A 144,179-nucleotide genomic window follows, 5' to 3' on the forward strand; every position below is an offset into this window, starting at 1 on the left:
CCCCCCCGGTCCTAGGTTTACTCACCCCAACATTACTCAAAACATAGCCCCTACTCCTACGATGTCTGGAGATTAAAACAACATTCTAGCGTGGGGCAGCTGAAAAGCCCATGCATAATCCTGTAAGTCAGGGCGGGAATCCTCCCTTCTCCCTCCAGTGCCTCAGTTTCTTCCAAGCAATCCTAGTACCCTTGTAGGCCTAAACAAAATAATTTATAGCCTGCTGGAGTTCATCTATGGAGGACTTGTCAAAATATAGTGGGATTGCGTTAAAGAAGAAGGTGATATTAGAAAGTATTATTGTTTTTACCAGGTTCACCCTCCCAAAGATTGAAAAGGGGAGATTAACCCAGCTCTTCATGAGACTCGAACACTCTGTTACATTAGACAGGTTAGCCTCTGATTTTATCGATGTCCTACACTATTTTTACCCCAGGATACTTCATCTCTCTTTTGATTCGATGTTGGCTTTCTGTTAAATTCCATGACATAACCTCGGTCTTTCCATGTTGACCTCATAACCTGATATCCTACCAAAATCCTCAGCTTTCTTTATCATGGCTGTCAGGGCAGTAGAGATTTCAGAGGAGAAAACCAGTATTTCATCAGCATAAAGGGCAACTTTTCTTTCCCACCCTTCACGCCCAAATGGTGAAATAGTCACCTCATCCTTAAGCTTTTGAGCAAATGGCTTGATGTACAAATTAAAATGGAGAGGGTATAGGGGGTATTCCTGTCTGGTTTGTTAAGTTCCCATTGACCAACAGTTTTGCAGATTGATCTTGGTATATCGACTGAATGGCTCAAGGAAACTTCTAGCTGATATTGTATTTGTCCAATACGTGTGCCAGGTATACCCAGTTCACTCTATCGAAAGCCACTGTGGCATCTATAGTCATGACTGTTAGGGGGAGCAAGTGGTTTGTGGCTAGATCTATTGCACCAATAAGATTATATGTGAGTTCATACAGATGTCTGCCCTAGACAAAACCCTTTTTGTCAAGGTGTAGCGTACCACCTGCTACTGCACCTAGCCTGTCCGCTAGGATTTTGGTAAAGATCTTATAGTCTTGCATTTAACAGCAATATGGGTCTGTGTGACTCACAACTTGCTGGGCTTTACCCTGGCTTCAGTATTAGGGTAATTGTCACCTCTCCCCATGAACCGGGTAATTTTTTTCCCATCACTTAGGATCACATTAAAAAGCTGGGTCATAACTGGAATTAAAACTTCAACCATGCTTTTGTAAAGCTCAGTTGGCAGACCATCTTTGCCGGCTGCCTTGTCCCCTTTGCATGAAAGTAGAGCTCTCTTCTCCTCCTCCTGGGTAATGTCCTGCTCTAGGAGATGCTGTTGTGATGTATCTAAAGGGTTAAGAGAATTTGCACTCAACCATTTCTCGGCTTCAGATTTATTAACCACCCTGTCTTCTGAATATAGTTTCAGGAAAAAATCATAGAAAGCACTCTCTATCTCTGCATCGGTTTTTAACTTGACCTTACTTTCACCTTCCGCAATTTCTCTTATCAGATTGAGCGTTCTATCAGTTTTTGCTTTCAAGGCCAATAGCTTCGCTGCACCCTCCCCGTATTCAAAATGAGCCAGCTTACTCACTTTCCTTCATTTCATGATCCTCATCTGGAGAATAGTGTCAAGCTGCTCCTTCAATTTTTCCATTTTAGCCTTGGTTTCCAGCAACTTCTCTATCTCCACAGTATTACTCATGCCTGTCTCCACAATCTTCATATTTAATTCTATGTGGGCTACCTCTTCCCTGTACTGCCTATTCCCGAAACATAATGTGCTGGTGATACACCCCCTTAAATTGGCCATCAGTGAATCCCAAACTATTGGAGTTTCCACTGACCCTACATTATGGCCTAGGATTTCTTTTGTCTCAAGGCTCATTGGACTAATTTCCTCTGTGTCCTGAAACAGTGTTCGATCAAGAGTCCAAGCTCTACTGATCTTCCTGCTCTCCAGATCTGAATCTATATACACCCCTGAGTGATCAGATGGGTGTGGCATTGAGTACCTAATGTCCTTGACTTTCTTCCTTAGACTAAGACTAACCAAGACATAATCTATCCTAGATTTATGGCCATATTTCCCATTGTAATAGAAGACCCACAACTGGAGACCAGATCTATCCCTCCAAATATCGCTGAGTCCAATCTGTTTCATCATTGAGAATAGATATATACGTAATTTAGATGTGGGTACAGCTCTTTTATTTGGAGCTTGGGGTCTAATACAATATTAAAATCACCTGCCAGAATTAAGGGACCTGGAAAATCCAATAAATTTGCAGAGATGGTTTTTAAGGGGTCCGAGTCATCACAATTCTGAGCCGTAATACCCTACCATAGTGATTAAGTTACCCAAAATGATCACTTTAAGGATAACCCATCTGCCGCATGCATCCACTAATGTATCTTACATGTGCTTTGACCTGCTATCGCCACCCCTCTAATTTTGGCACTGTGGTTGGTGCAAATCATATGGTCAACCCATTTTAATTTCTTTAAAATCTCAATGCATTGATTTTGCATCATGTGGGTCTCTTACAAAGATCATAACTTAGGAGCTAGAGAACCTTTAATGTATTGTAAGAGTTGTACCCTTCTTTGTTTAACGCGCAAGCCATTCACATTCACATTCCAACATAAAAACGGGACCATTTTAAAATAATTTGAATTTGAGGTGAAATTAAGGCGTGAGAAAGAAACCGGGACATTGCATATCTCTCTAAGGTAGATAACATAACTAAGGCAAATTAGCAGAATTTTTTGTTTTTTTCAGGAGAAACTTTTATGGCTTAGTTTTTATTAGGATTCCTTCTAAAGGGGCTCCTATGCACCCTTTGTATATCTTTCTTTGGTTCTTCCTCAGTCTCCTTGATCTCCACCTTTTCCTTTATTATTGTGGCAATGAAGGACTTTAGATCTTCTCCCTCCTTCCCTTCTGGAACATTAAAAATGTGAAGGTTGCTCCTCTTGGAGTAATTCTCTAACTGTTCCAGCTTGTCTCGGACCTCCTGCTCTTCACTTTTGAGAGCTAGTATATTGGGGTTTTCAGTACTTAGTTCGCTTTTTAACTCCGCTACCAAGTTCTCAAGAGTCTCAGTTCTTAAACTCAGGCATTCCATCTTCTTTTCCAGTGCTTCACAATAGCTCCTTATCTCTCCCTGATTGGATTAAAATACAGCAAATCCTTTTTTTATATCCTCCTAAAGGGTATGAAGCAAAACTTCCATAGATGCTTGCAGGCTCAGTGTAGGGTTTCCAGAGGTTACTTCAGCTGTAACCAGCTTGCTCCCCCCGCTTTGAACAAGAGGTATTGATATCCTGGGCACAGCAGCATCTCCATTTGTCCCTTCACTTCTGTATGTTTCAGTCCCTAGCTACTTGTGAGGTTTAATATAGAAGAACCCCCTAAGGAAGCCATTTGCTTTGTGTTGAGCTCTGTGGCAACCTGAGTTGCTGGACTCTTTTTAAGGGCTTCTGCCTGTCTTGTAATATCAACAACAAATGGCTGCACCTTGAAATATGATCTTAGGGACGGGGTAATTTTAGGCTTATGATCACTTAATTTATTCCTACACTTTCCTGCTTTTATACTGCAACTTTTCACCTCATTCCTCAAAAAAGCAGAGGGGTGAACCCCTCCTCGGGGTCCTATGTTGCGGCTTGCATGAGAAAGGGGAGACCCTTTCCCCTCCCCCCACGACTGCCTTCTCCCTCGTGAGCCCCTGTCTTCTCCTCAGGGACCTCAAACAAGCCCCCCCTACTCCCTTTACCTTCCTTAATTGGTACCGGGTCCAAAGGGTCTCCCAAGCCAAGCTGGAATCAACTCGAGGAATTCCTCTGAGCCTCTTGAGGCTCCTCCATGTTGACAGTCTTCATTTCAGCGGAACCGACTTCCTCCTCCAAAGCGGTGCAGGCTGGACGTGTGCTGCTGCTGCTCACGTTGTATTGAAGGAGACCACAAACAGCTGCTATGCGGCTCCTCCTTAGCTCCAGGGTGGCCCCCTCCCAGCAGTTTGTGACGGCAAGAGCAGCTGGATCCTGGACCTTCACAGCTGCCAGCTCGGCTCAGCACATACCCAAGGTGTACTTTAAATTATTTTTCCAAGTAAAGAGAGAAAAGGGGGGGGCGGGTAGATAGCATCTATTTTTCCTCTATTCAGATCATTTTGCAAAGGTAGCGCAGTAAAGCAGAACGGATGCCTCCGGTGAGCAAGCGGCCGGTGTTGGGCAACGGCCGCCATGTTCTCCAGGCCCTGAATGAGTGGTGGATTTGTTAGTCAGGTATTTGGATTGAGAAGGATAGTGGAGGGATAGAAGAGGGAAAATGTTTTGCATTTATATAGCGCTTGCTACCCCTATGAGGCGTTGAAGCACTATTTCGGGGACTAGCATGCTTCTCCAGAACCCATAAAGGATTAGTGGCCAATAAGTTTAATGAAATATTACATTAATTTGAGTATTGGACATGCTAGTCTATTATTTTGTTTGAACTGGATATTGGAGGAACAGAAGGATTTCAAATTTTTTTGTTTTGGAGCTCATAGAAGTAGCAGGGGGATTGGGATGAGTAAGAAGGAGGTGGAAAGGAAGAGTCAGAGGGAAGTGTTTAGAAAGGCTTGATTTGTGGGATCATAAAAGTAAAAGAGGTATGAGATGATGCATGGAGGGGTAGAGTAGGGAAAAGTCTAGAAAGGGTTATTTTTGGAGATCGTAGCAGTAGAATGGGGTTTTGCATGAATGAGCGAGTGGAGGTAAAGGATATATTGATAGAGGTATATGGTGAGAAATAGGGTAGTGCATAGGAAATATTAGTAGAAAGAGGTTTTAGATGAGTCAGAAAGTTAAGGTAGAGGATTTATTGAGAGCAGATAGGGTGAGAAATGTGGTTGTGCTTTGGATGTGCTGAATTAAAAGAAAAGTATATGGCTTCATATGTACATGAAATGTATATAGATGCATAAAGGAAGGTATTATATGTAGATTAAAGATCCATTAAATAAACTCTGGCTTTCAAGTGTTGATGTACTGTAAATTAATGTTATATATTTGTTCTTCCTATTTAATAGTGAATCGATTGTAAATAAATAGTTACGACAAAAGATCTACTTATTTATGCAGTCACTTATATACATGTTAAAAACTGAATAATGTAACTTTCATTACTATTTTGTTAAGCAGAACTAATGAATATTTATATATTTTTTAAACATAACTATTCTACAAGTTTATGCAAAACAATACACAGATATAAGTATATCTCTATAGTACAAATAAATGCTTATATACAGAGGGATATGCTGTATATTTCTGTTTCTGTATGGTGGTTATGTGGGGAAGAGCCATTTCTTGATTAGGTTTCTAAAGATAAGGTGGTTATCCATGGTTCTTATGCTGGGGGTAAAACGTTCTATAGTTTGGCTGCTTGAACAGAGAAGGATGTGACACCCATTGTTTTTTCCTTGTACATTGATATTTTGAGGCGAGATGCCACTCTAGAGCAGAGGTTCCTATGTTGAATGCATTTGGCTATCATACCTCCCTATATTCAGGTAAATCCCAACATGTAGTTGTGTCCCTCTCGCCCCATACAAGGGGTTCATGCGTGACACAACTACTAAGTGCGATTTGTCAAACCAGACAAGGCCACTTTGCGTGGCCCTGAGTATCTTGATAAATCTAGAGTAACGCAATGCAGAGCAAATTGATGCATTGCATTGTTCAGCCCCACAAAGGCGTTCCATGGGAATTACATTGGTGTTCCCATGCAACGCCCATGGATTTTGATGCAATTCCAGATTTAACTTTGTTGTATTTCTATCTAGGACCCTAATTCGATATTCCAAATTCATGCCCTTATGTGGTTTTAATAAATAGTACCCTTATAAAGGCATAAGAATCAGATCCACATTTAGTAATAGCCCATGCAGTCCAAAGCACGGCAACGGCTACTCCCATAGACTCCTAGAAAGCACAACGCGTTCTTTAAACAAACCAATCCTCCAGCAGCCCGGGAATCCCCCTCCTGCTTTTGTTTTGATTTGCACAAGAACTCCTAGAGTCCAGAAAGAACTGTAAGTTCTCAATGACGTCTTGTGTCCAACCTTACATCAAACCCGACACCTTTCAGGTATAAATATACCAACGTTGCCTTAAGCAAACACACGGTGGTGGGGAGCAGAGCGATGTTCTACTTGTCCGAGAGCCCAGCTGCTGCCAGAGCCGAAGGAAGCCGCCCCTCCCTTTTTGACGCACTGGAGAAAATCCAGCTCCGGTGTTCCCGAGTTACCCTCGCGGGTTGCTGGGAGATAGAGTCCTGAGAAGCGAGAGTCAAGACCTCCTTCATTCTATAACCAAGGTACGGAGCTGATTAAAACCTTAGAGAGAATTCTTGATTCCTATCCTTGGCAAAAAATTGTAACTTTAACTTAAAACTGCTACTTACTTACTCCTTCCCACGTATTAGGCTTAGGTCAGGTACACTGGGGTAAGCGTATCTTAGAAGCACCAGTTGAGTCTGTTAGTCAATGTTTTTATGTATGTATATATTTTATATATTTTAAAGTATCATATGGCTAAGAAACCATATCAATGCTTTTACAGTATTATTTCCTAATACTACTTTTACTGTACGCACTTTACTTTATAATAAGTATTGCAATTGTGGCAATTCATTTCTCTTGCATGAGAAAGAAGACTGCTCAATAAAATAACACCTATTTATTGAAAAGGCCAGTCTCACTATTTCTCTGCACTCTGGTGAAACTAAGCATGCACGATTGACTGAGTGAAATAGCTGTCTATTGTTTTCACATGACTCTAGAGATACACTCTTTATTCTGAGGGAGCAAAGTTGTCATTATTATGCGGTTGTCAGAAACTGAATCCCTTCTTGTCTAATCAGGGAAGTTCACTCCTCCCTGTTCATTCGAGAAAGTTTCTAGTGACCTCTGAGCTAGCTAGCAAATCTAAATTAAGTCTAACATAGTCAGTAGAGACCTAGATGACCTAAGTCCTACGTCTACACGGCTGTTTATGTTATTCCAATGCGCAGAGCCTATTGGGAAAATAGGAACTACACTACATGGCGCCCAACGTTTGGTAAGGGGATAATCTAACGCAAGACACTAGAGTAACTCAGTCGTGCTTTTCCCACAGACCCCTTTTTCCCGTAAAAACTCCAATAGACGTCTGGAGTGGGTGAAAGGTTAATATCCGCCGGAACTTAGTAGGATGAGAATCCTATGTATTAGTTCTTGGTTTATTCAACGTTGAAGATTACAGTGTTCCAAAATATTGTGCACCTAATCTTTGTTTCCTTGAAACTTGATCTGCAACAAAACTTTCTGTCAGTAAAATGGGAGAAAGTGAAGATGAAAGAGAGCAAGCTAGAATAACAGTTCAACTCATAGCGGATGAAACAACCAGCCAAGAAAATGACCTGAAGGCTATGCTCATTCCGGTCAATATAAGAAGAACTATAACTCTTAAACTTATAGAAAATGGACTATCACCAAGAGGTGGTACAGTCATATTCATGATAGAGGCACATGAATATCGGCAGACAGAGGTGTTCTACACATGGATACATTTTCCAACAGCACACGCTGTGACAAAAGATTTCCACTATTACAAAATAGAGGAACCTCTGGAAATATACACTCCTTTTGAGGACGTTGAAAACCCACTAACTTACCAAGAGCACCTGCTCTGGTTTAATTGCGCCCTAAAACATCAAAATCACATCACCAGGCACGGTCCACTAGGTAGACCAGGAGCCACGTGGCCGGTTCTAGCCAGCTACACAACACACCCAGACATTTGATCAATGTCAGGCGAAGAACTCCTAATTAAACTAAAAGAATTAACAAAGGCATATAGAGAATTAGTTCAATTGGCAAGGGATGATATAAAGTACTTCCAGAAATTGAAAGAGACAGATATAACAGACCAACCATTTGAACTCGCCAGAATCATAGAAACATCCTATGAAGAACTAGGAAGAGATAGTTTGGGTGGGAAACCAGTAAAACCACAACTAACTGAAAATCCTGAAAAAATATTTATTAAAAATAATCTAAATACTCCAAAAAAGAATTGGGATGGTAATAAACAATCCACTCCCAAGGAAAAACGATTCCAGTCCAGAGGAAGGTCTCCACAGCGGAGAGAAAGATCTCCTGGCCGAGGAGGCAAGTCTCCCCAAAGGGAACCCTCTGAAAAAAGATATAATCTTAGAGCTAGGGATAAATTGAGAAAACCTGCTAGATATCAAGATATTGACACACGTCCCTCTCTATCTTTTCAGACTTCCTCACAGAAATCGGAAAGAAGAGGACGGTCAGAACACAAGGAAGAGCACGTCAAGTCCAAAGACAAAGAACCTGCTCATCAAAGTAAAAAATCACAATTTTCCAGAAAGAAGGTAGCAAGTATTAAAATTAAACATGCCGAGGATTCTGAGGACACAACTGATAAACGGAGAGTGGGCACAGACAATGCTAGACAGCGTAGCAGAAGTGACCATAGCTCGCAAGATCCTGATGAATCTTCTGGAGACAGTGGACACGAATGAATACATTCAGGTGGAAACTGCAGACACACGAGTTAGTGTGCCCCATAAACTATATGAAATAACATTACGTATAGAGGGAGATAAAACTAGGAAAATAAAAGGTCTCTTTTGGGAGAAACTTTCTAAAGGCTATGACATCCTGTTAGCTGAAAAAGACTGGCCACCAGAGTTTGTCAGGTAGTGCCCTCATGGCAAAGAAATGATTATGCCTGCCTTCTCAAATCATATTCCAATTCATAAAAAATACGCATTTGCAAGAAAATGGGCAGTGGCCCAAGCCCCTGCATTATACAAAAATCATGTAGGATGGGATGAGGACTCTTCTCCCCACAAAATCCAGTTAAAAAATCAACCGACTGCACAAAGGCAGTACCCAGTTAAACAAGAAGCTAAAAAGCAAGTCAGGGAGATCTTAGATCAACTTGAATACCAAGGGGTGATTGAAACATGCACCTCACAAATGAATAATCCTTTGTTTCCTGTCTCCAAGCCAGACGATTCATATCTTCTAGTTATGGACTACAGACATTTAAACTCCTGCTGCAAAACTTTTGCAGTACAAAATTCACACAGTGCAGCACTAATGGACAACATCGTGCGCAAAAAATATAAAACGACATTAAACATTTCAAATGGATTCTTCTGTCAAAACATAGCACCTGAAAGCAGGGACTTGACCGCTTTCTAAACTCCTGCTGCAAAACTTTTGCAGTACAAAATTCACACAGTGCAGCACTAATGGACAACATCGTGCGCAAAAAATATAAAACGACATTAAACATTTCAAATGGATTCTTCTGTCAAAACATAGCACCTGAAAGCAGGGACTTGACCGCTTTCTCAATAATGGGGTCGCAAAAACAATTTTGCCGACTCCCACAGGGATTCAAGTTTAGCCCAGGATTATTCTCAGCAAGGGTAACAGAGTTACTACAAATATATGATGATGAGGCATTATCATATGTCGATGACATCTACCTTACAGACGATGACCTGGAGACTCACTTAAAAAGAGTGAACACCATAATTCTTGGGTTTGCATCAGAGGGTTACAAATTCAACTTTAAAAAGTCAAGAATTGCCCATCTAACAGTCCTATTTTTAGGATATGAATTATCAAGTGAATGCAAAATCTTGGCAGACAACTTCTTAGAGAAGTGTGCAGTAGTCCAAGCACCAAAAATGCGGAGAAATTTACAATCAATACTAGGCTTCCTGAATTTCGGTAGAAATACATTCTAAATTATGCGGAGAGGGTTAAACCTCTCTATGAATTAATAAAACCTGATTTTAAACCAATACATCAGACTCAAAAACACACAGAAATTTTGATATCATTGCAAACAGACATGTTAACTAAAACAAAATTGCAAACTCGCAACAACATACGCAACCTTGTAATCTGAGTCATCCCTGGAAGATGCAGATTCACATACCTGACCTCCAATGAGGGAGAAACGGTACCAATAGCTTACAAATCACACTTGTACATTAAAGCTGAAATGAAATTCAGCTCTACAGAAATAATTCTGACAGCGGTTCAAACTGCTGTAGCAAAAGAAAGAGCCCTAGCCCAAGGCAAAAGAATAACTGTTTATACAGCAGAATCAGCCCTTGAGGCATTAACAAGTCCACGTAATCTGAATACAGTGGCATTAGATCCAAGATGGATACAATGGGAAAATTCTCTTCCTACAGAAGACGTGAAATACTATTTTGACCCGAAATTGAAAAAACTAGATGATCTAGAATATGAACAAGAATATCCTTTGCCAATCAAAATTCTGCCTCTCGAACAATATACCTGTGTAATCTATATGGACAGATTCGCACAACACTACGATGTAGATAAAAAATCCTACAATGCAGCGTGCACGATTGTCAAAGGTCAATGGAGCTCTGGTAAATTCAGACCGATGATTACCAAAACTGAATCACTCAGAAACTGTTCAGCTGAGCGAGCTGAAATAAGATCTTTGAAGATGGCGCTTGAAAATGCCGATCACGAATTCCCCACACTAATAGTGTGCGATTCGCATTACTGCGTCAAGTCATACAACAATGACATGCAGAAAAACAGTAGACTTATAAACCTTTTACAAAATACAGTTAAGCACAGGCACAACCATACATTTACTATTTAAAGCATGTACTAGAAATAACCGGAGTGCAGGATGCACGGGACAGGGGTGGGCTTTTAAGAGAGGTAATTTACTTCTTGCGAGGAATGGAAATCTGTGTTATGCCTACAGGAGGAGTTGTGACTTGCTGTTTCATGACAGTACCCTCCCCGTAGAATCCCCCTAATACTGTTGGAACTGGTTTTGGTTTCTCTGGATATCTGTTATGAAAGGTTTTTAGGATCTGAGGAGAATTTCTTAAATTTACGAGAGGTTCCCACGATCGATCTTCTGGACCGTAACCTTTCCAATCTACCAAATAGAACAATTTGCCTTTCACTCTTTTGGAATCAAGAACTGCTTTTACCTCATACTCAGGTACACCGTCTATATCTAGTTCTGGAGAAGGACTCAAAAAAATCCTACAATGCAGCGTGCGCGATTGTCAAAGGTCGCTGGAGCTCTGGTAAATTCAGACCGATGATTACCAAAACTGAATCACTCAGAAACTGTTCAGCTGAACGAGCGGAAATAAGATCTTTGAATATGGCGCTTGAAAATGCTGATCGCGAATTCCCCACACTAATAGTGTGCGATTCGCATTACTGCGTCAAGTCATACAACAATGACATGCAGAAAAACAGTAGACCTATAAACCTTTTACAAAATACAGTTAAGCACAGGCACAACCATACATTTACTATTTAAAGCATGTACTAGAAATAACCATAGTGCAGGATGCACGGGACAGGGGTGGGCTTTTAAGAGAGGTAATTTACTTCTTGCGAGGAATAGAAATCTGTGTTATGCCTACAGGAGGAGTTGTGACTTGCTGTTTCATGACAGTACCCTCCCCGTAGAATCCCCACTAATACTGTTGGAACTGGTTTTGGTTTCTCTGGATATCTGTTATGAAAGGTTTTTAGGATCTGAGGAGAATTTCTTAAATTTACGAGAGGTTCCCACGATCGCTCTTCTGGACCGTAACCTTTCCAATCTACCAAATAGAACAATTTGCCTTTCACTCTTTTGGAATCAAGAACTGCTTTTACCTCATAATCAGGTACACCGTCTATATCTAGTTCTGGTGAAGGACTCAAAATTCTGGTTTCTGTATTACATGGCTTAAGTAGGGAGACATGGAATACGGGATGAATTGGATACATAATTGGTAACTTCAATTTCATACTAACGGGATTAACAACTTTTTCTATAGTGAAAGGACCTATAAATCGTGGGCTAAAAGTTTTATGGCATTTTAATTTTAAGTTTTTTGTGGCTAACTAAACCTTGTCACCTACTGAATAAGTTGGCTGTTCAGAACAATGTTTGTCAGCAAATTTCTTTTGAGTTTCTTTTGCAAGGACCAAATGTTGTTGGGCTTTTTGTTGAATAGAAACCAAATGATTTACATATTCTGTGACTGCTGGTGTGACTGTAACCTTTTTACCAATACCTAACATGTCTTTTGGATGAAAACCATGAACACAAAAAAAAGGAGACATACCAATTGAAGAGTGATCTGAATTGTTGGACGCAAATTCTGTAGCCCAAAGAATTTCTGACCATTCCTGATCATAGGTAGCTAGTAAACATTGCAAGAACTGTTCAATTGTTTGATTCGTACGTTCTGTTAATCCATCCGTTTGTGGATGGTAACTAGATGACAAACGCACTTCCATATTTAGGGACTTTGCAAGGTTTTGCCAAAAATGTGACACAAACTGAGGTCCCCTATCTGAGAGTACCACTGAAGGAATCCCAAGGAATGAAACTGAATCACTCAGAAACTGTTCAGCTGAACAAGCTGAAATAGGATATTTGAAGATGGTGCTTGAAAATACCGATCGCGAATTCCCCACACTAATAGTGTGCGATTCGCATTACTGCGTCAAGTCATACAACAATGACATGCAGACATGGAGCAAAAACGGTTACAAAGATGACACAGATGCCACAATAAAGCATAAAAAGCTTTGGAAACAAGTAGTTCTTTTACAGAAAGAACTACAAAAGACTCACGTGATACACGCACTTAGTCATTGACGTGATGGCGTTCACATTGCAGGGAATTCATTGGCTAACACAGCCACAGCGGAAGCGGTTCAACCGGCTTCCATAGCCACTAAAAAGCGTTCAGAAAAACAAATAGATGGAGAAACCATGCTGGCGGTGAAAGCGTCATTAAAAGGCGGTTATGCAGCATTACCTCTCAACTATCCACTCAGTAATAGATACGTAATTGATGTAAACTCTGTTCCTTTTGCTCAAATCCCTGGAGTGGGGGATATAGTAATTCCAAACACGAACAGGAGAGTTTTCTTGATTGAAGACGCACACATGGGATTGGGTCTGAGGCACTGTCAGGGAGATCAAGCACTCTTACCTGAGTAGTACACAAACCCTTACCTGTAAGGTGCTTGATCGATTTTGCAGAGACGCTATGGGCCAAACTCCCAGAGCCCTACCTTACAACCTGATTCTTTTCATACACTAGGGTGATGGATAGCAGTCAGGGAAAGAGGCCAGATCTGACGCTATTGTGTTCTTGTAGTCGACCTGCGAAGCAACAAGAAACTCTTTAGATTATATCCTTTTACCTTTTCTGTTTTCTCTCTACTTCCTTTTACTAGTTCTTTATGTCTTGTCGTTTTACAACTCCTACCTGCGATCTACTAGACTGGCCTTCGTGTCCTGGAAAACGTCGTCTGCTGGTGTCCTTTGAGGAGATGCTTTTTCTAGAGTCGAAGGTGGTTGGACTGTCCGCCCCAGACTTTTTATGGTTCTAAAATAAACAACAACAAATCATTTGCACTTTCCTTTATCTATGGTTATCCCTGCTAAACTAATCTGTTTTGTAAACTTACTCACTTTTCTTTATTCTCTTGCTATCCAGACGACTTCTCACTTGTGATTTAAGAGTTAAATTCTCACTCTAAAACATTTCTTTTAAAACATTGCTTTTTAGTCAAACATCTTTTTCTAAAAACAAAACACTGCAATATTTCACAATAAGTAAATCTTCTGAATGAATCTGAGTCTGAAATTCCTTCTAATGAAGATTGTCCAAAAATGACTCTTTAGCTAGTGTTGGGCGCCTTTTCTTAAATGAAGTACTTAGCTCTTTCTCTTTCATCCAGCAAACAGGAGCATGAAGATTTATTGTAAGCGGAGACTCAGGCCTAAGTTCCAAATTCGAAGTCCACCGACCGGATTCCTCCTACGCGATGCTTCTCCGAAAGGCACAAGAAGACTAAGCATCTTCCAGAATCCCGGGTGTGGTTTTTATAGGCCTGCCACACCCCGGGACGTCCAGGGAGCTGTACGCGCCACACCCTGAGACGTTCAGGGCACCGTACGAGTTTGTTGTTCTCACGCTGTGTTAAACAACACACAGCACGAGGACTTTCTGAAATCTGACTCGCAATGCCTTGCAATGCCCTGATAGTCTTTCACATCTTTTCCGAAAAACAGTAGACCTATAAACCTTTTACAAAATACAGTTAAGCACAGGCACAACCATACATTTACTATTTAAAGCATGTACTAGAAATAACCAGAGTGCAGGATGCACGGGAAAGGGGTGGGTTTTTAAGAGAGGTAATTTACTTCTTGCGAGGAATGGAAATCTGTGTTATGCCTACAGGAGGAGTTGTGACTTGCTGTTTCATGACAGGCACCAAGAGATCCTGAAATCGCTGATAGAATTACAATCAAATTACTGGTGGCCGGGAATGAACGTAGATATCTACAATTTTGCATGAAATTGTGAGGACTGCAACAGAGATCTTAGTTGTGAACCGGACCAGACAACAGCCCAGATACCACTATTAGAGAGCATCAGGCGAATTATAGGGCAGAAAGCCAGCCGGAGAAATGCGTCCCTATAATTATTAAGACTGAATTCACTTAAAAATATAGACCCCATTGCTCGGCTGACGCTAGAACTGTTATAAAAGATTTGCGAGTCTTCATCGGCACATACTCAATTGGCATGCTACACTCTGATCAGGGTCCTGCGTTCAGCTCTCAAGCTTACAAGGAGGCCATGACCAGCATGGGCATTGCATTGCGGTACTCTTCTCGCTTCCATCCTGAGGGAAATCCGGTAGTGGAAAGAAAAAACTGTGACATAAAGCAATCTATAACGGCGAGGGTATTAGGTTCGGGTGATGAGTGGGTCAAACATTTAATAAGTGTCCAACATAGTCTTAATAACATGCCAAGAGATTCTCTAAAAGGTTTCAGTCCGTATGAACTTTTGTTTGGAACTAGAATGATTATCCAGGATTTAGATCGTCAGACTTCAGTGGTAGAAGAAAAATCTTTTGATATCAAAGATCGTTTGGCTGTTTTACAGGACTTGAATGAAACAAGAAAGAGTCTAAGTAACATAAAGAATCAGCCAACAACCACTGAAGAACCACCTGTCCCAGCAAGACCTGTCTGGATTACAAAGATTGGGGATCTGGTCAGAGAAAAGATCGCGGTGAAGAAGGAATTTGGGCCTTCTTACAGAAAAGCAGTACCTGTCTTAGCTATCAGCGGAACAAGATCAGTTGTACTACGGCCACTTGCTGGTAAAAAAGAAAACAGAATTGTTTCAATCGACACGGTGAAACCACAAACATGTGGCCGGTAATAAATAGCAGGCCCAGTGGACTCCCAAGAAATAGCAGAAGACCAAACTTTGCTAAAATCCAAGAGGTTCAAACTGAGAGACTAATCACATTTGATAAACCTGCAGTAAATAAAAAAGGACTATGCAACAAAGCCATGGAACTTGTGCCTCTTGAAACCCAAATTGCAACAATTCGTGAAGGTACACCAATCTACAATGATGTAGCTTCAGAATGTACAAACATAACAAAAGAAAATGCAAAGATCAATGGAAATCCGGAAGCGATCCCACCAATTGACAGAACAGCATCTGGCTATTTTATCAACTTTGATGACTTTTCCGATGATCCAAGTGAACATGGAGACAAGCCAGCAGCAAAAACTTTCAAAGAGAACATTACCGAGCTGTTTCACCAACTGAAAGAGACATATCTGATCTCACCATGGATTGAATTTTGGACTGTGTTAGGTGTACTTTTCCTCCTGCTTTGGCTCATCATGGCTTTATGTTTGGGTAGATTCATTGATGGAAAATATAGTACAATGGACACAGCAAGTCAGAACATCAACTTGGTCCTAAAGTCTCACAGATCCTCTCACATCGAGAAAAGAGAACTATCATCAGTGAACATCACAGCAAATCCAATACCTGGGGGTATTGCATGGGACAAAACTGACTATGATATATATGGCCCGATTGAGCTCTTGAAGTATCCACACCAGTTCAAGATTTCCTTAAGTGATTTTGTGAAACCTAGTTCCTTTTCTGATGATTGGGATTTTGAAAATATTAATAACATGATGTCAGATTTAGTAATGTCAGCCACATTTACAGTACATGATTATTTACAGGGTTCATCAAATTATGAAGAATTATACTGTTACAATCAGTATGGTCACCACTATTTGCATAAATCTGCACAACCTAGAAATGTTTTTACTTATAATCAATGGGAACATTGTCCAACCCCACCAAAAGGAAGTTCGAAAACATTTTTTGAGAAATGTCCATACTTCTCAGGGTTTAACAACAGTGATCCAGAAACGTTTTATTTTAAAATGTTAAATAGGACAGGAATGAAAAACATGCTGACAAATACTAAATTGATTTATTCTGAAAAATGTTATGACGAAATGTCAACATTTGGTTTTGAATTTTGGAAAAACAACATTGAAACAAAAACCATCTGGGGAACAAAAGATTGGCAGGTACAAGGTCTAGAATCATTATTTAGAGCCTGCATGATCCCAGAACAAATAATATTCTTTTTTTACGTTACGTTTCAAAGCTTTATTCGAGCAATATACTCATAAAAGCACAACATACATTTAAAAAATACATTTAAAAAATACAAGACATAAAATTGACCATTTTATACATTCAATGATAAAAACCGTTGTGCAAGCTTAGACAAAAAGGAAATGAAAACAGTTAAAAACACAGTTACTCAAAAAATCTATGTATATTTGAGGAGATAGCCCTCCGTCTAATGGACCATGCCCACCCCAGGTATGTTGCTGTTCCCAAAACAATTGGCAAATCAGTGGAAGTACAAATAATTCTTAACGCCTCAACACCACTAGATATCCCTAAGTTCCTACAAACGGGAACTAGCCATACTCTTCGAGGGGTTGCGTATGCCTCACAAAGGAATAAGAAGTGGCCTATGCTTTCCTTGGCTGTATCACACGCTGGGTAGCACGAGTTGGTCGTACTCCTCCACCTGCCCGTCAAAGATCTCAGGGGGAGGGAACCAGCTCTTAGCTGGAACATTAACTTCCTGTCTCCTGGCACGGTGATACTGTCCCAGTATAGTTCTAATATTGGACACTGTTTAATTTCCAAGAAGCGCCCCCCCATCGTGTCAGATCTTGTTCTGCTCCAGAGTCTGCCATCCACCCTCTCCCAATATAAACTTTTAATGGTATTTTTACTAGGGAAAACTTCCCCAGAGGGATTATCCCAAAGTTTGGAGAGGCCAAGTTCTCCTAAAGCGGCCCTGAGGTGTTTGAGCCATGTTATTTTATGGAAAACATCAGCTTTTATTATTGCAAGGAATCCATCGGCATTGTGCCGTATCTCTGGGGTGGTCCAGATGCGTCGCCAATAGAGGATTGGACGTAATCTTACTCGATCACTAACTTCTCCCCAGATCAAGGCCAAGCGGGATTAGTGGGGTACTCTGGGGAAGTCCCGTTATACCCCTAATAAACCTATTCTCGGATATCTGCAAGGGAAGAACCTTGTCAAAGCCCCATAGTTCCGCTCCGTACAGGGCAGACCCAATGACCTTGGCATCGTAAACTGCCAGGGCTGCTTTGATAGGTTTGGATTTTCATTTTTCGTGTTCAACCCTTAATGCTCCCGCGACCTGTTGGTGTTTCAGGACCGCCTTTTCTATATGATAGGACCACTTTAAATTGTTAGTGATCTGGACCCCGAGGTAAGTAAATACACTAACCACCTCTAACTCGTAGTAATTCAAAGATATTTTTGGGCGAGCTCTACGCCTAGGCGAGAAAGTCATCAGCTTGGTCTTGCCCACATTAACTTCCAAGCCATGTTCCCCGCAAAAGTGGTCAAAAATATGTAGGGCACGCTGGAGGCCACCCGGTGTTTTGGACAAGATCAGTGTGTCGTCGGCGAACATCAGGATCGGGACCCTGATGCCCGCCAACGAGGGTGCATCAACACAGGCATCCAACATCCGAGCCACAATTTCGTTAAGAAATAACGAAAAGAGCAAGGGTGCCATTGCACATCCCTGGCGAACACCATAATATTCTTGAATGATACCTTTCAACAAACTACTTGTCTTGATTTCGCTAAGATAAAAGACTTAAATAAACCGGCTATTCCGAAGCCCATACCTGATAGTAATAGCACTACTGATGTGGAAATAGACGTATCCCATATTTTTCACCAAATAGAACAAATCCAGATTGGAAAAAGTGGTTGATCTGGCCCACAGACACAAACAACTGTCAAGACAGACTCCTGAACAAAAAACAGGGGTTCCAAATGACCAGGCCAGACCCAAGATATTCCCAGAGACAACATCGTTACAACATACAGTGTAGGGAAACTATGCCTTGAGTGGCTACAAACATCCACACTGGCTGAAATTAAGCAACACTTGACTTTACTTAAAGAAGGTGCTGACTTGCGAGATTTCATAATGGGACCTCGCAAACGCGTCAAAAACGTTTCATAGCGGCCGGTATATACGCTGCATACAACGAAGCTTGGAAAGTAATGCAAATGTAAACAGCAGAAAAAATACGAGAAATTGATCGTATAAATTTGGAGAAATCACTTTCTGTTGTGGACAATGGGTTAACGACTCTGTCTTCCAGAATTTATTCATTGGACAGTATTGTATCATCTGCCTTTGATATAATAGAGCAGGACTTGCTAATGTTACAACATGGTCAGTCTCAATTGCGTTCTATTGTACAGCTTGGCTAGACGTTGCAAAACCTACGTTCAGGCTACGTGCCATGGCATCTAATCAACTGAATGTCATTATTTTCTATCTTTAACCTTACCGATAAACAAATCAGTTTGGCACAAAAAGGAGCAGATTATACAATTCTGAGCATTGAAAAACTTGAGAGATTGCCATTGACAATGTCAGAGAGACCTGTCATTGAATGGATAATACACGGAACAATTACAATTCCGATAACAACTTTCCAGTTTAAATATTGCCAAGAATATATACCAGCAGTCCAGTATGAAAGGTTGGGTAAAGGTTACATCAAATCAACCTGGAATTTAACTTACACACACAAATGTCATAGTGAAAGGAAAAAGGAGGTATTCCTTAGTGGCAATAATTGTAAAAAATCACTAAGCGGTACACTTCTGTGTCAAGGTATTAACTTGCATGGAGCTTGCGAAGGGTCTTCAAATAACCTTTCATGTCACCTGCAAGGCACTCCTGCAACACAGATAGAACCATTCTTCAGACAACTTTCCAACGGTAGCTACGGTATAATAACTGACCACAGCTGTTGTGGATTGGTGCCAGGAGAATGCTATCTCATAACTGTTACTTCCAGGGTCGTTTGCTGTATGCAAGTATTGTATCCAAACAGCAATCCAGACATGGAGGCGGCAATATGGCCTTATGTGAATATCTCTTCTATTTGAATTGATACTTTAAGCAGAATGAAGTCTATACTTTTACAGACAACTGTGCCTTTGACATCATCCAAAGAAACGTATGACTTGCAAGTCGCAAGGACAGCTGCAGAGACACATACCCTTTTATCGACAAATTGCCCCGTGCATTTTGCAGAAATGTTAAGCCAAATTTTAAACATGTCTGATACCAGTGGCATCGCACATGTATTTAAGACAATTTTTTCGGGACTGTTAACACCATTTGAAACAGTTCTGGGCATCTTCCCGAATTTTATCCATTCTGTCTTTGGCGGCCTACCTTTAATTTTGGGACTCATAGCAGGAATTTTATTTTTGCTCCTTCTGCTCCGATATGGCAAGCCAATCCCCAGACAAGACTCCAGCAACGATGGAAGAAACGATCCTAGCAATACAATACCGAGAACGTATCACTAAGGTCCTCGGATTTGCCCGGCTAAGAGATCTGACTACAACTTGGTTTCTTTCATTCAGACCAATCTGGCAAGATTGCATCTTACGTGCGCTTCGATGTCTGCTATGCGGAGAAGAATGCGTGTTGGACGTCTGTCTTACACTACCATCAGCAGTACCAATGGATATCAATACTTTGCTAGGTCCGGTAACAACCCATGCAACATGTTGTCCCCAGCGGCTACCTATTCTGATGACGGCATTCGTTGAGAACTTCACCACTACGATTAGGTGGCAGTGAAGTACGAGAGGAAAGCAGCACCAAACAGATACAACCTTCTGTGAGGATTGCTGATCCAAGCATCGATGATAGCAATCACGCAGAGAACTGCACAATTTCAGTATTTTCAAACTTGGTCGAAGTTTCACCTGATGTGGTAGACCAATTTTTTGCGAATCTGTCTGATATGATGTTCTCCCCTGATCAACAGGAATAACTTTTTAAACAACAAGCACACAGTGTTCCCTAAACTCAGAATTTGTCCTTCAGTTCTGTTAAACAAAGCAACTGAAAACATTTGGAACTATTTATCCCCTGAAAGCGAAATTATTTTTCTTTCAAATCAAAATATTTACAATTTTGTCTGGCACATGGTACTTTGCTTAAAGTAGAACTATTCTTAGAGAACGGACCTTCTATTTTTAGAAACATTAGAGACAATATTTTACCTCAGCCTCTAGCACATGTACAATATCGTATAAGTATGTGATGAAATGGTCTTGACCTTCTCTTCTGTATACAGAGCCATTTCATGTGTAATTTCATTTATAAATTTTGCAATTCATTCAGCTGATATATATGAACTTACCTGAATGATAACCTTGCTTGAAAACGTACAATACCAATACTCATTTTTTGTGTATAAACCGTACACCATTTCAAATGCAATTATGTATTTTGGGGTGGCTTGGAAAACACACATGCATCGTATGTTTACTATTGCTTATTTTTTAGTAATGATGGACATTAATCCGAGTGGGTGTTGTATTTCTATCTAGGACCCTAATTCAATATTCCCTATTCCTGCCCTTATGTGGTTTTAATAAATAGTACCCTTATAAAGGCATAAGAATCAGATCCATATTTAGTAATAGTCCATGCAGTCCAAAGCACTGCAAGGCTACTCCCATAGAGTCCTAGAAAGCACAACGCATCCTTTAAACAAGCCAAGCCTCCAGCAGCCCGGGAATCCCCCTCCAGCTTTTGTTTTGATTTGCACAAGAACTCCTAGAGTCCAGCAAGAACTGTTAGTTCTCAAAGACGTCTTATGTCCAACCTTACGTCAAACCTGACACCTTTCAGGTATAAATATACCAACGTTGCCTTAAGCAAACACACAGTGGTGGGGACCAGAGCGACGTTCTACTTGTCCGAGAGCCCAGCTGTTGCCTGAGCCGAAGGAAGCCGCCCCTCCCTTTTTGACGCGCTGGAGAAGCTACCTTTTCTCACGCCGAGAAAATCCAGCTCCGGTGTTCCCGAGTTACCTTCGCGGGTTGCTGGGAGATTGAGTCCTGAGAAGCGAGATACAAGATATCCTTCATTCTATAACCAAGGTACGGAGCTGATTAAAACCTTAGAGAGAATTCTTGATTCCTATCCTTGGCAAAAAACCTAACTTTAACTTAAAACTGCTACTTACTTACTCCTTCCCACGTATTAGGCTTAGGTCAGGTACACTGGGGTAGGCGTATCTTAGAAGCACCAGTTGAGTCTGTTAGTCAATGTTTTTATGTATGTATATATTTTATATATTTTAAAGTATCATATGGCTAAGAAACCATATCAATGCTTTTACAGTATTATTCCTAATACTACTTTTACTGTACACACTTTACTTTAAAATGTATTGCAATTGTAACAATTCATTTCTCTTGCATGAGAAAGAAGACTGCTCAATAAAAGAACACCTTTTTATTTAAAACGCCTGTCTCTCTATTTCTCTGCACTCTGGTGAAACTAAGCATACACGATTGACTGAGTGAAATAGCTGTCTATTGTTTTCACACGACTCTAGAGATACGCTCTTTATTCTGAGGGAGCAAAGTTGTCATGTTTATGCGGTTGTCTGAAACTGAATCCCTTCTTATCTAATCAGGGAAGTTCACTCGAGAAAGTTTCTAGTGACCTCTAAGCTAGCTGGCAAATCTAAATTAAGTCTAACATAGTCAGTACAGACCTAGATGACCTAATTCCTACGTCTACACTGCTGTTTATGTTATTCCAATGCGCAGAGCCTATTGGGAAAATAGGAACTACACTACACCTTAAGTGGTAGAAGTGTGTATATGCCAAAACTGCTATGCTTACCTCTGTGAGGCATAACGAGGAGCCATATGTTTATTTCTCCATGATCGTTTACGTATACTATTTGTGCTGCATTCTGCAGCACACACAGAAGGAGGTAAATGCTTCAATAGATTGTTTTTATGCCGGAAGGCACACCTTCCTGCACAAAAACAATCATTCTTACAATGCAGGCACCCTTGCACGGTGGTGCAAGGGTGCCTGCATTGGTATTAGGAAGCACATTATGCGCCGGAGCTGGGAAAAGACAGGAATGCGCCGTATATTGTTAAATAGAGTACATTCTGGCCCTTTCCCTATCATGTAGTGCAGCACAGCAAGGTGACTTGCTGTGCTGTGCTGTGTGACATTTTGAAAACAGACCCTTCTGATATTAATGTTCTCAAGCACCTAAAAGTAACATTTAGTCATGACGCCTTCCTACTTTATGATAACAAAGATCCCCAAACATGCACCTTAATATTTATCAACCCACAAAATCTAGGAACCCTTAAAAAAAAGCAATATTTGGAAGATAGATAATACTGTTAAAAGTTCTCCTCATTCATTCTCTGAAATGTACACCTTACATGATAAAAGAAATGATAAGAACATGTAACTTGTGTTTAATCTCCTGCCTGACAAGCATTCCTCTACTTATACTGAATTTTTAAAAGTAATGTGAGAAAAAAAAAGGTGTCGGACAGAACTATAATTGATTTTTAATTACTAATTTGATTTTATATTATTTAAAATCTATTTTGAGAAACATTCAGGGATGTTTTTCCGCTTCTCCCAGGCAATTTGGTGTAAAATACAAAAACATCCCTTGCAGAGATTACATAAACTGTAAACACAAGTTTAAAATTAGGAAGCTATCAGTTTTAATGTTTGTTTCCCTGACCAAGTTGATAAACAATTTATAGTGATTTTTCAAAGTAAATACTTGGCTTGATATTAAGAGTAGCTGACTACTCCAATACAATTATTTTAATGTACATGGATTGCCCATCTCAGCAGTTTGGGTCTTAGAAGACCTCCCCTTTTTAACATGAATTTGTGTTTGGAGGGCAGTTTGGGGCAAAGACTAGCAATGCCATATTGACAGAAAGTTCACGAAATTCTTCTGCTTCAATTCGAAAAAAAGTACATTCAGTCATTTATTTTTATTTTTATTATACAAATTACAATGTTTTCAAGAAATAAAAGAAGCACAATCTTGTTCAGGTACTCTGCTACCTAACATTGATTTTTACTCAGTTGCCGTAATAGTACCCTGAAAAGTAAAATAAACATTACCAAACCTATTTGTTGCATCCGAGTAATATAACCTACACAGAACCATACAAAATTAGAAACTCCAGTTCAAAATACATTTAGGGGCCGATTATGATCGCGGACGGACTTGCGTCCGTCCGCGATCACTGAGGAAGAGGTGGTGTCCGCATGGGCTGCGGAGTTCCCTCCTGTGCGATTAGGATGTGACCACCACCCTGGCGGTCACATCCTCTATTTTTAACATTGCGGCGGGTGCGGCTTCAAGCTGCACCCGCGGCAATGTTAAAAATGCAGTCATTGCATTTGCATGCAGAAAGAGGCAGGCACCTCACGGTGCCTGTCGCTTTCTGCATACAAATTCAGGGGGGTACCATAGGTACCTCCCCATGTGCACCCCCACCCCCCCTTCACCTAGGGGGCCGGCATCGGGCCCCCGCAGTGAAGTTACACATGCTTTTCCACAGTGGAAAAGCCGCCGCGGAAAAGCATGTTTTACATCCCATCCTAATCTGCCTGACGGTGTCTGAGACACCGTCACCAGATTAGAGCTTTTCCGCCGCGGTTGTAAGCCAGCCACGGCGGAAAAGCTGGACCCACCAGCCATCCTAATGTGGCGGTGGGTCTTTGGTCAGTCCGCTGCGGTTTTTCCGCATCCTCTGGGCCGGCGGTGGCTTTCGCCGGCCCCGAGGATGCGGAAAAACCGCAATCCTAATGAGCCCCTTAATAATGTGGAGAAAAAAAACACTTACATATCAACTGTGTAGAAATCCAAGTGCCTTGAAACCATACAGATCCACAGTCCAAAACCCATATGACCCACATCTAAAAACATTGTTCAAAAATAAAAATATGCTCCAAACCAAAAGAGTCCCAGGATTTTATATAATCTGTTATTTCCTTGTCCTCGATAAAAAAAATACAAGCATGTCACAATAGTGAGTGAGGGCTATTCTCCAAACACATTTTGACTGAATGTGATTTTTTATAGTATATGTATTGGAAATATATGACAGCCCATCTACTGTAGAAGCTACTGTTTTATGACCTAGGTAGAGGATTCCTCTATTTGTAATCCTGAGGTGCTGCTCGCCATACCGAAAGAAAATGATGCACCTCAATCTCCAGGTAAAATCTGGGCAATGGTACTTTTTAGACCTAGAACCATTGGTGTGGGTCTCCCTTCTATTTTTTGCTGTTGCCTCTTATGTTTTTGCTGGTTATAGATGCTTTTGGGCACGGTGCCACTGCTGTTCAGTGCCACAGTGCAAGTGCTCCCTATGGAAAATTGATGTATGGATTGGTGACTCCATGATTGGCTTGATTGGTTTACTTGTTAGACTCTAGTACAGTGCACTCAGTGTGCTCAGGGCTTGTAAAGCAAATGCTGCTGGTGGGCTTGCAGCACTGATTGTGCCACCCACCGGAGCAGCTTGTAAAGTGTTTCTCAAGTCTGCCATTGCAGAGCCTGTGTGAGGTCTGGTACTGCCATGTTGACTGGGCAAGTGCACCCATTTGTCAGTCCCTAAACCTTCCCTTGTATACATATTAGTCACCCCTATGGTAGGCCCAAAGTCAGAGTGTATTGTAGGTAAAAGGTATGACATGCCCTGATGTGTGTGGCATGTCCTAATAGTGAATTACAGGCAATTTCGTTTTTCACTATTGCAAGGTTACCTGTTCCCCATAGGCCAGATTCAGCAGTTTGATTACTACATCTTATAATCCTAACTAACGCAGGGAACCAGGTAGAAATTTGAGTTTAATTTGCCTGAACTCAGAATGATAAAATACATCTTTTAGCGAAGTTGGTTTTAACATTCTGTGTTTGAAAATACCACTTTTAGAAAGTAGGTATTTTCTTGCCTAACTATCCAAGCCTGCCTCTGCTAGGTTGTGTATTTCTTGTCTGAAGTTTGAGTGACAGGGGCCTGGGGATTCCATGAGACAGGGGGAGTCAGCACAGTGCTGAATAGAGGGATCTGCATGCAGATGGGAGGGAGGAGTTGCACTTGGATGTGCCTTCCATCACAATGCTGGCTCTACCTACTGTGGTGTGTCTGATGTGCCTGGCCAACACTGTCAAAGGAAAAGAAGAAATTCTGTAACCAAAATGCTACAGGACTGCCAGAACTGGTTTGGGTTAGGTACTGACACTCTCTGCCTTCAGAGACAAAGGATTTTGGTGTATAAAAGAGAGGACCCAGACCCCTGAACTTTAGATCAGTTCTGGGATTCAAGACAAATATTTGCTGAGGAGAAGGACCAGGAAGCAATAGGAGGGGAATACCACTGTGCTGTGTGTTTGAAGTTTGGCCTGCAGTGGTTGTTTCATTTGCCAAAGAAAAGAAAAAAGGACTGAGTGTGCTTTCTATTAAATTGAAGAAGAATCTCCAAGGGCTTGAACTAGATCTTGCCTCCTTCCTGAAGTCTCAGGGATACAAGACTTCACCAACCAGCTCCCCCCTGAGCTCCCTTGCTGTGAATTGAGGTGCCTGCTGTTGTGCTGAGCCTTCTGAGAGACTGCAATGTTGCTGGGAGCTGGAAGCGCAACGCCACAACGAGAAGCGTGTTGCCGCCACAGCCGCTGTCATCATTGTATCGCCAAAGCGTGGCGCATCACCGGAGAAGCGGGACACTGCCACAGAGGTCATCTTCACATCACTGGAGAGGCTCGTCGCAGGGCCTGTAGCGGAGAAGCGGGACACTGCCACAGAGGTCATCTTCACATCACTGGAGAGGCTCGTCGCAGGGCCTGTAGCGGCTCCAAAGATCATCCAAGTCGCCACACGGCCGTCGGGAATGCACGCATCGCACCAATGTCATCATTGTCTTCGCCAAAGCGTGGCGCATTGCCGGAGAAGCGGGACACTGCAACAGAGGTCATCGTCGCATCACTAGAGAGGCTCCTCGCAGGGCCTGTAGCGGCTCCAAAGATCATCCAAGTCGCCACACGGCCATCAGGAATGTACGCATCACAACAATGTTGTTGCATCGCAACCAAGATGCCATTTTGTCGCATTGCACCGGAGAAGAGTATCACATTGAGGTGCCATCTTGTGCATCGCACCGGGGAGCAGTAAGAAACCAATGCATCAACTCCCCACACAGTAAGGAAGTAAGCATCAACTCCCCTGCACAGCAGTAAGAAACCGACGCATCCACTCCCCTGCATGTAAGGAACCAACGCATCAACTTCCCTACGACCCTTTTAATTTCTTTGCGTTATGCATTCAAGGTACATTGAGAGTAAAGTGTTGCATTTACAACTTGAGAGAACTGAGCTATTTTATAACATTCAAAGTCTATTTTTGAGTACAGTATTGTGGATTTTTGTTGTTTGGTCTTGTGTTAATTCTTTTTAAAAATACTTATTTTTATAATACAACCTGTGTGGTGCAGCTGGCAACTCCTCTGAAACTCAAGGCTACTTAATGGTCCCCCAGGAGCCTCTGTTTACTTTTGTTTCTTTTGAGCAATTAAGTGATGGAGCATTGAAACAACTCATCCTTGGTTACTGCCATTGTCTGTCATCGCACAGTAAAGCGCATATCTCTATCTGCTTTATTAGAAAAAAAGGCAAATTTTTTTACGACAGGTATGTAGCATAAACTTAATGAATACAAGAGAAACTCTAAGTATCTCAACCTCACTATTAAATAAAAGTCTAAACACTCCCCCACCCTTAAACTCCCCATTGTGCAACATTTATTCAAGTAAAAACCCCATGCTCTCCACCTTTCCCCCTTCTTCCTTCACTCACCACCTTTTCTTTGCATACCAGAATCTCACGATCACCCTACAGCAAGCATCCCCAAGCGATCTGGTCTAGTGTTGTTTAAAGTCACTTTGTTTACTCTTCATGTATCCCGGGTTCTGCCCTGCCCCTAATGGGTAGAAAAGCCTGGTCCAATCTGTCCAAACACCACCCAGGAAAACGGTACAGTTTTCCTGCCCCAACTAAAGTGTTATCGAGTCTTCCCACTTTTAAATAACAAGTCCTTCAGTTCCAACAAATAGTATTCTTGGCCCTTCTGTGGTAAATGCACCTCATTAAAATGAAAATGTTTGCATCACTTTCAGTTAAATTCCCATGAGCCAATATTATATAATATCTAAACTAGAACAAAAAACACCTCATTGCCCTATTTAGCTTTCTTCTTGCTTTGTCCATTGCTGCATGACACTTCGCTCCGCTCCACTGCTTCTGAGGTAAGAATTCAGTCCAAATTAAGCACATACTACCCCAGTTGTTTTTATGACAGATAAGTCCACTTTCATTTGTTATGAATGCTAAACAAGATAAATGTACTAAATCATTTTCACCCAGATGAATTACTAACATATCAGGACATCCACTAATCAAGCAGAGTTCTTCTGAAAAAAGTAACAGACTCCCCCACGGCATCCCACTTTTTCCCTTCCATACCACCTCATGTCTGGAACTCAGGAGTCCAAGAGAGCGGCCATGAATTTGCTGTTTTACATACAATACTGGCCATTTTATGAAGGAATGTCCTATTATCCAAGTTCTCATTTTATGGAAAAAGGCCCATGAACACACCCTAAACTAAAGAAAAGAGGAATTAGCAATGTTTTCAAGGTGATAAGTGATTATTTTCTCACATATCGTTCTTAACATTTTGATTTCTGCCTGCTAATCCTTCTTATGACTGACCAAGACCAACCCAATCTTGCAGCCTTAGTTGGCAGCCCAATCCAAAAACAATGTGTACTATATTGCATAGCATCTTTACCTTATCAAATCAATGTATTTCATAGTACAGCTAGTGAAATTTGAACTAGTCACTTTTTTTTACCATCAGCATTATGTAAATTTCACTGTATTGAGCCTTTAATGTTTTTTTTTAATGTTTCCATTCTTCCACTGGGCAGCAACCCTTAACACCACTCTCATTTAAATAAAACCCACTTACCTCTTCTCAATTGATTTGTTTTAGAATACGCATTCTCTCTTGCTCGAAAAATTTCTCTTCTCTTTGCATACCTACCTGCCCTTGTAAACTTAGTAACTCTTATGCTCTTTAAATCCCTTAAAAATAACAGCAATGAGTCCGATTCGCAAAAGTAATCTGAGACAAAATCCTAACTTTACAACTTTCAGTATTCACAGAGGGGATTTAGGAGTAGGAAAGTTAGGATTTTGTCTCAGTTAAACTTAAGTTTAAGACAAAATCCTATCTTTACTACTCCTAAGTGCCCTTTGTAAATACCGAAATGCATAAAGTTATGATTTTATCTCAGATTGCTTGTGTGAATCGGGCCCAACATGCATGCCTAAATAATAATGTTTCAAACTCATCATAACAACAAAAAGGTAACTGCAATAACTGCTGCTGCAACAGATTAAACGTCACTGGTTCCCTAAACAGTTTTTTTATTCTGTTGTTTCTTACTGAACACTTTTATAACTTTCCCAACTAACACACCTTGAACTGGATAATTTCCCCACCATAGCTATCCATAAAAGGAAATATCTGCTAATTTTCCTGAAATAGTGATGTATAAAAAGCCTTTCTGTATCAAATGCAGCACACAAACTACGATCATTTCTCCTCTTGTGACACTATGGGGCCCATTAGGATGTTGGGCGGATCGCTACCGCCATGCGGGCGATGGCAATCCACCCGCCATCCTTAGCCGCCCGCCACCCATTTTTCCCCCACCATATTAGTATGTCGGGGGGACCGCGGTGGACGGAAAGACCACTCGCCGCTTTTCCGCCCTGGTCGCCTTGCGGCCAGAGCGGAAAATGTTTAATATGGTGGCGGTGTCTATTAGACACCGCCAGCCATATTATTATGGGCTTTGGTGAGTGCAATGCTGCCACGGAAAGGCAGGCGGAGACTTCCTGCGGGGGTCCGTTGTGGGCCCTCTGAGACTCCGGGGGGGTGGGGGTGCACATGGGGGGTACCTATAGTACCCCCGCATTTCAAAGTGCAACATGGCAGGCATCGTGTGGTGCCTGTCATGTTGTGCTTTGAAATGCACGACGTGCATTTTTATCATTGCGGCGGGTGGCACTATCAGCACCGCCCGCCCCAATGGTAAAAATACAGTACAGGATGCACCCGCCAGTGTGGCAGGTGCCTCCTAATGGCCAAGGCGCGACTGCCGCTCTGATGCTGGGCGGTCCCGTTTTGCACGGGGATGGCGGGCGGGCAAAGTCGGCCCGCCATCCTAATGGACCCCTATATTTCCATTGCAAGACTTATTGGTACCATTACTTAAGAATTCTCTCCATGCTTCCTGGTAACTTCTTGTGGATGGGACTGAAGCCTTTTCTACAAGCTTGACTATCCTCGATCCTCCTAGGGCTCAAACATTCTGCGGGAACATAACTGACCTATTACAAAATTCTTCACCCCCACATACAAAACCACAACCAAAGGAAATAACTTTAAAAAGGATATACTATGACCTTCTGTCCACCAGTGATGTGGCCAGCATTCTACATACTAATGACCTTCCCAGAATATACTAAAGCTTCAGAACCTGAGGTATCAGAGTAGATCTGAATCGCCATAACGTCTTCATCCATGAAACAGTATTGAAATCCTCAAAAACCTTAGCCAATTAGCCAGGTCTTCTCTAATAGCTCTGGAAATGTGTATCCTGTGGTGAGGTAAATATGGTCCAGACATAGACATGTCTAAGCGTGTGCAAAAGATTCTTCCAACTCTGAGTACTGTACATGCAAAATATAAGTGGCCTAAGAATTGTTTCCCACCAATTACCAAAAACAAAAATGAACTTAACTCCAGAACATTTGCCACTGGAGGCAAAGCTATCATTTCTGTAGTATCTATTTCAATGCCTAGAAGTGTGATTCTTGTATTTGGCCCCTCCTTTTTTCTGGCGCCTTTGGTAGACCAAGTTATTTTGCCATGTATTCAAAATTCTGTAAAGATTTAAAGGAACCTGCCTGTATTCTTTTCTCCAATAAACATAAAGTCATATAAATATTGACATAACAGTTTTCAACCACTTTTTCTTCCATGTAAAACCATTGCAAGAAAGTGTTAAATGTCTCAAATAAAGCACATGAGACTGAACATCCCATTTAAAGGACTTTGTCTACCTACAAAAATGCCAAACCGCATGCCAATCAATTCAAAATCAGAAGGATGTACGATAATCGCCGAAATATGGATTGTAAATCACTCTTAGCAAGTTACGCTGCTTTTCCTGCTGTTTTTAGCAGTTTCAAAGCATCATCCACTGATGCACAAGGGGATCTGCTCGAGAAATAAAATCATTTACAGAATGCCCCTCTGGCCATGATGAATGGTGTATCAATCTATATTCACCTGATGCTTTCTTCTGCACTACACCTAAAGGGGAAACTATTACATTTTTTAATGTGCACTGTAAATCAATCCTGTGTGCCTTTAAATCTCAATTTAGTTGTTGTTGTACTATATCTAGCAACTGCTTTGCTGATTTCAAATTATATGCCCATCTTCTTTGCCTAGGCCCATGATAGCCATCTCCAAAGTCTATTTGTAACCCCAAAATAATGTGTATGCTGCCTACCTAGCTTGTTAATCCGTTAGCCAGGCTGATAATAGCTCAAATATAATCGGCCTATGAGCCTTTTTGTGTATATTGAAATTGCTTACCTGTACACTTCTGCATTTTTCCTTGCTTTTCAAATTTTGATACTGCAAAACATTGCGTGAAAGGATGTCTCCCCCACAGTGTGAGCATTCATGCTTGTAACAGCAAACCTGCCTCTGAAATCTATTCAAGCCACTGGAAGTGGGTGATGATAATATACTCCTATATTTTCATGTCGTAGATACAATGGCCACTATCAGCTATAACCAGACAATAATGCCGGAATCTCAGAAAAAATAAACTGCTATACTCATAGAACAAATATGCATACTGAAAGATGTAAAAACAACTTAAATTATTGCTTCCCAAACTTAGCTGAACAATCAACAAAATCGGTTACAGTCTTTACTGATTCTGAAGCAGGTATTACTAGGGAATAAATGATCTTATTGACTTCATACACTACTGCTTTATACAATAAGTGCCCAATTATTAAAGAGTCAAGTTGTACCCAAAGAAGGAGGTATTTCAGATCAAATTCTTATGAGTTGTACCATAATAAGAACATTTCATAATGATTCCTTGAAAATGGCTGCAAATATCCCTGTAAATACTCCTCTGCCATCAGCTGCATTTCAAGACTGTTGCATTATTCAAACCTCCTCTACATTGCTGCATAGTTATTCTAATTCAATGGAAAATAGAAGCAACTTATTGGAAGCTGATGTTTCCATACAACTAGACCCAGCAGAAAGAAACTTTGTATCTGACCCGGGGACGCTTCGTAAAAACCCTTGTGCTGATGCTGGGATCCAGTGTTGCTGTTAACTCTTCCTGACTGAACGCTACAGCTCACGGAACCCGCTTTGCGGGTCCCGCTTCGTGGGGGACCTTGATTGTCATCAGCGAAGCCTGGCCGCTGACTTTATTGCCCTTTGACTCTGGCTGTGACTGTGGGTGATTGTTTGTGCAGGGCTGCGAGCGAGTTGAGGGCGCAGGACTCCAAGTCCCAGGAGCACCCGCCTGACCCAATTGCCAGCACCTGGGCCACTCTCCCTGCATGCTCCTCCCCTCTCACATTGACCACATAAATATAGCCTAGAAGTCCCGCTGCGCGGGAACGACTGGGAGAAGCCCAAGACAAGGGCGGGACCGTCTGTGGCTGAAGGTGGCTGGGCTGGGCCCGGTCTCTAACATACACTCCGTGTTTTATACTTATTGCTGTATTGTCACATTGGTGTAGTAAGTCTCGAGGTACACTATTTACTTCGACCAGCCATTGATATGTCTAGCTCATTACCACCTTGTGTTGGAGTTTTGTTCCTTGGGCCTCTCGATAAATATTTCGAGAAGGCAAATAAGGAGATAGACAAAGAACTCCTACTAGCGGAGAAACGCGCCGAGTGTCGTCGCTCTATAGAACGTCTAAAAAAAAAAACCTTGTCTACCCAACTTGATTTAAATAATACACAAGAAACGGGCAGTACCGGGAGGACGGCCGGAGAGGCTGATATATTTAGCACTGACCAAATTCCTAGTATTTTTCGGGTCCCCAATACTTCCCCCACTCATTCTGTAAACAATAGTGAGGGTAATATAAATAGCCCCCCAATCGCCTCTATCAGTCTTATTGACATTAACACCCCTGTTGCCCCGATTATAGCCCCTAACCTGCATTCAACCCTTACCAATCGCTCTTTAGACAGTGTTGTTCCATGCGAGAATACCTTGTCACATACTAACTGTGAGACTGGAACTAAGCATATGAACCCTCAAAGGGCTGTGTGTTCCCCACCAAGGAAAAAAAGGAAAAAGGGTGGTGTTAAAAGAAAAGGCACCAGTCATCAGGTTTCCTCTCCTTCTATAGCAAATCCTACTACCAATCTTACGGTTCCCCCTGTGACTGAGGCCCCTTTAGGTATTCCTCACCTACCACCCCTTCCCCAAGATAGCATTTCTGGGTTCAATAAAGAGTGCATCGAAATTTTCGAGAAACTCCTAAAATCATATATGCTCCCTCTTTTGGAGAGAGTTAGGATCCTGGGGGATAAAATGGATCGCTTTTTGGCAACAGCTGTTACACCCCATTCAACGACTCCTAATGCTCAGCTTATTCCTCTTTCACAGCCTAGTGCTAACACTGCTGCTCCTAGTAATCCCCACACAAACACTGGTAACATCATTTGTAACACTAACTCTAAAGCTCCCCAAATGCTATCTAAACCTTCCTGCTCCTCAAATCTTGTTAAAGAAATGCCCATGTTGGCTTCAAATAAGCCAATCCCACTGGGAAAAAAGCCATCTGCAAATTTCGGGGCTGAAAAACCTAACAACACCACCCATAGACTCCCATTAAATCGTAGGACCACAGTAGACCTCCCTCCAGACTTGGCAAATTTTGTTATCATTTTGACGGGTGTGCCTCCGATCTCAAATGGGAACTTGGAAAACAATGCAAACCTGAAAAATAAAGTTATCTTTTGGCTGAAAACCAATAGACCACTTCCTGCCCACCTAAATGGGGACATCATCTCAGTTAGAAGATGTAAGTGGGTGGGTCTTCGTCCAAAGGATATAGAGGGTGACATTGTGATCATTAATTTTAAGGATCACAGAGTTGTTTCTCACATCAGCGATTGGTATTTGGGAAACAATGAGGGAGGTATCTCCACACGGAATCTCAGTTACTTTTACCCTGAGACCTTGCGTAGATCCCATGCCCATCCCCGTTCTAAAAAAGACCCTCATTTTCTGAAATGGGCCAACTTCACTCCTTGTTTCAAAGGTCCACCTACAAACCCTGAGGCCTTGTTTAGACCTCAAGCCCAATCCAGCTATAATAGTATCACCCACACTCCGAACTGGGCTAACTCTAATCCTCGTTTCTTTGGTCCTCCCATTACATCAAATTTTCCACATAGTCGCCAGCCCCACAGTTTACATCTAAACTCAAACAATCTAGGTAACTACACCCAACCCAACGAGTATTGGAACATCCCGCTGCGTAATCTTTATGAACCCCTCTCGGGGTTGGATTATAATGATTGACCGGCTACCCTAACTTTTGGTTCTAGAGACTAATATAGATTGTACGGGTATCGCTGCTACCCCAGTAAATGCACTATGTTATGTTGAAGTTCCAAAGGATCAGTCATCGCAAAGCGATAATGGGAGTTCTGATTTCCAGAGCGGGACTGGGGACACGAAATCGGTATTAGTACGGGTGTTACAAGCTGATTTAATTACAGAGAATGTTGAAATGGTGATTGGCTCTAAGGGAGGGCTTTCTTATAGTAATGATATAAGGAGTGATGATGCTCCTACACATGACGGACTGAGGTATAGGAGATATTTTTATGACAACATAGCCCCTCCTTCACATGATATAGTTTATTCCTCCCCCAAGGATAATTCTAGAGCTTTGGCGGTTCTATGTGGTACTAAGCTTGGAAGTTGGAACATAGCTGGCCTTGAGTCCCGTATGTGTATTCCAGATTGGGTGAATTTTATACAGCAAGGCGATGTATGGTCCTTTCAAGAAACCTGGGCACTTTTACCAATGTTCCTTGCTGGCTACTTGAATTTTAGTAAACCAGCTACTAAAGGTCATAGAGGACGAGCTATGGGTGGCCTGACCCTTTGGGTTCGGCAGTACGAGGGTGTGATAGCGGAAGAAGTTTCTATTGATAGCCCCGACATACTAATGGTTAGCATTAAATCTACCAGTGGTTTGAATATTATTTTGATTAACATATATGCCAGGGGCATCCAGGGCGGTAGGGTTTCTCCAACCCTCCTCCTTTTGGATGATTTTTTAAGTGGTGCATCTGTAGTAGGACATAAGGTTGTCATGGGGGATCTAAATACTTGTTTTGAACCACTGAGTCAGGATGACGGCTTACTCACTGAGGCCGAAGATCTGGTTTGGGGGATTCCCCAGCTTGAGCTAGCCCCGATAAGTAAATGGTCACAAGCTGCTACATTTATTAAAGGGCTGTGCCTGGATCAGGGCCTGCGTGCTCTAAATGGTAGAGTGCGCTCAGATAGGTCAGGCAGACATACCTTTAGTAATGGTAGATTCAGTAGCCGTATTGATTATATATTATTGGACGTTAAGCTGTGGGCTGCTGTAGAGGATTTGGAGGTTATGTCTCGCCCGAAAAGCGATCATGATCCATTGGTGGTAGAACTAAGGAATTCCAGTTTCTCTGGGCCAGTAAAATGCATGACTAACTTAGTTCAGGACAAAGTCGTACTCACCAACAATATGGGAAGGGTACGATGGCCAAAAATCTCCGTTGATGTTGATGCTCACAAAGTGATCAGATCCTTGGTTTCTAACTCATTGGCAGAAATTTCCAAATGTGACTCACAGGAGGTTATTAATGCAACCATTACTGATATTCACACCAGTCTTTTCACAGCATCAAAAAAATAGTATATAAAGTCTATCTCCAAGCGGGGTAATAGGGGGAAACCGAAAACTACAAATTGGTTCAATTAAGAGTGTCATCGGACCCATGGAGATCTGTTCAAAGCGTTAAAGCTTAAGAACCATATTTTTATCAGGTCCTGTAGGAAGGCATTTAATGATGCAAAACGTACAGCCAAGGCCAATTGGGAAGAGGAACGGTGGTTAACACTAACCGAAGCATGTAGTTCTCGGAACATGCAACAGTTTTGGCACTTATTAAAATGGGGTTCATCCCAGGAAGATCGTCCAAGCCCCGCTTCGGTTGGTCAACACCAGTGGGTACGATACTTCGAGGAACAATTCAGGTGCCCTAGTAGAGTACAGGATGATATCTTCTGTCCAGTGTCGGCTGATCTACTCGAGTTTACGAGTAGTGAAGTCAAACTTGTCCTGCAATCTATTCCAAGGGGCAAGGCACCTGGTCCTGATTGTATACCAGCTGACCTATTCCAGCAAGACCAGGATCTATGGGTTCCCTATCTTATCCAATTAGTAAACGCCCTGGCCACTGGTGCAAGGGTTCCCGAGTCCTGGGCTGGGGCTGAAATCCTGCCGATATACAAGAAAGGTGACCGGTCGGTTCCTTCAAACTACCGGCCGATAAGCCTTATAGATGCAGTGCAAAAAATCTCAGCCCGCCTTGTCCTTGGCAGGATTCAGGATTGGATTGATGAGTTCAATATCTTAACCCCACTTCAAGCTGGTTTTAGGTCTGATGTAAGTACCTTAGATCAGGCCTTTCGTTTCATTCTTCTTTATTGGAAGACGGTCCTTTTAGGTAAAAGTAACCTTTATGCAGCCTTCGTGGACTTAAGGTCTGCATTTGATCTTGTTCCAAGGGCAGGGTTGTGGAATTGTCTAGTAGAATTGGGTATGCCAGCTCCCCTTGTACGCCTCCTGGTGAATTTACACGCACAAACTTATGCCCAAGTACACTGGGGCAAACCAGGGGAGGTAACGGATAGATTCCCAGTTGCTAAAGGTGTAAGGCAAGGGTGTGTACTAGCCCCTACCCTTTTCTATTTATATATTAATAGGGTCACCAAATACTTTGACAACCACCCCACCGACGCCCCGTCCCTAGCTGGAATGAAAATCCCCTTGCTCATGTTCGCTGATGATACTCTTCTAATCTCAAAGGCCAGACAGGGTCTCCAACAGGCCCTGATGAGGTTTGAATTATTCTGCAGCGAACATGAGCTTGAGGTGAATGTGTCTAAGACAAAATTTATGGTACTAAGAGGACACAACCCGATCTCAGCAAGGGTTACTATGGGGGGTACACCCTTGGAACAAACTAAGTTGTTTACTTACCTGGGAGTAACATTCAGTGAGACCCTTAGTTGGTCCCACCAGGTTGATCTCATGGCTTTAAAGCACATGCAGATAGGAGGAGCCTTGATTAAAGAGAATAAAGGTTCCTTTACCCGGCCAATTTCGCCATTAGTTAAGATTTATGGATCAAAGGTTCTTCCCTCTGTTTTGTATGGGGCGGAACTATGGGGCTTTAGTAATCTGAATCCCCTGAAAGCAGCCCAAAACAAATTCCTTAGGGTGGCAACGGGTCTCCCACAGTCAACACCACGGATTCCGCTTCTGTATGATCTTGGGTGTGAGCCTGTGGAGGACCAGGCCAGGTTTCGTCCACTAGCATTCTGGCGTTGTCTTTAGACAACGCCGGAACTCCAGCTATATGCAAGAGCCTTTCTGGAGGTTAAAGATCTTCCAGGCTCATTTAATATAGGCTGGTTTAAGGACTTAAGAACCACCCTGTGTGCCATGGGGTATGGTGAACTGTGGTCAAATCCCGCATCTGTAACCTTCCCCCCTAAAAAAGATCTAAAATTACACTATTGGGAGTGGGTGGTTCAAAACAGACATTCGAGTTTGAGTGCTAGTAATCTCACTGGTTCATTTGTTGCCATTAAAGATGCTCCCAATCTTGAAAAATATTCGGATGCTATAACCAAGCCCCTGGACCGTAAATTATTTCATCAATTTAGATGCGGTTTGCTGCCTTTAAGGGAGTTTACCAAAAAGTGGGGCTCTGGTGGGACCGGGCACTGTCCTAAGTGCCCTGGCCAGGGCGAAAGCTTAAACCATTTTATGTTTGTCTGCCCCTTGTATGTCGCCCCTAGAGCTAAATGGTTAAGTCCGGTTTGTAGAAGTCTGGGAACGCGCTCGGCTGTTAATGCCAGTAGAATATTAAAGACAAATTTGTCCCCACTAATTGTAACGGGTGTAGCAAAATATTTAGGATGGGCCTGGATTTTAAGAACCAGGTTCATTAAATTGACCTAGGTGTCTACCTATTATCCTATGCTCATCTGTTCTTGTGCAACCCTTATTGGGTCTGTGATATTGTGGTAATCTAATGTGACGTATTGTAATTTTTTATATTCGTCCAAAAGAAGCCTGTACAAGTGATTTAATATGGTCTTAGATATTTTTATACTGTTTCATACCATTTGTATACTCCATGTGTATGTTGAGATGTATGTCTTTTATGATGTATTAATCGAATAAAGACTTCTTTGATGATGATGATGATGTATCTGACCCGATAAATGTGAAATTGAAAGTTTTTATTATAAACGTATTCCGAGGACCTATAAAAGGACCAATAATGATTCTGGATCATGATAAAGGTCTTGAACAATATATATTCTAACCAAAGAGTGCAGACCTTAATAAATTGAATGGCCGAATAATGAGGAAACAATATAGCTTCAATTTGTGATTACGGATTGCTTAACAGTTATTGGAAACAATTGGGACCTGAGGCATGAGAATCTTGACTGTTCTTTATTAAACGTCCTGCACCCTTGGTTCTCAAAAGGGATATGATCATCAAAGCTTTGACCATATTGCTGAAGGATATGTGCTATAAGCAACCAAAATCTGTTCATTATTAGACTTGATTGCTGATTGTAGCTCTAAACAGCAGTCTGTTCAAATGTTTATCCTTATTGGGTGTATTATGTTTTTGTACTCATGTTTTATGGTTTACACTCTTTAAGACTTCATTTGGCTTCAGTATGGCTGTCATCTTCCACTGTATGGTCATTTTTCAATAAGCATAACATAATCCCCAGTGTCATATTTTGCAACCCTTTTGTATGCCACAGTGAAGAATTTTAATGTAAAATTATATTTTAATAGCAATTGCCAGCTTAGAAGCCCATTGTTTAACTGCAACAAAGAGGATACTAGGTTTCTTAGCCTTTCCAGTATATGGTATTGTTCCCAGATCTTGGTTAAACAGGTGTTAAATTCATAGTTCCAAATAATTCCACTATTTTTTCTCACTGACTCCAATTCTGTGTATTTGCAGAAATTAAACTGCATCAATGCCCAGTTTAAAGGGATGAGAGTCATGATCACTTTCTGGCCTGCTAGTGATTTAAAAATCCAAGCATTTGTGGAATTCCGTCACATGTACAAAATAATAATTAATAAGTGAAATATACTCTGCCAAAGTAAATGTGGAGCTTGAGCTTTTGGCAGCTCAATGGAAGCTTAAAAAATTTTCAACGTTCAGATTCCATAATGATTTATGAATTAATTTATCACTTGCAGTTGTATTATGTTTATTAAGTCATTGATGATTTATCTAAAATTGTTTATCTAGTCCTTCATAGGTGACGATTTTGCTTTCATATAATAAATTTGAATTGAAATCACCTGTTAGTAAAATGGTGTCTACTGTTATGGAGTCGATTATGGATTCTAGTCCATAGATTAATGGTTTTACTTGATACTTTTCCTTTGCCAGAAACAGGATTAAATGCATCCTGATTCTTCATGTTGCTACAGGAAAAATACAGTTTGTTTCAGAATTAATGCAGAGATGCCTTTCCACAATACTTTTGCATTGGTCTTGCCTCTGGAAACAAGAGTTCAATGTGAAGAGATGGAAACAAAGTCTATAGTATAAACAGATCTTGCCATCTCCAAAATGTATTGATCTGAATTGCTGGAAGCCACACTGATGTAAAGCCTTATCTTCATCCTCCAACAGTCCTGGGTCTCCAACCACAGCAAGAAGGACTTTTACTTGTGACCTACAGGAGGGGTTATAGGGGTTAACTTTTTTCCAAATTTCCCTGGATTTAAATGCTTTTGGCAAGAGGAATTAGATGAATCTTTATCGACTGGGAAAAAGGTTCCTTTTTACAGGCGGCAGAACCCTTACCCTTGTGTGGCAAGACATGCTTCTTAAAGGATGTGGTAACCATCCATTCGGATCACTGAAATAATATCGACTGACAAAATATCGACTTGCCAAAATATTGTGGACAAAATATCGACAGTCAAAATATCGAGTTTGTATCTACAAACAGGTAAGTACAAAAATATCGAGTACAAAATATCGTTAACAAAAATATAGATGTAAAAAATATCGACTTTATTAAAAACAGTGTTAAATTAAATTAATATTAAATTTTACTTACTAAAATATACTTAAAACGACTTAAATTAAATTATAATAATAAAATAATAAATGAAAATAATAAAAATAATTTTTTAAAATCTTATTTGTTGACCCTGAACCCTAAAAATACCCCTTTACCCAAAAACCCAAAACTGACCCTGAACCCTAAAAATACCCCTTTACCCAAAAACCCAAAACTGACCCTGAACCCTAAAAATACCCCTTTACCCATGACCTGAAAACTGACCCTGAACCCTAAAAATACCCCTTTACCCATGACCTGAAAACTGACCCTGAACCCTAAAAATACCCCTTTACCCATGACCTGAAAACTGACCCTGAACCCTAAAAATACCCCTTTACCCATGAACTGAAAACTGACCCTGAACCCTAAAAATACCCCTTTACCCATGACCTGAAAACTGACCCTGAACCCTAAAAATACCCCTTTACCCATGAACTGAAAACTGACCCTGAACCCTAAAAATACCCCTTTACCCATGAACTGAAAACTGACCCTGAACCCTAAAAATACTCCTTTACCCATGAACTGAAAACTGACCCTGAACCCTAAAAATGCTCCTTTACCCAAAATTTATCAATATTATTTAATTACCAATTAATTATTAATTAACAATAACAATAAAGTAAATATATTAGAACATTAGGTGTAATTATTTTAATAATTAATATTATTTTATCAAAATTAATTACTTAAAAATAACACAAAATTATATATAAAAAATGTACTCTAATTAATGTAATTAACTAATTACAATTAATTAATTAACAATTATTTACTAATACAAAATATATTCAAAATTATATTAATTAATTAACTAATTAATATTAATTAATTATCAATTAATTATTAATTAAAAATATTAACAAACATATATTAATTAATTAATTATTATTAAATTACTTCCCACCCTATTCCCCTATAAACCCACAACCCGCTACAGAATTACATTACGCAATTATTATCAAAACAAAATTCATGTAATAAAATATTTAATAACATTAATACACACTATTCACACATATTATTACATAAAAATACACTATAAAATATTATTTATTATTAAAAAATCGATATTTTTGCTATCTATATTTTATACAGTCGATATTACTTCACTTACCTAAAAAACGATATTTTTGTAGTCGATATTATGTCCAGTCGATATTTTGTCCAGTCTATATTTAAAACTCGATATTATGTCCTGTCGATATTTTGGAGTCGATATTTTGTCTCTATACCCATCCATTCATGTTGCTCTCCAAAAAGCTTGGAGACTAGAAGGCAGGAAGTCCATTGAAGACTGCCTTACTGAAGATTCCTTTCATGAGAACTCATTCACATGTTCATTTCTGTTAGAACCAAATTAGAAGCTCCCATCCTATCAGAGGAAATGTCTGATAAGAATTTGGCCAGATGCTTCATCATTACTAGCAAGGCTAAGCATTTCTCACCCTCCTGCATGGCCTCTGCCAGGGATTTAAAACTTTTGACAGCTAGCTTTATAAGTTGAGAGATTCTTGGTTTCAGTGTCCTGTTTTTTCCTGCTTTTCCTTTTTAAAGCAAAATGCAACCCATTTTTCTGGGTTTAGCACTCAAAGTTAATAGATATTTGCTCACTTAAAGTTGCTATAATTAAAGGAATATTTGAGGAATGAACATGAACTTTGGACGGGGGAGATGATTCTGATCCCTCCACATCCACAAAGAATTAAAACCCTGATCTTATTAAAAGGAAGGGCCAAACCTGAAAGTCTTACACATTGTGCAATCAGGGCTTGAGAAGAATCCTGCTTTATGTCTGTCGTGAGAAACCCCAGTTCACATAGATGCTCCAGGCCTGCTCACAACATACCTAGATTCACCTGAAAGCCCTGCTCAACAGGGGTTGGAGAGTGCCCCTTTACCTGGTTCTTCCTTTTGCATCTCTCAGTCTCCACAGTCATGGCTACAGCCACCTCAATCATCCAGTGTACTTCCAACGTATCCTTCTCCCCAATAAAATCCCCTAAAGTGTCCATCAGAGGAAAGGAGGAGTTTAGACTTACTGCTAGCTGAAGATAAATCCAAAACAAGGTGTTTACACTTGGATAAGTGTTTGGCCTCTAACATGGTAGACAAGTATCCTGAAAAAGTGAAGCCCATACATATCCTATGGCACAATCAATAGGAGGTCAGAGTTCTTTTTCTTTTCATACTACACTTTTGTTTTGGATTTTCTATTTTCTGTCCTTCATTTTTTTTAGGTCTGAGTTGACTGCACAGCTTTTGCCAGACCTTATGTGACCAAGCTAAAAAAGAGTTTTCAGGAGTACTATATAGAGGGGCTATGGCTCCCTCCATGTGTTGATGTAACTGAGTACAAGTTTTGATTGGGCAAAAGTAATGAGCTTCCACAGAAAAAATGCTTACACCAAGAGCTGCAATCATTTCAGAGCTGTTTATTAAGTCTAGCTATTTTGTTACAACAGAGCTTGACCATTTGATCAAGTCCATGCCACTGCAATGGCACATGTCTCCTAGACAATTAGATACTTTTGGTGTTTGCTCTTCTCTGGCAGCAGCATGAATGGGAGGAGGGTAGTCAGGAGGAAAGTTTTGCTGCATTGCAGTCCCAGCTACCACCTTCCCTTTTCATCATCTTCAGAGATACCTTAGCAGGGCACTTGTCAAATTTAGTACTAAATAAAGATGAGAAAGGCTCCAAGTAGAAAGATTGCAGATAAGTTTATTCCAGTAAAGTGATCCCATCCATCCAGCAGGAGATGGCAGGTGCAACTGACCACTCAACTGCAGATGCAGCTCTAAACCAGGTTCTATTACCATGGTGCAGCTTTAAAAGTAAGTAGCATCTCTATAATGATGGACACAACAGTAAAATAATAAACATAAGTAATTTCAAATATTACAGCACTCCTTAAGAGAATGGTGTTTTTTCTGTCTAATTCCTAGTTTTTAGATATATTGCCTAGAAATAATTTTTTTAACTACTCAGTTTCCAAAAGTTAATTTAATTATTAAATATTTTATTTATCTCTTAAATGCATTTCTATATCTATTTATTTCAAATCCTAAAAACTTCTTACTGTGCATTAATGCTACCCTGGTCTGAAACCTTATCCGCCTCACTACCATTTAATGCTACATCCCCTGAACCCAAAAACCCACTTACTACCCATTAACACTATGCTCCTGTGAAACATAAAAATACTAATACTGCTTAACACTATCCGTCCCTGAACCCTACCAACTCCCTGCTGCAACTTAACGCTACGCTTCCATGAACCCTAAAAAATCCTTACTAATCTATTTTGCCACTTTTGCCTGGATCCTAAAAACCTGTTATGCCCCCTTACTGCTACTCATTCCTGAACCCTAAAAACACTTTCTACTCCATTCCCTGAACCATCAGAATCCTGCCTTATCCCTTAATGTTACCCTTCTCTGTACAGGAAAACATTACATCCTTCTCTAAATGGCAACATATCTTCACTACCCATTAATGCTATCCTACCATGAAACATACAAACTCTTACTGTTGCTTAACACTACCCTTTCATGAACCATACAGTGTGTTACTACCCATTAATACTACTTTTCCCTGACCATTTCTTAGTGCTACCCTTCTTTTACCCCTAAACCACCTTACTACCCTTAATGGTACCCTTCCTTATACTCTAAAAAATCCTTACCACTACTTAACGCTCTTGTTCCTGAACCCTAACGAAAACCCTTAGTACTCCTCAATGCTACCCTTCAGTGAACCCTCAGAATCTTTACTATCTCAAAGTACTAACCCTTACAGCGAACCTTCCCAAAACCAGAAAACCATGCTACCCCTTAATACAACACATGCCTGAACCCTAAATAACCCTTACGACACATTGACATACTTATAGCCCTTACTACCACTTAATGTTACTCTTCATTAATCCCTAACAACTCATTAACTCTTATTTCTACCTATCTCTGAACCATGCAATATGTTTTACTTTTCCTGTATACTACCCTACCCTGGCTAAACATAACTATGTTCATCCCTGCGCCCTACCAGCTTCTTAGCCCTACCCTCCTATGAACCCTGCCACACCCTATCCTTTAATGTTACCCCCTCCCTGAACCCTAGAAACTCAACACTGCTCTTCCTTGAACACTACAAACCCATTACTAACCCTTAACAGTACCTTCCTTGGACCCTAAAAAACTCTCACTACCCTTCAATGCTATTCATCCCAATTTCTTTCTACCCATTAATACTCATTTAGAGATACTGCCTGCTTAAAGCAGAGATTATCTAAGAGTAAAATACTAGTAAAGATTTGTAATCAAATTACTGATTTCTTCGTTAGTTCCCCATTTCTAGGGCAGCCCTCATGGTCGAATTTGCAATCCCTTTATTTATATTTCCACCTTCCTCCCTGCAGTTATCAATGCCCTCAATCAAGAAAAAGGTTAAACCACAATTCAATATTGCTATTACTACAACAGGCAATCAAAACAATACCGCCAATTTAGAGATAAATGTGCAAGCAGTATTTCCGTCTCTTTTTCCACACTTTTTGATGTAAAATTGTCTACAACTTTTTGCATATGCTATGGTACTAATAGACAAAGAATGCAGTGATATTTGCATAACGCAAACGCAGCACTAAACGTGCTAAAAAAAACACTTTCCACACATTCTGCCATTTTTAATTACATCTTTTCTCATTCTAAATGAGTCCCATTGTAGCATAAAATACACCAAATATTAGTGCATTAGTATTCAAATTTTCTTTTTTTTGCAGTAATGGTAAAACCTATTTTTAGGTCTTGCTGAGCCAGCTCATGCGCTGTGCGGCGAGACATTTGGTAAACAGGCTTTTAAAAGCCCGACTGCACGCTTTTGGCTGGCATACTGCGTGCGGTTGCGCACAGAATGAAGAGCAGAGGGGCCAAATGGCTTCCCTCTCTCATCATAGTGCGCGCACATTGCACACCACTCGCCAGCCTGCTTTTGTCATTGCACACACGTGCACCACTCGCGTCTTTTTTTCCCTTTTCTCGTGCTTGTTGTCTACACGCTCCCGTGTCTGCCCCCAGGCCATGCGCATCATCATGGGAGGTGTAGGGGGTGCCCTCTAATGCCGCGGAGCCCCGTGTTGTAATCTGCAGGTTCAAGCTGGAATTCTCATGTGATAACATTAAAGGTCAACGTGCCTGCTGCGCAGCCCCACCACTTGACGCTGAGTCACGTGTGAATGCCACCAAGAAAGCTCCACGCGCTCACGTGTTTCTACAGGCGATCCACGAAGAAACCGCAGCAGTTCATTAAGGTGGGTAAATTAGCTCAGTGGGGAAGAGCCCATGCTGGTGGAGGGTTACAGTAGTAACAAAAAGTATGGATTGACTCTTGCCTTCACACAAGATGTCCTTTTGTGGTTACTGAGGGATCCCTCAATTGTCAGCAGATTCGGGCAAAGTGAGTGAACCATCTCTGTTTATAGATTACCCTGTCACATCCATCGCAGAAGTTTGAATCCAAGGCTATCTTCAAAGTCCATTGTTCTTCTCGGCTGCTTGATCTAACTAAGCATCACAGACAGGGCCATTGAGTCAGCGCTTAATTTGTGCCGGTGGCAGTGCTAAAAATGGATCTATAAAAGTGCAGGCACTGACTTCGACACCAACACACTCTCCCTAGCAGGTGTATAGACAGTGCAGTTGCGACTGAAGTTTGTTCAGTAGTCTTGGGCAGTGTTCCCACTATGGTTACAATATCCTGAAAACTTTACTCTTCAGGTACACAGGAATGCTCAACATTCTACGGATACTCAGGGCAAACTTTAATGTCTTTCATGAGTAATGTGATGAATAATGTGCTGCATGGCTGAACACTTATAAGGTCTCAAAGGCAAGACCTATTGGCTATGCCAATGTTTGTTAGCATTGATTTAACAACGCAGTTGTCTGGATGACATAGTTTAGAAATTCTTTAACACCTTGGCTGCTAGGCGTTTTCCCCCTCCTGTGCTGGAAATTGCCATTTTAGTGGCACCATGACAAGCTCAGCTCGTCATCAGCACATGACACCCGTGGGTGATGACGAGCTGAGCTCGTCATCAGCATCGAAAGGGTTCAAATATGCATTGAGTGGGCTTTGGCTAGGCTCCACCCAGAAGAGTAATACTGTCTCACCACATGGTACCAACTAACAATGTATCATTCCACCTTCCAGGAAGTGCTCACAATAGAATGCACAATAGATTATTCTAAACATGAGAAATAAACTCAACTATGGTGTTTGTTACATTCAGTTTGGTTTTCTCCTACAGGCATTCTTCAAAGAAAGCTATTGTTTGCTGCTTTTTTCCAGCACTGGTAAAAGCAAAAGGACATGATTCAATGTGATGAACAACATTTGTACATAGAATGCATGCAAACAGCATTTGTAAAATTTGCTATTCAATCCAGTGGTGGCTGGGGACACCGGTGCACGCACCACAGTATACAAAATGTCAAGATTAGTAGTATTTGAGTGTTCACAAGCATCTGGTGCTCTAGGAGAAAGAGCCGCCAAGTCTTCCCCAACTGAAAAGATGCAAATATGAAAAAATTGTCTCTCAGCACTCAATGAATCATGGTTGGCTTTGTGGTATCAACAGTTTTTTTCTTTATTTTCACACCTGTTTTCCAAATTCACATTTGGCAAAATGTGTTTTGTCTGTGCTAACAGAGTACCAGCAGACTTCTTCAGGGCTGGTCCTGTTGTTATGTGGCAAGACAGCCATGCTGTTTCACTGGCTTTTCTTTGACGTACCTGGAAAAGAAAGTAGTTGAAACAATATGGTGGGAGTACTCTCCAAAAGATAAAATGGCACATCTTTAAAAAAGCACCCGAGGCAGCGCACATGTTTAGCAGGCAGGCTCAAGGAACAATAAAGACTGAAAATACCATTAGGTCTCCCTTGCTACATCATGACAAGATCAACCCTGAAAAGGTCTGTTGCAAGGCTGTCAGCATAGATGAAACATGTGTTCATGAGGGCAAACTTGAAAAACATATGTAAAAATAAAGAACCAAAATGTTGATACCTCAAACTCTTCCTTATTCTTTGAGGGCTTGGAAACTATTTCTAGCATTTGTGAATGCCTACGTTTGCATGTGTAGACACATTAAAGCCAATGCTTGTTTTAAATAACTCCCTAAAACAATGGGGCATATTATCAAGCCTGTACGCTAAAATTATCGCCGCTTTATCGGCCGAAAACGGCCGATAAAGCGGCGATAATGGGCTTGATAATATGCTCTGTGGAATTCCAATCGAAGCCCATGTTAGATGTCTTCACATCTAACATGCGCTTCGATTGGAATTCCATAGAGCATATTATCAAGCCCATTATCGCCACTTTATCGGCCGTTTTCGGCCGATAAAGCGGCGATAATTTTAGCGCACAGGCTTGATAATATGCCCCAATGGCCCTTAAAACTAAAGGCACAATCAAAAACTAAATCAAGATGACAGGTAGGATTATATTTTTACTTACCAGGATGTCTCTGAAGTGAAATGCGGCCTTCCCTTTGTTTCTCTAGCAAGAACACATCTTCTGCCAGAACTGCACATCCTGATGGCATAGGAGGAGCAGGTGACCATGCTCCTCACAGCCACCTTGAATTTCAGCAACAGGCCTTGTTGCTCAAACATGACCCAGAGGGCATTTCTTCCTCCAAGCTATGTCACAAGCTCTGCCCATTTGCCCCCAATCCAAGCCCTGCAGACACTGGAAGACATTTTATATTGGTGCCTGCACTTCACACTAGGCTCTTCATCACAAAATAATGAATGCAAATCTTTTCAAATAAATATTAGAGTTAACAATTTCAGTAAACCAAGATCGAGAGTGCAAGCCCAGAAGACAGATAAAACAGGCTGTATTCTGGGCAGGGAACTCTTGATATACGTCTACTGGAAGGTGTGGGCAGGGTGTAAACTTAATTAGAGTAGAAATTCGCGGATGAGGCATGCCTGGGAGGTGACCCACCTCAATTAGGTAGGGCTGGATGAAGAAAGTGGATGGAGAGGTAATGCTCAAGTGGCAATGCTGAGTTCTGCGTGCTTTACTTCTCAATATATATGAAGTCTTCAGCCATGCACGTGCTCTAGAGACCTGTGGGAGTTTGCAGTGTTTGGAAGTCCTTGTGTGCGTTATATGGAGAGGGGAGGATCACCTACCTAGATTTTTGTATTTCTTAGACCTGCAGCTTGCAGTAGACTACCTTTCCATTATATGGACTGATTTTTGACAGATGTCACATCTTTTTAAAGTAAAGGTTCGGCCACCTAACATCCGGATGTGGGGTTGGCTCATTCCAGATCATGTGTTGGCTGGGTTTTCTGAATATGTTCTTGCCCAAGGCAGTGCACGTGGGAAGCTGCGTGGAATGGGGGGGGGGGGCATGTTTTACTTCTATTCAAAAGGTTATTGGACAGGAAAGCATTCAATCTAGTAGCATGCTCTGCACGCTGTCAAGTGAGTTAACTGTTTTTGCCACGTCTAATATCAACTCTAGTTGGTATTTGGAGGATGCAAGGTTTTGTTGGGATTTGACCTTGCTGTCTTTTGCAGTAGAGATTTACTTGTGCTTTAGTTTTTGCTCAAGCTTGTTTGAATATATGTTCTTATTTGCAAAAATGTTAAGCAGAGAAGTCCTAAAAAAAAAATCTTTTGCCTGTGGCATATCTAAGGAACTGGCAACAATGGCTTTTCGTGTTGTACTGTGATTGGTTGGCCCAGAAATTGATTCACTCCCACCTGCTATTTGGAGCACATGTTAAACAGTGACATAAGAATGTTGGCAAGTATTACTGTAAATCAGTGCCATTGTTAATATTAGTGTATTAAATTGAGAAAAGGGGTTGTACAGTAGAACATACAAAAACTTCATATAAAAGAACATTTTGCACTATTAAAATGAATAAAATGGTAAAAGGAAACCATGTCATAAAAGAATTCCCAAAACGCCTTTAAGTGCAATTCTTTATGCTCTTTAATAAAAATAATGCACGTTTAAAAAGTGCATTTCACCTCATTGTGTTTTCTTTCCATTAAAAGTGCAAGTGAATTTTTGCGAATATATTTTTTTAAAAGCTTTGATAAAATAAACGTTCTGGTTTAAAAAATTGATAACCTAAAAGGGACGCCTAAATCAAGGGTTTAAAAGGTGACAGATCAAAACTGACATCTCTGGTTGTTAATGCCGAAAACTGTTCCATGCCTTTAATTTTGGTTTGAAGGAAAGATCCTGTGTAGAAGTTCAGCCCCACTTTGTTCTGAGGTCTTTTGCTTTTTAATATAAGTGGACCACATGCACAAAATGTGCATTCAAGAGGCTCTGTACAAGTCCCTGATTGTTAATCGGTGTGTCCTATTTTACATCATCAGTTTCATTCCAATTGAAAAAAGAAAAGCAAAAACAAAAGGTTGCATTTGCATTTCGATGATCTTCTCCTAAATAATTGCCTCGTTAATCAGCGTAAAAAATAAAGCCATTGGCCCTGATTCACAAATGTAAAATGAGACAGAAGTATAACTTTACTACTTTCGGCATTCACAAAGGGCATGTATTACTCGTAAATGCCCTTTGTGAATATCGAAAGGCGTAAAGTTCAACTTCTGGCATTTACAAAGGGCCCGCTGTGTTTTTGGAAGCCCACATTTATGCAACCAATGCCATGAATAAGTTGTCATGTTGTGTTTCGCTGTAGGCCACCAGATGGAAATAATGGAAAGCCTTATCGTAGTGAAGGGGCTTTCAGAAATGATGGAACAGGCCCAGAGACTAGTGCAAGGATTGATCAAGAATCATGGAAATGGTTGTTGAAACTAACACAATAAAGAAAGCGGATTTCCCTTGATGGCCACACAAATCTAATGCAAATATGTCTCTAATTAGAGATGAGATATTGGTGACAAAGGCACACTAATCTATTTCATTCTTTCAAAGGTATAAATGTATTTCATTTTTTCTTTTTATCATTGCTTTTTATGCACACAAATCTCTTTACTAATTTATCAAAGATAGAAAAGTACAATTTTTTTATAAAAAGAGAAACTTTTTTTAAATACATAGGCTTTTTTTTAAAAAAGAATACAAAAAAGTGAAAATGGAGAAAGCATAATAGAATACATACAATACATTGTTATTTACAAAACCAATTTCTTTAACATTTATACACAAATCATTAGTGCCCCTGGTAAAAAACAATCCATCATAACATTCTCACACATTCACAACATTCACAACATTCTCACCCTATCTACATGCATCACCACACCATTTGAAACAAGGAAGTTATCGTGAATACAGGTCTCAGGAATGAATGTGAGACGCCGCACTAGGTCGATGCGCGTTTCGGCGGCTCAAGGCCACCTTCTTCAGGACCTCTTCCAGTAAAAACAACCCAGGAATCCAGGGGACCTATAATATATATATAAAAAAATAATTTTTGTCACCAAAATACAGGTACAGATACAGGTACCACCCCCTCTCACCACTTAGAGAACAGTGAATGGCAGAATTTACTCAATATGCGTAAAAAACTCAAACGGATTGAGTCTCATGCATTTTATATGTTTGAGTACCTTAAGGAAGGTGTCATCCCCACAGGATTAAAAGTACGCAATGCTCCTGCATTATTTGTTGAGATCAGAAAGTTCCTGGAGCGGTGGTCCCTGATTTCTAACCGCTGCTCCAGGGACTGGATGATGCTTATCATCGAAACAGCCAAAGAGATAGCATCCACTCTCATGCAAGAGATCAGTGACTTAGAAGCTAAACTGAATACCTCCATGGCTGTAGAAGATGCTAAGAGTATTCTTGAAAAAATTCAATTAGAAATGAAAGACTTTGATATCTACCTCACAAATAAGAAAACAGAAAAAATACGTAAAGATTTGAGATGGTTTACCAAAGAAAAGATCTATTCATATCTTAACTCCACCTATCATCAAGATGGAGGACAGGGCAATTACAATACTAACTTTAATGGTTATCAACGTAGGAGGTATACCAACTATTCGGACTCAGGTTCATCTGGTTCGGAAGGTGATATGTATCAGGACTCAGGTAGTGACCAATATAATTCCAGACCCTTTAGGGGAAGGCCCACCCAACGAACATTTCATGGACGAGGTTTTTAACCCCGGGGCCAATATCGAGGAAGGAATATACGATGGCAGGACCAGGGAGCCCAGCAACAAATGAGCCCTCAACCTCCTCAACAATACGTAAGGACTCGCAATCAACAGTATTGGTGGTAGATGACATGCAGAGGAAACCTGATACTAACATTGAGAGTAATCTACCCATTTACAACCTATCATCTGTCGCCCTGAAATCTGAGGATATTCAACTATTGAGTAAGGGTTTGTCATTTGTCCCTAGTGCGAGTCTTAGCAAATTTAAATTACATGAAGATTTGTTTGCCTTCTTTAGGAAGGTCAGACTTAACAGATTCTTCTCAGACCGCCCCCCTATTGAGGAAGATAACAACTTATCCAGATGCAAACCTCCATCTACATTTACACCCACCTTGGACATGGTGGGTCCCGAAGTCCGTATTTTTTAGCAAAGCGTACTTCGGGATATTGCTCGCATAGTGAACAATCCCTATAAACCTCAATTTAACTTATCCAGATTAGAAAACACATCTTTAGAGAGAATGAAAAGGGATCCTATTCTAATCATTAAACCTTGTGATAAAGGTGGTGGGATCGCATTCTTTGATAAAAGTACTTACGATCAAAAGATGACTGCAATGTTGGCAGTAACTGACCATTACAGACCAGCACAACGTAGAGAGCTTGACAGACTAATTACACAGATTTGTGACGTGACTTTAGGTGCTCTCACAGATGGGTTCATCTGTGATGAAGAATACGTTTTTCTTAACAAGGCCTGTCCTATAACATCTGCTCTCTATGTTCTACCAAAGACCCACAAATCGGAAATTGACCCCCCCATGCGGCCTATAATATCAACTATTGGATCAAGCACTGAACCCTTATCAAAATATGTTGATACTTTTCTGTGCGATTTAACACACAAATATACTTCCTATATTCGTGACACTAGCGATATCATCAATAAAATAGAAGGAATCCCATTCAATCCAGTGACTGACATCCTAGTGACGCTCGACATTGAGGCGTTGTATACCAACATTCCTCAGTGTCGGGCGTTACTTGCGGTGTCAACTCTACTGCACAGATTCCCAGATAATCGACCAGATAACTTTATTCTGCAGTGTCTTGAGGTGGTCCTAATGAATAACTTCTTCGAATATAATGGTTTGTTATACAAACAAATCAAGCGTACTTCAATGGGGGCATCTTGTGCCCCCCGTGTGGCGAATACTTCCATGGGAGAGTGGGAAATACATAACATCTATAATGAGTTGGCCCCGTTTTTCGAAAATGTATCTATATGGAAACGCTTTATAGATGACATTTTTTTTATTTGGAGCGGTTCAGTTGAGATGTTACAGGCCTTTGTCCTCTGGCTTAATGCCAGTGATATGAATTTAAAGTTCACAGTGAACTATAGTCAATCTCAGGTTGATTTCCTGGATATTAAGATTGATGGTACCAGCGGACAAATAAAGGTGAGTTTGTTCAGGAAAAACACAGCTAAGAATACGATTTTACAATTTGATAGTTATCATCCGAACTGCCAAAGGGAATCTATTGCCTTTGGTGAGTTCCTACGTATTCGCCGTAATTGTACGGATATGACTGCCTTCCATGAACATGGAGATGCACTAAAAGAGAGGCTACTCAAGAGGGGCTATCTGCACAGGCTTGTGCGACACTCCTACAAGAGAGAGAAGTATTATGACAGGGAGGCATTGTTACAGGGAACTAAACGTGCCAAACAGGATCGTATAACATGTGTAATTAACCATTCGACCCTCAATCTTAAAATCAGGAATGCCATAAACAAAAATTGGAAGATCTTGAATTTTGATGACAATGCTCCAGCTATACCGTTACCTCTGTTGGCCTATAGGCGTAATAGGAACCTCAAAGACATGTTGGTTCATACACGTCAAGGAAAGAGATCATTGTATGATGGCCAATGATCCATCACAGGTTTACCAATGATATTGGGTAATCAAAGGTGTGGTTCTTGCCACGCGTGTGATGCAGCCATAATAACTGATGTCATCTCCTATAATGAAAAAGAAATCAAACTACGTCATTTATCCAATTGTCGAAGTAGTAATGTCATATACATTCTGTTCTGCTTGTGTGGACTGGCGTATATAGGAAAAACTGGTCGGGAATTTCGCCTCCGATTTAGTGAACACAAGTCTGCCATCAGAACAAAAAAATTGACGGCACCATTAGTACAACACTGTTTAAATATGAACCACAGTGAACAAGAATTAAATTGGCCCATTCTAGAGAAAGTACAAGTGAAAGTAGGACAGCCAGTAGAAATTACACGTAAAAAACGTGAATCATTCTGGATATATCATTTTGATTGCGTTAAACATGGTCTTAATGAAGAAATAAACTGGTATGTCACTAAATAATTGTGCTCTCATGTTCTTGATTCTATTTGTAGTCTGTCTTTTATTTAAGTCACATAACTGAAACACAATGTGACTTATCAAGCAAATGGGTTAAAGCAGGGAGCTTGGTTTATTGTACACGAGACAGAATGTGTACACTCATATCTAGATTTTGAGTTTTATTTTTTATTATTGCTTTAGTGCACAGTTCTAGGTGTAGGTACTGACATTATTGGATTTTGCCCTTTTATTAAAGATGTTTGGTTTTTTGGTTTAAATATTCTCCTCATAGTGCGAACTATGAGATACCACACAAATAATTCATAGTATGCATAACATCTAATTTTCGGCTTTCTTTTCAGCTGCGGGAAGAGTTAAGTCTGTCTTTTGGCTGTAGTTACCGTGATGTATCACTATTGCGCTGGTATCGGTACCAAGACCCGCTTTCTCGTCAGTCACAGTAAGAGTTTAGTCTGTCCTTTACCTCTAGTCACCGTGATGTAACACGAATGTTGCTGTACCTTTTCTGACTTTGAGTACCCTTATTCTTCATGGCGGTACTATGGTCCGTCCTTTGTTTTTAGCTTCATAACGTAGATACGCGTGCGACTCCAATTATACATCCAGCATCGCGATATTTGCCGTGTGGTAAAAGGTGTAAATACACAGACTATTACCCGGTCTTTCATCTTTGGATTCGGCGAAGTGAGAGAAGGACACGCCGTTACGTATATACCATTTGAGGCCCGGTAAGTGTCGGGATTGAAATGCTACTAAGTAGATGTTGGCCCGAGTGAGTATAGTGGGGTACCTACATTTGGGGATTACGGATCGGTTACAAGTAACCGTCTTTAATTAGCCGTTCACCTGTATTTAGTGGATATTTAACGTATGCTGATCTACGAACTCTATTGGGCTGACGTTTGGTTGGATATCAAGCCCCATACTCGAACACTTTATCTAAGCACTTTCTATGGAACCCAAAGATAGCAAACATTTACAGTCAATTTCGTCTCTTTTTAGTTATAGACGCTCAAATTAATAGTTGCCTTATATTTAGAATTGTGTTTCTGCTGCATATGTAAGGAAATTCGGTCGATTCAATGAATCCCTTATGTAGAGAGTTTAGCATGCAGCCATGCAAATAAGGACTGGGTACTTAGCTTTAATACTAGTAAATCATCTATATATGTGACATATCCATCTTGTTTCTAAGAACTTAGCTTTGGATATTTATCTTAATAGGACACTGGAAGGTATTTGCAGGCGTCTACCCATGCACAATTGGAAAAGGAGCTACATATAAAGGAGACCATGTGAACACTAGCCAGATTACAGAGGTAGGTATGAGAGATTAGATTCTAGCCGAACTTGGAATGTACCACTGCAGTAATAGTTATTCTCTAGGATTGATTTTGTATTACTTTTTCTTTTTCTATCTGAGGAGGATGCAATGATCTAACCAGATGAAAAGGTTTAACGTGACTCTTTTGAACATTCTGCATAGGGGTAAGAGTCAATTTGAGATGTGTTTGTCACCTATAATTATATTAGCTTTAGAGAGATTACAGCTACATTGTCCGGTCCTTCTATTTACAGAATACCATACTGGAAGACGAACAAAAATAGAAAATTTTAAACAGATTCAGGAAATTATTACAGAAATCTCACCTGAGCCTTTAGAATGTAGTCTTTTCATGTAAGTACTTATAAGCTACAATAAAAATCTCTCCTTTACAATGGATAAGATCTAATTATTAGATTTACTGCAGATCTAACTGATTTCATTGAATAGAAGATCTTAAAATAGAGGTGTTAGGAGTATAGTACATTTCTCTTTACTCACTTTTTTTGTCCTCCTATATAAATTTGTCTTATGTACTATGCACATGTGGATGTTTTTTTCTTGTATTTTCCTTTCATAGGTTGTTTTGCTAGTTGCTCCATTTGGGTTGTTGTCATGTTGTTCTCAACAAAGTTATGCCGCAACATGGTATTATTGTTTTTGGTGACAATTTTTTTATATATATATATATATTATAGGTCCCCTGGATTCCTGGGTTGTTTTTACTGGAAGAGGTCCTGAAGAAGGTGGCCTTGAGCCGCCAAAACGCGCGTCAACCTAGTGCGGGGTCTCACATTCATTCCTGAGACCTGTATTCACGATAACTTCCATGTTTCAAATGGTGTGGTGATGCATGTAGATAGGGTGAGAATGTTGTGAATGTTGTGAATGTGTGAGAATGTTATGATGGATTGTTTATTACCAGGGGCACTAATGATTTGTGTATAAATGTTAAAGAAATTGGTTTTGTAAATAACAATGTATTGTATGTATTCTATTATGCTTTCTCCTTTTTCAGTTTTTTGTATTCTTTTTAAAAAAAGCCTATGTATTTAAAAAAAAGTTTCTCTTTTTATAATAAAAATGGTACTTTTCTATCTGTGATAAATTAGTAAAGAGATTCGTGTGCATAAAAAGCAATGATAAACAGAAAAAATGAAATAAATGTATACCTTTGAAAGAATGAAAGAGATTAGTGTGCCTTTGTCACCAATATCTCATCTCTAATTAGAGACATATTTGCATTAGATTTGTGTGGCCATCAAGGGAAATCCGCTTTCTTTATTGTGTTATTTCATTCCCTCCTTTCCCTGGCCTAATTAAGTCTCGAGGGGGTCCCATCATATTTGCTGCTAATGGTTGTTGAAACTACCTGCTGGCCATTCAGGATATACCTAGGACAGGAAAACAAGAGAGTTATGCAGTTAAAGGAATGGGTACAGTAGAGTGTGCACGTTTACACTCACTTCACTAAGACTTGATAATTTGACGTATTTCCTTGCTTCTCCAACCCTTCTCTGCATTATAGTGTAATGAGACACTTGCAGGCTCTACAACTGGTGATACAATTTGAAAAATTACAATTGGTATGCCCGAGAAGCAAAAATCAATCCAGGAATGGAAATCGTGCAATATACTGTTCATGCAAAATATTATACATAATGAAACAAAACTTGAACAGTGGCAAAAATGTTTTCTTATAACCGCAGTGTTTTCTCCCATTTTAAGCTCCTTTAGACTATTTCCGTGTTATCACATCCTGAGCATTTCTGTAAAGTGAATCATTTGCCCAGTTTGGTATTGTCTAATACAAATTAGGTATAACAGACAAAAAAATAGTGTCAGGATCAGCCCCAGGTTCTGTAGTCTGCCACAAGTTCCTGGTTGCTTTGGCAGATAAAGAAAGATAGACTTTGGTAAGAAAAATGTGTCAGCTTACTGTGTATTCTCACCACTGGCTTCTGCATTGCAAAAGCCACTACTAATAAATTACATTGAGTACTTGTAACAATATGGTACTTTATCCATTGAAGAGCAACTACTCATTTACTGCTTTAACTCATTCAATACAAAAATCCCACCTCCAGCCCTCCAGTAAAAAGTGTAACATTGCAAATCCAGCAACAGGAACAGTCATCTACCAGCTAGATCTGATCTTGTAATCCAGGATTCTGCAAATGAAAATGAGAATCCGTGTATGATCAAACCACTTCCATGGGAGCAGCTCTTATAATGGACAGAAAAAGAAGACAGTGGGAAAGCACTTCAACTAAAATACTGTGGTGTTGACAAAACCATTCAGGCTATCGAATTCCTAACTGGAATATCAGAAAACATCTCGGCTTCACTAGGGTCTGCCAGACCAAAATATCATTCAGACCCAACTCCCTGCAAATGCAGTTTTGCAATTCAAGTTTATTTTGACATTTACATTTATCCAAGGTGATTTGAAGAACATTTCCCGAGCCCGCTCCCTGTAAAGAACCTTGATGATTTCAAAATCTTTAGGAGTAAGAATCGTGGGTCAACATTACAGGTCAAGCAACCAATTTGCATAGGTATATGCTCACATGTATATGCTTAAAATACAGATACCTGGTCACTCACCAACAATGCACAATGCCCTTAAAGTGGGTGCTATTAACAGGAATATGGGATTTTGCCCTCAATCTTAGGTAAATAGTAAGGTGCATAAACAAAACCATTGTTTATTCACTAAATTTCAAGCTACATATGAATGTGCAGTAAATCATTATCATTGTTGTTTTGAAAGACTAAAAAGAGTGAAAAGTAATTTCCAACTAGCAACTTCGATATTCCAACCTGTTTCCATGCAGCTCCTTCTTAAGTGTTAAGACTGACAACAGAATGCATTTAACAATTGTGTTGCAATGGGCACATACAACCCTTAACTAGTGGGTTATATGTAGAAACATTGTTTTCAGAAATTATGACTACAGAAACATTGTGCTACCCATATTGTGGGCTACCTATGGAGGACTAAAATACAGAGAAGGTAAGTGCATATAAGTTTACTCTACGTACTTCCACAAATATGTACCTTAAAGACATGCGTCTTTAAGGTACATATACATGGAATTAAGTATAATTACTCTAAATTAGTTGATAATTTGGTTCTTGATATTTTGTTCACAATATTCTAGAGTTGATATTACAATGGAATGCCTTGGTAGAGTTATATAGACGGTGACAGCCTTTCAAAAAATGATTAACAAGTTTTTGTATGTTTTCAAGCACGACTTCTTTTCATGATGCAATGGAGGATTGAGTTGTATAAATCAATGGTATTTGTTCAGTTTAGATTTAACATGAAACCATATTCAGGATGCATATTTCTGGATTTGACATGGATGACAATCCTCTAGGTCTACAATAGGAGATGTATAGCCTGGATGGGGAAGTGGGTGGGCGGTGGCACTGTTGTTGTGTGCTAGATGGTTAGCAGTTATGCAGCAAGTTGCATGACTCAATGAAATTATTAAATACTTTTTTCTTGTTTCTTTTCTAATATCACATTGCTAGGCTGCTCAGCTGATGTTCTTAGTTGCTACATAGGTCATGCGTGTGTGACAGTGTTAAGCCTTGAGCCATTTGTGTGACTCACTAGCTTTGCAGGTCTACGTCATCCTGTCCTGGGTTCTCTGGTCCAGTTCAGCTCCTCCCTGAAACCACATCCTAGATCACGCAATCAGTTATCTCCTTCCTTGGCTTCAAGAGTAGCCATGAAATCAGAAACCTGGAAGTTTATTGTGGGGTTTAGTTGGCCTCTGGATTACCAGAAAAGTAGTTTTAACTGTAGTGACCATCACATGTGGATATTTCCTGATATTTCTTATGCCAGAGTGTGGCCTGTTCAAGGATTTTTTCCAGCCTAAACCAAATTAGTTTTGCTGAACCCAGCTCTGCTGGCAGAGTGGCTCATTCTTTTCTTAGATTGGCAATTGAGTGCCCCCTGCTGGTACTACCCTAGAATAGACTTCTGCTTCTTAGCCCTCCATTACCAAGTATCGCCTTTGGAAGGAATGCATGCTGCATTACTGGTATCACGTTGTCCAACTTTGGTTCTACTGTGAGTATATTAGAGAGGGGTGATTACTAAGGTCAAGTTCAAAGGTCACTTGAGGGAATTGTTAGAACCTACCTGGTTTGAGGTCTGACACCCTCTAGAAATTTTATTTCAGACTTACACTCTGCAGAGAAAAAATAAACTTCGCTCGACAAACTTACCATGCTGACAACACATTGAGAGGCTATTTGAAGTTAACTGTGTTGAAACAATTATCGATTGTTTGTGCTGGAAGTGCTGAAGCCTCAATTTTAGGCCTCATATTTTTCTGGCAAACCCGCAGGCAGAATTATCTGTGCACTAAAAATATACTGCAGATAACTCTTCTGGCAATTCTTCACTGGAGGTGGATCCTGCAAGTCATGGTTTAACACGTAGTCCACAAACCCCACAATTTAGTCGTGACCACTTAACTTTGAATCAGGTTGAATGAGTTTTGTACACACATAAATTGCATGTTAATACATTTTCTGGTTACCCGATGGAGAAGACCTGATGGTCTTTAATAATGTAACATGTAGAGTCAGGGAGCGTCGGTTAAGACCAGAAGAGAGCTCAGTGGGGTTAATACACTTGTTAAAGCGACTTGTTCTGCTCCTTAAAAGCCGTGTGTTAAAGCTCCAGGATTAGAACTTGTCTTTTAGTGAATTAAAGACACGTTAATTAGGCAGTCAAAGAAGCTTTTTTCGGTTTAAAATAAATCCTAAAAGCACAAGTTACAAGTATTTGTCATATTAACATATTTAAAATACATATAAAAAGAGAAATAGCAAACATTATCACAGCAGATAGTAGAAAATAGCAGCACCTTCATTGGTTCAATGCAACTTTAAGCAACTGTAATAAATCAAAAATTCAACAGACCAATACGGAATTCACCAAACCCTCCCTTATCCTTATTTCTTTCTTATTGCTATCGCTCCTCTGATAAAATTTAAAACTGCACAACAAATGTTCATAGAGTCCAAAAGGAGGAGAAACATATAACCTGCTATTTAAGAACAGGGCCATAAAGACTTCAGTATTGGGAGTAAGTATTAAACTCTTGCAGACTTATACAAAAGGCAACAGAGTAAAGTGCAAAGTTCTCTGTTTTGTCAAATTATCACATCGGCATTAGTTCTAAGATTATTAGACCACCTACATTGCTTTGGAAAAGCCACCAAAAAGTGCACCAAGGACAGGTGAAATCTAGTCAGTTAAAATCTATGTTGAGGATTCATCAGATAGAGAAGGTAAAAACATGGTTGATTAGTCATAACAGTTACATCTAAATCACTCCCTGATTTCTGCTGGTTCAATACCTGCAAGTGAATTAAATTGGCCCTATTAACCAAAGCGGTTCAAATGAAAGCTTTGGCTTGATTGGGCATATTTGTAGGATTATTAAAAAAAAAATTAAAGCCAAATCCTGGAACGTACACTTACGGCAATTAAACTATGGAATAGTTTCATCGTTGTTTGAAGAAGGACAGTTCAGTATAATAGACCTTGTAAATTCCATTTTGGGGGTATTTCAAATCTTAGCCCATAACAACAGCAAAGCAAAACCAACTCCAGTTACTCCAGACCCAGTTCAAAGTGACAGAAAAGAGTTGACGCATTTTTGGATACCATCTGAAGTCCTCTGGTGAAGTTATGCTCTATTACCTTGAGCCTGGAACCATTACAGTATCCCCAGACTTCTGTTACATAAGTGGCGATCGATAGACACTTCACTCTATAAAGAGTCAGCAACTCTTTCACTGGGTTCTGACTCAATAGGTCAGGAAATCTAAAAAGTGCCTACTCTACACTCTGTTTGCTGAGGTCTGCCACTGTGTTCTGTCACAGCTCCAAGAAGGACCACACCATAAGTTCATCTGAGCTTGATATAAACAATTGTTGGCTGTTTGGGTGTTGTCACAGTGTAAGAACTGGGGGTCTCTAGTTGGCAGAGGCAGGTACCACTGTCCAAATAGGGACCCTTGATTCTAGTCAGGGTAAGGAGGAAACCCTCTGAGATAACCCCTGCTCACCCTCAAGGCAGCTTGGCACGAGCAGTCAGGGCTATTCAGGAGTCAATGTGTAAAGTATTTGTACCAACACTCATAGTAACTCAGTGAAAACACCACAAACTGTTTAGAAAAATAAAGGTATTTAATCTAAACTACACAAGACCAAAATGACAAAAATCCAACATACACAGTTCAAGAATATAGTTTCAAAAGGGTTCTTAAGGTTCTAATAAAAGTTCTTTAGGTTGCGATAAAATAATCCACAGTTACGTGCAAAGTTCACAGTTGCGTCACGTTTCAGACACAGTACCTTTAGTTGTGACAAAGTTCCAAAAGCAGAAGCTGGTGCGGTGGAAAACAAGCGATGCGTTGCTCCTGAGATCCTGGGGAGGCGATACGACAGCCCCACTGCAGCAGCGGGCGTGTTGCGATGAATCCGGTCTGTATAGGGAGGAAGGCCACTTGTATGGATTCCGGTGCGTAGGTTCCGTAGGACGTTTGGTCTCGCAAAGGCACGATGCGACGATCTCTGGAGTTGCGACGATCTCCGGGGTGACGCTGCGCGAACCAGCGGTGATCTTCTTTCTCGCAGCTCCTCGATGCGATGGCTTCTGCGACGACACTCACAGTGACGTGATGCGATCCGCAAGCAAGCAGTGCGGCGATCTCACCCAGCGACGACAGGCTCTGCGATAACACTCGCAGCAATGTTAGGCTTCCCGCACCGATCGGGTGCGTCCCGCAAATGAAGGACGGCTCTGACAGCGGCAAGAGGCGCTTCGACAATCTCGACCTTTGTAGCGGCGGGAAACCTCTCGCACTGTCGGGGATGCGCTCCGCAGCGAGCGATGCAATACTTTTCAATTGCAAAAGTCTCTCAAGCTTAGTTTCAAGCTTCCCAGCACATGTACAACTTCCAGAGGCCCCACAACTGGATCAAACACTCTAGGAAGGACAAAACTCTCTCAGCCGAGTTCAGGGAAGTTGGGGGTGAAGTCCTTTTGTTCCTGGGACTTCAGAACAGGGAGCCAGCTCTTCTCAGGCCCTTGGAGATTTCCTTCAAGACAGGGGACACAGCACAACAGCAAAGCCCTTCCCCTCTCCTTGGCAGCAACGCAACAGGTCAGTCCAGCAGAGCAACAGCAGGACAGTCTTCCTTCTTCAGATTCAGCGTTCTCCTTGGCAGAGGTTCCTTCTTGATTCCAGGATGATCTAATTTTCTGTTGTCAGGGGTCCTGTACTTATACCCCTAAAAGTCTTTGTTCTCTTTGTGCATGTGGGCCCTGAGCCTGGTCTGAACCAGTTCTGGGTGTTTCTTGAGTACATTGTTTTCCTGGCTTCTCCTTTCCTTTCAGAGTGAGGGGCAGGGTCGTCAGACGCCCAGCAGGAGGTGGAGCCAGCATTGTGGCAGGCAGGCACAGCCCTATTCAGGTCCAGGTGCTAACTCCTCCCACCACTCAGGTTGCAAATGCAGTCATTCAGCCTAGGGCTGACTCAGCCAGCCTCCTGGGGAATCCCCAGCCCCTGTCACTCTCAAACCAGACAGTCAATACACAAACAGGCCAAGGCACACAGAAGGGTCAGACAGAGAACAGCAACTTTCTAAAAGTGCTGTTCTCAAACACAGGATTTAAAAACAACCTTTTCTAAAAGATGTGTTATTAAATTCTGAGTTCAGGGATACTAGATACTTATGTCCTATCTTGTTCCTATGGGAAGAAATGCTGGAAGCCACTGTAGCCAGTATCCCCCATGTTAATCTATGGAGCAAGATAGCCTTACAATAGTGAAAAACGAAAATGGCTGTAACTCACTACCAGAGCATGTCACCTGCACTAGTACATGCTCTACCTTTTACATACACTGCACCCTGCCCAGGGGGGTACCTTGGGCCTTCCATAGGGGTGACTAATGTGCACAAAAAGGGAAGGGTTAGGCCTGGTCAGTGGGGACACTGACCAGGAGGACACGGCAGTTCCTAGACTGCACACAGGCACTGCAGTGGCAGTCCCGAGACACCATTTTAGGGCTACTCATGTGGGTGGCACAATCAGTGCTGCAGGCCCACTAGTAGCATTTGTCATCACCAGCCCTGGCACACCCAGTGCACTTTACTAGGGACTTCGGGGTGATACAAATATGCCAATCATGTATATCCAATCATGATAACAATTTACATAGGGAGCACTTACACTCTGGCACTGATCAGAAGTGGCAGAGTGTCCAAAGCATCTAAACCAGCAAAAACGAAATCCAGCACAGCATCAAAAATACAGGAGGTAGAGGTAAAAAGATAGTGGGAAACCACCCCAAAGATGCCAGGTCTAACACGCAGCATGGTCCCTTCTTTGGCTATGTGATTACTTAAGAGCTGTGGAGCAGGTGGAAAGTGAACATAGATGCTGGAGTCTAAGACACCATTGCTAAAAATCAGACATTTGTTGGTGGCCTTGGCGACTGTTGCAGTCAATATCTGTGCAATTTTCTGTAAATTTACAGCCAATTAGTTATTGAATATATTCCACTCATTACCATGTTTGTTTCAACCACCAACAAGAAAAGAAAGCTCTCCCAGACATGAGTTGGTATGGCAACTTCAGTTTTCATAGTAAGCAATATGGCGTTCTTAGGAAGATGTCTACAACTTGACTGATGTGAACCTGTGATCAGTAAAAAGAGTGGTTTGTTTAAGTGGACTTGTTTAAAACCCTGTACCAAGTATTTACACTAGCCACAACCTTATGAATACCCCTGGGAGTTTTTTACCCCATCTCCATGTTGTACTTGATATCAATTTTGCACATTCTCCTTTAGATACCTACATACGCAAATATGGTCATGGGAGATGTGAAACTAACTGGGGCACAATGAAGGTGCACGGAGGCTGGAAGCTGACAGATAAAAAGAGAGTGGCATAGATGGGCACGGCCCCAGGACTGAGAGGACAAGCAGGTGGAGTGGACTGGGCAAAAGGTAGATGCAGTTAGCAAATACTGGCAGGGACACAGACAGTTGGCAGGAGGCATAAGAAAGTGAGGTAAAGGAGAAGGTACACACACCTAAGGCAGGTGGTTGATGTAGATTGGAGGCAGGAGTAGGAATACAAGCTGGGGCATGCTGCAGAGTGAAAAGGGCAATAATGAAAGGAAAGACAGGCTGGGGCATGGCACATAGTAAGGCGGGAAACAGAGGGAGGGAAGACAGACTGCAGATGAAAACAGAAAGGAAAGGGAAGGAGGACTGAAAAGGTTGTGGTAAGAGGGGAGGAGTAGGAAGGAAAAGATGATGGCAGAAATATGGTCTAAGATGGGAAGCTGAGATGATGATTTTGGGAGGCTGCGCATTGTAAGGAAAAAAGAAATCACTGGGGTGTTCCACAGGCAAATGAAGAAGCAATCAAAAGAATGGCCTAAGCTTTTAAATTCTTGCGATGTGAACTAACAGTGTAGCAGGGTTGAACCTTCTTTCAGATCGCTAATAGAATGAACAAAGAACCCAATATCTAGAACTGATAGTTTGATTCCATCTAAATGAATGCTCAGTATTGAACCACCAAAGGAGTCAATGTAGAAATATTCCCATTTAGCTTGAATTAGGTCAGAAATGATTTCAGTTATCACAGTTGAAGTAATTTATATTCTGTACACCTGGCCTCAAAAGAAGCGACAAACTTTGCATAGAGCTTTGTGGAATGGAATTAAATTCTTAAATATTAGCAAGTGAGCACTAGCTGTTACAGACCGATCTCCCTTATTGATTCTGTGGTTAAGGTCGTAGGTGGAGTAGTGTTAAATAGACTAACATCCTGGGCAAAAGAAAACAGGGTTATCTCTGATATCCAGTATGGGTTTCGTCCGGGGCACTCCACCCTTGCACAATGCCTCAACCTGTACATGATCCTCGGGAAGTATACCATTGCTCGCAAGGGCGCTATATACATGGCGTTCATGGATCTTCCCTCTGCATTTGACTGTGTCAATCGGGGGAAATTGTGGCAGTCCATGGGCGCCATGGGGGTGGATGTCCCTTTGGTCAACTTCCTGCGGGACCTGCACAGGGACACCAGGGCAAACATCAGATTCTTCCAGGACCTAGGGATCACTGACATAATATCGACTACAAAAATATAGGCATTTAAAATATTGACTCCAAAATATCGGCTACAAAAGTATCAAAGTCCTATCTACAAACAGGTAAGCACAAAAATATTGAATCAAAAATATCGTTTAAAAATATTTACTTTATAAAAATATCAAATTTATTAAAATTAATGTAAAATTAAATAAATATTAAACATAAATAACTAAAATATACTTAAAAATACTTAAATAACCTTAACATTATTAAATAATTAATTTAAGTTATAAAAAAATAATACAATTTGATTTGTTAAAACATATATATATATATATATTAACATATTATTATTAAAAAATATACAATATTATTACCGTAGCATAGCAAGAGTGTTAAAATTACTATTCCCACTCCAATGAGTGCAACAGTAGGGAAAGCGTTGGATAGGGTAGGGGTAAAAATTACTATTCCCACTCCAAAGAGTGCAACAGTAGGGAAAGCGTTGGATAGCGTAGGGGTAAAAATTAGTATTCCCACTCCAGTGAGCGCATCAGTAGGGAAAGCGTTGGATAGCGAGAGGGTCAAAATTACTATTCCCACTCCAGTGAGTGCAACAGTAGGGAAAGCGTTGGATAGTCAAAATTACTATTCCCACTCCAGTGAGTGCAACAGTAGGGAAAGCATTGGATAGCGTAGGGGTAAAAATTACTATTCCCACTCCAGTGGGTGCAACAGTAGGGAAAGCGTTGGATAGCGTAGGGGTAAAAATTACTATTCCCACTCCAGTGAGTGCATCAGTAGGGAAAGCGTTGGATAGCGGGAGGGTCAAAATTAACATTCCCACTCCAGTGAGTGCAACAGTAGGGAAAGCATTGGATAGAGTAGGGGTAAAAATAACCATTCCCACTCTAGTGGGTTCAACAGTAGGGGAAGCGTTGGATGGCATAAGGGTGAAAATTACTATTCCAACTCCAAAGAATGCAACAGTAGGGAAAGCATTGGATAGCGTAGGGGTAAAAATTACTATTCCCACTCCAAAGAGTGCAACAGTAGGGAAAGCGTTGGATAGCGTAGGGGTAAAAATTACTATTCCCACTCCAGTGGGTGCAACAGTAGGGAAAGCGTTGGTTAGCGTAGGGGTAAAAATTACTATTCCCACTCCAGTGAGTGCAACAGTAAGGAAAGCGTTGGATAGCGTATAGGTAAAAATTACTATTCCCACTACAGTGGGTGCAACAGTAGGGAAAGCGTTGGATAGCGTAGGAGTAAAAATTACTATTCCCACTCCAGTGAGTGCAACAGTAGGGGAAGCGTTGGATAGCGTAGGGGTAAAAATTACTGTTCCCACTCCAAAGTGCAACAATAGGGAAAGCGTTGGATAGCGTAGGGGTTAAAATTACTATTCCCCCCTCCAAAGAGTGCAACAGTAGGGAAAGCGTTGGATAGCGTAGGGGTTAAAATGACTATTCCCATTCCAAAGAGTGCAACAGTAGGGAAAGCGTTGGATAGCGTAGGGGTAAAAATTACTATTCCCACTCCAGAGAGTGCAACAGTAGGGAAAGTAAATACTTCATATATTATTTAATAAAAATTAAATAAATATCTATAAAAATTAATTAAATGTAATTACCAATTTAATATAATATAATCATTAATCAATTAAAATTACAAATTAAATTTAATTATTATAATTAGTTACCTATTAATACAAATTAATCACAAATTAACAATTAATTAATTAACAATTAAAAATCAATTAACAATTAATTCAAATTGAATACAATTAAATAAATTGAATTATTTAATTAACTATGAATAAATTACTTCCCACCCTATTCCCCTATAAACCCACAACCCACTACAGTAAATAAATTAGTAAAATTAAAATAATTAGCAATTAATCAATTAAATAAAATTATTTGGCAATTAAAATGTAATTAATTACCCATAAAAAATTAATTAACAATTAATTCTAAATAAATACCAATAAATAATTTTACATATTTAATTAATTATAAATAAATTACTTCCCACCCAATTCCCCTATAAACCTATAACCCGCTACAGAAAATAAATTAGTAAAATTAACATAATTAGCAATTAATCAATTAATTAAAATTAATTGCCTATTAAAATTTAATTAATTACCAAATATAAATTAATTAACAATTAATTAAAAATGAATACCAATAAATAATTTTACATATTTAATTAATTATAATTAAATTACTTCCCCTATAAACCCACAACCCGCTACAGAATTAAATTACGCAAAAATTAAAAAAACAAAATTCATTAATTAAAATAAATTATAACATAAATACACACTTTTTACACATATAATAACATAAAAAACATAAAAAATTCGATATTATTAAAAATTCGATAATTTTAATAACCTATATTATATATTTCGATATTTTAACTATCTATATTTTTAACATTCGATATTACATTACTTACCTCAAAAACGATATTTTTGATGTCTATATTCTGTCCATTCGATATTTAGTCCATTCTATATTTTAAACTCGATATTATGTCCATTCCATATGTTTTTACTCGATATTTTGACTGTTTACCTTAATTTATACAGTTGGACAAAACCTTGACCGAAACTGGGGCGGATTTTCAATATGTACGGCGTAGGTAGGGGTCTTCCCGTCCTGCTTTTACGCTGACGACGTGGTACTCCTGGCTAAAACGCAAGAGGCCTGCAGTCCTTACTGGCCGCTTCCCACAGCTTCATGGCTGACCGTGACTTAGCCATAAATAACTCCAAATCCTACATATTACAAGTTGGAGCCTGCCCGAAGCGTAATTACCCCTTCACGGTAAATAGTGAAAAAGTACCCATAACCACAACCTTCTCTTACCTGGGCGTCCTATTTGATGACCATCTAAACTGAGGCGCCCTAGAAAACAAGGGGAGATTTTACGGGCAAATGAGGCTATCTTCAGCTTTGCAAGCAAAATGGGCAAGCGCCCAATTGCTGAAATGCTGAAGTTATACCAAACAAAAAGCGTAGCAATTGGCAGTTATGGCAGTGAGCTATGGGGATATGTAACAGTCAAGGGCATTCAGGTGGCAGAGAATAACTTTTTAAAGCAGCTATTGGGAGTACCCAAAGGAACCTCCAATCTAATTACACATGAAGAAACAGGGATCCCATTCATTGGTGACACTATAGCCATGCGCCCTTTGCTCTTTTGGCTAAAGTGTTGGTTAAATAAAGATCTTGTCCTCAACCACCAGCTGCTCAAAGAGGCCATGTCGTTGGACAACATGCTAAATATCCCCTGGTTAAAATATCTAATAACCTGCTTTAATGAATTGGGGCTTCCAGACCTTTTCTCAAATCCAGAAAAGATTATCCCTGGGGATGTGAATTATGTAAAAAACACTTTCTCCCTATTGCAAAAATTAAATAGAGATGGGGCAGACATGGTAAAACCCAGCGTACGCAAATTTATGTTACTTAAAACCGTTCCCTCGTTGGAACCTTACCATCTCTTATTGGCCGTTCCTAAGGGAAGCCATAGAGGCGTGGTGCTGTCTCCCTGTGGCTGCGATGATTCATCTCCACAGGATCTGACGCACTTTATGTTTTTTTGCCGCCATTATGATGCCCCAGAAGGTTCTTTTTAAAGCCCCTTCTCAAAAGGATGTACTTTACTCAGGTTCGCCCCGCTCTCTGCTTTTTGCAAATGCTAAAACCATAAAGTACTCTATTTGTAGTTGGATTCTTAAAATCGGCTTTGAGATTGAGGAAGAGTTTTCCAAATTAATTGTTTATATACTGTGGCCACTGTTTTAAATGGTAAAATTTTATTTCAGCTTTTTACATAAACTGTATGGGTATTAGGTTCTCACTAGGCCTATACCAATATTCTATGATTCTTTTTAAATACATGTTTACCATTAATGTACATGAGTCTTAAAACTGTCACTCTTTCATCTTTGTAACGCTGCTTTTATGGTTTTCTTTTGCAAAACCGAATAAAGTATTTTTGATTTTGATTTTGAGGCAAACCATGAGAAAGAGATCCTCAGGTAATAGTCACCAATGTGTGCATAAAACTCCAATATATACAATCTAATTATTGATAAAGTTATTAAAATACTAATTGTGTTTAAGGAAAAAATGACAGAAGTACTATATAAGTAGTCAAAACGTTAACTGCTTCTGTGTTGTTGGAGCGGATCCTACTACTGCTACCAAGCTAACAGTATTACAGACAACAGAATGCTTTGCGGCATGAGGAGGGCAATGCTGGTGTAAAAGGGTACAAAGTATAGGCATCCTTGAGGAAGAAGGAAAGGGTATACTCTGGAAGCCTGCTAAGGGGAAATATATTGTAAAGAGCAGGTAGGAACTTGTTTGTGAATGGATGTCATGATGAGAAAGCTGACTGGTGGGAAACAGTTTTGGAGGTGAGACTCTTAAGATACTACCAAGACAAGTGTTGTGTTGCAAATGGATGTGGAAAACTGTGGCAGGGCACATTACACAAGAAATTAGGCACAAAGAACATGAATGGAAGCAAGTCTGCATGCTTGAGGCGAGGGCAATGATTCCAAAACTGAAATGGCTATAGGGTTGAGGGTGGTAGAGATTAAGTTGAGAAGGACCAGAAAAGGACAGAGCACTTCAGGCACTCTGCTGGTTAAAATAATTTAAATAGGAAGTAAAATAAATCGAACTTGCTTGATATATTAAAGGTTATTGACTCAAGATTTATCAAAGGCAATGCAATGTGCTAAATGTGCACTCAATATGTCACTTGAAATTGATTTAACTTGAGGTTAAAACACTTGCACTTATAACTAAGTGGACATTCCGTTTTTCATGGTGTACATATTACAAATTCAATACATTCTCGGTAAGTGTTTTAAAGATGGTGTAGGCGGACAACGTGAGTTGGAGTGTCAACAGTGTAGACAGGGCAAGAGTCATTCTTTTCCCGGTATACACACAATGAAAACACTGGAATTCCTTTTTGAACTGTTGCAGAGTGTAGTAAGGGTTGGAGATGTAAGGAGTGGTCATTCGAGATCTTTCAATCAATCAATGAATCATATCATTTTTAAAGCGCACTACTCACCCGTGAGGGTCTCAAGGCGCTGGGGTGGGGAATGCTGCTACTGCTCGAAAAGCAGGTCTCGAGGAGTTTTCTGAAGGTCAGCAGGTCTTGGGTCTGCCGTAGGTGGATGGGGAGGGTGTTCCAGGTCTTGGCGGCGAGGTGGGAGAATGATCTGCTGCTTGAGGTCACTTTTCAGAAGCGGGGGACTGTAGTGAGTGCGAGGTCGGCGGAGCGGAGCTGGCGGGTGGGGGTGTACAACTGAGTCGTCTGTTGAGGTACGTTGGTCCGGTGTTGTGGAGTGCTTTATGTGCGTGGGTGAGGAGCTTGAAGGTTATCCTCTTGTTGACCGGGAACCAGTGCTGGTCTCTCAGGTGAGGTGTGATGTGGCTGCGGCGAGGGATGTCGAGGATCAGGCGTGCAGAGGTGTTCTGGATGCGTTGGAGCCGCCTCAGGAGTTTGGCCGAGGCTCCTGCGTAGAGGGCGTTTCCATTGTCCAAACTGCAGCTGACAAGGGCCTGGGCGACTGTTCTTCTCGTTTCAGTGGGGATCCACTTGTAGATCCTACGGAGCATGCGGAGGGTGTTGAAGCAGGAGGAGGAGACGGCGTTGACCTGTTTAGTCATGGAGAGGGTAAAGTCTTTGGTGTGTGAACAGAGAACACTTGGTTTTGTTCCTTCTCGGATTTATAGATCTGTTATTTTGTGGCTTGGGTAAACGAGTTCTCTTACTTTGTGTGTGACGCGTGGGTGATGTGATCTAATTTCCATTTCATGGCGATCAGTCAAGCAGGTGGCAGAGAGTATATTTCAATGCAGCAAGGGTTGTCTCCAGCAGAGTAAAGCCTGTTAATATGGTACACATAATGGCCTGGCTGGTGCAGTTAATGATGCTAAAAAGGAGAAATGATTAGTTTGCTAGAGAAAGTTCAGAAGACAACCACTTGTCTGACTGTTCTGCTACCAAAAGAAGACACATGTCCCCCAGTGTCTCTTGGCATCTACAGACCCCCGGAGAGGCGTGGGGAAGACGCATTTCAGTGGCGAAATGTGGCTCCTCCACTTCAGTTGTGTTTGTAGAGGTCAATATGCTATGATGCACTTTTAATACCATGGACAAGACATCTGCATATTTTTTACACAATGTCCCATACTATGAACTCTAAATCCGGCCCAGAGTTCCTATTCTACAGCTGGATATTTGATCATTTGGCTTCCCATTTCTACCAACTTGCTCAAAGAAGCTATAATATTTAACTGCATCCTGACTGAAAGTTAGATTGGGACCCATCACTTAAATTATCACTAGGGGTAGGTCAAATATTCAGTTCCGCTGGATGAATTGGCAGGATTTTGGTGATTCTGTATTACTCTTGTAACAACGGAATTCCAGACAGCTCTAGAAAAATAAGGTGTCAGGCACTATTTGGTGTACCCTTGTCGTAATTTGACGGTGATCAGGTTAGCGTTAAGCTTTGCTACACGTATTTCCCCTTATCTTGACTATGGTGTTCAGGAGCCATTTTGAATGCACTGGCGGCCATTTCATCTGAATGCGTCGCCTTGTGGTCAGCATCCCCTTTTGTTCTTTCTCTGTACCACTGACCACTCGAATTTGCCCAGCAACAGGCTATTTTTAGTACTGGTCAAGCTTGCACATGGGCAGTTTAAGCCTCTGTATTAGTGGACAGTCATCACTTAGGAATGTTCCTCCAAACTGACCAGTGGTGTTGTAACCCCTCCCATGAGTTGGCTGTGTTCCAAAAATGACCATATATGTACCTAAAACTCTGTAAATGTGTTCCGCCTACACCTTTTATTACTGTAAAACTCTATAAAAGAGGGCTCGCACCGATGTTCGGTGCGAGATTTCTTGCATTGCCGAAGGGTGCTGTAGGAATGTACCACCACCCCATGGGGTCTTAATAAACTTGTCTTTTGCACTTTCCAGTTTCCGTGCCAACATCTTTTTATGGTGTAGCGGGTTTTGCGGAATATGAAGGGACTCATCGGCGACTCGGATGCCCGAACGAGAGGTCGTGACGAAGGATTGGAAACTCGCCATGGACGCGTACGCTGCCACTGAGTGACCCGAGTCTTGGCACCCACGGTGTTTTCTTCCTTTCCTTCTGATCTGACCTTCCAGGTGGTGCCGGTCCTCAACTGAGATCCTGCTCGTTCGAGTTGTCGTACAGTGACGGTTTGCCTTATTCGGTTAAAGACCTTGGCAGTTGGAACCTGGATATCTGAGAATTTGGTAAGCTTGTGATTGGTAAGATAGTCTACGGACGCTTACTGTGGCTCTTTGAATATGTTTTGAGTTAGCTAACATTTGGTTCTATGATTTGGATTATATGTGCAGTGCACTTCACATAGGCGGGCATGTAGAGATATTTCTCTAAATTTGTTTTTGTTTGAACGGCACATTTGTGTGGAGTATATTAAGTGCCATTTTTGTGATATCGCGTTTCTGTGATATTTTGACATGCCTGTTTTAAGCACACTCCGAGGAATGTGCTGTCTTGGAAATGGTACCAATTATCGATTAAATGAATCTCAGCCGGCTCCCCCAGAGGGGACTCCTAATCGGGAAATGTATATCAAATTTGGCCTTCCCCCTATTCTATATAGTAAATTGTGGCACAAGTATACAAAGCCTGATCCTGAATTGCAATGGCCACTACATGGGTCGTTTGATTTACGAAAGGTTCAGTATGTGGAGCAATGTTTGTTTCAGCGTAGATCTAGACAAGATATGTTTGATTGTGTACGTATGTGGGAGAAAGCAGTGCGTGAACGAATGAAGCGTGAAATAACCTTGGCGGACAAAGAACAGCTTAAGGCTGCTCGAGATAAGGCTTTATAGCTGGAGGAAAAAGAGTTGCAGGAGAAGAAAGAGAGGGAGGCACGGGAACACAATTTGCAAACGAATGGTCAATTCCCTATTCGACGTCCTCTTTATGCTGTCCTTACTAATGAAGTTGATGATTTTTCATTATTAGATCGGTGCCCGCCTCCGTATGTTCTGCCTACGGCCCCAGACGAGGAAGCGGACGGAGATGGTCAAGGGAGTAGTCGTGTCAGGTTAAGTGCTAGTGTTTCTGCGGAATTGCGCAGTTTTGCCCGCAAACTTAATTTGAACAAAATAACTATGGCAGAGATTAATGACGGAATGAGTAAGTGGTCCGAACGAGAACGGTTGTATTTTTTGAGTCAGTTTGGAGATGAAGTTGTAGAACGATTTAGGAAACATTCAACTGATCTAGAGCCTAAGGATATATCAGTCGATATTGAGAATATGCGTAAAGGTTTATTTGTTATTGCAGATGCGGATGGGTTTTTCCGACGGTTGGTCCAGCTACGGGATGAGGTGTCGAGATTACGGGATGCAAGAAAAGCATCAGACGTGCCTGCGCCGGGATCGACGGAGCAATCCAAAGAGTGTTCTATCTTTGGAGCAGATAAGAGTTCTACGGTTCATGTTATGCCTATGCGTGAAGCTGCACCTTTGTATGTCCCTCCTAAAGGGCAAGGTACAAGTGACGACAAATTGTCCGGGTATGCAAAGGGCTATTTTGTATATAATTGGGTTTATACACCTTGGAATAGAGCAGATGTTATGGCACTTAAAAATGCTTTGCCTGACCCCCGTAAGAATCAGGCAGCTTTCTATGAAGGAGTGGAAGGGGCTATTTCTTCGTGTATTAGTTGATATTGATCTTTTCTTTGGGTTAATATTGCCCCCTGATATGTGGAGAGCGATTCGTAAGTTCGATGATCAAGCGATCTTGGGAGCGGATTGGAAAGCTTTAGCTCAAGCTGATTTAGACAGGGAGCCTGCATGTAAGCCGTGTCAATTAATTTTAGATATTCCGACGGCTATCTTAAACAAATTAAAAACGCTTGTCCCCCCTAAAAAGATTGATTGGACTATGTTAGCTTCTTGCAAACAGAAGGCGGATGAGTCGGTGTCTGACTTCTTCTCACGTTTTGAAGAAGCATTTCATGATTACAGTGGGCAATTACTAACAGATGATACGGGTAGGCATTTGTTTGTCGACAAGTATGTGGCTAATCTCCTACCAGAGATTACAAAGCGTCTAAAGACTAGTGAAAGTTCCTGGACCACGGCGACCCCTGCTTCACTGTTGACTATGGCTCAGTATTATGAGCGACAGGAATTAGAGGCCAAAGAAAGTACTGATAAGAAAGCAAAGGAATTAAAGACGAAAGTGATGTTGGCTCAGGTTCGTGCTACACAGACGAGAGGGAATGATAGAGGTAGGCGTGGAGCGTATGGTACGTCTTATGGTCGTACCGACATTGCTGAGGATCAATGTGCATATTGTAAAGAGTTTGGACATTGGGCCTCAGATTGTCCGGTGCTTCGTGAACAACGTAATCAGCGTGGTCGAGGAGGTGGAAGGACATGGAATAGTTATTCAGGAGCGAGGGGCGGAGCAAGTGATCGTGGCAGGTTTGAGGCGAAGGGTCGTGGTCAGGATGATCATAATACTTTCGATCGACAGAGTCAGTATCAGATATCGGAGGGTAAGAATGTGGAGTCTCAGGACTATGTGCATGCATAGGATTGCATAGGATGGGGTGTGGAATCGGTTGACGTACCAGTAGATCAAAGAGGTCCATATGTATCAGCGGGCGTTTTGGGTTCTATTGATCAGTTCCTGGTTGATACAGGAGCTACTCGTAGTGCTCTGTCTAAAAACTTGGTTCCAAGGGCTACCCTGTCTGGCGAAACGATTACATCTAGAGGGTTCGATGGAACACCCTCTCTTAGCCCATTGTCACAACCCCTTACATTTTACATTGCAGATTCTTTGGTCTGTGCCCATTTTTATTGTCGCCGAATACTCCAGACAATATTATGGGAATAGATTTGCTTAAATACTTCCGAGCGACGATACGCTGCGCTCCTGAAGGAGTGCGGGTTATCTTGATTGACAATTACCCAGAGGTAGAGAGACTGTACTATGCAAGAAATTGAAGCGCTAGCCTCTCTCCCACAAACGTTATGGGCTACTTCGGACACGGATGTGGAACAGATGCTTATCCCTCCTATTCGAATAACTGTTAAGGAGGGTGTGTCTCTGCCACGTGTGCCGCAATACAAAATCTCTAGGGAAGGTGAAATTGCCTTAACTCATATTGTACACGACTTGATTATTGCAGGAGTAGTGGAGGAAGTTCCCTATAATGTCTGTAACAGCCCGATTCTTCCAATCTTAAAGAAAGACACTGATGACAAGGTCTATCGATTTATTATTGATTTGAGGGAAATTAACAAGATTGTAGTGCCACAGTACCCGGTGGTGTCCGACATTACCACCTTACTTACTTTGATTCCGCCCACTGCTACCACGTTTACCGTGATTGACCTAAAAAATGCCTTCTTTTCCATTCCCATCCATCCCGATAGCAGATATCTATTTGGCTTTACATTAAATAATAAATCATATAGATTTTGTCGAGTTCCTCAAGGCTATACAGAAAGTCCTAGCATTTATAGCTCGATTCTTTTGACTTGCAGTCTGGAGTGGCTCTCATTCAGTATGTCGATGACATCTTACTGGCAGCAGATACGCAAGAACAGTGTGAGGAGAGTACTCTTGCTTTGTTATCCTTTCTTGCTCAGAATAATCATAAAGTATCTATGAAGAAACTTCAGTATTGTAGACCAAAGGTGACCTACCTCGGTCATCTTTTGTCTAAGGAGGGGCGTGCATTAACATCTGATCGAATTCAAGCACTTTAGATACACCAGTCCCCCGCACTCAGAGAGATGTGCGCACTTTTATAGGCTTAACGTCTTTTTGTAGGCAGTGGATAATGGGGTTCTCACACATTATAAAACCTTTGTTAGTGTTATTGTCCAAAACTACACCAATGCCCCTTGAATGGACAGATGAATGCCAGAATGCTTTTGAACAATTGAGGCAAGCTCCTTGTTCTGCACCAGTGTTAGGTACACCAGATTATACAAAGATTTTCACGTTGTGCGTAAACGAGAAAGATGGGTGTGCATTGTCAGTTTTAGTGCAGACACACGGGGATAAGCAGAGGCCCTGTGCGTATTTTTCGGCAATACTTGACCCTGTAGCATGAGGATTACCTGGGTGCTTTCGAGCAGTCGCAGCAACAGCAGTGGCTATACGGCAGAGTGAGGGAATAGTGTTGTAGCATAAATTGCTGGTGTTAGTTCCCCATGCGGTAGACGCTCTGTTAAACCAAACAAAGACCCAGTATCTCACGAGTGCACGTTTAACAGGCTATGAGCTTACACTGTTGGCGCCACACATCACACTAAAGAGATGTGCTACCCTGAACCCTGCTACTTTATTACCGTATCCAGTTGCTGAGGGCCAGGAGGAAGAACACCATGATTGTGTTTTCCTGAATGAAGAACAAACAAAGGTTCGTGTCGACTTACAGGATACGCCGCTTCCAGATGTGGATGGGGAACTGTGGGTTGATGGATCGTGTTTGAGGTTGCCAGATGGCACAACTTCTGCAGCATATGCGATCACGACACTTAAGACAGTGGTAGAAGCAGCACGAATACCACAGAAATCGGCCCAAGCAGCGGAACTGATAGCCTTAACAAGAGCATGCGAATTGAGTGCTGGCTTATGTGTGAACATCTACACTGATAGCCTGTATGCCTTTGGAGTAGCGCATGATTTTGGCCTCCTCTGGAGAGAGCTAGGGTTCTTGACTTCACACGGAGTGCACATCATGCACGGAGAACTAGTGCGTGATCTCTTGAATGCGTTACTTTGTCCAAAGAAAGTGGCGATAATCAAATGCAGTGCACATAAGAAAGTGACGGACAAAGTGGGACAAGGAAACACTTTTGCAGATAGCATAGCGAGGGAAACCGCTATGTTACGAAATGCCTCGCCAATGTATGTAGTGAAATCACAGGCTGAGCGATGGCACGATGCCAGAGAGGAGATACTAGATATTCAGAAATCAGCGTCTGAAGCAGAACTCGCAACCTGGGCAGCGGAGGGAGTGCTGGATGATGAGGGTTGTTGGAGAAGCAAAGATTTGGAAAGATGGGAATTGCCTGCAGCTTACTTGCAAGCGATGGGTCAAATGACACATGGATTGGCACATGTTGGAGCTCTCGCAATTACTCGATTGCTAACGCGGGTTTGGGAGCATCCTGAGATTGCCAATACGGCCAAAAGAGTAGTGCAGACCTGTTTGATATGTTTACAGCACAATCCTGCTAAACGGACCCATACTCCGAAAGGAGGGTTTGTTCCACCTACTGCACCATTTGAGGTACTACAGATGGATTACATCCAGCTTGAGCGTTGCAATAACCTTAAGTATGTCTTAGTGGTGGTGTGTGCTTTCAGTAAATGGATTGTGGCCTTCCCCACGAAGGATAACACAGCATTGACAACAGCTAAGGTTTTGCTCAAGGAGTACTTCCCGCGCTACGGTGTTTGCAAATGTTTGTGGAGCGATAATGGTCCTCATTTTGTTGGGAAAATTGTGGAATATGTAATGAAGGGATTGGGAATTCAGCAGAAATGTCATGCTGTATTTCATCTGCAGTCAGCAGGTCTTGTGGAAAGGTATAATGCTACTCTGAAATTAAAACTAGCAAAGATCGTGGCATCCAAGTCTTTGAAATGGCCGGATGCTCTGCCTCTGGCATTGCTATCTATCAGATCAGTGCCCCATTCTCGAACTGGCATCACACCTTATGAAGTGGTGTTTGGAATGCCCATGAATATATGGGGAGTTCCTAAGCCTCGATTGTTACATGATGTGCCTTGTATAATGATGAACGATTATTTGGCACGATTAACAAATGATTTACTTTCTATTCATCAACAGGTTCGAGAAGCGCTCCCTGACAATTCCATTGGAGAGGCTCATAATCTTCGTCCTGGCGACCATGTGATGGTCCGATCCTTTGAGAGAACAAGCAGCTTGGAGCCGAGGTGGCGTGGCCCAGAGCAGGTGCTACTCGCAACTCGAACGGCTGTGCGAGTTACCAACAGGAAGCGTTAGGTGCATTCCTCTCTCTATCGTCGTGTCTCTCCGGATCTGGTGAGCCCAACTGCGTTGTCTGATTATCGAGACATCTTGGACGAGGAGAAGAACCCAGCTGTTGCGTCTACTGAATCTGAGGGAGCCTTCGCGGACCATACCGTCTCTGGAAGAGAAAGATACAACCTACGACCAAGAAAAGCAGTTGTTTTGTGCGAGACTGGTTGAGTTACCGCTCCAGGTTTGTGAAACGGAAACCGGGAATATCAAGGGTGGGGGATCTGTTCTGCCAAGTGTAGCAACACCCGTCTTGAATCTCGGAGAAGAAACCAATGGCTACCTCGGAGCTCAGCCCTCATATTTTTATGTTTTAGTTGTTTTTTGAGACATTTTGAACTTTTGAACTATGGCATCTTCTACAATGCAAAATAAGAGAATTCTTGGTGCATTACTCTTTGTTATGACAATTGTGGTGATATCTGTGATAGCTTGGGTAGTAGAACTCCTGGTGCCGGCAAGAGAACATTTATTGCCAACTACCCCAATTCCGTCTGAACATTTCCATTTTACTCTGCCTTATCATGAAGAACGACACAGACAGACTTATTTGAATAATAGTTTTATCCAGATTCTGCATCACACCCATAACATGACAAATACTTCGAACTGTTGGGTATGTGGGATGTTGCCTGGACATCAAAAGAAAGGAGGCACACCACTTATCCCACTCCCGTTTTCTCATAATGGTTCTTGCAATGCTTGGTATACTCTTTTGTTTACTTTGCGATGGCCAACAAAAGGTGGACTACTTTTCCGACTTAACAAAGTCTGCTTCAATGATCGAGATGGTTATCCACAAGCTGAAGGAACTAAGTTTGAATGGGAAGAGTACAGACCTGATAATGTATCCTCGCCACAAATTTATAGTAATCAGAGAAATGTAAATATGTCTAATCTGCATGTGATTACTGTCATTGATACGAAAGCCGACCTATGTGTTCGTAATAAAGGTACAATCCCAGTAGGAAGAAGTGAATGTAACACAACTCTCAACTTTGACACTCCAAATGGTATTACCTTTGTGGCCTCACGAAACACGTATTTCATTTGCGGAAATAAAGGTTATCACCGTCTCCCTATAGGATGGTTAGGAACATGCTATATAGCTTTTGTATTACCCCCTGTGTTTGTTGCCCCGCCTATGTATCATAATGATTTCGTGTTGTATCATGACTTCATATTGAATAGAGTGAAGAGAACATTAGCTCTTGACGATATCGATCAAACCGATACCTCCCTTCAACAGTACGTTGATTTCAATTTAGGCCTATTTTCATTTGTTGGGGCTGCCTTAAATAGTCAGAAAATAAGACGACTGACACGTGTTGTAGAAGCTGTTGCTAATGAGACAGTTTTTGCCTTAGGAAACTTAACAGAGGAACTTAAAATTACCAGAATTGTAACGCTCTAGAATCGTATGGTTCTAGACGTAGTATTGGCTGACCGTGGAAGTGCATGTTGCATTATCGGAAGTAGTTGTTGTGTATACGTGCCAGATAATTCACCTTCTGTATATGATGCAATATCTAAGTTACACAAGATAGCTGCTGAGATACATCCTGATAATGGTACTTGGACACTTTCGGGTGGTTTTGGACGTTACTTAGTACTTGGGGTTGGAAGTTGCTGACAATCTTATGTGTAATAATTGGGATATTATTCTTCCTATGTCTTTGTATCCAATGTGGCCCTATGTTATGTTCCATGTGCCTTTCTGCTTGTATCCCGTCCAAACGAGCTATTGTAAAAAATTAACAAATGATTCATAGAGAAGTTGTGAAAATTATGTCCATTGATATTGGGGATGAATACCCTGATTATGTCCACTATGAGGTAGGTTCAGCTAAACGCTAAAAGGGTCGTCTGTCATAATTTGACGGTGATCGGGTTAGCGTTAAGCTTTGCTACACGTATTTCCCCTTATCTTGACTATGGTGTTCAGGGGCCATTTTGAAAGCACTGGCGGCCATTTCATCTGAATGCGTCGCCTCGTGGTCAGCATACCCTTTTGTCTTTTCTCTGTACCACTGACCACTCGAATTAGCCCAGCAACAGGCTATTTTTAGTACTGGTCAAGCTTGCACATGAGCAGTTTAAGGCTCTGTATTAGTGGACAGTCATCACTTAGGAATGTCCCTCCAAACTGACCAGTGGTGTTGTAACTCCTCCCATGAGTTGACTGTGTTCCAAAAATAACCATATATGTACCTAAAACTCTGTAAATGTGTTCCGCCTACACCTTGTATTACTGTAAAACTGTATAAAAGAAGGGTCGCACCGATGTTCGGTGTGATACTTCTCGCATTGCCGAAGGGTGCTGTAGGAATGTACCACCACCCCATGGGGTCTTAATAAACTTGTCTTTTGCATTTTCCAGTTTCCGTGCCAACATCTTTTTATGGTGTAGCGGGTTTTGCGGAATATGTAGGCCTGAAGAACCCAATACCACACCCTATTGCAATTTTCAGCCGCTAGGAGGATATCCGTCAAACTTTTTCTAACGTAAGTGGGCGTGACCATTCACAGTCAGAAAGCTTTAGCTCAAGTGGAAATTCTAATTGGGCGGAAGCAAAATCAACTCAGGTAGTGGAGCCTCTGGTCCACCTCTTTGTTCTGTTTGCGATGCTCATTCATTGCGGAACGCAGTACACAGGCTTAATCACAGTGCGAGCACTGTGATGTGCCAATTTCCACCCGAAGGTGGAACTCTGTGGCATCTCATGGAATTTTTATGTAACTCCACGGAATTCCACAGAGTCAAATTCTGCAAATCCCACCCACCCATAATGATCACTTCCAGATCTCACTATAAGAGTGGGGGGAGGTTAGATCACAAAACCTTTTAATAGGTCTATTTCATAGTCACTGGTAAGTTAAGGCAGTGCGTGCTCCAAACACCTTTTACCACTGTATTTTGATAACAGGTCTATGGGGATGGTATTATCACAAGAAGGCCTGTGCACATTTGTAGTTGTAGAGGTTATTTTGTTCACTTTATTTTGCTGCTGTGCTTTCAGCTCCATTATTACAATGCGATTTTGTTGTGAGGTACTCTGGTTGTGTTACGTTTTATATTGACTGCTTCATTATGATGTGCTCTAACTGTGTTATCTTTTGTGTATGTTATTACAGTAGGCTCAGTTGTTTTTTTTAGATAAGTCAACACATTCTGCTATATTTCCAGCAAAAAGCAACAACATTTCATCACTGTCTATAGTGGTAAAATAAAACTACTTGAGCTAATCCGGTACTGAAGACACCAGTCACAATACAATTGTGGCAAAGATTGTTTTAACTCCCCTAGAGCTCACTTTATGTGATACAGCCCTATGGTCTTCGTCGTAGTTTTGGTCTTATTGTTGTCTTAAGAGTTGAAGAGCTGGAGCAGCCCTATTTTACCACATTAGACAGTGGTGTGCTATTGTCTGTCACTGGAAGCTTAAAGAAATTGATGTTTTTGGCTGGAAATGTGGGGTTGAAAGAAACAATGGTCTAACAATGGTTTAAGGGAGGTCTAACAGGTCCTCTGGTAGCCGAGGCTACTAATTAATAAGCGTAGATTAACCCAAGGACCTGTTAGTCCTCCCTTAGTCCATTGTTCCTTTCAACCTCATATACTACCTCTGGTCTTACTACTGGGGTCCCCTTGTTCTTTATACATATTTGGCTGGAAATGTAGCAGCATTTGTTAACACCTCTAAAGTACTTATGGAGTACCTCAGAGCACAACTCTACAAAATATAGCAAAATAATGCAAACAAAAAATTAACCGGGCACAACAGGAATTGACTGTTAAAACAGAACACAACAGTACAGTACAAGATAGAAATACAATGCAATACCTTAACACACAAGACAAACACCACAACATAACAAACAAGCTCAAATATTCTTTTCACTCATTACCAAGTCTGCAAATAAGCTTTCATAGTACAGCAATAAAACGTTGTTTGCACAAAGGATTGCCTTTTTTGCACCCATGAATCCCAAGTAAAAATGTCCTGTGAGCCGCACCTTTGTTATTTGGTTACTATTTCTCCAGATGTGTGCAGGAAGCACTTTACATACAATGAAGATCCACTCAGAGAGGTTCATCTCAATACCTAGGCTTGCTGTAATGCAGATGTCATCAGATATACAGATGTTCATGTTTGGGGGTCTGTGAATACGGCCTTTGTGGTGACAATTATGTCCTGCATAGCAGCTGAGGTAGAATTTCTTAGCCATTTGCTGAAAATCCACCACAGTTGGACGTCCAATGACGGGATACTTTCCATGCATTCCTGTCCTGATGAAGATGTTGTTTGGGTTCAGGTGCAGATAGTCATTGGTGTTCCAGTGCTTCCGTATGCAGGCCACCTTGCCTTGGCACAGAACCTGACTGCACATCTTTGCTGACAACGTCACATTGATGATGCAGGGATTTAATACATGCTGCAGGTATCTGTCAAGCGTTCTGTACATTCTCTGTGAAAGCAAAAAAAAAAATATTCTTAAGTTATTTTGATGATACATCAGAAAGGGATGTTTTGTATGAAATGATACTTTTGTGTATCAGGCACCTCATAAAGTGCCCTTCTGGATACCATACTGTAATTTCTACATGTACTTTTGGAATCTTGTCTCTTATGTCCTCTTACCTGGGGACCCTGACTTTAAACTTCCTCTTCCCCTCCTCGCTGAAAATTAACCTGCTATTTTGATGAACCTTGTGGGGACCAGCCTAGGAGAAGAATCTACTTTACCTTCAATATGGAGAGCCCCATGGGAGCTGAACAAGAATAAGTGGGAAACGTCTATTAGAATGAAGCCGGAATCCCGCAGTGCCTTTACAGCGCTGGCAAAAAAAAAGAACGCGTCTTTAGTACGCATTCGATCAGCACGTAAGCTTTTAGAATTGCATTGGTGGAATGGTGTTGGATTTTAAGTCCAACACCTTCCCTCCTGTGATGCAGACTGGAGTTGGAATAGTAAATGAACCTATTCCAAATTCCAGCGCTCCCCCAAGGCAGGTCGTTAGAACGGCTTGTGTGCTGAACGAATGAGTACTAAAGAAGAGTTTGCTCTGATGACGGCGTTGTGAAGGCACAGCCTGATTCGGGCTTGCGGAAAACCATCATATATTCGATTGAGTAACCACTCTATAGTTACTATCCAGATTTTCCAAATCACTGTTAAAGGCACCCAAAAAGAGTAATCTACGTACAACAAGCAGTGGAACCAGCAGAATGAAGAAACTACTTTGAAGTGTAAGGTGTTGGGTAGTGATGAGGAGTTCATGGCCTATGTCAGCTGAATTAGTGGCTTTAAATCTTAGGCCATTCCAACAGCATCGGAGCAGGTCATTTCACCAGTTCCATCTCCAAGGCTGCAGCCTCACCCCGACACAAGACCTGTCGGAACTACATTGCCGCTACACAATTGTAATGCAAGTGCACCATGTGCAACCCAAATGAAATCCAACTCACCAGAGCAGAGGTCTTTGGGGGGACATGCTGGATGTATGCTGATTTACAAGTGATATTATAGGTGCAGTGGGACCCAGACAGGAGAATTCTCATAGCATCAAATGCCCTCCTCATGAGACAACAGCATTCCCAAAGGTATTAACCACTTGTTCGTAGATAATGGATCCGCCTAAAGCTCTCAATCTGGCCTTTCAGTCTAAATAGTAGTCTAATGTTTTTCAGAGAATACAAATATATCTACCTATACATTTTTCTTCCTAACAGTTATATATACTAGGGCTGTTAATTATTCTCGCTTTAGATTTTTTTTACTACCCCAGTGGGATTAAGGAGTATCTAGGAAACATTGGGTACCATATTTAATTCTTAGCTGTAGCAAGAATTGCATGGTTTAGAGATAGCTAAGCCTTGCAGTGGGAGTGATCTGGGAATAACTTAATGGTGGTGTTGCTTGTGATAGTGTCACGTCTTTACAAATGCTCCGCCTCCACTCCTGAGCAAACAATACTGAATACATATTCTGAGGCCAATAATAAAATGTCAATTTCATCTAAATAGTTATAGCTGTATGATCTTACAAAAACTAAATAAATGAAAACAAGCGATATTACGTACCACACTCTTTGCAAAAACGAGGTCGCCCCACATCACAACACCAGAGATGTACAAAGCCACACTTTCTCCAATAGTGTTTACGGGGTCACCCTGGAAATACAATGGCTCAATGTAACAAAAAAATGCTTGACATTAGTGACATGACAGCATGAAAATGATTTATATGGTATACATCAGAAGGCATTAGTAATTAGTAGCATTACAGCATGAACAATTATTCAATTATATAGACCAGAAGGCATATATACCAAGCTACCAAGCATTGAGGTCTGCTAGGGTAACTTACCCCAGACTGCATAATAATACAACTACTACAATTAGGCATTTATTCTTTGTCTAGGCTAGGATAAGCACTATGCATCGCTAGTTTGTTGTATTATGACATCCATCTCTGTTATAGCTCTAGTCTCCTCGTACTGATCTGTATAGTGCATATGGTATAGCCCAGATTCAACTCCAGTCTGTTCTAGTTTGATCCATCCTATATCATAAGAGCACTGCAACCTCCTGCCTTTTGTAGCATGATATGTCCAGCTAGCGCAGAGAGGTCTGCCTAACCTCTAGCCTGTATGGCTTCTCTGTCAGATTTTCTTCTGCTGGTCTAATATTAAATAAAATGCGGTTCTCCAGATGAAGGCAATTATCATGAATGTGATCAAAACATTTGCATGATGACCGCAACCGACCAATGTGATATGATGTACATAATCCTTGATTATGTTCTGCCATTTAGCCTTTATTTTGATTTTTGTAGAGCTCTTTATTGGTATAGATGTGCACAGTATGTAGATTACCTGGTGCACCTTTATACTGAAACAATTGCATTACAATGTATCCTAATTAACAATAAGTGCTTCATATAGTCAGCTGTGCAATACACACATTTTTTAAGAACATTCTATGAATATTTTCAATAGGGAGATTCTTTCCCCACAAGGTACTTAATGAATAATACACTGTTTATCTAAAACTAAACTATCTTGAACTTTGCAAGTAAAAATCCAAGAGAATCATTGATTTTTTCATTGTGGATGGGTGAAGGAGCTACGGGGAGGTGTTCGGGAAAGAAGATGTGTGGATAGTGCTAGAAAGTTCGGGATTGGGGAACACTGCACTCAAAGACTGACTTACATATTCATGGGTAAACAAATCCCCCCACAGGAACCCTCTGCAGTGAATACCAGGAACTTAAACAACCCCTACTGTACGTTCAGCGGTTTATTGGAAATTGAATGACCTATTCGCCCCCACTACCTTGCACCCCCACCCAGAAAGCTCTCCTCACGAGATTGATCATTCTTACATGGGTTTTATCAATGAATGCAAAATCCATGCTCCCTCTATCCACTAACCAAGGTTACCTAATTGGAAACCCCACAACCTGCAAATGAGACTACTTGTCTTGGTTTGCCTAGGAAATGTCACAGTGTTCTGGTTCTGTAGGTACACCAAGAAAACTATTAACTGGCTTATTATGAGATTTTTCCAATGACATATTCTAACTTTATAACATAAGACGGAGTGCAGCTAAAACTGAAGGCTTTTGAAGTGTAAGGATTGTCTTGTGAATGGTTGTTTCTCTTAAAAGACTTTTCTTTAGAACTGTATACATATGGATCCAACAGAGGCACCGATTTGAGATCGGATTTTTGTAAATCAGGAACTCTAAATGTTGGTAGCAAGACCAAGTAGGGCAGCTTGAGAATGTATTGTCTGAAAGGCAAAATCATACTAACTCCTATTTTTCATCTAGATTGCAGTTTTCTCCTTGAGGTCCCTTGCAATGGTGGAAGGGTTGGTAAGCCATGGCTTGTAGAGTGCTACTGCTTGTTATTTGAGGACTGGACTGTATGATAAATGTTTCACCACCCATTTATGACCCATCTTATTTAAAAAAATATATGTGCACTGATGCTCATGTACAACCACCTGAGTTAGTGTAGCAGCACAAATCTGAATCAATGATGAGCAGACAAGGGGGCGTAGCCTGGCAAGATGGCCGAGGAGACGTCTCTCTTGGCTCTCTCCCTTCAGGCAATTTGAATCCAGCATCATCCTGCTGACCTCATTCACTATTTTGTATAGTACACAGGGGATTATAGGAGCGGAATCATTACTGGCATCAATCCACCCTTCCACAGATCACTACGGGCGATACAGAGGAAAGAAATATCCGGGCCGGGGTCCGTTCACCATCTTGCGGACTGAGCCAGGGAGACCCACAGCGTGGGGAATCCTGGACACTGACGACGTGAACGGTGAAGTCTGCGTCGAGAAATCTCGCGAAGGACCCCCAGACGGAAGCGGTTTCGATCCCTCCCCTGCAGGCTAGCCAAGCAGGGGAATTTCCACAAGATCCCGGCTGAGGGGTAGATCCGCTGTGGACTGAGCGGGCTGCACACACCGCAGGAGGGATGATAGAGAACTGCCTCAGGGCCTTGGATGTCTGACTAGATGTCCTGGAGAGCTGTGTTGGAAGCAGCTGATCCTGGACAGCAGGACGAGGGGCAGCAGCAGTGATTGCCCCAGGAAAGGCTCACAGAGAGGCTGTTCCGGTGGCTGAAGATACTTTACCGATCCTGTGGGATGACTAAGGCCCTCTGGGGAGTGGAGCGCAGCAGCTGCATTCTGTGGCACGACTACCCCCATGTGCGGTAAGGAGAGAGTAGGCCCTGTTGCCTCTGAGGCATCAGGGAAGGGCCTACGTTTGTTAAATCTTTTGCCTGGAGGTGCTGGGGGAAGAGATGCTACCCAGGGCCCATTGACCGGGACCCGTAGAGCTCTGATGAGCCCGGGCCAAAGATTGGTGAATTAAGGTTGCCCCCACCAGGACTATACGCGGTGAATAAACATTTTGAAGTAACCATCTACCGGGGGCCTATAGAGCGCATACCAATCGATGGACATAATCAACCCTTTACCTGAACCCCGCTGTGTGTGGGGCCAACCACAGGTGGGAGGGTGGGTCTGCACGGCAGACCTCACAGAGGGGATCCCCAAAACCTTGCAGAGAACCCTGAGCTTGACTGAACCTTTAGGCACAGTCTACCTGAGGGAGAGGACACAAAGCGAATACCGAACACAACGCGGAGGCAGCTGACATGATGAAAGATGAAGGGCCCGAGTACCCCAAGGCAATAACATTTCAAAATACACTCAACCTTTACCGTCGGCTCAGGGGCACAGAAGGCCACCTTGATGGACCAATCAGGAGGTATGTAGCACCTGGAGAACCGGACCCCCTCAAAAGCAGAGGTCCTGGAGGCCATACACACAACACGTAATGGAGTGGTCCATAAAATAGATTTGATCGCTATGGAGGTCAATCTCCTCCACTGCGACCTCCGGATGGTCATGGATAGAGTCACTAGCGATAAGCAATGAGGTACAAGTCCTGCAGAAGGTCAGAACCTTGAATGATACCGTAGGAGATCTATAGAAGAAAATGGTCCATCTTGACGAGCCCACAGACGACTCCAAAGGTTGATACAGGCAGAACAACCTGCAGTTTATAGGGATTTCCGAAAAGGCGGAGGGCCCGCCGACCAAATTATTTCTGGAGGACTAGATCACAGCTACCTTAGCACCCAAAAGGCCATCCAAATTTATCAGCGTGTAAAGGGCACGCAGGGCACTGGTACCCCCCCAAACTGGGCAGACCATCCAGGGCTATCATCGGAAGGCTCTTCAATTTTAGGGCTCAGGACGCCATCCTGCAGATGGTGCGCACCGAGGCCTATGGATGTTTGAGGGACAACCCATCTCTGTATATCCGGAATACATGCTGTGGGTACAGAAGCAAAGGAAATCTTTTATGGTGACTAAAAAACGTCTCATGGAGTCAAATCTTAAATATAGCCTTCTGTTACCTGCCAAACTCAGAGTCGAGAGCAATGCGGAAGCTAGTGACTCGGTGGGCTCTTGGGGACATCCTCCTATAGGGAAGACTCTTTTGGGGAACTCCTCCAGTGTGGACAGCCCATCCCATCTGTAAAAGGACAATGATACAAAAACTGCAAGAGTGACAGCGACCGGCTACGCAACCCTGGAAGGAACCGGTAAGTGGAGACAGAACTCTGTGGCTTTTGGACAATGGCCCGGAGACAGAGGATTCCTCCGAAACCATCGCTGAATCCGGCTCGCTGTGAAGAAGAGTATTGGTAGGTGGGGATAATCCATTCACCGGCTCTAGAATATGAAAGAAGAACTGAACTTGATAAGTATATAACTATGCATTGTATGGATGTACTGTTAATGTTAATCTTAAAAATGATTTGTAAAGTGCACATGCACCTATTGGCTTCATGGCGCTGTATTAGGACTTGGCCGTTGCCTTTGGAGAAGATAGTTGTGGGCTTGTGCAAATAACCAGGTTTTAAGGGACTTCCTAAAGTTCAGAAGGTCAGTGCATTACCGGATCTCCAGGGGGAAGGAATTTCACAGTCTAGGGGCAAGAAAGGCAAATCTGCAGCCTCCCTGACGTTTCCGCTTGAACGTGGGGGTGAACAGGAGCAAGAGGTGAGCTGATCGCAGGTTGCGAGAGGGGTTGTACTGAGCATCTATATTTGATAAATTGATGAGGGTTCGGAATGACTATGTGGTTATTGACACATTATCTACATAAGTCTGATTTAGCATACTGGTAACTGGCAGGAGGACTTGCCCCTCCAGCGGTGGGCAATTTAATGAAGAGCTGGAGGGATGTCCTCGCAATCCGTTGGGAAGTGTACCACTAACACGGCAGAAACTGTTAAAATGTTTTACATGCTTAACACAGAAAGTATAGATACTTTAAAAATCAAGCCAAGGATTTGATATACTACAGTTACATTGTTTACCTGTGTTGTTGGGAGGGGAGGGACTGGGGCTGCAAAAACATGACTTCACCTTGTCTCTTTCACAACGGGGGGTTGTTCTACTGCCCAAGGGGAGTGGGGTGTTTACTATGGTTGGGGTTTGGATGGGGTGTATTTTCCCATCTTCTCACGGGGTTTATGACTGCTCAGTCGTGCATGGGATGTACATAGTGGTATTTCAAGGCTGCACAAGCGGAAGGGAATAGGAACACACCAGCAACCCCCATGACAAAACTAATCACATGGAATGTTCATGGTATGGCCACATTTAAGAAGCGCAAGAGGGTCTTTGAATACTAAAAGCGCTATAAGATGGAAATAGCCTGCCTGTAGGAAACACATATATGGGGCGACTCACTACTCTGTCTGAAAAAATGCTGGAGGGGGTGTAGTGTAGTTCCTATTTTCCCAATAGGCTCTGCGCATTGGAATAACATAAACAGCAGTGTAGACGTAGGACTGAGGTCATATAGATCTCTACTGACTATGTTAAACTTAATTAGGTTTGCGCCAGCTAGCTCAGAGGTCACTGGAAACTTTCTTGAATGAATAGGGAGGGACAAGCTCCCCTGGCTCAGACAAGAAGGGATTCAGTTTCCGACAACCGCATAAACATGACAACTTTGCTCCCTCAGAATAAGAGTATATCTCTAGAAAACAATAGACAGCTATTTCACTCAGTCAGCAGTGCATACTTAGTTTCACCAGAGTGCAGAGAAATAGAGAGACGGGCGTTTTCAATAAAAAAGGTGTTATTTATTGAGCAGTCTTCCTTCTGATGCAAGAGAAATCAATTGCCACAATTGCAATACTTAAAGTTAAGTAAAGTGCGTACAGTAAAAGTAGTATTATGAAATAATACTGTAAAAGCATCGATATGGTTTCTTAGCCATATGATATTTTAAAATGGATAAAATATATACATACATAAATACATTGACTAACGTACTCAACTGGTGCTTCTAACTAAGCCTACCCCGGTGTACCTGACCTAAGCCTAATACGTGGGAAGGGATAAGTAAGTAACAGTTTAAGTTAAGTTGGTTAAGATTATTTTGCCAAGAATCTGCATCAAGAATTCTCCTAAGGGTTTAGTCAGCTCGGTACCTTGGTAATAGAATGTGAGAGGTCTGGTATCTCTTTCCTCAGGACTCGATATCCCAGCAACCCGCAAGGGTAGGCTGGAAACACCGGAGTTGGATTTTCTCGGCTGGAGAAAAAGACAGCGTCTCTCTCAGTGCGTCAATCGGGAGGGGCGGCTTCCGCGGGCTCTCGTATCAGCTGGGATCTCGGGCAAGTAGATGGCCTCTCTGCTCCAAAACACTGTGTGTTTGCTTAAGGCAACTATTGGTATTTTATACCTGGAAGGTGCCGGGTTTGACGTAAAGTTGGACATAAGACGTCACTAAGAACTAACAGTTCTTTCTGGACTTCAGGAGTTCTTGTTCAAATCAAAACAAAAGCAGGGGGGATTTCCCGGGCTGCTGGAGGCTTGGTTTGTTTAAAGAACGCAATGTGCTTTCTAGGAGTCGATGGGAGTAGCCGTGCTGTGCTTTGGACTGCATGGGCTATTACTGAATATGGATCTGATTCTTATGCCTTTATCAGAATATTATTGATCATAACCTCACAAGGGCATAAATCGGGAATATTGAATTAGGGTCCTAGATATAAACACGACACCCACTCCACGGATTGATGTCCATCATTACTAAAAAAACTAAGCAATAGTAAACATTCAACTATGCATGTGTGTTTTCCGACCCACCCCAAAATACATATTTCGCATTTGAAATGGTATAAGGTAAATACACGAAAATGAGTGTTGGTACTGTACGCTTTTCAAGCAGTGTCATCATTCAAATAAATGCATATATATATCAGCTGAATGAATTGCGAAAATTAAACATGAAATGGCTCTGAATACAGAAAAGAAGGTCGAGACCATTTCATCACATATTTATACAAAATGCTGTATATGTGTTGGAGGCTGAGGTAAAGTATTGACTCTAGTATCCTAAAAATAGAAGCTCTATTCTCTAAGAATAGTTCTACTTTAAGCAGAGTACCATGTGCCAAAAAAGGTAAATATTTTGAAAAATGGGCAAAAATAATTTTGCTTTCAGGGGAAGAATAGTTCCAAATATTTTCTGTAGCTTTGTTTATCAAAAACTGAAGGCCGAATTCAGAGTTCAGGGAACACTTTGTGCTCATTGTTTTTATTAAGAGTTATTCTCGTTGATTGGAGAGAACATTATTTCAGACAGACCCGCAAAAAATTGGTCTACCACATCAGGTGAAAGTTCGACCAAGTATGAAAATGTTGCAACAGTGCAATTCTCTACGTGATTGCTATCATCGATGTTTGGAATGCTCACAGAAGGTTGTACCTGTTCGGTGCTGCTTCCCTCTCGTACCTCACCGCCACCTACTCGTAGTGGTGAAGTCCCAACGAATGCCGTCATCAGAATCGGTAGCCGCTGGGGACAACACGATGCATGAGTCGTTACTGAACCTAGCAAAGTATTGATATCCATTGGTACTGCTGATCGTAGTGTAAGACAGACGTCCAACTAAGCATGAGCGAATTTTGCGGATCTCGCGTTCGCGAATTTTGCGGATTTGCGGATTCGCAATCCGCAAAATCCGCGAATTCCCCCGAATTTGCGGATTTTTTTTTTTTGTGTTCGCCCGTGTTTCTGCCAGTTCGCGAGGGTTTTGTACACTTTCGCAAATTGCGAACTTACCTGTCGGGTCGCAAGTTTCGCGAACTTGTTGTTTCTACGTGTCCAGCCTGTTTGGGACACTCTTCTTCATCACTGCCACTCTCTGTCACCACTGCCACTCTCTGACTACTCATGCCACCCTCTGGCCCACCCATGCCACCCTCTGTTTCATCACCACACCCTCTGGTTGTCCAGTGTACATTATTTTCGGCAAAGCAAAGCACACCTTCCCTGCCTCAAGTGACCTGAATTAATTTGGGGCTGATTCATGTGTCACAGAATATTTTTTTAGCTGGCACCTGCTTCCTTAGTGCGCCCTGATTAGTGATCTTTTGCACTTGCTAAGTGCTTTCATTGTTGCAAAATTAGTTACAACACCTGCCCTGCCCCAACTGACAATAATGAATTAGGGGCTGATTAATGGATTTTAACTTCCAGCCTGGCTCCTGCTTGTCTCCCTTAGCTGTAATTCAGGACCTTTGTGGCATATGTGTAACTATTCTGAGGTTCAGAGCAGGGTCACATACTAGTTTCAACTGGCAACTGAACTCTGGAGGGGCCCCTCAGGAAGCACTCCAGGAAATGGCTACTAATGATGAGCCTGAACTTTTGAACCTGGTAAGTAGTTACTTTCAGTTTTGCTAAAATCGTATTTCTGCAATTTTGCACTTATTCGCGGGGCGCGAACTCACGCGAACAGTGCGAGCAGTGCGAGCAAAATCCGCTGCTCGCGGATTTGCGGATTTTGCGGGAAATTCGCAAATCTCGCGGATTGCGGATTTCCCGAAAATCCGCAAAATCCGCGAGCGGAACGGATTTTCCGCCCACGCCTACGTCCAACACGCATTCTTCTCCGCATAGCAGACATCGAAGCACAGGTAAAACGCAATCTTGCCAGATTGGTCTGAATGAAAGAAACCAGGTTGTATTCAGATCTCTTAGCCGGGCCAATCCGAGGACCTTAGTGATATGGTCTCGGTATCGTATTGCTAGGATCGTTTCTTCCAACGTTGCAAGAGTCTTGCCTGTGGATTGGCTTGCCATATCGGTGCAGAAGGAGCAAAAATAAAATTCCTGCCATGAGTCCCAAGATTAAGGGTAGGCCGCCGAAGACAGAATGGACAAAATTCGGGAAGATGCCCAGAACTGTTTCAAACTGTGCTAACAGTCCCGAAAAAATTGTCTTAAATACATGTGCGATGCCACTGGTATCAGACATGTTTAAGATTTGGCTTAACACTTCTACGAAATGTACGGGGCAATTTGTTGATAAAAGGGTATGTATCTCTGCTGCTGTCTTTGCAACTTGCAGATCATATGTTTCTTTTGATGACGTTAGAGGCACAGTTGTTTGTAAAAGAATAGACTTCATTCGGCTTAAAGTATCAATTCGAATAGAAGAGATATTCAACTGAGGACATAACGCAGCCCCCATATCTGGATTGCTGTGTGGATACAATACTTGCATACAGCAAACGGCCCTGGATGTTACAGTTGTCAGATAGGCTTTTCCTGGCAGCATGCCACAACAGCTGTGGTCACTTATTAAAATGTAACTACCGTTAGAAAGTGGTCTGAAAAATGGCTCTATCTGTTTTGCAGGCGTGCCATGCAGGGGACATGAAAGGTTGTTTGAAGACCCTTCGCAAGCTCCATGCAAAATAATACCTTGACACAGATGTGTACCGCTTACTGATTTTTTTACAATTTTTACCACTAAGAAATGTCTCCTTGTTTCCTTCACTACAACATCTGTGTGTATAGGTAAATCCCAGGTTGATTTAATGTATTCTTTACCCAACCTTTCCCAACCTGGCCTGCTGGTATATACTCTTGACAGTATTTGAATTGGAAAGTTGTTATCGGAATTGTAATCGTTCCATGAATTATCCATTCAATGACAGGTCTCTCTGACATTGTCAATGGTAATCTCTCGAGTTTTTCAATGCTCAGAATCGTATAGTCTGCTCCTTTTTGTGCCAAACTGATTTGTTTATCAGTAAGGTTAAAGATACCGAATAATGACGTTGTGTTGATTAAACGCCATGGTACGTAGCCTGAACACAGATTTTGCAATGTCCAACCAAGCTGTACAATAGAACGTAATTGAGACTGACCATGTTGTAACATTAGTAAGTCCTGCTCTATTATATCAAGAGCAGATGATACAATACTGTCCAGTGAATATATTCTGGAGGACAGAATATTTAACCCATTGTCCACAACAGAAAGTGATTTTTCCAAATTTATACGATCAATTTCTCGTATTTTTCTGCTGTCTCAATTTGCATTACTTTCCATGCTTCGTTGCATGCAGCGTATATACCGGCCGCTATGAAACATTTTTCACGCTGTTTGCGTGGTCCCATTATGAAATCGCGCAAGTCAGCACCGTCTTTAAGTAAAGTCAAGTGTTGCTTAATTTCAGCCAGTGTGGATTTCTGTAGCCACTCAAGGCATAGTTTTCCTACATTGTATATTGTAACTATCCCTGGATGTTGTCTCTGGGAGTATCTAGGGTCTGGTCTGGTCATTTTGAACCCCTGTGTTTTGTTCAGGAATCTATCTTGACAGTTATTCGTGTCTGTTGGCCAGATCAACCACATTTTCCAATCAGTATGTGTTCTGTTTTGGTATAAAATATGAGATATGTCTATCTCCACATCAGTAGTACTGTCACTATCAGGTATGGGTTTTCGGAATAGACGGTGTATTTAAGTCTTTTATCTTCGCTAGACCAAGCCAAGTAGTTTGTTGAATTGTGTCATTCAAGAATATCATTTGTTCTGGGATCATGCAGGCCCTAAATAGTGCTTCTAGGCCTTGTACTTGACAATCTTTAGAACCCCAGATTGTTTTTGTTTCAATGGTGTTTTTCCAAAATTCGAAACCAAATATAGACATTTTGTTATAAAAAACTTCTGAATAAATCAATTTAGTATTTGTCAACATTGTTTTCATTCCTGTTCTATTTAACATTTTAAAATAAAACGTTCCTGGATTACTGTTATTAAACCCTGAGAAGTATTGGAATTTCCCATAAAATGTTTTCAAACTGCCTTTTGGTGGAGTTGGACAGTGTTCCCACTGGTTATAAGATAAAATATTTCTAGGCTGAGCAGTTTTATGCAAATAGTGATCACCATAATGGTTGTAGCAGTATAGCTCTTCATAATTGGATGAACCCTGTAAGTAATCATGTTCTGTAAATTTGGCTGACATTACTAAATCTGACATCATATTATTAATGTTTTCAAAGTCCCAGTCATCAGAGAAGGTACTAGGTGTCACAAAGTCACTTAATGAAATCTTGAGCTGGTGGGGATACTTCAAGAGCTCAACCAGGCCAAAAATGTCATAATCAGTTCTGTCCCATGCTACCCCACCTGGTATTGGATTGGCTGTGATGTTCACTGATGACAGTTCTCTTTTCTCGATGTGAGAGGATGTGTGAGGCTTTAAGACCAAGTTGATGTTCTTACTTGCAGTGTCCATTGTACTATATTTCCCATCAATGAATTTTCCCAAACATAGAACCATGATGAGACAAAGCAGGAGGAAAAGTACACCTAACACAATCCAAAATTCAATCCATGGTGAAATTAGATATGTTTCTTTCAGTTGGTGTGAAAGTTCAATAGGCTTGTCTTTGAGAGTTTTTGTTGGATGTGTTTCTTCATTCTCGCTTGGATCTTCAGAGAAGTCGTTAAAGTTGATGAAGTAGCCAGATGCAGTTCTGCCAATTGTCGGAATTGCTTCCGGATTTTCATTTGCTTTTGCATTTTTATTTGTTTCATTTGCATAGTCAGAGGCTACATCGTTGTAGACAGGTGTTTCTTGACGAACCGGTGAGATTTGAGTTTCAAGAGGCACAAGTTCCATGGCTTTGTAGCATACTTCTTTTTTATGCACTGCAGGTTTATCAAATATGATTAGTCTCTCAGTTTGAACCTCTTGGATTGTAGCAAACTTTGGTATTCTGCTATTTCTTGAGAGTCCACTGGGCCTACTACTTATTATTGGCCACATGATTGTGGTTTTACCAGGTAGATGGATACAACTCAGTTCTCCTTTTTACCAGCAAGTGGCCATAGTACAACTGATCTTCTTCCGTTGATAGCTAAGACAGGTACTGCTTTTCTGTAAGAAGGCCCAAATTCCTTCTTTACCAAGATCTTTTCTCTGACCAGATCCCCAATCTTCGGAATCCAGACAGGTCTTGCTGGGACAGGTGGTCTTTCTTCAGTGGCTGTTGGCTGTATTTTCAACTTTATGTTACTCAGGTTTTTTCTTGTTTCATTTAAATCCTGTAAAACAGCCAAACGATCTTTGATATCAAAGGATTTCCCTTCTACCACTGAAGTGTGACTATCAAGATCCTGAATGATCATTCTAGTTCCGAACAATAGTTCGTATGGAGTGAGACCTTTTAGAGAGTTTCTTGGCAGATTGTTAAGACTACGTTGGACACTTGTTAAATGTTTGACCCACCCATCACTCGAACCTAATACCCTCGCCATTATAGATTGCTTTATGTCCCGTTTTTTTCTTTCCACAACCGCATTTCCCTCAGGATGGAAGGGAGAAGAGTACTGCAATGCGATGCCCATGCTGTTCATGGCCTCTTTGTAAGCTCGAGAGCTAAACGCAGGACCCTGATCAGAATGTAGCATGTCAATTGCCTATGTGCCGATAAAGACTCGCAAATCTTTTATAACAGTTCTGGCGTCAGCCGAGTGCTGGGGTCTACATTTTTAAGTGAATTCAGTCTTAATTATCATGGGGACGCATTTCTCCAACTGGATTTCTGTGCTATAGATAGCCTAATGCTATCTAATAGTGGTATCTGGGCTACAGGCTGGTCCGGTTCACAACTGCGATCTCTGTTGCAGTCATTGCAATTTTTTGCAAAATAGTAGATATCTACGCTCATTCCCGGCCACCAGTACTCCGATTGTAGTTCCATCAGAGATTTCAGGATCTCTTGGTGCCTCAGACCCAACCCCATATGTGCTTCTTGTAATAAGAAGATTCTCCGGTTCATGTTTGGAATTACCCTATCCCCCACTCCAGGGATTCGAGCAAACGGAACGGAGTTTGCATCAAATATGTATGTGTTACTGAGTGGATAGTTGAGAGGTAATGCTGCATAATCGCCTTTTGAAGAGGCTTTTACTGCCAGCATGGTTTCCCCATCTATGTGTCTTTCTGAACGATTTTCAGTGGCTACCGAAGCCGGTTGAACCGCTTCCGCTGTGGCTGTGTTAGCCAATGAATTCCCTGCAACGTGAAGGCCATCACGTCGATGACTCAATGCGTGTATCACGTGAGTCTTCTGTAGTTCTTTCTTTAATGGTATGCTTTATTGTAGCACCTGTGTCATCTTTGTAACCATTTTTGATCGATGTCTGCATGTCACTGTTGTATGATTTGACGCAGAAATACGAATCGCACACTATTAGTGTGGGGAATTCGCGATCGGCTTTTTCAAGCGCCATTTTTAAAGTTCTTATTTCAGCTCGCTGAGCTGAACATTTCCTGAGTGATTCAGTTTTTGTAATCATTGGTTTGAATTTACCAGAGCGCCAGCGACCTTTTACAATCGTGCACGCTGCATCGTAGGATTTATTTTCTACATCGTAGTGTTGTGCGAATCTGTCCATATAGATTACGCAGGTATATTGTTCTAGAGGCAGAGTTTCAGCTGGCAGAGGATATTCTCGTTCATATACTAGATCATCTAGTTTTTTCAGTTTAGGGTCAAAATAGTATTTCACGTCTTCTGTAGCAAAGGAATTTTCCCATACTATCCATTTTGGATCTAAGGCCACTTTAAACAAATTACGTGGACTTGTTAATGCCTCAAGGGCTGGTTCTGATGTAAAAACAGTTATCCTTCTGCCTTGGGCCAGGGCTCTTTCTTTTGCTACAGCAGTTTAAATCACAGTTAGAATTTTTTCTGGAGTGCTGAATTTCATTTCAGCTTGAGTGTACAAATGAGTTTTGTAAGCTATAGGTACCATTTCTCCAACTCACCAGAGCAGAGGTCTTTGGGTGGACACGCTGGATGTATGCTGATTTACAAGTGATATTTTAGGTGCCATGTGACCCAGATAGGAGTACTCTCACAGCATCAAATGCCCTCCTCGTGGAGACAACAGCATTCCCAAAGGTATTAACCACTTGTTCGTAGATAATGGATCCGCCTAAAGCTCTCGATCTGGCCTTTCAGTCTAAATAGCAGTCTAATGTTTTTCAGAGAATACAAATATATGTACCTATACATTTTTCTTCCTAACATTTATATATACTGGGGCTGTTAATTATTCTTGCTTTTGATTTTTTTTACTACCCCAGTGGGATTAAGGAGTATCTAGGAAACATTGGGTACCATATTTAATTCTTAGCTGTAGCAAGAATTGCATGGCTAAGCCTTGCAGTGGGAGTGATCTGGGAATAACTTAATGGTAGTGTTGCTTGTGATAGTGTCCTGTCTTTACAAATGCTCCCCCTCCACTCCTGAGCAAATATTACTGAATACATATTCTGAGGCCAATTATAAAATGTCAATTTCATCTAAATAGTTATAGCTGTATGATCTTACAAAACTAAATTAACGAAAACAAGTGATATGACGTACCACACTCTTTGCAAAACTGAGGTCGCCCCACATCACAACACCAGAGATGTACAAAGCCACACTTTCTCAAATAGTGTTTACGGGGTCACCCTGGAAATACAATGGTTCAATGTAACAAGTGGAATACCATTGGCCCCCCAAAAAAATGCTTGACATTAGTGACATGACAGCATGAAAATGATGTATATGGTATACATCAGAAGGCATTAGTAATTAGTAGCATTACAGCATGAACAATTATTAAATTATATAGACCAGAAGGCATATATACCAAGCTACCAAGCATTGAGGTCTGCTAGGGTAACTTACCCCAGACTGCATAATAATACAACTACTACAATTAGGCATTTATTCTTTGTCTAGGCTAGGATAAGCACTATGCATCGCTAGTTTGTTGTATTATGACATCCATCTCTGTTATAGCTCTAGTCTCCTCGTACTGATCTGTATAGTGCATATGGTATAGCCCAGATTCAACTCCAGTCTGTTCTAGTTTGATCCATCCTATATCATAAGAGCACTGCAACCTCCTGCCTTTTGTAGCATGATATGTCCAGCTAGCGCAGAGAGGTCTGCCTAACCTCTAGCCTGTATGGCTTCTCTGTCAGATTTTCTTCTGCTGGTCTAATATTAAATAAAATGCGGTTCTCCAGATGAAGGCAATTATCATGAATGTGATCAAAACATTTGCATGATGACCACAACCGACCAATGTGATATGATGTACATAATCCTTGATTATGTTCTGCCATTTAGCCATTATTTTGATTTTTGTGGAGCTCTTTATTGTTATACATGTGCACAGTATGTAGATTACCTGGTGCACCTTTATACTGAAACCAATTGCATCACAATGTATCCTAATTAACAATAAATGCTTCATGTACTCAGCTGTACAATACACACATTTTGAAGAACATTCTATGAATATTTTCAATAGGGAGATTCTTTCCCCACAAGGTACTTAATTAAAAATACACTGTTTATCTAAAACTAAACTATCTTTAACTTTGCAAGTAAAAATCCAAGAGAATCATTGATTTTTTCATCGTGGATGGGTGAAGGAGCTACAGGGAGGTGTTTGGGAAAGAAGATGTGTGGATAGTGCTAGAAACTTCGGGATTGGGGAACACTGCACTCAAAGACTGACTTATATATTCATGGGTAAAAAAATCCCCCCACAGGAACCCTCTGCAGTGAAGATCAGGAACTCAAACAACCCCTAATATACGTTCAGCGGTTTATTGGAAATTGAATGACCTATTCGCCCCCACTACCTTGCACCCCCACCCAGAAAGCTCTCCTCACGAGATTGATCATTCTTACATGGGTTTTATCAATGATTGCAAAATCCATGCTCCCTCTCTCCACTAAGCAAGGTCACCTAATTGGAAAGCCCACAACCTGCAAATGAGACTACTTGTCTTGGTGTGCCTAGGAAATGTCACAGTGTTCTGGTTCTGTAGGTACACCAAGAAAACTATTAACTGGCTTATTATGAGATTTTTCCAATGACATATTCTAACTTTATAACATAAGACGGAGTGCAGCTAAAACTGAAGGCTTTTGAAGTGTAAGGATTGTCTTGTGAATGGTTGTTTCTCTTAAAAGACTTTTCTTTAGAACTGTATACATATGGATCCAACAGAGGCACCGATTTGAGATCGGATTTTTGTAAATCAGGAACTCTAAATGTTGGTAGCAAGACCAAGTAGGGCAGCTTGAGAATGTATTGTTTGAAAGGCAAAATCATACTAACTCCTATTTTTCATCTAGATTGCAGTTTTCTCCTTGAGGTCCCTTGCAATGGCGGAAGGGTTGGTAAGCCATGGCTTGTAGAGTGCTACTGCTTGTTATTTGAGGATTGGACTGTATGATAAATGTTGCACCACCCATTTATGACCCATCTTATTTAAAAAAATATCTGTGCACTGATGCTCATGTACAACTACCTGAGTAAGTGTAGCAGCACAAATCTGAATCAATGATGAGCAGACAAGGGGGCGTGGCCTGGCAAGATGGCCGAGGAGACGTCTCTCTTGGCTCTCTCCCTTCAGCCAATTTGAATCCGTCATCATCCTGCTGACCTCATGCACTATTTTGTACAGTACACAGGGGATTATAGGAGCGGAATCATTACTGGCATCAACCCGCCCTGCCACAGATCACTACGGGCGATACAGAGGAAAGAAATATCCGGGCCGGGGTCCGTTCACCATCTTTCGGACTGAGCCAGGGAGACCCACAGCGTGGGGAATCCAGGACACTGACGACGTGAACGGTGAAGTCTGCGGCGAGAAATCTCGCTAAGGACCCCCAGACGGAAGCGGTTTTGATCCCTCCCCTGCAGGCAAGCCAAGCAGGGGAATTTCCACAAGAACCCAGCTGAGGGGTAGATCTGCTGTGGACTGAGTGGGCTGCACACACCGCAGGAGGGATGATAGAGAACTCCCTCGGGCCTGGGATGTCTGACTAGATGTCCTGGAGAGCTGTGTTGGAAGCAGCTGATCCTGGATAGCAGGACAAGGGGCAGCAGCAGTAATTGCCCCAGGGAAGGCTGGGCGTTGGCTCCACCTGGTTATCAGCACACAGAGAGGCTGTTCCGGTGGCTGAAGGTCCTTTACCGATCCTGTGGGATGAATAAGGCGAACTGGGAAGTGGAGCGCAGCAGCTGCATTCTGTGGCGCGACTACCCCCATATGCGGTAAGGAGAGAGTAGGCCCTGTTGCCTCTGAGGCATCAGGGAAGGGCCTACGTTTGTTAAATCTTTTGCCTGGAGGTGCAGGGGGAAGAGATGCTACCCAGGGCCCATTGACCGGGACCCGTAGAGCTCTAATAAGCCCGGGCCAAAGATTGGTGAATTGAGGTTGCCCCCACCAGGACTATACGCGGTGAATAAACATTTTAAAGTAACCATCTACCGGGGGCGTATAGAGCGCATACCAATCGATGGACATAATCAACCCTTTACCTGAACCCCGCTTTGTGTGGGGCCAACCACAGGTGGGAGGGTGGGTCTGCACGGCAGACCTCACAGAGGGGATCCCCAAAACCTTGCAGAGGACCCTGAGCTTGACTGAAACCTTTAGGCACAGTCTACCTGAGGGAGAGGACACAAAGCGAATACCGAACACAACGCGGAAGTAGCTGACATGGTGAAAGATGAAGGGCCCGAGTACCCCAAGGAAATAACATTTCAAAATACACTCAACCTTTACCGTCAGCTCAGGGGGCACAGAAGGCCACCTTGATGGACCAATCAGGAGATATGTAGCACCTGGATAACCATACCCCCTCAAAAGCAGAGGTCCTGGAGGCCATACACACAACACGTAATGGAGTGGTCCACAAAATAGATTTGATCGCTATGGAGGTCAATCTCCTCTGCTGCGATCTCCGGAAGGTCATGGATAGAGTCACTACCGATGAGCAATGAGGTACAAGTCCTGCAGAAGGAGGTCAGAACCTTGAATGATACCGTAGGAGATCTATAGAAGAAAATGGTCCATCTTGACGAGCCCACAGACGACTCCAAAGGTCTATACAGGCAGAACAACCTGCAGTTTATAGGGATTTCCGAAAAGGCGAAGGGCCCGCCGACCAAATTATTTCTGGAAGACTAGATCACAGCTACCTTGGCACCCAAAAAAACATCCAAATTTATCAGCGTGTAAAGGGCACGCAGGGCACTGGTACCCCCCCAAACTGGGCACACCATCCAGGGCTATCATCGGAAGGCTCTTCAATTTTAGGGCTCAGGACGCAATCCTGCAGATGGTGCGCACCGAGGCCTATGGATGTTTGAGGGACAACCCATCTCCGTATATCCGGACTACATGCTGTGGGTACAGAAGCAAAGGAAATCTTTTATGGTGACTAAAAAACGTCTCATGAAGTCAAATCTTAAATATAGCCTTCTGTTACCTGCCAAACTCAGAGTCGAGAGCAATGCGGAAGCTAGTGACTAGCTGGGCTCTTGGGGACGTCCTGCTATGGGGGATGACTCTTTCGGGGAACTCCTCCAGTGTGGACAGCCCCTCCCATCTGTAAAAGTACAATGATACAAAAAATGCAAGAGTGACAGGCGACCGGCTACGCAACCCTGGAAGGAGCCGGTAAGTGGAGACGGAACTCTGTGGCTTTTGGACATTGGCCCGGAGACAGAGGATTCCTCCGAAACCATCGCTGAATCCGGCTCCCTGTGAAGAAGAGGATGGTTATGGTGGGGATAATCTATTCACCGGCTCTAGAACATGAAAGAAGAACTGAATTTGATAAGTATATAACTATGCATTGTATGGATGTACTGTTAATATTAATGTTAAAAATGATTTGTAAAGTGCACATGCACCTATTGGCTTCATGGCGCTGTATTAGGACTTGGCCGTTGCCTTTGGAGAAGATAGTTGTGGGCTTGTGCAAATAACCAGGTTTTAAGGGACTTCCTAAAGTTCAGAAGGTCAGTGCATTACCGGATCTCCAGGGGGAAGGAATTTCACAGTCTAGGGGCAAGAAAGGCAAATCTGCAGCCTCCCTGACGTTTCCGCTTGAACGTGGGGGTGAACAGGAGCAAGAGGTGAGCTGATCGCAGGTTGCGAGAGGGGTTGTACTGAGCATCTATATTTGATAAATTGATGAGGGTTCGGAATGACTATGTGGTTATTGACACAGAATCTACATAAGTCTGATTTAGCATACTGGTAACTGGCAGGAGGCCTTGCCCCTCCAGCGGTGGGCAATTTAATGAGGAGCTGGAGGGATGTCCTCGCAATCCGTTGGGAAGTGTACCACTAACACGGCAGAAACTGTTAAAATGTTTTACATGCTTAACACAGAAAGTATAGATACTTTGTAAATCAAGCTAAGGATTTGATATACTACAGTTACATTGTTTACCTGTGTTGTTGGGAGGGGTGGGACTGGGGCTGCAAAAACATGACTTCACCTTGTCTCTTTCACAACGGGGGGTTGTTCTACTGCCCAAGGGGAGTGGGGTGTTTACTATGGTTGAGGTTTGGATGGGGTATTTTCCCATCTTCTCAGGGGGTTTATGACTGCTCAGTCGTGCATGGGATGTACATAGTGGTATTTCAAGGCTGCACAAGTGGAACGGAATAGGAACACACCAGCAACCCCCATGACAAAACTAATCACATGGAATGTTCATGGTATGGCTACATTTAAGAAGCGCAAGAGGGTCTTTGAATACTAAAAGCGCTATAAGATGGCAATAGCCTGCCTGTAGGAAACACAAATATGGGGCGACTCACTACTCTGTCTGAAAAAATGCTGGAGGGGGTGTAGTGTAGTTCCTATTTTCCCAATAGGCTCTGCGTATTGGAATAACATAAACAGCAGTGTAGACGTAGGACTGAGGTCATCTAGGTTTCTACTGACTATGTTAAACTTAATTAGGTTTGCGCCAGCTAGCTCAGAGGTCACTGGAAACTTTCTTGAATGAATAGGGAGGGACAAGCTCCCCTGGCTCAGACAAGAAGGGATTCAGTTTCCGACAACCGCATAAACATGACAACTTTGCTCCCTCAGAATAAGAGTATATCTTTAGAGTCGTGTGAACACAACAGACAGCTATTTCATTCAGTCAGCAGTGCATATTTAGTTTCACCAGAGTGCAGAGAAATAGAGAGACGGGCGTTTTCAATAAAAAGGTGTTATTTATTGAGCAGTCTTCCTTCTCATGCAAGAGAAATGAATTGCCACAATTGCAATACTTAAAGTTAAGTAAAGTGCGTACAATAAAATTAGTATTATGAAATAATACTGTAAAAGCATCGATATGATTTCTTAGCCATATGATATTTTAAAATGGATAAAATATATACATACATAAATACATTGACTAACGTACTCAATTGGTGCTTCTAACTAAGCCTACCCCGGTGTACCTGACCTAAGCCTAATACATGGGAAGGGATAAGTAAGTAACAGTTTAAGTTAAGTTGGTTAAGATTATTTTGCCAAGAATCTGCATCAAGAATTCTCCTAAGGGTTTAGTCAGCTCCGTACCTTGGTAATAGAATGTGGGAGGTCTGGTATCTCTTTCCTCAGGACTCGATATCCCAGCAACCCGCAAGGGTAGGATGGAAACACCAGAGCTGGATTTTCTTGGCTGGAGAAAAAGACAGCGTCTCTCTCAGTGCGTCAATCGGGAGGGGCTGCTTCCTCGGGCTCTCGTATCAGCTGGGCTCTCGGGCAAGTAGATGGCCGCTCTGCTCCAAACCACTGTGTCTTTGCTTAAGGCAACTGTTGGTATTTTGTACCTGGAAGTTGCCGGGTTTGATGTAAGGTTGGACTTAAGACGTCACTAAGAACTAATAGTTCTTTCTGGACTTCAGGAGTTCTTGTTCAAATCAAAACAAAAGCAGGGGGGATTTCCCGGGCTGCTGGAGGCTTGGTTTGTTCAAAGAACGCGTTGTGCTTTCCCGGAGTCAATGGGAGGAGCCGTGCTGTGCTTTAGACTGCATGGGCTATTACTGAACATGCATCTGTTTCTTATGCCTTTATCAGGATATTATTGATTATAACCTCACAAGGGCATAAATCGGGAATATTGAATTAGGGTCCTAGATATAAACACGACAGGGGCAGCGATATGCTACCTTATATTCGCGGTCTGCTAGACGGGCCATCCTCTGGGTCGCTACGGGCACCCCGTTCCAACACCACCATCACTTGGTGGACCCAGAGGGTAGATATGCCTGTGTGGCAGGCTAGATGGCAAGCAAGTATGTATCATTAACGCGTATGCCCCAATGAGGAAAGCCCGTCCTTATTCACGGACCTATCTGGGAACGTCTGTACTGCAGGGGATATCAACTGTGTCCTGGATAGGTACATGGACCGTGTGCCCCCAAGACCCCTCGTTAAGCCTAGGAATGACAGTGACGCTATGAAGTATTATGGACAGGATGCAGCTAGTGAACATGTGGCGTCAACGGAATCAATCAGTTCAACAGTTCTCTTGCTACTCACCGGCGTCTGGTACTTTTAGCCAGTTGAATTACTGTGTTTTATCTGCAGACTTAGAACTGAAGGTAAGTGGTATAACGTACTGAACTAGATACTTATCTGATCACTCGCCTGTATTGTTAACTTTAGTTGGGATGAAATCTCGCCCTGCAGTACCACTGTGGAGGCTTAGGACGGAGGGACTAACGAACCGGGTGGCAGCCGTGCTGCTTACAAACCTAACACACTACTTTGAGACAAACTGGGGGACAGCCTCGTCACACTCTCTCGAGTGGGAGGCTATGAAAGTGGTCATGAGAGGGGATGTATCAAAAGGTCGGATGTACACCATCTGTTGGAATTGGATAGAGCTGAGCTGGAGGTCAAGCTGGGAGACCTAGAGAAAGCCCTCCCGCCCCCCCCCCCCCCCCCCCCCCACAAGCTGGAGGAATGGCTGACAGCACGCGAAGTCCTATTCACAGCCGTGCAGAGCATAGAAAAACATGCCCACACCGCCTACAGACAAAGACTGATTGGGAAAGGGGATAGAACAGGAGTTCTACTGGCTCAGTGAAATAAACAAGTGATATGAGCTAACCCAATAGTACAACTTCAGGATCAAGATGGTACCATGTTTTTTTTGCGAAAAGCGATCATAGCCATCCTAGCTGAACACTTTGAACAAATCTATACACAGTGAACCCCGCTCCACAGGAGAGTCTCTGAACATTCCTGGATTCAATATAGATCCCTCGATTGGATGCAGAAATGATGGAGGGGCTAAACGTCAGTATTTTTAGGGAGGAGGTTCTGCTTAATTCTGCTTGGTTCTGGTTAATCCAACGATTAAATACCACTGAAAGCCCAGAGGACGATGGTCTACTGGCAGAATTTTATCAAAGGTATGTGCCCCAGCTAGTTGACCATTTATTGGAGGTATATAATGAGGCACGCTTCCGCGTACCATGAAAGAAGCACTAATAACAATGATACCTGAAACAGATAAGGACTCCCTACTCACCAGCTCCTATAGACCCATTTCCCAATTAAACACAGATTATAAAATCCTTAGTGATATCATGGCAGCACAACTTCTCCCAGGGATTGTCTGGGTCATTCACCCAGACCAGGCAGGTTTTATTCCTAAACGCAGCACTACCAACAACTATGGCATGGTCCATGCTTAACGGATGATGATTATGCCATGGCAATGTTAGACATACAACAGGCATTTGATTCAGTGAAATGGCACCATCTATGGCAGGTCTTGCAGAAGTTGGGAGTTGGTGAAGACTTTCTTAAATGGGTTATATTATTATACACCACTCCCCTAGTGCAAATCAATCTAGGGAATCTGGTATCCAAACAGTTTGAGCTTCCCATGCTTGGAATTATACTACATGGCGTCTCAACTCCAACACGCAGTGCATTGGTTGGACCCGTATAATAATTGAGAGGTCAATCTGTTGGCAGGCACGCATTCAGAGCACACATTGCCAGAAATATTGATGTTTGGGGAGTGCCCCACCTGATTCCTGTATATTGTGAGGCATGTCGCTAGGATATGGGAGCGGGCTGTTTGCAGGGTGGTTAAACACACCCTATATGCTCCAGACATGCCCTTATGGGCGTTGTGACCATTTGCCCGCATTGCGGATTCCATTTCAGTATGCAGGTGGAAAGAGGGAGGGTGCCAAACAATATATCACTTGTACACAGAGGGGAGGTTCATAACGTGAGATGAAGCCATGGATCTTTTCGACCTCGGGGCAGGGCAATTTTTACAATACGGGGAAATTTCCAGTGTCACCTGGGAGATATGGCCAGGATTTCCTGAGAAACCCCCTAGTACCAACATACTAAAAGCAATACTGTATATTTCACAGGGAAGACGACTGATATCCCATTGACACTGGGCCATGAGGGAAGATCTTCCAAAGGAGACCCTACCAGAACAACACAGCTGGGACGTTATAGTGGAGGAGACATTGTCAGACAGAGACTGGGAGAAAGAGCATGAGGGGCTAAGTACAGTTAGTTCTAATGCCAGATTCAAACTCCTACAATATAATATAGTACACCAAGTGTATCTCACCCCATGCAGACTGCAGAGAATGTATCTAACCCGCAGTGATGAGTGCCGAAGATGTAGATCACAAGCGGCAGACTTTCTCCATATGATTTGGGGATGCCCGGCGCTGCCCCTTACTGGGAGGCGGTGCTAACACACCTTCAAAAAGCTGTTGGGTGTGTGATTCTTAAAGAGATTGGGCAGGTATTACTTGGCCTTCTACCTACTCCCAAAAACAAAAGATTAAGCAGGCGTTTTCTTTCCTTTGGATTGGTGCTTACCAAAAGACGAAACAAATAGTATGGCTCTGTCCGGGACCTTGTAAGGCAACATGGATGGAGACCCTACTAAATATTCACATAAATAGGTAGTATATCCTGATAAATATATCACTCACAGAGGTTTTCATTTGCAATGCGCATTCATCTTGTCTCTTTGTTTGTTGTAGTATATTATTGTACTTATTGTGTCTATAAATTTCTTTGTTCTCTGTATTTGTTCATTGTAGATGTTGTAGTTGTGTATCTCACTGTAATATTTTTTTGCACATGTTCTATAAGTTTGTCATTTTGATACACATATAATTGTTGTATTTTCAGTTTAAACTCAGGTCTTTTCTTGTTTTTCCTTGTACACAATATTGTATTGATTAATATATGTATAAATGTGTTTTTTAGAATGTATTGTGTCGAAATCAACGTACTATATATAAAAAAGAAAAAATATGTACATTTTTGATAATAAATAATTGTAAATGAAAACCTTTGCGGGTGATATATTTATCAGGATTTACTACCTGTTTATATGAATATTTCGTGGGGGACTCCACCTATGCTGCTTTATGTTCTGCTTTTCCCTGTCTTTTTCCCCCAGAACCAGCTTTGTTATCAGGTACCCTCTTCTGTTGATTGTTAGTCTGTCCCGGACCTCCACAGGTGGAAGAATAGATGACATGTGCAAATGGGCAACAGCAGAAATGTTTTAAATGTTATAAGATCAGAAGGGAGAGCAGGACACGATCACTCAAGAGCCTGCCCATGGGACAGGAGCTGAACCACACAGGGTGAATTAAGATTGGGGTGTGGAGTGATACCAACCTGACAATAAAGAATACTGCTAATTAACCATGCACAACCCTTTAATAGCCAGTTCTACAGTTGGGAAGGGAGGGAAGGGGAGGGGAATCTGGGGATAAGTGAGCATATGCCCAAATTAGGATTGGCATAATGTTGTAAGCCACAGAGATACTAGTAGGAATGTCCATGGCGTTAATGGGGAGACTACAGGTGGGAACTCGGATCCCCCCTGTACGGACCTCATGATCTGTACAGACAATGTATTGCAATGGTGCAGATGAGAGGATGGGTAATGTGGAATCAGGAAATGTGCCTATATCTCTGTAATATTGTCATTTATGAAATCCAAATGCCAATAAAATTACTTTAAAAAATGATGAGCTGACAATTTTTTTGTGGTGGAGATTTCTCTTGCTAGAAGAAAAGTCCAATGTATTCTTTGACCAAACGAGGTCAATCAATACTATTGACCACTGAACCTGTTTCAAGTAATACTGGCAACCAAGGCACAATAACCTGTATCCTATAGAAATACAGTAATCTATCCTATATACAAGATCTATATGTTAATCATATCTATATAATGACTATGGTGGCTGTGTGACTTACCAGAGTGAGATAGGTTAGTGGGTCATCTGTAAACACAAGATATGAATAGACATATATTGGCAGCAGAGCACTTTCCCTGTGGATAGTGGAAACCCTTTTTGCCCCCTGAACTCGGTGCCTTTTATGAAGCACTGCATTGGGTGAAGATGTCACAATGAAACAAGGACCCCCTGATTCCGCATACAGTTCCTAGGACAGGGTGAATACGAATTGTACAAAAATTTCCTAGGCAACACAATACCTACAAATGACTAGGTTGACTAACAAACAAAAGAATATATTGAAGCCCCAATGCACTGACCACAACTAAAAAATTGATAAAAATTATATATATATATATATTTATTCAAGTTTACAGCATGTATATCATCTAAAACATTATTTTAAATTAAAAAAGGGGAAGTGTAACAAACCCTTTAGATAGACATATAGGCAAACAATATCATGAATATAATGTTAAAAAACACTAGAAATGTACACAATAACATAAAAGTAACACGGTACAATTTTATATTTGTGAAACAATGTTCCTATGATAGAAAACACTAATTATCACATCCATACAGTCCATTTAATGTCGTCATCAGTCTCTACGCGCGTTTCGGCGGGTAACCGCCTTCTTCAGGAGAAAAGCTTGTAGTTCTAAAAGATAAAAAACAATAGCTATTGCACATATATTGAAACAACAGTGCATTGAGGGTCAACTTTCTGATACAAGATATACCTAGGTACACATATTGCTCTCTTGTTTATGCTAGAGATCTATAGACCAGAAAAATGGAGAAGTAAAACCTGTGCTCAGAAAGGAACCTCAAGTTAGTGATGTACCATGATTAGGTGACACCTCTTTTGAAAAGAGAAAGAAAGAATGTGATCGGTGAAGATGGCAACACTGTTTCCATGTAAATACTGGATAAAGTGTTGTGCTCTTCCGCCAGAGCCACCCAAGTCCATAGTTTCTTTTTTTACTATTTCCAGGCAATGTCCAGTATAATCCTTCAGTTTCTGTTTATAATATAGCCTTATAGCCCGCCGTAGAGGTCTATACCAGCTATTAGAACATCGGAATGTTGGGAGCTCCATTGAAAACAATGGAGTGCTCTGGGCGTATAATGGCTGGTATAAGCCTGGAGCTCCAACATTCCAATGTTTCTTTGTTCACAGCACTGGCTGTGAACAAAGGTTTCAGGGAGCCTGAGGGGATTCCAATCCCCTCACGCTTCCTTCCAAAAGGCTTTGTTTGTTTTGTTAGAACATTCTGTCCTCTAGTGACAGAATGTTCTAATCGCCTTATAGCCCTTCGTAGATGGGCTATAAGGCTATTAAAGTCCCTCTCCCTTGTTAAAGGCCCTTGCCTTCGGCTCGGGGCCTTTAACGCTGGAGAGGGCCTTTAATAGCCGGTATAGCCCTCTACGGCGGGCTATAAGGCTATATTAAAGGCCCTCTCCAGCGTTAAAGGCCCGAGCCGAAGGTGAGGGCCTTTAACAAGGGAGAGGGACTTTAATAACGATATAGCCCAGCTACAAATGGATATAAGGCTATTAGAACATTCTGCCACTAGAGGGCAGAATGTTCTAACAAAAAAGAACAAAGCCTTATGGGAACGTGAGGGGATTGGAATCCTCTCAGGCTCCTTGAAGCCTTTGTTCACAGCCAGAACTGTGAACAAAGAAACATTGGAATGCTGGAGCTCCAGGCTTAGACCAGCCATTATAAGCCCAGAGCACTCCATTGTTTTCAATGGAGCTCCCAGCATTCCAATGTTCTAATCATAATTATCACATTCAGGGAAGAGGAAAAATCTCCATTGCGTGTCTGACCTCAGAAGTGTTGCCAATGAGTGTGCTTCTCTCATTATAAACTGGAATGCTGCCTCACATTCAGTTCTGGCGATGGAGTGTGCTACCTGTGGGGAGAGCGGAGGGTGTGATTCTTTAGTTTTCGATGCCCAGTTTCGGACACAAGATGACCCCCACTCTTCCCAGTCGATCACTGCCAGCCCAGCTTGTTTTTGACTGATATATAAAAGCTAATGTCTTCTGCAGCTTTCTTCAAATGATGAGTGAACGGAATGAACTGAGCTATCCCACCGTTACCTTCCTCACCTGTGACCTCATCAATGTAGGGGTAGTAGCCAAGTCTGTCGCTGTAGAACAAAGAGATCGCCTGATTGGTGGCTGTCCTTTTTGGACTGCCTACCAGCTGGAAAAGCCAGAGATTCAAATGGGCCTTGCAACGGGTATCACATTGTTAAGTTCCCAACAGCAATGAATGGTGACTTCTCAATGAGAGGGGGTGCCCTCAAAGTCAATGAAGGACGAAAAAACACCAGAACAGTAACAACTTGATATAACCATCACTATCCTGTCATGGGAAGCATTGCATAACACTAAGATATCGAGAATATGTGCTGTGTAAGACCGAGATTTTACCTAGGAAAAAACACACATATATATGTATTATTTGTAGTGTGTAAAAACAAGTTTTTGTATATTAAACAGTATGATTTAGTTAATATAGTGATTTATGTAATAATTTGTAATGGCTCCATGTTAATTTTAGCTTTCTACATTGACACTTCACAATATGATTTTACAAATTAACACACCGATAACTGTTCCATTCTTCCCCTAGCGCCATTTTTACATGAAAGATAGAACCCCTCATAGTGTAGATGGGCACAAAATGGGTGGATTCCTATACTGTAGGTCATCAGGTGGCATGTAGCACCTGTAAAGTCACTGATTCAATGTCTGTTGTCAAAGGGAAGAATTTTCCAAACCATTTTTTTTATTTATTTCAAACTACAGTGATGGAATCCCCACTCTTGCCAGCTTGAAGACCTCCTCAAAACCACAGGTTTATTAGACCTAAGATTAATTTACAAGGGCCCAATTTGAAAGTTGGTCATTCCTTATTTATCAATTAACGATATTGCCAGTGTAAATTCTCAGATTATCTCTTTGTGCAGATTACAGATGATATTATAGCACTTTTTAGACCTGGCACCTTGGCGTGGGTCTCCCTTCCATGTTTGCTGTTTCCTCATATGTTTTTGCTGGTGTTAGATGCTTTGGGCACTGTGCCACTGCTGTCCAGTGCCACAGTGCAACTGCTCCCTATTGTAAATTGACGTATGGATTAGTGATTCCATGATTGGCTGGTTTTGGTTTACCTTGCAGACCCTAGTACAGTGCACCAGGAGTGCCCAGGGCTTGTAAACCAAATGCTGCTGGTGGGCTTGCAGCACTGGTTGTGCCACCCACAGAAGCAGCCTGTAAACGTGTGTTTAAGGCTTGCCATTACGGAGCCTATGTGCAGTCTGGTACTGCCATGTTGACTGAGCAAGTGCACCCACTTGCCAGTCCCTAAACCTTCCCTTTTCATCATATCATCACCCCTATAGTAGGCCCAAGGGCAGGGCGCATTGTAAGTATAAGGTAGGACAAGCCCTGATGTGTGTGGCATGTCCTAATAGTGAATTACAGCCATTTCGTTTTTTACTATTGCAAGGCTACCTATTCCCTATAGGCCAGAATTGGTAGTTAGATTTTTAATTCTATTCATCCTAACTGACTCAGGGAACTAGGTAGACATTGGAGTTTAGTATGCCTGAACTCATAATGATAAAATGCATCTTTTAGTGAAGTTGGTTTTAACATTCTGTGTTTGAAAATACCACTTTTAGAAAGTGGGTATTTTCTTTTCTAACTATCCAAGCCAGCCTCTGCTAGGTTGTGTATTCCTTGTCTGGAGTTTGAGTGACAGGGGCTGGGGAAATTCCAGGAGACAGAGTGAGCCAGCACAGGGCTGAATAGGAAGATCTACATGCATATAGGTGGGAGGAGTTGCACCTGGGACCTGAATAGGCTTGTGCCTTCCCTCCAAAATGCTGGCTCCACCTTCTGTGGTGCGTCTGATGTCTCTGCCCTGCACTGTGAAAGGAAAGAAGGAGTCATGTAAACAGAGTCCTCCAGGACTGACCAGAACTGGTTTGGACTAGGCAAAGGCCTCTCTGCCTTCAGAGAACAAAGGGAAAATGAGTATAAAAGAGGGGACCCAGACCCAAGACATTTAGATCACTTTTGGGACAACAAGAAGAAACCTTTGCTGAGGAGTGGAACCAGAGAGACTGAGGAGAGACTATCCCTAAGCTGAAGGGCTGCTTGGGGGATTGGCCTGAGGTGGTTGCCTGACTACCAAAGAAAGGAGAGAGGAACTTTGTGTATACTTTCATCAACTTGTGTAAGGACCTCCAAGGGCTTGAGAACAGAGCTTGCCTCCTGCTGAAGTCTCAGGGACACCATACTTCACCCACCAGCTCCCCAAGAGTTCTTTTGAAATGCTTGCAGTTGTGCTGGACTTTTTGTGAGCTTGCGTGTCGCAAGGAGCTGGAAGCGCAACTCAAGATCAAGAAGCTTGTCGCCGAATTGCCACTGCCACTTCACAACACGAAGCGCCTCGCACTGCCGGAGAAGAGGATCGATGTTGCAGCAGACGCCACCGCATCACCGGGAAGCGTGTCGCAGGAGAAGAGGATCGACCTCGCATCAGATGCCACCGCATCTCCACGAAGCGTATCGCAGGGCCTGTCGCAGTTCATCGCCGGAGAAGAGGATCAACGTCGCAGCAGACGCCGCCGCATCACCGGGAAGAGTGTTGCAGGGCCTGTCGCGGCTCGCAACATTTTGGAAGCAACTCGCATCACCAGTGGAGAGGATCAATGTCGCAGCAGACGCCGCCGCCTCACTGAGAAGCGTGTCGCAGGGCCTGTCGTGGCTCGCATCATGTCAAGCATCTCGCATCGCCAAAGAAGGAGATCGACGTCGCAGCAGACGCCTCTGCATCACTGGGAAGCGTGTTGCATGAATAAGAAAGCGCCATCTTTGTTTCTTTGCACCAGATCTTCAGCGCATACCCGTCCTTGCGTGTAAAGGCCCTGCGTGACGCATCTTAAGGTACATTGACTCAAAGGGTTGCATTTTAAGATCTAAAGAGAACTAAGCAGTTCTACCATTTTCAGTACAGTATTGTGGATTTTTGTCTTTTGTGGTCTTGTGTTAAATCTATGTAAAGAATACTTATTTTTCATATACAACTGTGTGGTGTCCATCTGTGGTGTTGTTACTGGGTTACTGTATGTGTTCACAAATGCTTCACACACTGCCTCTGAGATAAGCCTGTCTGTCGTGGCAAGCTACTAAGGGGGTGAGCAGGGGTTATTTTAGGAGTGTATCCTCCTTACCCTGACTAGAGACAAGGGGCTCTATTTGTCACAAGTACCTAATTGTGCCAATTAGAGACCCCCAAATCTAACAGCCCTCTGTTCAATCTTCAAGAATCCAAAGATCCCTACAAATGAAAATGAAATCCACAGAAGAACTTGCCTCTTCTGTAAGTTACGCATCACTTCTATCACCCAAGGATCCAACATAACTGGGACCATCATATAAGTTTGAATGTTTGTTGTCCATCACCAGCTTGGGTCATTGAATAGGACACTGTTCTAGCTCATGCACTGCTGCAAAATGGCTTTCTGTGACAGCGTAATAAAATTTAATTAAATCAAGAAAATGTTGCCCTTAGTAAGATCACTCCTTTGATGTATTTATATATTACACTACAAACTCCAAATGACATTCATAAAAGTGTAATGCAGGGTTTCTTTTGGACAGAATAACATCACATGTAGGTGAGGTGATTTATATACCATTGTTTGCATTTGTCTTTCATGTAGTACTATGGATACATAAACACTAGATGGGTGATATTGCCCCACTGTGCAAGGTAATTCTTTCTGTGAGAAAAATACTTCATTTTACCACAGCACACAGTAGGAGACACCGTACACTAACTAAGAAAGGAAATGCTGAAATCATAGTGCTCAGGCATACCACTGTAATGATGAGCACCCATCCTTAAAACCTCTATTGAGTCAGCTACATTCCTGGAACACGCCAACATCATTCCCCAACTTGCCTGCATGAGACTGGCATCCAAGGACCTGCTTTCCACTGGATCTGCTCCTTCTTAATGGATAGAAAACAAGGCGTCACCCGGGCACCTTACTCATTGGAAGCATGCAAACTCATCTGTAGAGTACCTCAAGGTTCATCGCTCAGCCCCGCCCTCTTCAATGCATATATGAACCTTCTGGCCAGTGTCATCTGTGCAAAGCAAACACAAGGAGATAATGGATGGAGCACTGAAACTTTTCAGACATTCACCCCCAGACATGGGTCCCGAAATTGTTAGGACCCCAGATTCAAGCTATCCTGGCTCTAAACTGGAATGGCGTGGCATGCAAACAATTGTTGGATTCAACCCAGATCTGTGACTGGGGGTGAATGTTTGATTGATTCAGCTTTCCGTCTGTTCTTTTTTGCATGTGTCGCCCTAAGTAGGAAGGGTATACCCAGACTTGGGTCCTGTGCTTCCTACACCACCAGATTCAAGCTATCCAGGCTGGTGAGGGGTGAGACCTCGAAACTGGTCCTAGGATACTTGTTTCTGGACCAGGGAGGACCTGGCCCGGCAGTTTGGGCTGGACTGTTCCCATGAAGAACAGGGTAAAGACTGATTTGCATATGGCTGGGTCTAAACTGGAATGGTGTGGAGAACAAAAAACAATGGATATAACCCAGATATGTGGCAGGGGGTGAATGTTCAATTGATTCAGCATTTTGTCCATCATCTGTTCTTTTTCCATTTGTCACTCTAAGTGGGAAGGATATTCCAGACGTGGGTCTCGTGCTTGCTAAACTATCCTGGCTGATGAGGGGTGAAACCCTGAAATCGGTCCTAGGATGCTTGTTTCTGGGCCAGGGATGACCAGACCTGGCAATTTGGGATGGACTGTTGGTGTTTGATTTGGCTGAAGTTGGCCCTTGGGAGGCTAGTGGAGTGAAAATTAGCAGTTCAACAAGAGGATGAAAGGGCACATAGCTCAGATAGTCTCTCCTCCTCCATGGGTTCTGGCAAGAATAATGGCATTGTCTGAAACTGGCTACGAAGAGCAGGCATGGGACAGCAGCCTCTAATTTCCTAAATTCCTAATCTCAGAAGATTGAGGATATCTACTCCAAATTCTCTTCCCCTAGTTCTCGAGAGCTAGATATAGATATTCCACTCATTAGTCCCTACTCTCTCACCCAGCCTTCCCTAAGAGCGTTCCCCCCTCTCACTTTAGGAGAAACCAAAATCCTTCTTAAATCGGCCAAGTCAGGATCCCCTAAAGACCTAATTCCGGCGAGAATTGTAAAAACTCTTGCAAAGGAACTGGCAGGACCCCTTGAGTCTGTTTTTAACAGATCGATCGCTGAGGGTAAACTGCTGAAAGAATGGAAAGACGCACAAGTCATGCCAATCAGGAAAAATTCCAAACTTCCATCAGATGTTATTATGAACTATCAGCCCATCTCCTTGCTCCCATTATACAGCAAGCTACTGGAAAAACATATTAATAAACATCTCTCATCTTTTGTTGAGATCTCCGACTGCTTAGATCACACCCAGTCGGGCTTCCGCCCCCGTCATAGTACGGAATGTGCCTTGGTTAACGTCCTAGACGATATTAGAATGCAGGCGGCTGGGGGTCGAGCAGTTATTCTTATACTGCTCGACCTATCCGCCGCCTTTGATACCATTTCACATCAGATCCTACTAGAGAGATTGCGCACCATAGGTATTCAGGACACGGCCTTGGAATGGCTGACAGACTTCCTTAAGGATCAAGCCCAAACTGTCAATTTGGGCCCGTTCAAAGCTAAGACCACCTCTGTTATCAAAGGAGTCCCACAGGGCTCATGTCTCAGCCCTACCCTTTTTAATATCTACATTGCCCCTTTGGCCGCTCTGCTTAGGAAGATCCGGTTTATCCCTGTCTCCTACGCAGACGACACACAGCTGCTCCTGGCCTACGATATTGATGCGCCCAATATTCAAGAAATTTTCTCTGAAGGCATGTTCAAGATTACTGCGTGGATGCGTCAGAATTTCATGCAGCCTAATACTAGCAAAACAGAAATCATGCTATTCACGGAGGCAGTCACCAGTTGGTCCCCGAGTTGGTGGCCGCAAGAACTAGGGACAGCTCCCACCCCCAAATCAGTGGTAAAGAACTTAGGGGTACTGGTAGACAATAAGCTAAACATGGATGAGCACAGAGCATCCACCATACGATCTTGCTTCCATGCTCTTAGTCTTTTGCGGAAAGTTTTCCATTTTCTCCCCCTTTCTACCCGCAAGACTCCTATACATGCTTTAGTACTCAGTCGTTTGGACTTTAGTAACGCCCTCCTTATTTCTGCCAAAGATTCTGCCCTAAAGACCCTACAGGTGGTCCAGAATACAGCAGCCCACTGGGTTACTAACGCCCCTCTTCGTATCCCCTCCCTCCCTCTCCTACACAAACTCTATTGGCTCATCATTCGCAAACGTATTCACTTTAAAATCTGTTGCATAGTTTTCAAGGGCCTTCATCAGCTTGGCCCAACATATCTATCTAACAAACTGATCACATATATTCCCTCACGCAGGCTCCATTTGGAAGGCAAAGGCCTCCTGGTCATCCCCCGCTTTAAGAAAACCAAGTGAGGAGGAAAAGCTTTCTCTCACCTGGCGCCCAAAATGTGGAATCAGCCACCTGAGACACTTCGCCATACCCACAACTACCTCAGCTTTAGGAAGAATCTGAAGACTTTCCTGTTCTAATGCTATGATCTCATGCTTCTACAGTCCTTAGCGCGGAGATACCCCATGTGGGGTGATTCAGGCGCTTTATAAGACATCTAAATAAATAAATAAATACATAAAATAATTATCAGTAGACCTGGGAGGCTGAGTTTTCAAGGACTAATGGGTCAGACAGCACTACTGAATAGCTTCCAGCTATGAACGTGGTGGTTGAGAAAGAAGGCCTGCATGAGGCCCTCATTTTGTGTGAGTGACACCAACAAACTTCCTGCTCAGAAATAGCATTTGTTCATGTAGCGCATTATCTCACTGTGCAAGATGTGTGTGTGCACCATTGATTAAGCAAGCAATCAGTAGGTAATTTTTCTTTCTTACTAAAGGATAACGCTTAGCTGACTGTTGCCAAAGATGTATTCTGGATAACACCTATACTTTCAGTGAGCTTTGCGTCAGTCCATACCTACCATTGGTTGACTTTCTTGTTAATCTCATTTGCTTGCATCCTATTTGATGATTTTCCTTGTTTTTCTTGTGTTTATCTGACCACTGGAGCATAGTTGTTTTTATTACCCTGTTGATTGGATGCCTTGTAATATTATAAGGCGGTACAAAAGGGGGTGATGATGGACGGAGAATCTGAACCAATCAAACACCCACACCCAGTCAACAGATCTGGGTTTAATCCATCACCGTTCTTTAGCCCACTCTGCCACCCCAGTTCAGACATGGCCATATGCAAATCAGTCTGACCCTGTGCCTCATGGGAACAGTCCAGCCCGAACTGCCAAACCATGTCTTCCCTTGACCGGAAACAAGCTTCCTAGGACTGGTTTCTGGCATTCCAGCCGTCTTCGGCCAGGCTTGCTTGAATCCAGTGGCAAAGTGAGCAAGGGACTCACGTCTGAGCATACCCTGCCAACTTATGATGAACAAAGCGGTACAAAAGGGAGTGGTGATGGACAGAGCATCTGAACCAATCAAACACTCACACCCAGTCAACAGATCTCGGTTTAATCCATCACTTTTCTTTAGCCCGCTCTGCCACCCCAGTTCAGACATGGCCATAAGCAAATCAGTCTGACCCTGTGCCTCATGGAAACAATCTAGCCCGAACTGCCAAGCCATGCCTTCCCTGGACTCGAAACAAGCTTCCTAGGACCGGTTTCTGGCATTCCAGCCGTCTTCAGCCAGGCATGCTTGAATCCAGTGGCAAAGTGAGCAAGGGACTCACGTCTGAGCATACGCTGCCAACTTATTGCGAACAGATCTGGGTTTAATCCATCACCGTTCTTAGCCAGTTTCTGGCATTGTGAGTGTTTGATTGGTTCAGATGCTCCGTCCATCACCACCCCCTTTTGTACCACATTTTGAATAATTGTCCCATGAGGCACAGGGTCAAGGCTGATTTGCATATGGCCATGTCTGAACTGGGGTGGTGTGGTGAGCAGAAAAACAATGGATTTAGGCCCAGATCTCTGTACTGGGGTGAATGTATAACATTGTTCTGCATTCTGTCCATCAACTGTTGTTTTTACATTTTTCACCCCGAGTGGGATGGGTATGCTCAGACGTGAGTCCCATGCTCTCCACACCACTGGAGTCAAGCTATCTTGGCTGATGACGGCTGATAGCCAGAAACCGATCCTAGGATGCTTGATTCCGGTCCAGGAAAGACATGGCTTGGCAGTTCAGGCTGGACTGTTCCCATGAGGCACAGGTTCAAGGCTGATTTGCATATGGCCATGTCTGAACTGGGGTGGTGTGGAGTGCAAAAAAACGATGGATTTAGGCCCAGATCTCTGTACTGGGGTGAATGTATGACATTGTTCTGCATTCTGTCCATCAACTGTTCTTTTTGCATTTGTCACCCCGAGTGGGATGGGTATGCTCAGACGTGAGTCCCATGCTCTCCACAACACTGGTGTCAAGCTATCTTGGCTGATGACGGGTGATAGCCAGAAACCGGTCCTAGGATGCTTGATTCCAGTCCAGGAAGGACATGGCTTGGCAGTTTGCGCTGGACTGTTCCCATGAGGCACAGGGTCCTAGGCTGATTTGCATATGGCCATGTCTGAACTGGGCTGGTGTGGAGTGCAAAAAAATGATGGATTTAGGCCCAGATTTCTGTACTGGGGTGAATGTATGACATTGTTCTTCATTCTGTCCAGCAACTGTTGTTTTTGTATTCATAATACGGCACACCATGGCGCAAGGACTGACAGCTGCGTCAGAAATTCTGATGCATCTGTTGGTGCAAAAGTCACGCATTGCTGGAGTCGTGTCGCAAGCACAAGGCAACTCCGACAAAGTATTTTGAGGCCTATTCCTACTATACTGATTCACTCCTTACGCCTGCTTTAAGCAGGGAGGAGTTAGTGGAAAAACATCCATATTAACACACTATAACCAGGGAAAGACCGTCTCAAGCAAATCTCAATAGGTCAATAACTGGAACTTGGCCTAGATGAGTGAGACATGGTGTACTTCTCTGAAACACTTAATGAATGAATTATTAAATGAAGAGATTTCTAAAGCGCACTGCTACTGCGAGGAGTGTCCCAGTGCTACAGGGAAATAGAAGTCAGAAAAGAAAATGAGAGAAAGCTATTTAGCGCGTGAAAAGCCAGGTATTAAGTTGCTTTCAAAATGATTGTTCATTACTCACTTGGTGAAGTTCCACAGCCAGTTTGTTCCAAGCTTGAGGGCCCAGAAAGGAAAAAGATTTGCCTCCATATCTAGCTCGTTTTACCATAGGAACTTTGGCCAGATGGTCACGTGAAGTGCACAGAGATCTCAAGGGACAGTAGATTGAATTCTGGAAGACAGATAGTCTGGGCCAAAATGGTGCAGCACTCTGTGTATAATGGTCAAGGTCTTAAACCAGATCCTATTTCTGACAGGAAGCCAGTGCAAGTTCTTCAGATGAGAGGTGATAGAGGCTCGCTTGGAAGATGTAAGTCCAGGCAGACAACAGCATTCTGAGAAGTTTGAAGACTCTGCAAAAAATATTGAGGTAGTCCTAAATAAAGGCATTAGCATAATTACATCCAAGCAAAGGAACCTTGTGTGTGTCATGGCAGATAGGTTGAACTACATATGTGAAGCAGGAAACACATACTGGAAAATAGGATTCATATCTGGTGCCAAAAGTATCAGTATTGGGACCATGTCTCTTCATCATCATTGGGTTCTTCATTGAGGGCAATAATCATCTGTCATAGATTTAAATTATAAACCTCATTTCATGATATGAAGGAAAATATTGGTTAGATTTACTCAAATCTCATGCAACAATCAAAGTTACTGCACTACGTTGCGTTGCGTGGGAGAGAGCAGTATGCGCCGCATACATAAAGATATGGTGTTTGTTAGACCTGGCACCTTGGCGTGAGTCTCCCTTCCACTTTTTGCTGATGTGCCTCCGATGTTTTGCTGGTTTTCCGATACTCAGGGCACTGCGCCACGGCTGATCCGTGCCGCAGTGCAAGTGCTCCCTACTGTAAACTGTACATACGATTGGTATCCATGATTGGTGCATTGGATTTACTGTTAGTCCCTAGTAAAGCGCACGAGAGAGTGCCGGGGCTTGTAGATGCCAATACTGCTGGTGGGCCTGCAGCGCTGGTTGCGCCACCCACCGAAGCAGCCGTAAAGATGTGTCTGGGAACTGCGACCGCAGAACCCGCATGTGGTCCCGTACTATCACGCTAGCTGGGCAAGTGTCCCCACTTGCCAGCACCGACCCTTCCCTTGACTACATATTAGTCACCCCTATGGTAGGCCTGCGGGCAGGGTGCGTTGTAGGTGCAAGGTAGGACAAGCCCTGATGTGCGTGGCATGTCCTAGTAGTGACTTACAACGAAGACCGTATTTCACTACTGAAGGCTACCGGCTCCATTAGGCCAGACTGAGCTGCGAGGATTATTACACCCTATAATCCCTGCAGGCTCAAGGAGCTTGGTAGTGAGTCATGTTTAGTATGCCTGAACTCGGGATAATGAGATATTTCTTGTAGTCAAGATTATTTCAGTATCCTGGGTTTGCAAAGGCTACTTTTAGAAAGTTAGCATTTGCTTGCTTAACCATTTCAGCCGCCTCTGCTGGTGTGTATCTGACTGTCTGGGATGTGTGAGTGACAGGGCTGGAGGGATGACGGGTGGTGAATGCGCAGATTACACCTTAGTGGGAGGTAGGAGTGCTTCTTGACTCGAACTGTCACTGTGCTCGACCTCCACAATGCTGGCTCCACCCTCCTGGGGAGCGGCGGATGACTCTGCCGGCACCTAGCCCAGGAAGGGCGAAGCCCCCATCAACAAGGTACACTGGCCACTCCTGTCCGGACAATGCTGGCTCCACCTCCTGTGGGGCGTCTGATGCGCCTGCCCCTCACACTGAAAGCAGAAGCCGGAGTACACCCGCGGGGGTACTCCAGAACTGAGAGTGGCTATGCAAAGGCCCCCCTGGCCTGCGAGAACAAAAGAATTGGCCTATAAAAGATGGAGCCCTGCTCCTTGAAATTTAGATCCGGTTTGGGCCACAGAAAGACTCTGCCCTACGAGAAGGACCGTGAGAGACAAGGAAGGGTGCTGACTCTTGCCTGTGTCTGGTGCCTTGCTGCTGAAGGAGAGGAAGACAATAAGACTACGAAAAGACTATTGTGCTACTTGTGCCAAACTCTGCAAAGAGATCTCCAAGGGCTTGCAACTGAACTTGCCCCCTGACCAGCGTCCCAGGACCAGTGGACGCTACCCCCTTGGAAAGCGACTGCGGGTGCTGACCATCGCCGCAGCACTGACGGAGGAATCTCCTCTAGGACATCGACATCCTCCCGACCACCGTGACCGGGGCCCAAAGCAACAGCGAAAGCAAAGTGAGGACCAGCCGCCGCTGGCCCGAACACCGTGACCGCAACTGCACCGGGAGCCCGAGAGCAAAGCAAAGGAGGACCCGTCCGGTCCGAGCTATCGAGGTGAAGGCATAGCGAGCCCTCACTCACCTGCAAAGACGGACAATTGCCCTCAGAGAATCCGCAAGGTCGGTAAGCCTGCCCGACAGCCCAGCTGTGAGCCCACAGCTGCACCGACATTTGGCTGGGTACGTCCTGCACTTGGGGACCGTACTGCCACTTGTCACCACCGCACAGCCGCCGCCTCCAGGGTCGGAGCGGACGACGAGGAAAGGACCCTGCCGCCACAGAACACCGCTGCCCCGGACGACCAGTGACCTGCTCGGCCGAAGAGCCACAACGATCAGCGACCCCGGGAAGGCAAAGCGACGTGGGACAGATCCCTTGGAAGCCGCCGGCTCCACAAGAACTTTGAATAACACCGGCCTACGGGCCTCAAGAGAACTTCCATAAGAACTGTGGTAACCCGAATTAAGTAACCTGCAACCGTCTTCATAAAGTTATTGACTGTATTCATAAGCCTGCTTAAAGTCTATATAAAGATATATTTTTACAAGAATACAGTCTGGTCTCGTTGTGTGGTGGGTTGGTTGTAAAGGTGTACTGTTGCAAGTGTTTAACCCTATGTGCCCCAAAGATTAGCCTACGACTGCTTAAGCCACACTACCTAGAGGGTAAGCAGAGGTTGTCTGGAAGGTAACCCTCAGCCCTGACGAGGAAGAGAGAGTCCCTGCTTGTCGCTAGTGTTACACTGCGCCAACTAGAGCCTCCCCCTTCCTACATTGGACGCAGCTGTGAGGATTTTCGAATTTACACTTGCGATAGTTATACCCGAGCTTCTGACCACTACACAAAGATTACGGTACAGTTACGAAACCACAGACTTTGCTTTTTGAAAGAAGATTCCGAGTGCAGAAACCATGCCTGGCACAAAGAGCCTGGATGGAGCGGAGTCCACGACCTCCGAGGTGTTGGAGATAGAATGGGACGCCGCAAAGCTGGACAAATACTCCAAGATGGAGCTGAAGTTTTTCTGTAGGAAACTGAAAGTTCTGCACGCTGGCTGCAAAAACAAGCTGGAGTTCTACAAGTCCCTGAAAGCCTGGGTGGAGTCCAGAAAGACCCCGGAGGAGCAAGACGTCCTCGCCGAGCAGAACGCAACGGAGGAGCAGAATGCGCTTGGGGATCTGATCGATCTGGAAAGGCAAGACAGCGAGCACAGCTTGGGTAAAGGCCTGTCGCCAGAGGAGCTGGCGGACAGGAAGGAAACCCGGAATCACGAAAGAAAGTTGGCAGAATTGAAAATCCAGCTGGAGCTGGAAACCAAAAGAATGGCGCTGGAAGAGCGAAAGCACCAGATGGATTATGAAATCAAGATGAGGGAGATAAGTCTCAAGGAGAGAGACTTGGATCGGCCTCCCTCTGGTGGCAGCACATCGCCAGTGCAGGTAGAGTCAAGAGTGCACATCCCGAAGGACGTAGTTAAGGAGTTCTTTAAGGGGGATGACACAGGACAGTGGTTTAGGGCATACGAGGTAGCCATGTCCTCCCACCGGGTCCCTGACAAGGATTGGGGAGCGGGGTTGTGGGGAAGGTTCCTTAGCGAAGGGAGAGATACCTTGCTAGATTTGCCCGTTGAGAATCAGAGATCCTATGCCCACATGAAAGAAGCTTTATTAAACAGGTACGGGCTTACCCCTGAAATGTATAGACAGAAGTTTAGGGGATGTACTAAGCGGCCTGGGAATACGTATGTGGAGTATGTGACTTACTTTTGCAGAGCACTGGATGGTTGGGTGAAAGGTAACAAAGTGAATGATTTTCAAGGTCTCTTTGATTTAATTGCATGGGAGCACTTGTCTGATCACTGTTTTCCTGAGTTACGCCAACACCTGATCGATAGCAAGCTGTCCAACCCGAGGAAGCTTGCTGAGGAGGCGGACCGCTGGCTCAGCACCAGGGTCCACAAGGGTCCCGTGGGAGATTCCGCCAAGAGTGGGCAGGGTCCCCAGCAGAAGAGTGGGGGGGACAAAGGGGGAAAACAGAAAGGGTTCCAAAAAGGCCCCCAAAGTAGTTCCCAGGGGAATCCGCAGCAGGGTTCTCAGCCTCCCCCACCCCCGAAGCAGAATGGAGCCCCGACAGGTAAACCTGTTCCAAAGGGGCCCTTCAATTGTTTCAAATGTGGCGAGCCTGGGCACATATCCAGTGACCCCAAGTGTCGCCTATTTGGAAAACCCGCACCCACTGGTGCCTGCCCCGACAAGTGACTAGCGTTCACCTGGGAGAAGAAATGATGGTCCCGGGGGTGGAGATCCCGTTCACATGACCCTGGTCTCGCTAGGAGACAGTGAGATGATCCCGACGAACTACCTGCCCTCTAACACTAAAAAATATGGGCAGGTGGTGATCATCAATGGTAAAGAAGCTGAGGCTCTTAGAGACACAGGAGCCAGTGTGACTGCAGTGAGGCAGCACCTGGTGTCTCAAGAGCAGGTTGTACCCCATGCCTACTGTAGGGTTATCAACGCTGATAATTCTGAGAGTCAGTGTCCGATGGCTCAAGTTCCCTTCGAGTGGGGGGGGGGGTCTCTGGTACTCTGCAGGTCTGTGTGAGAAAAACCATGCCTGTTGACTGTTTGCTAGGGAACGACTTGGAGCACTCCCCTTGGGAAAAGGTGGAGAAAGCGACTCACCTACGGATGGTGGGCCTGCCTGACTGGGCGTGCGTGACCACCCGGTCGATGGCAGCCAGTAAGGGTGATCGAGAGGTCCTGGGGCCTGATGAAGAGGCCCAGGAACCGGCTTTAGGGAGAAGGCGCAGGGGGCGCGGGAAACCGGCCCCTGAAGTTCCTACGGTCCAGGAGGAGGCAGACCTTGAGGGGGATGCCCTGGAGCCTACAGGGGAACAGATCGCCGAACTGGGGGACCTGCCTGAGCTGACCCATTGGCAGCAAGAAGGAGGACCCTCCAGGGAGGAATTCTGCAGGGAGCAGAAAGAATGCCCTTCTCTCATGGGTATGCGGCAGCAGGCTGCAGACCAGGCCAATGGTGTTCAGGCCAAAACACATTACGTGTACTGGGAGAATGACCTCCTGTATTCGGAGCCTAAGGCTGCTGAACCTGGGTCAGCCCGTGTGCTGGTGGTACCCCAGAAGTTCAGAGCCTTCCTACTGGGTCTGGCTCACGATGTGCCTTTAGCAGGACATCTAGGGATGGACAAGACCTATGACAGGCTTGTCACCCACTTCTACTGGCCCCAAATGCATAAAAGCTCAGACGCTTATTGCAGGACCTGTCCGACTTGCCAGGCAAGTGGGAAGACGGGAGGGAAGAACAAGGCTCCCCTCCAACCCTTCCCTGTGGTCGGTACGCCATTCCAGCGAGTGGGTATTGACATCGTTGGGCCTCTGGACCCCAAGACAGCCATGGGCAACAGGTTCATCCTGGTCTTGGTGGACCATGCCACCCGGTACCCTGAAGCCATCCCTCTGAGGACAGTGACGGCTCCCGTGGTGGGGCGTGCACTGATGGGAATTTTCTCACGAGTAGGATTCCCTCTAGAGGTGGTGAGCGACAGGGGGACCAATTTCATATCGAAATATATGAAGTCCCTTTGGCAGGAGTGTGGCGTAACGTACAAGTTCACCACACCCTACCATCCCCAAGGTAACGGGTTGGTTGAAAGATTCAACCGAACCCTCAAAGGCATGATAATGGGCCTGGAAGGTCCGATGAGGCGTAAGTGGGACGTCCTCTTGCCATGCCTGCTGTTTGCATATCGCGAGGTACCACAGAAGTCCCTAGGGTTCAGCCCCTTTGAACTGCTGTACGGTCACCCCGTGAGAGGACCACTGAGTTTGGTAAAGGAAGGCTGGGAGCAATCTCCCAGGAAACCTCCCCAGAATGTATATAGCTACATGCTGGCCTTCAGAAACCAGACCAGGCGCTTCAGACAACTTGCCGAGGCAAATCTGGAAGCGAGCCAGGAAGAAATGAAGCGGTGGTACGATCAGAATGCCACTCTGGTCGAGCTTCAGCCTGGACAGGAGGTGTATGTCTTGGCCCCAGTGGAGCCCTGTGCCCTTCAAGATAAGTGGACAGGACCATTTGAGGTTGTGGAGCGCAAGAGCCCCGTGACATACCTGGTGGACATGAAGACGCCCAGGAACCCTTTGCGGGTCCTACATGTCAACCGCCTCAAGCCCCACTTGCGAAGGTCCGAAGTGGGCATGTTGTTGGCCACCGATGACGGAATGGAGGAGGAGTCGGAGCCTCTTCCTGACCTCTTGGTGGCCTGTGAGAAGGATGGGTCTGTGGATGGAGTTAACCTCTCACCCTCCCTGACCGCCGAACAACAGGAGGACTGCCGCCAGTTGCTGGGACAGTTTCCAGACCTGTTCTCCCTGGTTCCGACTGTCACAGATTGGTGCGTCCATGATGTGGACACTGGAGACAGCTTACCGGTGAAGCACAAGGCTTACCGGGTAACTGACAGGGTCCGGGCCTGCATCAAGGAGGAGGTCTCCAAGATGCTTGCCCTCGGGGTGGTTGAGTCTTCCAGCAGTCCTTGGTCCAGCCCCGTGGTCTTGGTGCCGAAGGCTGCTGCGCCGGGAGCCACACCCGAACTCCGGTTCTGTGTGGACTACAGAGGACTCAATTCAGTCACGAAGACTGACGCGCACCCCATCCCCAGAGCTGACGAGCTCATTGATCGGCTAGGGGCTGCCCGGTTCCTCAGCACGTTTGATTTAACGTCTGGGTACTGGCAGATCGCCTTGACCGATGGGGCAAAGGAGAGGTCGGCATTCTCTACACCAGATGGGCATTTCCAGTTCCGGGTTATGCCATTTGGAATGAAGAATGCCCCTGCCACCTTTCAGAGATTGGTCAACCAGGTGTTGGCTGGACTGGACGAGTTCAGTCCCGCCTACCTGGATGACATCGCGGTGTTCAGCGGCACCTGGCCCGAACACCTGCGACACCTCTGGGAAGTGTTGATGGCCCTGCGCAGAGCAGGCCTCACAATCAAGGCAAGCAAGTGCCAGATTGGGCAGGGTTCAGTGGTGTACTTGGGACACCAGGTTGGGAGTGGCAAGGTAGCCCCCTTGCAGCCCAAAATCGAAACCATCCTGGCTTGGGAACCCCCCAAAACCCAGACTGCAGTGAGAGCCTTCCTGGGGCTCACTGGGTATTACAGGAGGTTTGTCAAGGGCTATGGCACGATCGTGACCCCCTTGACAGAGCTGACTTCGAAGAAGCAGCCCAGGAATGTGATTTGGACTGACACCTGTCAGAAGGCTTTCGACACCCTGAAGACTGCCATGTGCACGGCGCCCGTGCTCCTGGCCCCAGATTTCTCCAAGGAGTTCATTGTGCAAACAGACGCTTCAGAGCATGGTGTAGGGGCTGTTCTTTCACAGATGACTGAGGAGGGCTTTGACCAACCCGTAGCCTTCATAAGTCGGAGGTTACTTCCACGGGAAAGTAGGTGGAGTGCGATAGAGCGTGAAGCATTTGCTGTGGTCTGGGCGCTGAAGAAGCTAAGACCCTACTTGTTTGGGTCTCACTTCCGAGTTCAAACGGACCACAGGCCCCTCAGATGGTTGATGCAAATGAGGGGTGAGAACCCGAAACTGTTGAGGTGGTCCATTTCTTTACAGAGTATGGACTTTACGGTGGAACACCGCCCTGGCACCGATCACGCCAACGCTGACGGTCTGTCCAGATTTTTCCGCCTTAGTGATGTGGAACTCCCTGGGGAAGGGTAGTTCCCCCCACATTTCAGCTGGAGGGGACACATGTTAGACCTGGCACCTTGGCGTGAGTCTCCCTTTCACTTTTTGCTGATATGCCTCCGATGTTTTTCTGGTTTTCCGATACTCAGGGCACTGCGCCACGGCTGATCCGTGCCGCAGTGCAAGTGCTCCCTACTGTAAACTGTACATACGATTGGTATCCATGATTGGTGCATTGGATTTACTGTTAGTCCCTAGTAAAGCGCACGAGAGAGTGCCGGGGCTTGTAGATGCCAATACTGCTGGTGGGCCTGCAGCGCTGGTTGCGCCACCCACCGAAGCAGCCGTAAAGATGTGTCTGGGAACTGCGACCGCAGAACCCGCGTGTGGTCCCGTACTATCACGCTAGCTGGGCAAGTGTCCCCACTTGCCAGCACCGACCCTTCCCTTGACTACATATTAGTCACCCCTATGGTAGGCCTGCGGGCAGGGTGTGTTGTAGGTGCAAGGTAGGACAAGCCCTGATGTGCGTGGCATGTCCTAGTAGTGACTTACAACGAAGACCGTATTTCACTACTGAAGGCTACCGGCTCCATTAGGCCAGACTGAGCTGCGAGGATTATTACACCCTATAATCCCTGCAGGCTCAAGGAGCTTGGTAGTGAGTCATGTTTAGTATGCCTGAACTCGGGATAATGAGATATTTCTTGTAGTCAAGATTATTTCAGTATCCTGGGTTTGCAAAGGCTACTTTTAGAAAGTTAGCATTTGCTTGCTTAACCATTTCAGCCGCCTCTGCTGGTGTGTATCTGACTGTCTGGGATGTGTGAGTGACAGGGCTGGAGGGATGACGGGTGGTGAATGCGCAGATTACACCTTAGTGGGAGGTAGGAGTGCTTCTTGACTCGAACTGTCACTGTGCTCGACCTCCACAATGCTGGCTCCACCCTCCTGGGGAGCGGCGGATGACTCTGCCGGCACCTAGCCCAGGAAGGGCGAAGCCCCCATCAACAAGGTACTCTGGCCACTCCTGTCCGGACAATGCTGGCTCCACCTCCTGTGGGGCGTCTGATGCGCCTGCCCCTCACATTGAAAGCAGAAGCCGGAGTACACCCGCGGGGGTACTCCAGAACTGAGAGTGGCTATGCAAAGGCCCCCCTGGCCTGCGAGAACAAAAGAATTGGCCTATAAAAGATGGAGCCCTGCTCCTTGAAATTTAGATCCGGTTTGGGCCACAGAAAGACTCTGCCCTACGAGAAGGACCGTGAGAGACAAGGAAGGGTGCTGACTCTTGCCTGTGTCTGGTGCCTTGCTGCTGAAGGAGAGGAAGACAATAAGACTACGAAAAGACTATTGTGCTACTTGTGCCAAACTCTGCAAAGAGATCTCCAAGGGCTTGCAACTGAACTTGCCCCCTGACCAGCGTCCCAGGACCAGTGGACGCTACCCCCTTGGAAAGCGACTGCGGGTGCTGACCATCGCCGCAGCACTGACGGAGGAATCTCCTCTAGGACATCGACATCCTCCCGACCACCGTGACCGGGGCCCAAAGCAACAGCGAAAGCAAAGTGAGGACCAGCCGCCGCTGGCCCGAACACCGTGACCGCAACTGCACCGGGAGCCCGAGAGCAAAGCAAAGGAGGACCCGTCCGGTCCGAGCTATCGAGGTGAAGGCATAGCGAGCCCTCACTCACCTGCAAAGACGGACAATTGCCCTCAGAGAATCCGCAAGGTCGGTAAGCCTGCCCGACAGCCCAGCTGTGAGCCCACAGCTGCACCGACATTTGGCTGGGTACGTCCTGCACTTGGGGACCGTACTGCCACTTGTCACCACCGCACAGCCGCCGCCTCCAGGGTCGGAGCGGACGACGAGGAAAGGACCCTGCCGCCACAGAACACCGCTGCCCCGGACGACCAGTGACCTGCTCGGCCGAAGAGCCGCAACGATCAGCGACCCCGGGAAGGCAAAGCGACGTGGGACAGATCCCTTGGAAGCCGCCGGCTCCACAAGAACTTTGAATAACACCGGCCTACGGGCCTCAAGAGAACTTCCATAAGAACTGTGGTAACCCGAATTAAGTAACCTGCAACCGTCTTCATAAAGTTATTGACTGTATTCATAAGCCTGCTTAAAGTCTATATAAAGATATATTTTTACAAGAATACAGTCTGGTCTCGTTGTGTGGTGGGTTGGTTGTAAAGGTGTACTGTTGCAAGTGTTTAACCCTATGTGCCCCAAAGATTAGCCTACGACTGCTTAAGCCACACTACCTAGAGGGTAAGCAGAGGTTGTCTGGAAGGTAACCCTCAGCCCTGACGAGGAAGAGAGAGTCCCTGCTTGTCGCTAGTGTTACACTGCGCCAACTAGAGCCTCCCCCTTCCTACAGTGTTGTCCTGCTCTCTTCCTAGTGTTGGTGCACAATCAGACTGCCTATCACTATGCACACCCCTTCGTACCAAAGTGCCAAGATAGCTACGTCAAGTCTAGCATAGGTTTTGCACTGGAAGTGTACCCTTCCAGTACAAAATACTATGCCTACGCAATCTTTAAAACCTTTTCCCAATTTGGATATGTGCCATGCAGTTCATATACAAAGTCAGAAAAGTGTGGAGACATAAAAAACATTTCTGCTTTTTAACACCTGCCTCAAATAAGCAAAATTTTTGGGTGCAAAACCCCTCACCACTACAGTTAGAAGGTTGGGTTTTGTGCTATATGCTATAGTTGGTTTCGTATGAACCATCCTTGGAGCACCTCATTACCGCAAAGTAATGCACAACAGTGCAAATCCCCTACTGGTAGCTCGGCTAAGTTCCTTACTGGATCAAGCCTTGTATGAGCAGCACAGGGGATGTGGCAGGCCACGCAGCCCTCTAAATGTCCTTTATGCATCAGAGCGATTTGCAACATGTCCAGCTTGTAACTCATGCAGTAGGTGTGTAGTTCCAAGGAGACTTGGCAGCTGTATTAGCCCTCATGTCTCAATGATGCAGAGAAATTATTGGGACACACAACAGCACAAGCATGTTGCAGGGTATGGACTAATAACCTGCGTAAGAGCATAACAAGAATGATAAATCCCACAGGACACGCCTTGCTTTCACATCTTGTAAGGAGAGGTTTCTTTACAGACTGAACAAGGACTATGAGGAAGGGACCATATTGGCAGGTAAAAATAAATAAAATGTACTTAGATGTGAAATAATGGTTTTTGGAAACAATGATTATTAAAATGTCACTCCTCATGAAGCTCTAATGGATGACGAAACACATAATGGCTAGTGGAAAATGTTTCTTAAAATGAAAATCTTTGACACTTAGGAGCAACGTTGGTGAATACGCTATAATTGGATCCAGAATCATTAGAATACCTGATATGTTCCTTCTAATTTTACATAAAGTGAATAATCAATAGAAGAGGAGAGGCTGATTTCAATGAAGTGTAGCACCTGGGCCGCAACCTACAGTAACCTGTCCATGCAGCATTGTGTGCCAGTGCAGCAGAGAAAAGCAAACAGCAGTAACCTCTCCTTGCAGCAATGTGCACCAGTGCAGCAGGGAAGGCACCCTACAGTAACCTGTCCCTGCAGCACTCTGTGCCAGTGAAGCAGGGGAAGGCAGCCTACAATAACCTGTCCATGCAGCACTCTGTGACAGTGCAACACAAGGAGGCAGCCTACAGTAACGTGTCCATGCAGCACTTCGACCCTGTGCAGCAGAGGAAGGCAGGATACAGTAACCTGTCCCTGCAGCACTGTGCAATCAACTTGTTCAATCATCTGCTTATATTTGGGCACAGACCCATCAACCATCTAATAAGCACCAAGATGAGGAAACAGATTGTTAGACCTGTCAGCCTTAGGGTGGTCTCTCCTACATTTTTGACCTTGTTGCCTCCCATTTTTACCTTACATTTTGTTGGACTTAGGACTCTGGGCGCCTCACAACTGCTAAACAGTGCAGAGGCGCGGGTGCTCTCCCCTAAAACCTTGTGAGGCTGGCATATCTGCCACAAGCTACTGCTACCGCAGTAAGGCTAATCCTCCATAGGCTAATATTGGGAACCTCCCCTTATGGGATAACTTCTGACAGGGACCTAATAAGTCTGTCATGTTTGGTCTTGTTGGACTCGGGGTGGGGAACCCTTTCCAATGATATATAGGGTTTGGGCATTACTACACTAGGGATCCCTGTTTTATAAAGTGGGTTTTATCCTGCCTACACTTAGATTAGGCTCTGCCAACTCCCCCCTCCCCTCTGCATTCTGATAGCCTGCCTGGGTTGGGAGGTGGGAGTGGTGATTCACACCTTCTTCCCTGGGATGAGCTGTGATGGGCTGCCCACTGTAGCCTTAACGGCCTGTCTCTCGTCACTGTGACAGCTAGGTCAGGGAAGGCAGGGAACATACCAGAGCTCCCTGGACTCTTCCAGAAGCCCCTGCCCCCAGACCCTTCCAGACACGTCTACCACTTTCTAGCCCTTAGACTGAAAGATATATAAGGGAGGGTCCTGGCCTCACATTCTTGTTACACTGCTGGACCTGGAATAATCCCTGCTGGAGTGAGGACTGCTGCGCAAGAGGATTGCCACTGGGAAGGAGGCTGACTGCTCCAAGGAACTGCTGCCCCACAACCTGCTGAGCTGCCCTACTGTGTGCTGATCCTGCCCTGCATGGGAGACGGCAACATCACCACCAGAGTGACTCCACAACATCCCAAAGGAACTACTTTTCTTTGAACCACATTTTAAAGAGTCTTCAACCTTTTAAAGATTGCCTTTTTGGGACTGCACCCTTTTTAAGCTAAAGGAAATTATCTGTCCTTGGACCACAGCGTTTTAAAGACTGTCTTTTGGAACAGCAACAACACTCTCAAGATTTGCCTTGCAACGCTGTGCCTGCCCTCAGCACTGCTTGCCCCATGATCCTCCCGAGGAATCTGTGATTGCCTCTGCTTCTGGTGCAAGCCGACTGAAACTGGCCCTGAGGTCACCGCCACTGGGACCGGAGCGCGCTGTGTAGCGCTGAGAAGCGAAGCGCTGCGTGGCAGGAGGCTCCGTCGTTGCCCCAGACTTGGAGGCACTGTTAAGCGCGGTGCTAAAAGAGCGCTGTGTGGCCGTGACCCCCACTCGTGCAGCGCCTGCTGAGCCCGAGGCCTCAGGGGGAGAGGAGCCTCGCACCCGCGCCCGCAACCACCACTCCAGGTAACGCCTCAGTGCAACCAGGCTGCTGCGAGGGGGCGGGGTGCGGGTTGGCCGGGCACCTGGAGTGTGAGCTTTGTGCTTGGCTGGGAACCGTCTTTCACTGACCGGCCTACGGGGGCATAATTACTTGGTAATTGACACTGGGGCATTTTTTAGCATTACCAGCAGCACCTGGGCAGCCGCACTTCCTACGCTGGGAGCATCATTTCTATGAGAGGCACACTTATTACGCTATAAGGGAACTTTGGCCTAAGAACCTTCCCCCAGTGAATTTTGACCATTAGAACCTACCTCAAGTGAACTTTTGCCATCCAAGGACACTGTGAGAAAGACATTACAAGCAGGAGCCCTTGGCACACCTGAGCTTTTGGCGATTTGATCAGGCCTGGGAACTGGATTCATTCTTATTGGTTATAGATCTTGCTTGGAAACTGGAATCCTTTTTATTATTGATCAGGCCTGGGAACTGGATTCATTCTTATTGAATATTCATCTTGCTTGGAAACTGGAATCCTTTTTATTATTGATCAGGCCTGGGAACTGGATTCATTCTTATTGATTATTGATCTTTCTCAGAACTGGGTAGATTTCCTGGACTACGCTAGTAAAGCTTTAGAGGGCTGGGTGCGTGGAAGCAATGTGCATGACTATGAAGGATTGTATAACTTGTTTTTAAGAGAGCACCTTCTAGAGAAATGTTTTCCAGAGCTGTGCCAACACCTGGTTGACCGCAAGTTGACCAATCCTAGGAAGCTTGCGGAGGAGGCAGACACCTGGGTCAGTACCATGGTGTCCAACAAGGGTTCTGGGGGGGACTCCCAAAGGGGTGGTCAGGGTTCCCACCAGAAGAAAGAGGGGGGAGATAAAAAGAAAGATTTCTCCAAAAGCCCCCAAAATAATTCACAAGGGAAAGGGTCTGGGTCCCAGCCCCAATCTGGCCACCAGAAGCCCACTTATCCTGACAAAGGTCAGCAGCCCAGAATTGTCTGGTGCTATGAGTGTGGTGAACTTGGACACTACAAGGGGGATCCCAAGTGTCACAAGAGAGCACCACAGGCCACTGGAGGTAAAAACTCCGGGATGGCTAGTGTAGCGCTTGGGGAGGAGCTGTCCCTAGATGATGGGAGTGAGGGGGCAGGGCTTTTCCTAGTGTCTCTGGGAGACAGTGAGATGGTTCCTAAGATCCATGTGCCCTCAAATACTACCCTGGAAAAATGGCCCAGCCAGCTGCTAAAAAGAGAGGAGCCAGAGGGTGTGGGAAGCCCACCCCGGGGCAGTCACCCCGTGAGATGGATGGGGCACCTGAGGAGGTTGCACCAGAGTCCACAGAGGGGGACGTTGCTCCATTGGGGGACCTACCTACCCCTGCAGAGTGGCAGGTGGAAGGATGGCCCACCAGGGAGGAGTTTTGCCGGGCACAGCAGGAGTGCCCTACCCTTGAGGGCATGAGGCAACAGGCTGAAGCCCAAGCAGCAGGCAATGCCTCCGCAAAGTATCATATTTACTGGGAGGATGGGCTCCTTTACAGTGAGCCCAAGGCTCCTGTGCATGGATCATCAAGGGCCTTAGTGGTCCCCCAGTGCTACAGGGCCTTTCTTTTGGAATTGGCTCATGAGATCCCATTGGCAGGACACTTGGGCCAAGACAAGACCTTTGCTAGGCTTGTCCCACATTTTTATTGGCCGCAGATGAGGATCTCCACAGATACATTCTGCAGGACCTGTCTGACCTGCCAAGCTAGTGGGAAAACAGGGGCTAAGCTGAAGGCTCCCCTGGAACCACTACCTGTCGTTAGCACCCCCTTTGAGAGGGTGGGCATCGACATTGTTGGGCCTATGGATCCACCGACTTCTTCTGGTCACAGGATTATCCTGGTTCTTGTGGACCACGCCACCCGGTACCCAGACGCTATTCCTCTGAGAACCATCACTGCACCTGCAGTGGCACAGGCCCTGATGGGGATTTTTACCAGAGTGGGTTTCCCCAAAGAGGTGGTGTCCGACAGGGGTACCAATTTTATGTCTGCCTACATGCAAGCCATGTGGAAGGAGTCTGGGGTTACTTATAAGTTCTCCACCCCTTACCACCCACAGACCAATGGTCTCGTGGAGAGATTTAACAAGACCCTAAAGGGCATGATCAGGAGTCTGCCTGAGGGCCTGAGGAAAAAGTAGGACATCCTCTTGCCCTGTTTGTTGTTTTCCTACAGGGAAGTACCGCAGAAGGGAGTGGGCTTCAGCCCCTTTGAGCTTTTGTACGGTCACCCTGTTTGGGGACCTCTCGGTTTAGTGAAGGATGGGTGGGAGAGGACTCCAAGGAGGCTACCCCAAGATGTAGTGAGCTACATGCTGGCCTTCCGCAGCCAAATGGCTAAGTTGTGGAAGCAAGCTTCTGACAACTTAGAGGCCAGACAGGCGGTGATGAAGGAATGGTACGACCAGAATTCTCACCCTGTGGAGCTAGAACCTGGACAAAAGGTGTGGGTCATGGAGCCTGGAGAGCTTAGTGCCCTCCAGGATCGCTGGACAGGCCCTTATGAGATATTGGAGAAGAAGGACAAGGCCACTTACCTAGTGGACCTTAAGACCCCCAGGCAGCCCCACAGGGTGCTACACGCCAACTGCCTCAAACCCCACCATGAGAGGTCTGAGCTCACCTTACTGATGGTAACTGATGGGGCTGAGGAAGAGGAAAGTGAACCTCTCCCGGACCTCTTTGCTGCTAAAGAGAAGGTTGGGTCGGTGGTGGGAGTGGTTCTCTCCCCATCCTTTACTCCTGAGCAACAGAGGGACTGTCGCAAGGTCCTGGGGCAGTTCGCCTCAGTGTTTTCCCTTATCCCTGGGATTACCCACCTGTGTACCCATGATGTGGACACAGGAGACAGCCTCCCTGTCAAGTCCAAGTCTTACAGGTTGTCAGATAAGGTGAAGGCCAGCATCCAGAGTGAGGTCACCAAGATGCTGGAGTTGGGGGTGATAGAGCCCTCCAACAGCCCTTGGTCCAGTCTGGTGGTTCTGGTACCAAAAGCTGCCCCACCGGGCACCACACCAGAACTTAGGTTCTGTGTGGATTACAGAGGACTGAACTCTGTGACCAAGACTGATGCTCATCCCATCCCTAGGGCGGATGAGCTCATTGACCGACTGGGGGCTGCCCGAGTACCTTTGACCTCACGCCAGGGTACTGGCAGATCGCCCTAACAGATGGAGCTAAAGAGAGGTCCGCCTTTTCCACCCCAGAGGGCCACTACCAGTTTAGAGTGATGCCCTTTGGACTGAAAAACGCTCCTGCCACCTTCCAGCGGCTGGTGAACTGGGTCCTCTCCGGTTTAGAGGTCTTCTCTGCTGCCTACCTGGACGACATAGCTGTCTTCAGTAGCAGCTGGGAGGACCATCTGGGTCACCTCCAGGAAGTGCTTTAGGCTCTGCAGCAGGCAGGCCTGACTATCAAAGCTAGCAAATGCCAGATAGGGCAGGGGTCGGTAGTCTACCTAGGACACTTGGTGGGCGGGGGCAAGGTGCAGCCCCTACAGGCCAAGATGGAAACCATCCTGGCCTGGGAGCCTCCCAAAACACAGACTGAGGTCAGGGCATTCCTGGGCCTCACAGGATACTACCACAGATTTGTCAAGGGTTATGGCACTATTGTGGCCCCCTTGACTGAGCTAACCTCTAAGAAACAACCTAGAAAAGTGATCTGTACAGAGGCTTGCCAAAAAGGCTTTGATTCTCTAAAGCAGGCCATGTGCACCGCTCCTGTGCTCAGGGCCCCTGACTTCTCCAAAGAGTTTATTGTCCAAACGTACGCCTCAGAGCATGGCATAGGGGCAGTACTTTCGCAACTCAATGAGGAGGGAAGGGACCAACCAGTAGCCTTCATCTCCAGGAGGCTGCTCCCCCGAGAACAGCGGTGGAGCGCGATAGAGAGGGAAGCCTTTGCGGTGGTCTGGGCTGTAAAGAAGCTGAGGCCATATTTGTTTGGCTCCCACTTCTTGATTCAGACTGACCACCGGCTCCTCAGATGGCTCATGCAAATGAGGGGCGAGAATCCCAAATTGTTGAGGTGGTCCATTTCCCTACAGGGGATGGACTTCAGGGTGGAACACAGACCCGGAGTAGACCACGCCAATGCTGACGGTCTCTCTCGGTTTTTCCGCCATAGTGATGAGAACTCCCTGGAGGTTGGGTAGTTCTCCCCACTTTCAGCTGGGGGGGGACATGTGTTAGACCTGTCAGCCTAAGGGTGGTCTCCGCTACATTTTTGACCTTGTTGCCTCCCATTTTTACCTTACATTTTGTTGGACTTAGGACTCTGGGCGCCTCACCACTGCTAAACAGTGCTGAGGTGCGGGTGCTCTCCCCTAAAACCTTGTGAGGCTGGCATATCTGCCACAAGCCACTGCTACCGCAGTAAGGCTAATCCTCCATAGGCTAATATTGGGAACCTCCCCTTATGGGATACATTCTGAAAGGGACCTAATAAGTCTGTCATGTTTGGTCTTGTTGGACTCGGGGTGGGGAACCCTTTCCAATGATATATAGGGTTTGGGCATTACTACGCTAGGGATCCCACTTTTATAAAGTGGGCCTTTTCCTGCCTACACTTAGATTAGGCTCTGCAGACTCCCCCCTCCCCTTTGCATACTGATAGCCTGCCTGGGTTGGGAGGTGGGAGTGGTGATTCACACCTTCTTCCCTGGGATGAGCTGTGATGGGCTGCCCACTGTAGTCTTAACGGCCTGTCTCGCGTCACTGTGACAGCTAGGTCAGGGAAGGCAGGGAACATACCAGAACTCCCTGGACTCTTCCAGAAGCCCCTGCCCCCAGACCATTCCAGAGACTTCTACCACTTTCTAGCCCTTAGACTGAAAGATATATAAGGGAGGGTCCTGGCCTCACATTCTTGTTACACTACTGGACCTGGAAGAATCCCTGCTGGAGTGAAGACTACTGCGCAAGAGGATTGCCACTGGGAAGGAGGCTGACTGCTCCAAGGAACTGCTGCCCCACAACCTGCTGAGCTGCCCTACTGTGTGCTGATCCTGCCCTGCATGGGAGACTGCAACATCACCACCAGAGTGTCTCCACAACATCCCAAAGGAACTACTTTTCTTTGAACCACATTTTAAAGAGTTTTCAACCTTTTAAAGATTGCCTTTTTGGGACTGCACCCTTTTCAAGCTAAAGGAAACTACCTGTCCTTGGACCACAGCGTTTTAAAGACTGTCCTTTGGAACAGCAACAACACTCTCAAGATTTGCCCTGCAACGCTGTGCCTGCCCTCATCACTGCTTGCCCCGTGATCCTCCCGAGGGCTCTGTGATTGCCTCTGCTTTTGGTGCAAGCCGACTGAAACTGGCCCTGAGGTCACCGCCACTGGGACCGGAGTGCGCTGTGTAGCGCTGAGAAGCGAAGCGCTGCATGGCAGGAGGCTCCGTTGTTGCCCCAGACTTGGAGGCACAGTTAAACGCTGTGCTAAAGGAGCATGGTGCGGCCGTGACCCCCACCCGTGCAGCGCCTGCTGAGCCCGAGGCCCCAGGGGGAGAGGAGCCTCGCACCCGCGCCCGCAACCACCACCCCAGGTAACGCCTCAGTGCAACCAGGCTGCTGCGAGGGGGCGGGGTGCGGGTTAGCCGGGTACCTGGAGTGTGAGCTTTGTGCTTGGCTGGGAACCGTCCTTCACTGACCGGCCTACTGGGGCATAATTACTTAGTAATTGACACTGGGGCATTTTTTAGCATTACCAGCAGCGCCTGGGCATCCGCATTTCCTACGCTGGGAGCATCATTTCTATGAGAGGCACACTTATTACGCTACAAGGGAACTTTGGCCTAAGAACCTTCCCCCAGTGAATTTTGACCATAGGAACCTACCTCAAGTGAACATTTGCCATCCAAGGACACTGTAAGAAAAACATTACCAGCAGGAGCCCTTGGCACACCTGAGCTTTTGGTGATTTGATCAGGTCTGGGAACTGGATTCATTCTTATTGGTTATTGATCTTGCTTGGAAACTGGAATCCTTTTTATTATTGATCAGCCCTGGGAACTGGATTCATTCTTATTGATTATTGATCTTGCTTGGAAACTGGAATCCTTTTTATTACTGATCTTGCCTGGAGGTGGATTTACCTGTTTTTGGTTCTCGCATATCTTTTAGATAAAGAAATTCTTATTCTTATACAAAACTTGTGTGGTGTTCCTTTTGTGAGTGTTTTTACTGTGTCATCGCCGTTGTGTGTTGCACAAATACTTTACACATACGCCACATTACGCCTTTGCTGCTCTGCGCCAAGCTACCAGGTCGGAAGCGGTGGTCCCTGCTTGGACTAGGGTGCATACCCCTGCCAACTAGAGACTCCGGTTCTAACACAGATCAACAGGGAACTCTCTCGGGCTGGCAGCCAGAGCCCTGTGCTCTTCTCTTCATACTAGAGTTCGAATCAAAGGGGAATTGTGATTCCCTAAACAGAGGCAATATTCTCAACTTATTTGCATCAATCCCAGCCCTAAATGATATAAAATCAACCGATCTGCTCGCAATGGAGTTCATCAGATCGGACTCACATCTAGGAAGAGAAGTTATCAAAGCTATGTGGCGATCCTCTCCCTTAGCCAACCAGGTGCTAAGGGAAAGTGAAACATTCAAGTCTTGGGGATGACTATTTCATCTCACTGTAAAGCAGGCTATTCCCTTCCTCTGCTCAGAAACAGGTAGTACAAAAATAACAACATGAGAGGCATTACCCATTCAGTCTTAAGGGGAGCATGCAGCCGATCACCATCCAGGGAATAGGGGGACACAGACTATTCCGCTTATTCCAGGCAACCGTCACTTCAATTGCTGGTACCTCCAGTTAATCAACAGGTTTCTTGAACTGTCAATAGTTTTACTCAATGACAAATGGCTCTTCAGGACGAAAGGGTCAGGCATACCAAAACCACCTGTCGCCTTTGCTCCTGGAACATCAGCGGTCTTAGAAGCAAGGCAACGGATCAGAGTTTATATCATTCATAAGATCATATTACATAGTGCTTCTTCAGGAAGAGTGGGTGTCCAAACCATACCACCTAGTGGGTTTTACAGGGTTTCATACACTCAGCTAGAAATGCATCATGTGAGCCACTTTCAGGTGGGTTGGCAACCTACCTTTCGGTTACAAGAACATTCAATGCCTTGGAAATCCCCTCTGCCTTCCCGTTGGTCAAGACAATTAAAACCTCACCCCGCATTGAAGGAAAAAATGAAGTGCCAATTTTCACCACCTACATAAACCCGAAACATAAAACCAGAGAAACCAAGAACTTTCTGGACCACCTCTCGGAAACTATGAGGGAACAAGTGACTTCCAACTTTATTCTCTCAGAGAACTTCAATCTCCACCTTTTTGGCTCTTCATCTGCAGGAGAGATTCTGGCCCAGTCATCTTCTTGGAATATTCCCGACCTGAAGAATAGCCATCATGGCAGAGTGAGTAAAATTTCCAGGGGCTTCTTGAAAGACCTAGAACACATCAGCTTTTGAGTATTAAATGGCAGTTTTGCAGAAGATTTTCCATCAGCAGCTTCATTCTATACCAAGACTACAACGTTGACACTTGACTACACTCTGGTCTCGCTCTCCCTTTTCCATTATGTGACCTTGTTTACCCTCGGTGATAAAGCGGATAGCGATCATTGTCCACAAGAAGTACTTCTGCAGGCCAGTACTCCCCGATTTAAACCCGTACCAGGGGGATGCAGCTCCAGTTATACAATTAAACTCAAAAGAGCAAAATTTTCGCTGGCACATACTGAGGAATTTCTGGAGGCAGAAAAGCTTCTCCTACTTAACTGCAACAAACTACAAAAGAACATCACCAGTGAATGGAAAGTCTTCATCATCACACTATCAAACGCATATTCCACAAAAATCAAGCATAGATTGACCAATGAAGTGTGTGAAATAGAAAGGCTATCCAGTGCACAACAGCACTTGCTAACAATACCAAAACGAGCAATTAAGAAGGCCTTTATATTACTGAGATACAAGCCTGCAGACCCAACCTCACATCTTTCTTTACGCCAGCATAGATCAAAGCTGAAAAAATTCAAATGGAATATTAAGAGATCCATGGAAGAAGATCTCTGGGCCAGACTACTCCATGTCTCCAAAACTAATACCAGCAAGCACTTTTGGACTCTACACGGTAGAGTGTCATCATATATCCCAAAGGAGACTTGGGCATACTATTTAGAGCCTCATTTTAATATTCCATCAGGGAACCCACGGGCGACCACAACGGCTGACCTTATTGCACCCAGCAAACAGCAGAATAAAAGCACCCTGGGTACTACCACACAGCCACGGGAGGGAGCTTAATCAATTCGCTTAACTAGAATCAAACAACAAATATAAAAGGGTAAAAAAGAGGGAACACCAGGACCAAAGAAAACATCACCAGCCCTTTTCAAACAGGATGCAGCATTTTGGGCAGACATGTTAGATCCAATCTTCAGTTACATCAGGCTAATGAGCCAGCTTCCAGCTTCATTGAAGGGCTCCATTATTTCAACAATCCACAAATCAGGTGACAAAGCCTCTTCAAAAAATTATTGCCTTGTCGCTTTGCTCCATACCAAAGCACAATATTTTGCAGGTACCCTACTAGCAGAGCTACAAGAGTGGGCCGAGGGTCAAGGAATTATACCATACAACCAGACAGGATTCTGCAAAGAAACCAGCACAACTACTAACATCTTAAAAATGTCACTTCTTATCGACAGAGCCAGGTCTACTGAACAGACTTTGCACTTCTGACTCATAGACTTCACATCCACATTCAATAATATAGAACGAGCTAGGCTGTGCAAAAAACTGGACGGTTGAAACCTCCCCAATTCTCCTCTTGATATGATAATACAATTATACACTGGCACCTGGGTGCAGGTAAAATTGGGTAATGGCACACACCTCTCAAGGCGCATCCTCACGAACAAAGGGCTCAAACAGGGCTGTGTGCTTGCACCAAGTCGATTAAGAAGCTATCTAAAGGTAAAAATACTACTACAAAAAATGTAACAGCTTATCTAAAGGAATTCATCAAAACTCATATGTTAAAATAATTTAAAATGGTGCTGAAGAACAGGCACTTATGCTATTAGGAGACCCAAAGCATAAAGAAAGCCAATGTGTTTTTAAAATATATAAGCTTTAAAAAGAGGGCAATTTTAAATACATTTGGAATATTACAAGCAGGCCGAATAAAAGTTCCCACCAAATAGAAAAGCCAGATGTTTAGGTGTTCTAAGTAGTAGATGAAGCATTTCTGTTTCTGGAGTCTGCAGGTGATGATCTCAGAGGCACACCTCGTATCTCAGAGGCACACTTCGGACCAAGCAGCCACTCTGGGAGCAAAAACAGCCAATTGGATTTCCGCCAAGACAGAGCCAAGATCCAAACCACAGGTGCATAACCAACCCAAGGAAGCCCGTAGAACGTGGACAAGAGCAATGTAATCTGCAGGAGACAGCTATACAAATGGGCATTTCTGTGAGTTCATCAGTACGTGTATGTCCGAAGTCTCAACCAATTGCGACCCCAAGCATAAGTCCAGGGCACACTCATACGTGCAAAGGAGACAGTTGAACAGAGGCTGCATGCAATTAAGCCATAAAGACTAAAACCACAGGAACCCATGCTCTTCCAGTTCTTGAAGAAAAGGTGTGGCGAAACAATGCACTATGCATTCACAGCACAACAGGACATGAGGCAGTGCCAGCTCCATTTGATCTCAATATGGGATATCCTATTCAGAGCAAAGATAGCAAAAGCAATATCCCTGCAATCAGTAGCAGGACCAGCTGAAAACTCCCAAATGTGCTTCAGAGGATGGAAAGGATAAAAGATGGAATAACTCCAAAAATCGTCTGGAAGGTGCTGACCAATCTCAAGCCTATAATTCTTAAAAACCCTGCTATTTCAGTTGTACAAGACATGGTAAAAGTACGATGTACCAGATCTCCAAAATGTTGTGGGAAGTTGGTGCGGACTAGCTCCTGTATCTCTGACGAGGACTGCGCCACCTGAATCAAATGTCTCGTTGGCCGAAGTTAAGGCCAAATCCTATTTAAATAATAAGGCTTTCAGTTTGCTTGGGGCGTCAAAACGCATGTTGGTAAGATTAATTGAAGGCCATAGCGTATCCTCCTTAACTGTTCGGGCAGGTGGAAACAGGACTTGTGTACAACAAGGAACAATAACAGACATGGTTACTACATAGGCATTCATTGGTTTCATCACACAGCAGCCTTGACTCTTCAACATCATGTAGCTCCCATTAGAGAGCAATCTGTAAGTTGGTTGTATCAC

The 144,179-nt window shown here is 43.5% G+C and overlaps 1 pseudogene; it reads right to left on the reverse strand.

Annotated features, from left to right (window-relative positions):
* Positions 1–13,215: 13,215 nt before the first annotated feature.
* LOC147750540 (hyaluronidase PH-20-like) lies at positions 13,216–111,672 on the reverse strand (annotated as a pseudogene).
* Positions 111,673–144,179: the final 32,507 nt, after the last annotated feature.

The sequence above is a fragment of the Lissotriton vulgaris genome, chromosome 1_1 (assembly GCF_964263255.1).
Source record: "Lissotriton vulgaris chromosome 1_1, aLisVul1.2, whole genome shotgun sequence".
Classification (NCBI taxonomy): domain Eukaryota; kingdom Metazoa; phylum Chordata; class Amphibia; order Caudata; family Salamandridae; genus Lissotriton; species Lissotriton vulgaris.